Genomic DNA, 144,179 nt, shown 5'->3' on the forward strand with positions numbered 1-144,179 from the left:
ATAACTCTAAAGCCAAATATGTGTTTGGGCTGGACTCTACCTTTCTTAAAAACTACAAAGAGTCATTCATTGGCCCCATTACTAAGGTCACAAACACATCTATTGGTCTGGGGGTGTTTCCAAGGGTATGGAAGTTGGCCATAATAACGGCCATCTTTAAATCGGGTGACCATGCTGACGTGAGTAACTACAGGCCCATTAGTATACTACCTGTGGTGTTGAAGGTTGTTAAAGTGTGTAGCAGAACAACTGATTGTGAACAGCTCAACAACAGCCCCTTCACATTACACTCCATGCAGTTTGGCTTCAGAGCAAAACACTCCACAGAAACGGCCAACTGCTTTCTTCTGGAAAATGTGAAGTCCAAGATGGACAAAGGAGGCATTGTTGGAGCTGTGTTTCTGGACCTAAGGAAGGCTTTTGATACTGTTAACCATGAGATTCTCATCACAAAATTGTCCAAGTTCAACTTTTGCCCTGATGCCTTGAGATGGATGAAATCATACCTTGAAGGCAGAATTCAGTGTTAGAGTGAGCAATGAGCTGTCGCCCACTCTTAGCTATGATGTGAGCGTGCCCCAAGGGTCAATACTGGGGGCCCTCCTGTTCAGCCTGTACATTAATGATCTGCCTTCTGTCTGTACTTGGTCTAAAGATCAAATGTATGCAGATGATACAGTGTTATATGTGCATGCAAAGAGCAAACAACAAGCTGCACAAGAACTCACTACTGTAATGGTCCAGGTTACAAAGTGGCTCAGTGACTCGTGTTTGCATCTCAATGGGGAAAAAACTGTCTGCATGTTCTTCACAAAGAGGGCAACAGATGCTACTGAGCCAGATGTCTATGTGTCAGGGGAGAAGCTCCAGATGGTATCTGATTTTAAGTACCTTTGCATCATACTTGATTCCAACCTCTCTTTTAAAAAGCAGGTGAAAAAGGTAAGTCAAATAACCAAATTCAAAATAACTAATTTCCGATTTATACGAAATTGTTTGACTACAGAGGTAGCAAAACTGTACTTCAAATCTATGATACTCCCCCACTTAACATACTGCTTGACGAGTTTGGCCCAAGCTTGCTGTACAACATTAAAACCCATTCAGTCTGTCTACAAACAGGCTCTCAAAGTGCTTGATAGGAAGCCCAATAGCCATCATCACTGTTACATCCTCAGAAAGCATGAGCTCCTGAGTTGGGAAAATCTTGTGTAATACACCGGCGCATGTCTTGTATTCAAGATCCTAAATGGCCTGGCTCCCCCTCCACTCAGTATTTTTGTTAAACAGAAAACCCAAACATATGGCAGAGATCCACAAGGTCTGCCATGAGAGGTGACTGTAAAGTTCCCTTAAGGAAAAGCACCTTTAGTAAATCTGCTTTCTCTGTGAGAGCTTCCCATGTCTGGAATACACTGCCATCAGACATATATAACTGTACCACCTCTCACACTTTCACAAAAAACATGAAGACAAGGTCAATCAGATTTGTGAACATAATCCCTAGCTGTGTATTGCTGCTTTCAATATTGTCAGTTGTCTGTAGCTTGTGAGGTGTGGAAACACTTTTTTGATTTTATGGATTTTGTCTTGTTGCTTTTTGTGCCATGTTGCTCTGTCTGTATGCTACGTCTTGCTTGTCCTATGTTGCTCTGTCTGTATGCTACGTCTTGCTTGTCCTATGTTGCTCTGTCTGTATGCTACGTCTTGCTTGTCCTATGTTGCTCTGTCTGTATGCTACATCTCGCTTGTCCTATGTTGCTCTGTCTGTATGCTACGTCTTGCTTGTCCTATGTTGCTCTGTCTGTATGCTACGTCTTGCTTGTCCTATGTTGCTCTGTCTGTATGCTACATCTCGCTTGTCCTATGTTGCTCTGTCTGTATGCTACGTCTTGCTTGTCCTATGTTGCTCTGTCTGTATGCTACGTCTTGCTTATCCTATGTTGCTCTGCGTGTGCTCACTGCTCATTGATTGTCTGTATTGTAATTGTTTTTAATAACCTGACCAGGGACTGAGGTTGAGAATTAGCCGGCTGGCTAAAACTGGCACCTCTACTGAAACGTTGATTAATGTGAACTGTCCCTGTAAAAATGAACTCGAACTCAGACTTCCTTCAATGTGCTTTTGTACTGAGGGAGAGAAGGGCATGTTTCATAGTTCTCAACCAATGTCTGTTCACTTGGGCGTGGCCACTGAGTGAGCATAAGTTTACTTATGAAAACAATTCTCTCATTTAGAAGCTAAAATCACATTTCATCTTCTCACAAATAGATTCATATTTAAACATTTAAATTGCACAACAATTCCATGTGAATCTGACTTTCCAAAATACAATTTGTCTTCCTATCATCAGATATAATGTCCCAGACAGCAACTGATCTGACGTCATATTCTTTGAGTACCAACGGGCACTTTCAACTGTTAGAGAAAGGGAAATACTGTCCCATTCCCCAACCTTTTGATGTTACCATACTTTCTCTATGTTAGCAAAGGGCTTTCCAAGAGTCCATTCTGTAGAGTGGAGAGAAAACATCACCCAACAGGGCAACGTCATGACAGCGTGTATTAATCCTGCTGTAGGACTCACTGCGGCCAGCACTAGCAGGTGAAACTAATTACTAAAATGAACGAGTCACTTAGAAAAACGAATCATGGAACTCGAGTCATTAAAAAGTCGTTCTAAAAGAAGGAATACTTCCCAAACTGCACATCACTAGTGCCGACACATCTTTCTAGCTAAGTTATATGCTATATTGCGCATGGTGACCTCTGACTGTATCATCTTAACATCGTTGGTGCTGACATGGATAACAATAGGCTAGTAGGAGTGGGAACATGAATTGTTTCTTGTCATTGGGACTACTCGTTTTCATGCACATTTTTTCAGTTCAGAGTTACTGCACCATTTGCTAGTTGTAAAATTGCACGACTAAGACATCGTCAGTAACGTCAAAATGTTTTAATGATGAATTCTGACGATTTTGAGGAAGTGTTACTGGGTATGTTGTTGCTATGGTGACTCGAGAGGGATAAACAACAGTAATATTTCCACTTTTTTATTGGTTTTTTTTAAGCAAAGGTTTTTTAAGGGAGTATGCAAAAGCACAGACGTTCGCTTTCGCCTAGACGAGTTCTGCTAGGAGCAGTAAGAACCTAGTCTGCGGGCGCCTTTACAGCTTGATTTTGCTGTGAGAACAAAACAAGAAGAAGCATAAATAGGCACCTATTAGATATTAGTACAAGGGGAGAAAGTAGAAGGAGAGTGATACGAACGTTATAATTTGGGTTTGTGAAGTGTTTGTTTTTGAATGGGTTCAACTGGTGTGTGTGTTTGGATGTGTGTGCCCCTTTAAAGTACTGTATTGACCTAATTATTCTTAGTGAGTGAGAGTATATTGTGTCAGTGTTTTGCAAGAGAGGGACAGTGATTGCTATGCTAGACCTAAGTGCAGTAGCAGTAGCTTTCGAAGCAATCAGAATACTCAGAAGCCAAACAGAGGTCATTTATCATGGCAGCTGACTGTGAAGTTGTATTGTAGTGCTAGCAAAGCGAACAACGTGATTCCCTGCACTGCACGACCTTCAGCAATGCCTCTAATCAAAACCACAGTTAATATTTTCCACTACAGAATGAGTGTGTGTGTGTGAAGGAGGAAAGCAGGAAATAACATTTCAAAACACTGTCGGGACCATTAGATGAATGGTGTCACTAAAAGTAATGGAGGAAAATAAACATGGACTTACACTGTACTATGTGATGTTCCACAATACTCTTTGTTTTTGATTTGTGCTAGAATGTATTCAACCACACCACAATTCATTTTTGACATCATGTTGACTGCCAAAATGTACTTGTGGAACATGCTTGAGAAATTAACCAGATAAGTCCCTGTCTGTTTCTTGAGTCCTCCTAACATCCTAATGTGAGAGCATTTTCTAACGTGACACTTCATTATAGTTGCGGGAAATTCAAAGAGATGTACTATGAACAACAACTCTAGTTGATTTCTCAAACAAAGTCTAGGTCTGGATAGTGCCTCGGGACATGACTGCCATCAGTCTTATATGTGTAACCTTATCGCCTTGAAGAGTTCTGCTGCTGTGTCTTTGAGTACTGCTCTGATGTGCAAATGAAGTGATATGACAGAGTGACAGGCGGGAACTAATGAAGGGTTGGGTAGGAACATGGGAGGATGTCAAGAAGACAGGCAAGAGAAGGGTGTGTTGATGCTCCTATGGTGGATTAAAGAGTTTGTGACGTGTACATGTCCAAAATCCCAGAGAGGGTGATAATCACTGACTCTCTTTTCTTTTTAAAATAATACCCCAAAATATTAACCCATCTACCCACTTCGGAGGAAACATATATATTTTTTTAGTTTTTACAACATATACTGTACATACAATTTACATACACGGTACTTTTATATACAGCAATCACATAACAATAATACATTACCGAACACAAGCTCTTTAATCCCGCCCCTCAGCCACTCAGCACATCCCACCTGTCACCGTAGACCTCAGCTCTTTAATCCCGCCCCTCAGCCACTCTCAGCACATCCCACCTGTCACCATAGACCTCAGCTCTTTAATCCCGCCCCTCAGCCACTCTCAGCCCATCCCACCTGTCACCGTAGACCTCAGCTCTTTAATCCCGCCCCTCAGCCACTCTCAGCACATCCCACCTGTCACCGTAGACCTCAGCTCTTTAATCCCGCCCCTCAGCCACTCTCAGCACCTCCTACCTGTCACCGTAGACCTCAGCTCTTTAATCCCGCCCCTCAGCCACTCTCAGCCCATCCCACCTGTCACCGTAGACCTCAGCTCTTTAATCCCGCCCCTCAGCCACTCTCAGCACCTCCTACCTGTCACCGTAGACCTCAGCTCTTTAATCCCGCCCCTCAGCCACTCTCAGCACATCCCACCTGTCACCGTAGACCTCAGCTCTTTAATCCCGCCCCTCAGCCACTCTCAGCACATCCCACCTATCACCATAGACCTCAGCTCTTTAATCCCACCCCTCAGCCACTCTCAGCCCATCCCACCTATCACCGTAGACCACCCTCGTTTGGTTTCCATGTGCCATATATTTTTCAATTGTGCTGTGATGTTTTACATGAATTCTGAACCTTTCAAATCACATAGTATCCGTAGATTGTGAGCTAAAGATGAAACACTTTCCTACGAGTATTATTATATTATTGATTGACTATGGCTTTCCAAATCGCTTAGAGAAGTGCTTCCACCTCTCTCTCTTTTCCATATCCCCAACTCTTCTCATCTTTCATTTGATGTAAATTGCTTAAGCCCCGTGGAAGTTCATTCGTCTCAGGTGTTATGGTGTGTGTTAGTCTCTGCTTTCATCTTCCAATCAGCTCATGTTTGTCTGCTATCGGCACTGACAGTTTTGAGGGTTCTCAAAGGCCCCGTTTGTTATTGCTCTTTACTGCATTTTGATTCAAAGACCCAGTTAAAAGTGTGTACACACCTACTCATTCAAGGGTTTTTCTTTATTTTTACTATTTTCTAAATTGTACAATAATAGTGAAGACATCAAAGACATCATGCAGTGACTACCTCATGAAGCTGGCTGAGAGAATTCCTAGAGTGTGCAAAGATGTCATCGAGGCAAAGGGTGGCTACTTTGAAGAATCTCAAATATAAAATATATTTTGATTTGTAGAACACTTTTTTAGTTACTACAGTTTTACAATTGTATTTTACCAGGTAAGTTGACTGAGATTCTCATTTACAGCAACAACCTGGGGAATAGTTACAGGGGAGAGGAGGGGGGATCAATGAGCCAATTGTAAACTGGGGATGATTAGGTGACTTGGTATGAGGGCCAAATTGGGCATTTACATAATTCCATATTTCATAGTTTGGATGTCTTCACTATTATCAGAAATAGTACAAATAAAGAAAAAGCCTTGAATGAGTAGGTGTGTCCAAACTTTTGACTGGTACTGTATATATATTATCCTTTTGGAACAGTAATTTTTTACATTTAATTTCAAATCTAGACTTTCAAATCTCTTATTTCCCAACACGGGGACAATCTGAGTCAGAACCCCACAGTTCTCAACTTTCTAACAATACTAGGCATTTGTTTATAGGACGTACATTTTTTAAATCGAAATGTAGTTCATGAAAGTAGTATACAATATGTGTCGCATAAAAAATGTCACCTGAGGGCGACAAAGTTTAATAGGAACATGAAGTTTGTGAGTGACTATATGCAAGAGATCATTAATTCATTCACTGTTATGATAATTGATCTCCTGAAGAACCTATCCCTTTTGCTTTCTTTCTGTGCCCCAAATGTTTGTATATAGCCTACTAATAAAGTTACCAGGTTGTTAGCTAGCTAGAACCCTCTAGTCTATTGACACACAGGTGCATCAATGTTAGTAACATAATAAAAACATCTCCATAAAAATGCATCAGTTTAAGCTAGATATATTTTTTGCATGGGCTACGTCTCAATCCATCACATCCTCCTACGGTGGCCTTCTGCATCTGCGGTGGAATGTGGCCGAGCAACAGCGGGGTTTGTCAGACCATGAGACATCCTGAAAATTGGTCTTCTCACGAAAACAGTTGTAGCCTCTGAATTATTACCACTCAATGGAATGGGGAGATTCTCCCTAACACAATGTTGGTCTCTGTTTTGCTCTACAACCCCCACAAGCCTTGGTGTGGAAACTTCTGTTTGTAGCGTCTGAACTGTTTAGGCTACAAACTAATGTGACCGCACAGTGGAAAGGGGAGATTCTCATGAACACGATGGTGTTCTCCATTTTGCTCTATGACCCCCGTCTGAAGGAAACCAGTACTGGTTCAACCCTTGTGTTGAGTTTGGGTCTGTGGGACCCCTTTTCAATGTTTACCAATGACAGGAGTAGAGCCGTTCTCTGATCATGAGACAAGACAGGGATATACCAGGTCAGAGCCCACACGTTACACCCTATTACAACGTCTCAAGCCTGAGATCAGTTCTCCTTTCGTTGATACCACTAGCGCTGTAGGCCGGCGCTTCCCTAATCCGGAGTCGATGCCAGCCCAGCAGTTTCACCTCACTCCATGCGTACAGGGTTCCCTTCAAGAAGGCCAGAACAGCAGCTGGACCCAAAGAGGTACGCACAATGACAGAAGACATCTACCTGCTCCACATTACAAGCGGACATGGGAAGACATCCAAAGTGAGAACCCAAACGTTACCGACTTTGTGAGGTACTTCGCTCGTCGCAAGCTCATCACCACGGGTCTACTCCAATTTGATGACCAACCGGAGAGCTACAGGGCTTGGTGGCGCTCCTTTCACAACGCCCTCAGAGGCCTAGACTTAACCTACAGTGAAGAAATGGATCTTCTAGTTAAGTGGCATGGAAGAGAGGCTGCTAAACATATAAAAACTAATCTGAGCCGTTCATGTAAACCATCCAGAACAAGGTCTGAGGATGGTTTGGGATAGACTTGAGGAATGCTACGGTTCGCCAGAGGTGATAGAGAGTGCCCTCACCAAACAAATCGACAGTTTCCCCAATATCTCCAACGAGGTTTACCCAAAGCTGAGGGAGTTGCTTATGGAGCTGCTTATGGAGCTTCAGTCCGCCAAGGTCGAAGGAGACCTCCCTGGCCTAGCTTTTCTCGATACAGCTCGAGGTGTTAACCCTACAGTCCAGAACCTGCTCTTCGGCTTACAAGCGAAATGGATCTCCATTGGTACCAACTACAGGAAACAATATCATGTTCTGTTCCCTCCTTTTGCCTTCTTTGTTTACTTCGTCATCCAGCAAGCCAGAATCAGGACCAACCCCAGTTTCAACCTTGTTTCCGATGTTCCTGCTAAAGCAGACAAAGTTCCCTGGAAGCAAAGCAGACAGAAGTCTCAGTTCACAAGACAGAGGTATCCCCCACTACCTCCTCCGACTCAGACAAGCCTATCAAGAAAGCCAAGAACTCCAAACAGCAGTGCCCTATCCACAAGAAGCCTCACCCCTTAAGGAAGTGCGACGCCTTCTGCGAGAAACCACTATACCAACGCATGGCTTTCCTGAAAGAGAAGGGCATATGCTTTAGATGTTGTTCATCCTCATTTCACATTGCCAAGAACTGCAAGTCAAGCGTTAGCTGCGCAGAATGTGAGAGTGAGAGTCATAACACCGCTCTTCATCCAGGAACGCCCCCCTGGGTCAAAAAAGAAGACCTTCCTACAGAGTACGGTGGGGAGGAAGAGCTCACACCTACTTCTGACGCAATGTCTCAGTGTATGCAAGTCTGCGGTGGGAACCTCACCGAGACAGGTCTTGCTCTAAGATCTGCCTCGTCAAAATCTACCCAACAGGCTACCGAGATAGAGCAGTGAAATTCTATGCCATCCTCGACGAGTAAAGCAACACATCATTGGTTCATTCTGAGTTCTTCGACATCTTCAGGGTACAAGGCCTCAGCTCTCCCTACTCCTTTAATACCTGTGCCAGAGTGATGGAGACAGTAGGATGAAGAGCCAACGGGTACTAGGTAGAATCTATTGATGGGCAAGTCAATCTTCCACTGCCAACTCTCATCGAGTATAATGAGATCCCGAACAACCGATCTGAGATCCTGACTGTAGACACAGCGCTCCACCATGCTCACCTCATCCCAGAACTCGAACCCAAGGCTCCCATCATGCTCCTTCTTGGAAGAGACATTATCAGAGTCCATAAGTTAATGGGCCCCATGTCTCAACATACACCCAACATACTCTCAACATACACCCAACATACACTCGGATGGGTCATAATAGGCAATGTCTGCCTAGGGAGCGTTCACAAGCCTGTCTCAGTGAGTACCTTTTACACAAACACTTTAGAGAAAGGACGCCATCTTTCAGCCATGTCCCAACCTCTTCTTGGTGAAAGAAAGATTCCAGAATGTCCAAGCTCCCAATCAACCTGCATTATGCTGCTACAAAAGTCTTCTTTGTGACAAAGAGGAAGTTCACATGGGCTGAAATGTGTTCCAGAAAACTAGAGATGACAATAAAGTGGCCTCCATTGAAGACAGCTCTGTTCTGAAAATCATGAAGGAAGGGATCAGGAAGGACGACAGCAACAGCTGGGTGGCACCATTACCATTCAAGTCACCAAGACGTTGTCTCCCTGACAATAGACCTCTAGCGCTGAAACGTTTCTCCTCCCTCAGATGGAACTTCCTTAGGAAGCCCGAGATGAAAGACCACTTTGTCTCTTTCATGCAGAAGATTTTGTGGATATTCACCAAATGTTCCACTGTTTCCTGGTGAAAGAAGAAGACCGCAACTTCCTGAGATATCTGTGGTTCCAGGACAATGACTTGTCCAAAGACATCATCGACTACCGGATGAAGGTCCATGTCTTCCCTCTCCAGCAGTGGCCATCTACGGCCTCAGACAGTCTGTTCAACAAGGAGAACCAGAGTACAATCCCGATGTCAGACAGTTTGTGGAATGTGACTTCTATGTCGACGATGGCTTAAAGTAATTTCCTACAGTCCAAGATGCAGTCACCCTGCTCAAGAGAACACAAGAAATTCTCGCCAACTCTAATCTGAGGTTACACACGATTGCCTTGAACAAGGAGGTAATGGAATCATTTCCATCTGAAGATCACACAAACGACCTCAAAGATCTCGACATAGGGTCAGACACTCTGCCTATGTAGCGCAGCTTGGGTGTCAACTGGGACCTCAGGACCGACACTTTCATCTCCAAGGTGGCTGAAGATGAGAAGCCCTTCACACCCAGTGGAGTGCTATCCACTGTGAACAGTCTGTGCAACCCACTGGGATTCGTGGCCCCTGTCACCATTCAAGGCAAGTCTATTCTCAGGGAGCTCACAACGGCCAAAGGCGAATGGGACTCCCCCCTGCCTCCAGAAATGGAGGAGCCATGGGTTGCATGGAGAGAGTGGAAAGAGCTATGTAACCTCCATATCCCTAGTGCCTACACTAAGGTCTCTCCCTCAGAAGCGAGACAAAGAGAACTATGCATATTCTCGGATGCATCCTCGAAGGCAATAGCCGCAGTTGCCTACCTCAAATTGACAGACGTCAAAGGATTGAGTCACATGGGCTTTTGTTATGGGTAAAGAAAAACTGATGCCATGCCCAGAACACACGATTCCAAGGTTGGAACTCTGTGCAGCAGTCTTGGCAGTCGAGTTGACCAAGCTCATCACCTCAGAAATAGACATTGAGCTTGATGATACAACAGCAAGGTGGTGTTAGGCTAAATCTACAATGAGAACTGGCGTTTCTATGTCTATGTCAGCAATCGACTCCATCGGATAAGAAAATCTAATTGTCCAGAACAGGGGTGCTATGTACCTAAAGCCCAGAACCCTGCAGATCTTGCGACAATATTCATCCCTGTAGCTTACTTCTCAGACACAACCTGGCTCTCTGGCCAAGCGTTTCTGACATGCCAGTCTTTGTCTTGAAAGGGTCGCTTTTGAGCTCATCAACCCCTCCTCAGATGCTGACGTTCACCCCCAAGTGTCCACACTGAAAACAACAACTTCACTCAAGCAGCTTGGATACTTACGCTTTTCAAGGTTCTCCACGTTGCTGACTCGTGCCATCATTCACCTCGTCCACATCACTCGTCTCTTCAACAACACTACAGTGGCAAAAAACAGCAACTGTAAGGGCTGGCACTACTGTCAGACAGCATGCACACCAGACAGATTTTCTCAGTCAAAGGATATCAGAGTTTGAGTGCATCAGGAACCAGGAAACAATTCTCAAAGAAAGCTCTCTGAGAGTCTTAGATCCATTAATTGATAAAGATGGCCTTCTGAGAGTTTCATCAAGCTTCATCAACGCCCTGAAGTGTTTCTTCTCGATCCGAGGCCCAGCAAAGCTGATTTGTTCCGACTGTGGGACCAACTTCATTGGGACCTGCCTGCAAGGAACTTAAGATCCCCTCTAACATCAACGATAACTCTGTGGATACCCACCTGTCAGAACAGGGCCTGGATATTCAACCCGCCTCATGCCTCTCACATGGGTGATGCCTGGGAGAGGATGATTGGCATAGCAAGGAAAAACTTGGATTCTATGTTCCTCCAACAGGGTCATTTAACGGTAAGTCACAAAACGCTCATTACTCTGATGGCAGAAGTGGCTGCCAACATCAATGCCAGAACTCTGGTTCCAGTCTCTACAGATCCAGATGACCCCCTCTTACTTACACCTGCTACTCTCCTCACACAGAAAGTGGGTATCCCTTTGAGTTCTGCTGGCGACTACGGAGTCAAGGACCTCTTTAAGCGGCAGTGGCTTCAGGTTCAACATCTTGCAAATACCTTTTGGGATAGGTGGAGGAAACAATACCTCTTCACTTCAGATAAGAGGGAAGTGGCAGTCAAACCAGCCCAGTATGCTCTCTCCAATTCTTTCTTTCTCTCTCGGAGGAACTGAGCCCTAGGACCATGCCTCAGGACTACCTGGCCTGATGACTCCTTGCTGTCCCCAGTCTACCTGGTCATGCTGCTGCTCCAGTTTCAACTGTTCTGCCTGCAGCTATGACCTGTCCTGTTCACCGGACGTGCTACCTTGTCCCAGACCTGCTGTTTTCAACTCTCTAGAGACAGCAGGAGCGGTAGAGATACTCTGAATGATCGATACTCTGAATGATTTACTCCTGAGGTGCTGACCGGTTGCACCCTCTACAACCACTGATTATTAGTATTTGACCCTGCTGATCATCTATGAACATTTAAACATATTGGCCATGTTCTGTTATAATCTCCATGCGGTACAGCCAAGAGAACTGGCCACCCATCATAGCCTGGTTCCTCTCTAGGTTTCTTCCTAGGTTCTGGCCTTTCTAGGGAGTTTTTCCTAGCCACCGTGCTTCTACACCTGTATTGCTTGCTGTTTGGGGTTTTAGGCTGGGTTTCTGTACAGCACTTTGTGACATCAGCTGATGTAAGAAGGGCTTCATAAATACATTTGATTGATTGATTCAAAGACAAACAAGTCAAGAGTAATGAATTGCCTGATCACTCACTGATCACTGGTCTTTCCCAGCAAGGATGGTAAAGTCTATAACGTCGAGGTTAGACTGCAAGCAAGAAGGAACTAAGAGGTCTACACAAACAAGGTCTCTTATATGGACATTCCATAGTGTTTTGTTTTAGTTGTAATACTTACCTATATTACTTACCTTGAATTTGGCTCCCCCTAGTATTGATCTGGAGTATTTTCATTGAAAATTGACCCGTCATGTGACATGTTAGGAAGAAGTTGGTCCTTGTTGCCTCATGTAGAGCTCAGAGTGCTCTGTTTTAGTTGTCAGCTTACAATCTTCATCCATCCTTTACGTTGTATGCCTTAGGAAGCTTTGTCAGTGAGTATTTTCATACCTTTTGCATATATCTTTTGTTTCAGAGCATTATTCCTGGAAGAAATGGACAGCACCAGCTTAATTGCTACAGTATGTTAGCCTAGCTTTTGCTAGTTGTCAGTGTGAGAAAAATATCAGGTTACGTTCATATCTAGTTTGTATTTTAGGACAGATTACATTGTTTTATGCAGACATCATTGTCTTTCAGTTTCACACTGTTTCAACTCAATAAATCTTGTGAACATGGAGTTCATGCTTTGAGGATTATTGATGTGAAGGCGTTTATCTTGACGTCAAAATATGCACAGTAATGCATACAGAGGACAGTACAGAGATACTTTCTAGTAGTTTTATAAAACTACACACAATCCACAAAACCTAACTTCACAGCTTGGTATTATGGAGAAGATGTTCAGGTAACTGCCAAAATAAAGGAAACACTTCAGTAAATCAGGGATACAATGTAGCAGGTGTTTCCGCACAGGTGTGGACCCTGAGTTAACCTAGCAATTGACATCCCATCATGCTTAGGGTCACTATAACAATAGTGACCCCGGTTGCCCATTATTTTGGCTACCATAGCAAGAAGAAGAGATCTCAGTGACTTTTAAAGCAGGGTCTCAAAGGACAAAAGGGAGATTAAAGGGTGTGTGTGTGTGTGTGTGTGTGTAACGGCATTCACAGGAAGAAGGTGAGGACCAAGGTGCAGCGTGGTACGTGTTCATATTATTTATTCGAAACTGAACACTAAATACAAAATAACAAAATTAATAACCAAAACAGTTCTGACAGGTGATACAAACATTAAACAGAAAACAACTACTCACAAAACCCAGTGGGGAAAAAGCTACCTAAGTATGGTTCTCAATCAGAGACAACGATAGACAGCTGCCTCTGATTGAGAACCACACCCGGCCAAACAACAACGAAATCCAAAACATAGAAAATAGAATGCCCACCCTAGTCACACCCTGGCCTATCCAAAATAGAGAATAAAAGCCTCTCTATGGCCAGGGCGTGACAGTGTGTGTCTCAGTCACCAGATCTCAACTCAATGGAACATTCTGGAGCGGCACCTGAGACAGTGTTTTCCACCACCATCAACAAAACACCAAATTATGGAATTTCTCGCAGAAGAATAGTGTCACGTCCCTCCCAATAGAGTTCCAGACACTTGTAGAATCGATGCCACGGCGCATTGAAGCTGTTTTGGCGGTTGGTGGTGGCCCCAAGCCCTGTTGACACTTTATGTTGGTGTTTATTTTTATTTGGGCAGTTTCCCTCTCTCTTCTCCATCTCGGTCTGTGCTTTCTTCTTGATCTGTCTTATATTCCTATTTTCTTATCCTTTCCTCTCACGTTTACCTCTCTCCTGTCAAAAAAGGAAGCCAGTTTGGGATGGTATGCCTGAGTGGATGCGCCCGCCCGCCTCCCCACCTCTTTCTCTCGCTCCTCGTCCCTCTCTCACTCCTCGTCCTCCTCCGCTCTGTTTCTATCCTCTCTGTCCCCTCAAGCTGTGTTATCTTGTCAGATATTCTTGTCAGGTATCTAGGAGCCCTCATCGCCACTCCTAATCTTTCCATTCTGTTTGAGAAGGTCAGAATACTCTCAGAGGAACAGCACCCCTATGTCTTCATATAGAAACAAATCAATCAGAGACACTACAGTGTAGCATGAAAGGGCTCCCCATCACAATTCACTTATGAATATTTTTTGGAATGGTAGATGAGGTAATATGACAGTTATTTTATGGTACTGGGTTGTGATGTCACATACATCAGAACATTACTCCCTTAGCAATCTATCCAGCTATAAAAAAAAAAGTCAGAGCAAATGCCAACAGAGGATTGCACAAAATACTTTCCCATAATAGTATATGCTAAGAAGTTCTAAAGAAAATATACTAACCCCCCTTCACAGATATTTCCGATGAGATGATAGTGTGCAGTGAGTCAGCCTGGAGCCTGAGGGTTTGAAGACCGTGTTTGTTTGCTTCGGTGTTCACACTCAAGTAACTGAGGTGTTAACAGCTGTAGTCGTAACAGGAGTGACATGCCTTTCTTCCGCTGCCTCTTCCTGGCCTCACCTCATCAGACGTAACTGAAATATACAGCTGGCCCCTGGTTCAGTCCTGTCATCTCTTGTCTGGGCACCACTCTGCCTGCCTCTCTGTGGCACTTACTGCTTCCCCCTATAGAACCAGGGAAGCACACTCTTGTTCCTCAGGACTCTGTGTGTGCTAGTGTACTTGACTCCAGCTTCTCTCAGAGAGTTACAGCCTTCCCCACTGTAGGCAACTGGTAAGAGGCTAAATAAAATAATATCTTGAGTAAATGAGGGATACAACGTTTATTATGGTGTGGGGTGCATTTTCATGGAATGGTTTAGCTCTGCATGTAGAATCTATGCCAAGGCGCATTGGAAGCTGTTTTGGCAGCTCGTTGTGACCCAACAACCTTTCAAGACAGAAGCACACACATGAGCAGAAGGCCAGCGCAGGCTACAGGCCTAATCCTGTGTTAGTCCTATGGATCACGCCAGGCTTGGTTTCTTATTACTGGGCTGGATGCTACACCATCCCTTCTGTGATGAGTGTGTGTAGCTGTGTCACCCTCTGTGCATTCTTTGTTCCCTTGATATAGTCCATCATGGTCTCCAACAGCTAATATGATCCAGTTGTGCCGGAGGTAGCTGATGTGGGGTAGAGTATGATTGTTAGGTTTGTGCAATGTGAGAGAGGTAATGATTTGAAAGGACAGGGAAGTGATCCATGAGCAGCTTATTGTAGTTTTACCATGTTTGTAATTATGTTGCCTTGCCACCCCGAAGTGAACGGAAACGTAAGGGCAGAGACACAGTTTTACACAAGCGCATTAGTGATATTAGTGCGGTGTTTGTTTCTGACTTCTACTCAATTTGAAAAACATTGCACAAAGCACAGAGAATGCTTTTTTATGTATGAATTCTGAGGGTGCAGCACTCCCTGATAGATTGAAATTAAAATAACATTTTCACGAAGTTAGTGAACTAGGCCTTTCTTACTCCTGTATGAGTGGAGTAAAAAACTCCTAAGCAACTTACCCCCCCATCTTCCCGCAGCCATGTGTTTATGCACTGTCTGATTGAAAACATTCTACACCTTCATTACATTTCAGCGGTGTTGCAACTGTTGTAATTCAGCTATCATTTGGGATTTGACACCTTTCAGCTCCCTTGTCTCCGAACCATTTATAAGTGTATTTCTTTCACCCTCATCAATACACATTTATTTGCCAGACTTTCCTCCCTTCCATCTCACACACACTTTCGCTTCCACAGCCAACGTGAAATGTACAAAAGGTCACTGTGTGTCAGAAAGGAATGGAGAACACCTCTTACATTTGTAAGCCAAAAAGACTCCAATTCAAACATAACGCTCAGAACTGGAGGATCAGAAACCTTGTGTTTGTAGTCTCACAGATTGAAGGCTTCAGATGAGTGGGTAATTTGCAAGTTGTTTATGTCTGTTGGTTGAAAAGATAGCGTCTGCCTCAACACTTTTGCCTCTCCATCACAACCAGTTAAGTTCCATCACCTTATCTGCCACCATCATCTCCATCCCTCTCTTTTGTTCCCTCTGTATCTTCTTACCTTTCAAGCACTTCCTCTGTCCTTTTCTCGCTTCTTTCCACTCTCTCTCTGAACCTGAAAAGGGATCAGGATTATTACAGCCGTTTACTCAGCAGAGAAATGGTTTGAGAGTAGCAAGTCATCAGTGTACATAGTTGTGTGACAACTGCCCCTGAACAGGCAGTTAACCCACTGTTCCTAGGCCGTCATTGAAAAAAAGAATTTGTTCTTAACTGACTTGCCTAGGGTCTATGGAACAGGAGCAGAGAGTGCCTTGGTGGAATTAACTCTCTCCACTATGCAAGTGTTGTAGGGTGGGCACGCTACAAATCACAGGAACACTTTTGCATTCCTTGAAGAGATATGCATCGAAAAATTACATTTCGCAATTTCTCTTGACATGGAATTGTGGTGACGTCAAATTGCTGAGTCGCCCTTTTTAATAGGATTTTCCTACAAACAACAACACACAAAGGAGTCACAATCTTACATCGCTCAGCTCTCTCCCAGAACACGGTATTTGATATTCGATTTGATAAATTGATGCCAAACAAAGATCCATTAGCCTGTATGCCCCTGCCCTTTCCCTACCAGGCTAATCTGATTCCCTCATTCAGGGATATTACGTTTTCATTCATCACATGGAAAGCATAAATACCTGGAGGCAGCCCGTGCACATGTCTTCAGGCCACTCACTCTGTGCCCCCCCAGCTTGTTTCTGCATCAGGTTGTTCTTCTGTGTTTCTCAGATGGTGTCATGGAGTATAGATGCATTTTGCAGACACCCTGACATTCCTATTGTCTCTAATTGTGATGGCTTGAGGCATGTTTGAGAAAGTGAGCTGAGGGTTTATACAGAAAAGCTGATGCATTTGCTGATCAAGTAATTTCATTGATAAAATGCTCCACTTGTCAGACAGTCAGCCTCTCTTGACAATCATTTTGCTCGAGATGGAACGCTGGGCAGGCAGGGTGAGTAGGTAGCTAAATGGCCAAATACTTAGCACAGCCGACTTATGGATATGAATGATAATGCCAAAGGGGTTAGCGAAGCAATTTAACTACCCACAAATCAGGTTTTATTTTCAACGATTCATGCTTTACATGAACACACTGATCCCTGCACTGTAAAGTATGTGTGTGTGTGTACACCACCAAACCTGCTTAGCACTCTTTGGTAACTTGGAAGAGATTCTGGACACTGATAAAGGGCACACTGTCCAATCCCTGATATTTCTCAGTAATACCAGATTCTTAATAACCTTGACAGAAGTTTGAGCTTCGGGTTTCATAGTTTTCTGTGATACAAAAAGATTGAGATCGAACGTTTCTAGGATTGGAATGTTTTTGCATGGAAACCACTCAATGCTGGCTTTACACAGACTTGGCAACCGCTGTCCTTCAAACTAATGTAACTGAATTATCTGTATGTGCAGAACCAGATTAATGCAGGGGCTTAACAGGGCCCATGGGGGGGCCCCAAGAGGCAGGTACTGTCACGCCCTGACCATAGAGAGCTTTTATTCTCTATGTTGGTTAGGTCGGGGTGTGATTTAAGGGTGGGGGTTATCTAGGTGAATTATATTTAAATGTTGGCCTAGTATGGTTCCCAATCAGAGGCAGCTGTTTATTGTTGTCTCTGATTCGGGATCATATCTAGGTAGCCATTTTCCCATTGTGGTTTGTGGGATCTTGACTATGTATAGTTGCCTGTAAGTACTATTTTTAGCGTCACATTTCATTTTTCTTCTGTTTTGTTTGGCGAGTTTATTATTCATTATTAAACGTGGAATTCTACACACGCTGTGCGCCTTGGTCCAATCATTATGAGGAACGTAACAGTAACTGCCAAAATAAAGGAAACAGCATAATGTGTCTTGAAAGGGTGTTGAGCCACAACAAACAGCTAGAATTCCAGAATAGATTCTACAAGTGGACCTAAACCATGCCAGGAAAATGCACCCCACACAATAACATAAACTTTAGCCCTCATTTACTTAAGTATTTACTTTATTTTGGCAGTTACTGGTTGCCTACAGTGTGAACGCTGCAATTTGGACAGCATGCGCGCTAAATATACAGCTTGTTGCGTTGTGGCTAATTGTATTTGTATTTGTCAAGTATCCCCATTAGCTTCCTGGGATCCAGCTAAATTACGGCAGTTACTGTATATACAATTTAAAATATAGCAACATAGACATACTGTGCAATCCTTAGATTATATCAACTTTTTTTAACAGAATCAGCAGAATGAATACACCCCTGATCACATGCAAACACAGTTCACTTTTATAGCAGCCACATAAGACCAGCATTATCACTTTGCTTGTTGAATATATAATTCCTTCTCACAAAAATATACGCACTTTTCTCCTCTCACCTTTTCCCTTCACTTGTGGAATTCACACATCAGCTGTCTGTGACCAGGCAAAAAAACCTTTCCAAGCCAAACCTTTATAGCATGACTGCTAAACACAGCCTACATCGTTGTCACTTCATAGTCAACATACTAAAACTAATGCATTAGTAAACCTACTACAATAATGCTGTACAGTGTTCAGTCAGAAAGCAGTTTAGCAGTTACATCGATGGGCAATAAATTCATAAAACCAAAAACTTACCTTGTCTTGGAAGAGTGCCAGTGTTGGACAGCCATAGCCTGCTAGATAACATAGAATCACACTTTGTTTGAGCCAAGTGTTTGAGTAGGCTAAACTAGCTAGCTGCAGTCACTAGCTAAGGGAAAGTAAAAGTTTAAAAAATACAACCAATTATAAACTGGGTGGTTCGAGCCCTGAATGCTGATTGACTGAAAGCTGTGGCATATCAGACCATATACCACGGGTATGACAAAACATGTATTTTTACTGCTCTAATTACATTGTAACCAGTTCATAATAGCAATAAGGCACCTCGGGAGTTTGTGGTATATGGCCAATATACCACGGCTAAGGGCTGTATCCAGGCACTCCGCAGCCATATGTCACACCCCCTCAGGCTTTATTGCTTAAATATAGCTAGCTCTCTCTCTCTCTCTCTCTCTCTCTCTCTCTCTCTCTCGATTCTCCTTAATTTTGGAAGAAATTAATTTGTTCATGGCTGTTCAACTATTGTCTTTCTCTTTGAGTCAACTGCTCACCACATGTTATGCACTGCAGTGATAGCTAGCTGTAGCTTATGCTTTCAGTACTAGATTAATTATCTGATCCTTTGATTGGGTGGACAACATGTCAGTTCATGCTGCAAGAGCTCGAATAGGTTGGAGGACGTCCTCTGGAAGTTGTCATAATTACTGTGTAAGTCTATGGAAGGGGGTGAAAACCATGAGCCTCCTAGGTTTTGTATTGAAGTCAATGTATCCAGAGGAGGACAGAAGTTAGCTGTCCTCCAGCTACACTATAGTGTTACCCTACAGAGTACTGCTGAGGCTACTGTAGGCCATAATTGCAAACTGGGTGTTTTAATCAATTATTTGGTGAGTATAGTTTTATATAAAAGGGCTAATTTAAAAACGTTGTTTTAATGAAATTCATTCTTCCTCCGAGGAGCCTCCACTGCTGTTTATAATCAGGTTCTACTTTAGGTGACAGTGTGACATGTTGTGTGGACTAAAACAGCATAAAACCAGGTCTATCACTGTTACGGATACAGGTATTCTGTGTGTGTATAGTTATTTTCTCTCCTTCTCTCCTCACAGGTGGCAATCAATACTCCCCAATCAGTCACCAATCAATCATCAATCAGAAGACACACCTCCTATGTCCTTACCCTATCACATCCCATTTCCCTTGGTTTAAAAACCCTGTCCCATGTTTCCTCTGGAGCTCAATCTCTCTGTCAATGCCATTTGTCTGTAGATCTCTTGTTTGGTTTTTGCAACTACATGTCACTTTGTCCCCACCTGTGAGGACAAAGGGGGTACCAAGATAAGTCACCCATGGGCATACATTACCCGTAGGAATACTTTGTATAAAAACACTAGTTAGAACTGGGCAGCGTGGTGAAGAAGGCACAACAGCGCCTCTTCATCCTCAGTAGGCTAAAGAAATTTGGCTTGTCACCTAAAACCCTCATAAGCTTTTACAGATGCACAATTGAGAGCATCCTGTCGGGCTGTATAACCGCCTGGTACAGCAACTGCTCTGCCCATAACCGTAAGGCTCTCCAGAGGGTAAGGAGGTCTGCACAATGCATCACCGGGGGAAAACTATCTGCCCTCCAGGACACCTACAGCACCCGATGTCACAGGAAGGCCAAAAAGATCACCAAGGACAACAACCACCCGAGCCACTGCCTGTTCACCCCGCTATCATCCAGAAGGCGAGGTCAGTACAGGTGCATCAAAGCTGGGAACGAGAGACTGAAAAACAGCTCCTATCTCAAGGCCATAACAGGCTGACTACACTGCTCGCGTCACAAATTCAATTTAGAAATCTATATTCTTAAATTATTGCACCCACACTGCTCGCGCACGCCAATGAGCTTGTACGTTGCCAAGGGCTAAAATAGAAGTCAGTTCTATGTCTGATGCATCTCCTCATTGGTTTATAGAAGCAGGTACCCACGTGCCATCTCCTCATTGGTTATACCCACGTGGGTGACTGAAAGGCGAACGAGGCCAGTGGCGGTAATGCACCTAATTTATGAAAGTTGCCAATCGCAATATAAAGTCAAGAGAAGAATAAGCCTTGAAGGAGGAGAGATGACTAGAAACGATTCGGTTGACCGTTTTATGTGTGGATTAATTGGTGGAATAGAAGACCTTGTGCATTTCAGGTAAAATAACAACTCAATGTTTATATCCCAGGACAAATTAGCTAGCAACAGCAAGCTAGCTAAATAGGACAAATTAGCTAGCAAGTGCAAGCTAGCTAGCTAAAGTTCCACAAATGTTTAATGCTTTTCGACCTGTCCCCAAATTAATGTACTTGGTTTAGAATTTTTTTTGATATTTTAACCTGCGTGTCATGGTCCCGTTTGGTGTGGGGGGACAAAATACATTTATGCACGATGGGACGCGTGCAGCCGGTGCAGCCGGCAGTGGCTCGGGTCGTTGCTGGCCAGTAACACGAAACATGTAACAAAACAATTCCACACAAAGACATGGGGGAAACAGAGGGAATATATATGTAGTGTGATTAGGGAATGAAAACCAGGTGTGCGGGGAAATAAGACAAAACAAATGGAACAGTGACAAGGGGAGCAGCGATGGCTAGAAGACTGGTGACGTCGACCACTGAATGCCGCCTGAACAAAGAGAGGAGCCAACATCGGCGAAAGTCGTGACAGTACCCCCCCCTTGACGCACGGCTACAGCAGCGCGCCGTCCCCGGCCTCAGGGACGACCCGGAGGGCGAGGCGCAGGGCGATCCGGCCAGAGACGGTGGAACTCCCGCAGCATTGAGGGGTTCATCACGTCCTCCAGCAGAACCCAGCACCTCTCCTCCGGAGCAGTGACAAGGGGAGCAGGGTTAGGGTTAGGGGAAACAAGACAAAACAAATGGAACAATGACAAGTGGAGTGGCGATGGCTAGAAGACCGGTGACGTCGACCGCCAAACGCCACCCGCACAAGGAGAGGAGCCGACTTTGGCGGAAGTCGTGACACCCACTCGGGTACAGGTGGATCCGTGAAGACCTCTACTTGATGAGACTAGGTCTGTCTGGTTCAGACATCCACTGGAGCTGGAGTTCTACAACTCTCCTGACACACATACTTTACTCCCCTGCAGATGTCATAGACAGAGAGACACTGGGCTCATTCCAACAACTACTTACCTACTATTATTCACATCATGTGGGACAAAGTGGTTTAATTAATTACCCTATCGTTAAATTAGCCCTTAAGAGTCCAACCCCTGTCTAAGCCGGGAGAGGGGTGCCCCTCTTTGCGAGGCATTGGAAAACCTCCCTGATCTTTGTGGTTGATTAAAAAAAAAAAAAAATTTACTGCCCGCATGTACGCGGGATACAGAGTTGAGGTAGTCATTCAAAAACATGTTAAACACCATTTTTGCCCACAGAGTGAATCCACACAACTTATTATCTGACTTGGTAAATACATTACTACTCCTGAACTTATTTAGGCTAGCCATAACAAAGGGGTTGTATACTTATTGACTCAAGATACGTCAGCTTTACATTTGTTATTAATTAGAAAAACATTCTAAAAATGTAATTCCACTTTGACGTTATGTGATATTGTGTGTAGGCAAGTGACACAAAATCTCAATTTCATACATTTTTAAATCAGGCTGTAACACAACAAAATGTGGAAATAGTAAAGGGGTGTGAATACTTTCTGAATGCAATATATATCACTGTAATGTGTGCAGACTGGGGAGAGGGATTCTGCTAACGTGTGTGGCGGATATACAGGGGGTGGAGATGGGGTGCCTTGTGAGAATTTGTCGGCAAATGGGTAACTCGCCTCTACCATCCGTTCTATTGGCCAATGTGCAATCACTGAAAATAAACTGGATGATCTCTGTTCGAGACGATCCTACAAATGGGACATTCAAAACTGTAGCATCTTATGTTTCACAGAGTCGTGGTTGAACGACACGATAATATTCAGTTGGCTGAGTTTTCCATGCATCAGTAGGACAGAACAGCTACGTCTGGTAAGACGAGGGGTGGGGGTGTGTGTCTATTTGTCAATAACAGTTGGTGTGCAATGTCTATGCATAGTCACTTTACCTCTACCTACATGTACAAATTACCTCGACTAACCTCTACCTCCACACATTGACTCGGTACTGGTACCCCCTGCATATAGCCTCGGTATTGTTATTTTTATGTTACTTTTTACTTTAATTTATGTAGTAAATATTTTCTTAACTCTATTTATTGCACGGCATTGTTGTTTAAGGGCTTGTAAGTAAACATTTAATGTTGTATTCGGCGTTTGTGACAAATGTGATTTGATAATGTTAATTAAAAGGGCAGTGCAGTTAAAAACATGTTTTCTCAGTTGTAAAAAAAAGTAATAGATTTCTACACTATGAGGTTGAAATAACACTCGGAAATTGTGAAAATTATGATAATGCCTTTTTTTTGTGAAAGAGCTGTTTGAAAAGAAAACCACCTGGAATTGCAGCTTGTTCAGGTGAGATGGCATGAGAGATGTCATTTTGGCCCACCGCATAACGCCACCCGGTGATCTGATTATAATAGGTCAATTAACGTTAATTTATTTGCATTTTCGTTCCTACTTTTGGTGCTGGTCCCGCCCCCCCAAAAAGAGTGATTGTGAGGTATGGCTGCCTTTGCACTGTATTCCATCTGAACAATCACTTCGTCTGATTTGACTTCAATTTATTTTTCATAATCAACTGTCAGAGAAGTTTTTTAAAACATGTTTTAAAATGTAACCTTTAACTAGGCAAGTCAATTAAGAACAAATTCTTATTTACAATGACGGCCTACACCGGCCAAACCTGGACAACACTGGCCCAATTTTCCGCCGCACTATTGGACCAATTGAACCAGGGTGTCTGTAGTGACGCCTCAGTGGAACTTCCGGCATGGCATACTTTGTATCTGACTACATTGCAAACCAGGCTAGGTACATGTGGATTTCCAAGCAGCTCCATCATCACATAGATCTTGAAATCGGTAGTAGCAACCATTCATGAAGTATCTATTTATTTTTTATTTATTTCACCTTTATTTAACCAGGTAGGCTAGTTGAGAACAAGTTCTCATTTGCAACTGTGACCTGGCCAAGATAAAGCAAAGCAGTGTGACACAGACAACAACACAGAGTTACACATGGAGAAAACAATAAACAAGTCAGTAACACAATAAACAAATCAATGACACAGTAGAAAAAAGAAAGTCTATATACGGTGTGTGCAAAAGGCATGAGGAGGTAGGCAATAAATAGGCCATAGGAGCGAATAATTACAATTTATCAGATTAACACTGGAGTGATAGATGAGCAGATGATGTGCAAGTAGAGATACTGGTGCGCAAAAGAGCAGAAAAATAAATAAAATAAAAACCGTATGGGGATGAGGTAGATAGATTGGGTGGGCTATTTACAGATGGACTATGTACAGCTGCAGCGATCGGTTAGCTGCTCAGATAGTTGATGTTTAAAGTTGGTGAGGGAAATAAAAGTCTCCAACTTCAGCGATTTTTGCAATTCGTTCCTGTCACTGGCAGCAGAGAACTGGAAGGAAAGACAGTTAGTTAGTTATTTTTCTATTATAAGTAAAGGACGTATTTTTCATGGGTTGCATGCTTTGGCACAATATTGTTCTGAATGTTCTCTTGAGGACTGATGCCCAAATGAACATTTTACTAGCTACTCAATGACCTTCTCTGAGGCGCCATATGTTGATGAAGATTTAGTCTAAAGTACATTGAAGTGACTTGGAAAAACAATGACATTTCTAAAGGAGGAATGTTGTTTCCTACTAATTATACTGAACAAAAACATAAACGCTACATGCGACAATTTCAACGTTTTTACTGAGTTACAGTTCAGGCCCTAATCTATGGATTTCACATGACTGGGAATCAGTGGTGGAAAAAGTACCAAATGGTCATACTTGAGTAAAAGTAAAGATATCTTAATACAAAATTAGTCAAGTAAAAGTGAAAGTCACCCAATAAAATACTACAAGTATTTGGTTTTAAATATACTTAAGTATCAAAAAAGTAAATGTAATTGGTAAAATGTACTCAAATCATTTCACATTCATTATATTAAGCAAACCAGACGACACGATTTTCTAGTTTCTCCAACACTCAGACATAATTTACAAATGTGTTTAGTGAGTCCGCCAGATAAGAGGCAGTAGGGATGACCAGGGCTGTTCTCTTGATGTGTGTGAATTGGACCTGCTAAGCATTCAAAATGTTACAAGTACTTTTGGGTGTCAGGAAAATGTATGGAGTAAAAGGTACATTATTTTCTTTAGGAATGTAGTGAAGTAAAAGTAAACTCTGTGTATAAAATATAAATAGTAAAGTACAGAAACCACAAAAAATGACTTCAGTAGTACTTTAAAGTGTGTTTACTTAAGAACTTTACACCACTGCTGGGAATACAGATATGCATCTGTTGGTCACAGATACCTTAAAATAAAGGTAGGGGTGTGAATCAGAAAACCAGTCAGTACTTGGTGTGACCACCAATTGCCTAATGCAGCGTGACACATCTCCTTCACATAGAGTTGATCAGGCTGTTGACTGTGGCCTGTAGATTGTTGTCCCACTCCTCTTCAATGGTTGTGCGAAGTTGCTGGATATTGGTGGGAACTAGAACACGCTGTTGTACACGTCAATCTAGAGCATCATAAACATGCTCAATGGGTGACATGTCTGGTGAGTATGCAGGCCATGGAAGAACTGGGTCATTTTCATCTTTCATCTTCCATTTTCATCTTCATGTACGGATCCTTACAACATGGGGATGTGCATTATCATACTGAAACCTGAGGTGATGGCGGCGGATGAATGGCAGGACAATGGGCCTCAGGATCTCGTCATGGTATCTCTGTGCATTCAAATTGCCATCGATCAAATGCAATTATGTTTGGTGTCTGTAGCTTATGCCTGCCCATACCATAACCCCACTGCCACCATGGGGCACTCTGTTTATAACGTTGACATCAGAAAACGACTCGCCCACACAACGCCATACATGCTGCCTGCCATCTGCACAGTACAGTTAAAACTGGGATTCATCCGTGATGAATTCATCTCCTGTGTGAAAGTGGCCATCGAAGGTGAGCATTTGCCAACTGAAGTCGGATGCGAACTGCAGTCAGGTCAAGACCCTGGTGAGGACGAGAAGCACGCAGATGAGCTTCCCTGAGACGGTTTCTGACAGTTTATGTAGATATTCTTTGATTGTGCAAACCCACAGTTTCATCAGCTGGTCTCTGACTATCCCACAGGTGAAGAAGCCGGATGTGGAGGTCCTGGGCTGGCGTGGTTACACATGGTCTGCAGTTGTGAGGCCGGTGGGACGCATTACCAAATTTGTTAAAACCATGTTGGAGGTGGCTTAAGGATGAGAAATGAACATGAAATTCTCTCATTCCTGCAGTCACAACATGCCAATTGCAGCCACCCTCAAAACTTGAGACATCTGTGGCATTGTGTTGTGTGACAAAACTGCACATTTTAGAGTGGCCTTTTATTGTCCCCAGCACAAGGTGCACCTGTGTAATGATCATGCTGTTTAATCAGCTCCTTGATATGCCACACCTGTCAGGTGAACAGATTATCTTGCCAAAAGAAAAATACTCACTAACAGGGATGTTAACTAATATGGTCACAGAATGAGAGAAATAAGGTTTTTGTATGTATGGAACATTTTATTTCAGCTTAGACGCAAGCACGTACGTACGTACACATCGACTGGCAGAGAAGCAGCTGAACTGGTTCCCCCTAACCTCCCTAGGTTGATGCTGGTGGAACTGGCTGCTTTACATACAGTTATGGTGGTGCAGGTTGTAGAAATGCTATAGCCTGGTCCCAGATCGGTTTATGCTGTCTTGATAACAAACTAATGTTTGATAGTTGTCATGCCATGTTGCCATTGCATTTGGCTTGGCAATACATAGGAATTACAGTGGGGCAAAAAAGCATTTAGTCAGCCACCAATTGTGCAAGTTCTCCCACTTAAAAAGATGAGAGGCCTGTAATTGTCATCATAGGTACACTTCAACTATGACAGACAAAATGAGAAAAAAAATCCTGAAAATCACATTGTAGGATTTTTAATTAATTTATTTGCAAATTATGGTGGAAAATAAGTATTTGGTCAACCATCCTATCAGCCAACAATGGTACAGCAAATTAAGATGTATTTTGTTTTGATCACAAAACAAAGTAGCCTACACAGCTATGGACATTTGTTTCTTTCACTTTCCAACTCTGACTCTGACTGACAGGTTGACTACCATGTGCCTATGTTATTGATTTTTGAAGGGGTAAAGGAGCCGGCTCTAGACCATCCTGTCAGCCAATCAAGTTGTGTATGTAAATATCTAATTTCATCATATTTCATTATTTTTCCTTTCACCCACACGATCAGACTGAGCATTTCAGCGGCCCAAGGAGGATCAGGGGAATATATTTTTTTATATTTTTTAAACACACATTGATTTATTAGACACAAAGTGATGATTTACACATTTTATTAAAAAGACTGCATGGGGGCTTTAAGCTGTCACAATGATTGACAACAATGTTGTTGAAGATGACCACAGATAAATAAAGGATCACTTTTAAACCTTCCTTCGTATACCTCACCCCCAGCACCCTATACCAGCTGTTTGGTTGAGCTGGGCTATGGGCCATATTGTTGTGATGTTTCTGTTGGTAGAGATTCATCTGCGTCCTCCCGGCTGACCCGGGGAGTCTCTGGACCTCCTTTAACATTGCGGCTTAAATCGCAGATCTGAACTCCCATGCCCCTGCCTATCTGTCTCCTCTAAAGCACACTCATGAGCTCTGGGTCTGTTACATCACTGTGCGTTACTTCTCTGATCAAATTGAAATTGGAATTGAAACTCTGACTGCAGTGTTAGTGCTATAAAATTGATACAAAAGTGGATGCTATTCCAGAGAACTCTTTCCCCATAAATGTATACCTCATTGGGTCTTGAATGTTTAATTGCTATCTTGAGATTCGGTCTAGCGGTGTGGTGTGCAGTCTCTCATTCCTATCCGATTTCGTCTTAGATGACTGCTTCGTGTCCAGGACAACTGAGGATTAATAGACAATTAACAACAACCTCGTAAGGCTAAGTGGTTACTCCTTTCATATTGGAGTAATTATGAAAGTGGTCTCCAAAACTCCTATATTGAAAATGATTTCACTGTAATTGATTTCCTCAGGGTTGATCTAATTAATTAGCATTTTCTCTCATCAAGTCTGTACTTAAAATCAGGCATTGATTTCTAATGAGTATTTCCTCTCTATTGAGGATGGCAGCATTCTTGGTCTCAAGTTTGATGATAATATTGATGATAATATTACTTTACGTTTTTTTTTTTTTTTTAAACCTTCAAATATGGAGTAAGTTTGGGAGTCATGCTACTCATCATCAGAATGAACTCCTCTATAGTGTGTTGTTGTAGCCATATTATTTTATTTTTTTACTGACAGAACTTTTATATTTTCCATTTATTCCATTGCAACACACTCTTTCTCAGTTGTACTGTTCTCTTCGTAAAGGAAAATGCTTATTTTATTGCATATCTTTTGTTAAGCTGCACAGTGGTCAGTTATTGGCCCCTTCGTGCTCATGCCACAATGGGATCATTGTACCCCATCCTTCTCGTTCTCTCAGATTCAATTGTTGTCTATTTCATGTCTTATGAATCTGTAACAGATTGCCTCATTGAAGGTCTATATGTTTGAGGGCGAGCTGCGTTATGAATTGGCTCTATAATTGATTGATGAGTCCTTGGGTTTGCTGGTGTGTACGTGTGTTCTTATGCATCTGTGTGTTCCAATATACATCTGCGTTTGTGTCACATGTGTATTTATAGTTGCGGGAAGTAGGGGTGCTTTTTCCTCCCACCAAATTAGTGCACTGAGCCTTTATGACTCCAGCATGAGCTGAGATGTTTTATTTTTTATTTCCACCAAATTAGTGCACTGAGCCTTTATGACTCCAGTATGAGCTGAGATGTTTTATTTTTTATTTCCACCAAATTAGTGCACTGAGCCTTTATGACTCCAGTATGAGCTGAGATGTTTTATTTTTTATTTCCACCAAATTAGTGCACTGAGCCTTTATGACTCCAGTATGAGCTGAGATGTTTTATGTTTTATTTCCACCAAATTAGTGCACTGAGCCTTTATGACTCCAGTATGAGCTGAGATGTTTTATGTTTTATTTCCACCAAATTAGTGCACTGAGCCTTTATGACTCCAGTATGAGCTGAGATGTTTTATGTTTTATTTCCACCAAATTAGTGCACTGAGCCTTTATGACTCCAGTATGAGCTGAGATGTTTTATTTTTATTTCCACCAAATTAGTGCACTGAGCCTTTATGACTCCAGTATGAGCTGAGATGTTTTATGTTTTATTTCCACCAAATTAGTGCACTGAGCCTTTATGACTCCAGTATGAGCTGAGATGTTTTATGTTTTATTTCCACCAAATTAGTGCACTGAGCCTTTATGACTCCAGTATGAGCTGAGATGTTTTATTTTTATTTCCACCAAATTAGTGCACTGAGCCTTTATGACTCCAGTATGAGCTGAGATGTTTTATTTTTATTTCCACCAAATTAGTGCACTGAGCCTTTATGACTCCAGTATGAGCTGAGATGTTTTATGTTTTATTTCCACCAAATTAGTGCACTGAGCCTTTATGACTCCAGTATGAGCTGAGATGTTTTATGTTTTATTTCCACCAAATTAGTGCACTGAGCCTTTATGACTCCAGTATGAGCTGAGATGTTTTATGTTTTATTTCCACCAAATTAGTGCACTGAGCCTTTATGACTCCAGTATGAGCTGAGATGTTTAATTTTTTATTTCCACCAAATTAGTGCACTGAGCCTTTATGACTCCAGTATGTGCTGAGATGTTTTATGTTTTATTTCCACCAAATTAGTGCACTGAGCCTTTATGACTCCAGTATGAGCTGAGATGTTTTATGTTTTATTTCCACCAAATTAGTGCACTGAGCCTTTATGACTCCAGTATGAGCTGAGATGTTTTATGTTTTATTTCCACCAAATTAGTGCACTGAGCCTTTATGACTCCAGTATGAGCTGAGATGTTTTATTTTTTATTTCCACCAAATTAGTGCACTGAGCCTTTATGACTCCAGTATGAGCTGAGATGTTTTATGTTTTATTTCCACCAAATTAGTGCACTGAGCCTTTATGACTCCAGTATGAGCTGAGATGTTTTATGTTTTATTTCCACCAAATTAGTGCACTGAGCCTTTATGACTCCAGTATGAGCTGAGATGTTTTATGTTTTATTTCCACCAAATTAGTGCACTGAGCCTTTATGACTCCAGCATGAGCTGAGATGTTTTATTTTTATTTCCACCAAATTAGTGCACTGAGCCTTTATGACTCCAGCATGAGCTGAGATGTTTTATTTTTATTTCCACCAAATTAGTGCACTGAGCCTTTATGACTCCAGTATGAGCTGAGATGTTTTATTTTTTATTTCCACCAAATTAGTGCACTGAGCCTTTATGACTCCAGTATGAGCTGAGATGTTTTATGTTTTATTTCCACCAAATTAGTGCACTGAGCCTTTATGACTCCAGTATGAGCTGAGATGTTTTATGTTTTATTTCCACCAAATTAGTGCACTGAGCCTTTATGACTCCAGTATGAGCTGAGATGTTTTATGTTTTATTTCCACCAAATTAGTGCACTGAGCCTTTATGACTCCAGTATGAGCTGAGATGTTTTATTTTTTATTTCCACCAAATTAGTGCACTGAGCCTTTATGACTCCAGTATGAGCTGAGATGTTTTATGTTTTATTTCCACCAAATTAGTGCACTGAGCCTTTATGACTCCAGTATGCGCTGAGATGTTTTATGTTTTATTTCCACCAAATTAGTGCACTGAGCCTTTATGACTCCAGTATGAGCTGAGATGTTTTATGTTTTATTTCCACCAAATTAGTGCACTGAGCCTTTATGACTCCAGCATGAGCTGAGATGTTTTATTTTTATTTCCACCAAATTAGTGCACTGAGCCTTTATGACTCCAGTATGAGCTGAGATGTTTTATGTTTTATTTCCACCAAATTAGTGCACTGAGCCTTTATGACTCCAGTATGAGCTGAGATGTTTTATGTTTTATTTCCACCAAATTAGTGCACTGAGCCTTTATGACTCCAGTATGAGCTGAGATGTTTTATGTTTTATTTCCACCAAATTAGTGCACTGAGCCTTTATGACTCCAGTATGAGCTGAGATGTTTTATGTTTTATTTCCACCAAATTAGTGCACTGAGCCTTTATGACTCCAGTATGAGCTGAGATGTTTTATGTTTTATTTCCACCAAATTAGTGTACTGAGCCTTTATGACTCCAGTATGAGCTGAGATGTTTTATGTTTTATTTCCACCAAATTAGTGCACTGAGCCTTTATGACTCCAGTATGAGCTGAGATGTTTTATGTTTTATTTCCACCAAATTAGTGCACTAGGCCATAATTACTCCTGTACGAGCGGAGAAAAACAGTTGTTAGCAGCGCCTCCCTAGTTGAGGCTTCTAATTGTAACTCCGTATCGACTGTATTTACCTTGCTTTTTTTTGTCTGAGTTAAGTTACATTTTAGGGTGAGTGGGAGGGAGTATGCGGGGGATGATGGTGATGGGAGATAACGAAGTGTGTTGTGTCAGCGATCAGTCTACACGCTCTCATAAGTAATTCCCCCAACGCTCTGCTCTGCCCTGTCCTGCCTCAGGGAAAAGGAGCATAGCAGAGACAGTGATCTACCCTCTGTCTCCGCTTCCTAATATAGGACATACTGCCTTCAGTATCTTCTCCGTTGTTATTTCTATATTTCAGCCTCAATATCTTTCCTCCCAATTATTTTAACTTGTAGCTTTACATTTTCTAATCTTCTTCCTGTCCCTCTCTATTTTGTATTTCGTTCAGGGTCATGGTCTGTATTTGTCTTTCTTTTTTCTCGTCAAGAATCCCCAGTCTCCCAGTGTCGTCAGTATATGTTATTTTACGATTTAAACTCTTGGAATTTGAGTTGTGAGTTGAGTAAGAGCATGTGAGTTAGAGAGAGAGGTGAGTGAATGAACGAGTGAGTGGGAGCTGTGAGGGGAGTGGGTAAATGGGGAATGCTAGTTCATGGCGGTGATATAGGTTAGTACCAACCTGATTAATGATCTCTGGCTCACCAGCCTGAGTTCTCCTATCCCCCCATCCCCTGGGCAGCATACCCATAATTCACCTCTGAATTTAGATCATAAATCAGACATGAGATACAGAGGGGAAAAAATGCTTCTTAAAGGGATACTTTGAGATTTTGGCAATGAGGCACTTAATCTACCTCACCAGAGTCAGATTAATTTGTGGATTCCATTTTATGTCTCTGTGTCCAGTGTGAAGAAAATAATATGGCAAATAGAAATCAAAACTGTATGGTCTTCAGAGATAGATAGGATGGGTTGAGGGTAGCTGAAGGATGGGACAAAAAACAAACAATCGATAACCATTGAAAAATATACATGGTCCGTAAAATGTATATAGTATGCATAAGCTGTAACTAGAAGCATAAGTGTTGTTGTCCATTAGTTTACTCCAATTAGGGGAGAGGTGGTAGGGTTAGGTGAAAATAATAAAGGAACATATATTAACAAACATATACAATTATATTACAATCTATCTGCAATATTAAAGCTGATCTAAAAAAAAATATGAAAAGACATTGGCTCGAATCTAGGTTGTGGCTTTAGATTTTGAGGAAATTAACAACTCAGGTAGAATCTTTAACTTCTCTAATTGACTACTCAACCCCAAACCCCGGCCTGATCTGTTTGGTAAGCATTCTCAGAAGCGTCACGATGTTGTGCCTCTTGGTTTAGAAACTCTGTGATAATATACAGATGAAGTTGGAAGTTTACATACACTTAAAAGTCATTTTTCAACCACTCCACAAATTTCTTGTCAACAAACTATAGTTTTGGCAAGTCGGTTAGGACATCTACTTTGTCACAATTCCAGTGGGTCAAAAGTTTACATACACTAAGTTGACTGTGCCTTTAAACAACTTTGAAAATTCCAGATAATTATGTCATGGCTTTAGTCTCAATGTCAACAGTGAAGAGTTGACTCCGGGATGCCTGCCTTCTAGACAGAGTTGCCAATAAAAAGAAACGATTAAGATGGGCAAAAGAACACAGACACTGGACAGAGGAACACTGCCTAGAAGGCCAGCATCCCGGAGTTGCCTCTTCACTGTTCATGTTGAGACTGGTGTTTTGCGGGTACTATTTAATGAAGCTGCCAGTTGAGGACTTGCGAGGCGTCTGTTTCTCAAACTAGACACTAATGTACTTATCGTCTTGCTCAGTTGTGCCAGGCCGGGGCCTCCCACTCCTCTTTCTATTCTGGTTAGGGCCAGTTTGCGCTGTTCTTTGAAGGGAGTAGTACACAGCATTGTACGAGATCTTCTTGCATAGAAGAGCCTTCATTTCTCAGAACAAGAATAGACTGACGAGTTTCAGAAGAAAGTTCTTTGTTTCTGGCCATTTAGAGTCTGTAATCGAACCCACAGATGCTGATGCTCAACCAGTCTAAAGAAGGACAGTTTTACTGCTTCTTTAATCCGGACAACAGTTTTCACCCTTGCAAAAGGGTTTTCTAATGATCAATTGGCCTATTAAAATGGTAAACTTGGATTAGCTAACACAACGTGCCATTGGAACACAGTAGTGATGGTTGCTGAGTGCCGGTTACTAGTCCAATGCTATAACCACTAGGCTACCCTGCCGCCCCATCATGGCATCTTAGTGCTTCCCTAAAGGTCATTTAGATGGAAATGCCAATCAATTAAAACAAAAACATTGTTTTTTTTATAATAGGACCTTCTAACCTATTATTTGACACATGTAATCCCTCTGCAGTCAGTCTTGTCACCATGGTAGCTGCCTTGGGCATAATGGCCTTGCTGTATAAGTGTATTATCTGCAAGGAGGTTTTTATAAGTTTCACCCCGCCACCTTTTTTTTTTACACAGGCATAGGAGGTCTGCTTTGTAAAAAATTATATTTTTCACCTGTTTTGAAAATCTAAATGATACTTTTACATCACTGAAACTTTGGTTGTAAACACTGTAAGCAATTACAGTGCATTCGGAAATATTCAGACCCTTTTCCACATTTTCTTATGTTACAGTCTTATTCTAATAAAAAAAAATAATAATAATCAATCAGGGAGGTGACCAAGAACCTGATGGAGCTCCAGAGTTCCTCTGGTGGTGTGCTGCAAAGTTGATTGTCCTTCTGGAAGGTTCTCCCATCTCCACAATCAGGCCTTTATGGTAGAGTGGACAGATGGAAGCCACTCCTCAGTAAAAGGTACATGACAGCCCACTTGGCTTTTGCCAAATGGCACCTTAAGGACTCTCAGACCATGAGAAACAAGATTATTTTCATTATGGGATATTGTGTGTCGACTGATGAGGGAAAAAAAATATTTATTACATTTTAAATAAGGCTGTAACGTAACAACATGTGGGAAAAGTCAAGGGGTTTAAACTTTCCGAATGCACTGTACATGCAGGCAGAAAGACATATTCAGAAAGAAAAGATAATGAGCTAATTATTACATAGCAGAAATCATGGCAGCAACAACTAGGAGAGGAAATACGTTTTGAGGGAAGGAATGGAGAAATGGGTGAGAAGAGCCGAAATGTCTAACAAGGGGGGAAATATGGAATGAGAAGATGATTTATGAACAGCAGTGTGAGAGATAATAATAATGGCTATAGAGAATAAATTAATATTAAGAGCGGCCATGCGAGATGATTACGCGTTATTCAGTTTAACTGTCCCTGTCACAACACAAGCAACATGAAGACTCGAATCTAAATAATGATATTCCCACAGAGGCCTAAAGTTTAGTCAAGGATTGCCTAGTATTGATTATCACATTTCAGAAAGATCCAGTGAGAAAGAGGAGAAAGCAATAGCTCATCACGTTTTTGTAAATGCTACGTTTATTACGATAGCTTTTTGCATTTTTCTCCACACTCAAAAACAGCCTCCCTATCGAACACCAAATTTGTTCAATTTATCTCAACTGTCTTGAATGTATTGATTTTGGCTTGGCCAGCGGCTTTGTGTGACACTGAGATAAGACATCAAACAAGTGATGAACAAAGCAAAGCATAAGCTTCTTTTTTTTTACAGTTTTCAAATCTCGAAGCCAAATTCTCTTCTCCTTTCACTTCTCCTTTCATACCTACTTTCCACACTTTTAATATTTCTCATTCCTCTAGATAAATTGAATCACATCCTGTTAATACTGTTTATTCAGCACACAGACACAGACACACACACACTGTAACTGTCTGTGTGTGTTGTACGGACATTGTCGCCTGCTTGATTGATGGGACCAATTATTCGTCTACATTAATGAAAGTGGTATCTACAATGCTGTGACACTAATGAGCAGTGGCATCAATTGGTCCTGATGGATGCGCTGCTTGTGTCCCCTATCTTCAGACACGTCCAGGGATATCTGAGCCCCTCCAGGTGGTATTCCAATAAGCCCCTGTTTAGCCCCTTTCATTTAAACTCCTGTAGAAGAAAGGGATCATTCTGTAAAAGAAAGGGAAGAAAGTGAGGAATGCCCTCTTTGGCTTGCCAACTTGACTGTTCCAGTCCACTGCCTGGGCATGCCTCTGTTGCTTTGCCAAAGTCTGTGGGAAGCTGCAATGTAAAAAGTGGGAAAGCGCTGGTTTTCATCTGAAGTGCTTTTACTGACTGGAATGATTAAAAATTACGCTTTGGTTCGTTCAACCTATTTTATTCAAACTGTCTGAAATCCAATAACGAATTTGTCAGATCAATGTGTTTCTAAATTGCTTTCAGCACTTGCTATTTGAATAGTAGTGGGGGCAATTTCGGGGTGGCAGAATCATATATTGGGTTTTAACAAAAAACATTTTTTCTCCAATTGAGAAAACAAATGTACTTGGTTGATCCAAAAATGTATTGTTTACAGTGTGGTTCGTGCTCCAATGTTTTCCTTAAAAATGATTTACAGAGCAGGTTCCCAGACCTGAGACTATTTGCACCTGTATTAGTTTGACAGCCCCATGTGGTTGGATAATAACATGGGGTTCATACGCTTCATATCACTCAGTATTTTATTTCTCTTTTCCTTCTGGGTGTGTATTGAGAGCATTTTCTGCCTGACTGGTCCGTGTTCCCCCGTGTTCCCGGCTCCAGAGAAAGACTGGCTCAGAGGAGGCACATCCCACAGTGTACGAAAAACAACCATGAATCCAGTCCAATTTCAGACAACACTGAGGACAGAAAAAGAAATGTGAAAGAGCAATGGGGAGAGAAAAGCACAGAAAGAAACCAATGGTGCCATTTCTAGAGTAAGGACTGTCCTTGGGGAAACAAACGTGACCTGGCTATGACCTTTCATCAATGGACTGGGACAAGATGAGAGCCACACTTCACATTATGACCAGATGACCTTGCATTTCAAACAGATTGGTTTGCATCCAATAATGTGTTGATGTATCGTTTTAGTTTTACACATGAATTCCCTTATATGCTCACTGCACGGTGAAAAGGGAAATGCACTATACATATTGTACATTGTGTTCCCAACCGTGACTAGTGAACATTGCCATAAACATGAATAGCACAACCTTTCACCTACTTTTCTATGTGGGATATCCAGGGGTGTCATGCATCCATTATTTTAGAGGGGCCACGAAGTACTTGAGTATGAAGAAGTTGGAGAATATTATTTTTTTCAAACACCTACAATCCAGAACTGTCACGACTTCTGCCGAAGTCGTTGCCTCTCCTTGTTCGGGCGGTGCTCGGCGTTCGACGTCACCGGTCTTCTAGCCATCATTGATCCATTTTTAATTTTCCATTGGTTTTGTCTTGTCTTCCCACACACCTGTTTTCAATCCCATTCATTACCTGTTGTGTATTTAACCCTCTGTTTCCCCTCATGTCTTTGTCAGAGACTGTTTATTGTCAGTGTAGTGTTGTTTGTTGTATAGGTGTGCGACGGGTCTTTGTACCCATATTTTGTTTATGTTCTTTTCCTGTTTAGTGTTATGGAGCATGTTACTAGGACATTATTAAAAGACTCCATTTTACACTCCGTTTGACTCTCCTGCGCCTGACTTCCCTGCCACCTATACACATATGCCTGACAGAATCTCTGACCCTACAATATGAAGTCAGCAGGAGAGGACACTATGCTCATGGAGCTGGAGGAACGCGTTCAGGAACAAGCGAGGGAGCTTGACTGTATAAGCTCCGTCATGGATCGCATTGTCCAGAATATGGATCGCTGGGAGAGACAGGGAGTTTCTCCAGCGCCACCACCACCACAACCGGAATCTCCCTTGAACGTTTTGTCCTCTTCGGAATCGAAGATCCATTTATCCCTACCCACGGGATACAACAGAGATACTGCCGGCTGCCAGGGTTTCCTCCTTAAGCTGAACTTATATCTAGCCACGTCCTCCCCAGTACCATCTGACCGTGAGAAGAGTTACGCCATCATCTCATGCCTCACCGGGAAAGCCCTGGAATGGGCCAGCGCTGTGTGTAGAAGGGAGGATGCGGCGTTGGACCATTTTGAGGAGTTCACCCGCCAATTCCGGATAGTATTCGATCATCCACCTGAAGGCAAAGCAGCGGGGGAGCTCCTCTATCATCTGAGGCAGGAGACGAGGAGTGCACAGGAGTTTGCTTTGGAGTTTAGGACCTTGGCTGCCGGCGCTGGATGGAGCGACAAGGCCCTGATCGACCATTACCGTTGTAGTCTACGCGAGGACGTCCATCGGGAGCTGGCCTGTAGAGACACCACCCTCACCTTCGACCAGCTGGTGGACATGTCCATCAAGCTGGACAACATGCTGGCTACTCGTGGACGTCTAGATCGGGGTCTGGTTGTTCCATCCTCCCGCACCCTCTCTCCCGAACCTATGGAATTGGGAGGGATGGTGCGCAGGGAGACCGGAGGGGGTTCTCGCTCGAGCACCATTCATGGTCGCAGAGGGCACACTGCTGGTCGGTGCCGGGTTGGTTCCTCTGGGAATAGAGAAGGCAGGCAGGGCATTCTGGCATCACCCCAGGTGAGTAGGCACCATTCTCATCCAGAGCCCTCTGCTGCACTAATGTTTGTCTCGGTCTCTTTTCCTGATTTTTCAATGCATTCCCAGTATAAGGCGCTAGTAGATTCAGGTGCGGCTGCGAATTTCATTAATAAAAGTCTAGCTCATAGTTTAGGGATCCCTATTGTTCCTGTGGATATGCCTTTCCCTATTCATGCCTTAGATAGTCGACCATTAGGGTCAGGGTTTATCAGGGAGGTAACCGCACCTTTGTGTATGATAACGCAGGAGGGTCACAAGGAGAAGATTAGTCTTTTCCTTATTGATTCTCCTGCGTAATTCTGTGGTGCTAGGCCTACCCTGGTTAGTTTGCCATAACCCCACTGTTTCTTGGCCACAGAGGGCTCTCACGGGGTGGTCGCAAGAATGCTCAGGTAGGTGTTTAGGGGTTTCCGTTGGTGCTACTACGGTGGAAAGTCCAGACCAGGTCTCCACCGTGTGCATTCTCCCCGAATATGCCGATTTGGCTCTCGCCTTCTGTAAAAAGAAGGCGACTCAATTACCACCTCATCGACGGGGGGATTGTGCGATAGATCTCCTGATAGACGCTGCATATCCCAAGAGTCACGTGTATCCCCTGTCGCAAGCGGAGGCTGAGGCTATGGAGACATATGTCTCTGAATCCCTGCATCAGGGGTTCATTCGGCCATCCATTTCACCCGTCTCTTCGAGTTTCTTTTGGATGGCGGTTTACGCCCGTGCAGTGATTATCGAGGTCTTAATAAAATCACAGTGAAATATAGTTACCCACTACCTCTGATCAATACGGTTATTGAGTTAATGCACAGGGCACGTTTTTTCACAAAATTGGATCTCAGGAGTGCGTACAATCTGGTGCGTATTCGGAAGGATGATGAGTGGAAGACGGCATTTAGCACCACCTCAGGTCATTATGAGTACCTTGTCATGCCATATGGGTTGATGAATGCTCCATCAGTTTTCCAATCATTTGTAGATGAGATCTTCAGGGACCTGCACGGGCAGGGTGTAGTGGTGTATATCGATGATATTCTGATATACTCTGCTACACGCGCCGAGCATGTGTCCCTGGTGCGCAGGGTGCTTGGTCGCCTGTTGGAGCATGATCTATATGTCAAGGCTGAGAAATGATTGTTCTTCCAACAATCCATCTCCTTCCAAGGTCATCGGATTTCCACTTCAGGAGTGGAGATGGAGACCGACCGCATTACAGCCGTGCGTAATTGGCCGACTCCAACCATGGTAAAGGAGTTGCAGCGTTTTTTGGGGTTTGCCAATTACTACCGGAGGTTTATCCGGGGTTTTGGTCAGGTGGCAGCTCCCATTACCTCACTGCTAAAGGGGGGCCCGGTGCGCTTGCAGTGGTCGGCTGAGGCGAACAGGGCTTTTGAGCACCTGAAGACTCTGTTTACCTCGGTGCCTGTGCTGGCTCATCCGGATCCCTCTTTGCCATTCATAGTGGAGGTGGACGCATCCGAAGCTGGGATAGGAGCAGTGCTCTCTCAGCGTTCGGGTACGCCACTGAAGCTTCGCCCCTGTGCTTTCTTTTCGAAGAAGCTCAGCCCGGTGGTGCGAAACTATGATGTGGGGAACCGAGAGCTGTTAGCTGTCGTAGAAGCCTTGAAGGTGTGGAGGCATTGGCTTGAGGGGGCTAAACACCCTTTTCTCATCTGGACTGACCACCGCAATCTGGAGTACATCCGGCAGGCGAAGAGATTGAATCCTCGCCAGGCAAGGTGGGCCATGTTTTTCACTCGTTTTGTGTTTACTCTTTCTTACAGACCAGGCTCCCAGAACGTTAAGGCAGACGCATTGTCTCGGCTGTATGACACAGAGGAGCGATCCATGGATCCCACTCCCATGCTCCCAGCTTCGTGTCTGGTGGCGCCTGTAGTGTGGGAGCTGGACGCGGACATTGAGCGGGCATCACGTGCAGAGCCCTCTCCCCCTGAGTGTCCAGCTGGTCGTCTGTACGTTCCGTCTGCTGTCCGCGACCGATTGATCTATTGGGCTCACACGTCACCCTCCTCTGGTCATCCTGGGATAGGTCGGACGATGCGCTGTCTTGAAGGGAGGTACTGGTGGCCCACTTTAGCTAAGGACATGAGGATTTATGTTTCTTCCTGCTCGGTGTGCGCCCAGTGCAAGGCTCCTAGACACCTGCCCAGAGGACAGCTACAACCTCTACCCGTTCCTCAACGGCCGTGGTCGCACCTGTCGGTGGATTTTTTGACTGATCTTCCACCTTCACAGGGTTACACCACGATCCTGGTCCTTGTGGATCAGTTTTCAAAGTCCTGTCGTCTCCTCCCTTTGCCCGGTCTCCCTACGGCCTTACAAACTGCAGAGGCCCTATTTACACACGTTTTCCGGCACTATGGGGTGCCTGAGGATATAGTGTCTGATCGGGGTCCCCAGTGCACATCAAGGGTCTGGAAGGCGTTCATGGAGCGTCTGGGGATCTCGGTTAGTCTTACCTCAGGTTTTCACCCCGAGAGTAATGGGCAGGTGGAGAGAGTTAACCAGGATGTGGGTAGGTTTCTGCGGTCTTATTGCCAGGATCGGCCGGGGGAGTGGGCGAAGTTCGTGCCCTGGGCAGAGATGGCTCAGAACTCGCTACGTCACTCCTCCACTAACCCTACTCCTTTTCAATGTGTATTAGGGTATCAGCCGGTTCTGGCTCCTTGGCATCAGAGCCAGACCGAGGCCCCTGCGGTGGACAATTGGTTTCGGCACGCTGAGGAAACCTGGGAGGCAGCCCACATCCACATTCAGCGTGCCATAAAGCACCAGAAAATTGGCGCAGACCGTCGCCGTAGTGAGGCCCCAGTGTTCGCACCAGGGGACAGGGTCTGGCTCTCGACCCGAAACCTGCCCCTCCGCCTGCTCTGCCGGAAGCTGGGTCCGCGGTTTGTGGGTCCGTTTCAAGTCCTGAGGAGAGTGAACGAGGTATGTTATAGGTTACAACTGCCCACTAATTACCGTATTAACCCCTCGTTCCATGTGTCTCTCCTCAGGCCGATGGTGGCTGGCCCACTCCAGGAGGCTGACGTGCGTGATGTTCCTCCGCCTCCTCTAGACATCGAGGGGGTTCCGGCGTACTCTGTTCGATCCATTTTGGATTCGAGACATCGGGCGAGGGGCCTTCAGTACCTCGTGGACTGGGAGTGGTACGGGCCGGAGGAGAGATGCTGGGTTCCGGTGGAGGACGTGTTAGATCCTTCCATGTTATCAGAATTCCACCATCTCCATCCGGATCGCCCTGCACCTCGCCCTCCGGGTCGTCCCCGAGGCCGGTGTCGACGCGCTGCTGGAGCCGCGCGTCAGGGGGGTAGGTACTGTCACGACTTCTGCCGAAGTCGTTGCCTCTCCTTGTTCGGGCGGTGTTCGGCGTTCGACGTCACCGGTCTTCTAGCCATCATTGATCCATTTTTAATTTTCCATTGGTTTTGTCTTGTCTTCCCACACACCTGTTTTCAATCCCATTCATTACCTGTTGTGTATTTAACCCTCTGTTTCCCCTCATGTCTTTGTCAGAGATTGTTTATTGTCAGTGTAGTGTTGTTTGTTGTATAGGTGCGCGACGGGTCTTCGTTCCCATATTTTGTTTATGTTCTTTTCCTGTTTAGTGTTATGGAGCATGTTACTAGGACATTATTAAAATACTCCATTTTACACTCCGTTTGACTCTCCTGCGCCTGACTTCCCTGCCACCTATACACATATGCCTGACAAGAACCATAATCATTATGCCTAATTTTGTGTAAAAAACATGTACATTTTTCTAATCATATACCTCTTTACCTGTTCAATTGTCATTCTGACCATTCCTAAATCACTCAATATACTGCACTAACATGCCTAGAATATTCCATCCAAATGACAACACCATACATGATATCATAACACACATCATCAATACATGCACATGTCATGGCATCATAATAAATGCACACATATCATGATAATATCTTAATTAAGGTGCCAGGCTACTGTACATATAAACCAAGTATTTTTCTGCATATCGAAGCATAACTGTATCCTTCTGACTGGTGGATCTTTTTGTTAAGAAACTACAATGGCTTGCGAAAGTATTCACCCCCTTGGCATTTTTCCTATTTTTCTGCCTTACAACCTGAAATTAAAATGTATTTTAGAGGCGGTTTGTATCATTTGATTTACACAACATTTACACACTTTGAAGATGCAAAATATATTTTTTATTATGAAACAAACAAGAAATAAGACAAAAAAGGCGTGCATAACTATTCACCCCCAATCCCCCAAAGTCAATACTTTGTAGAGCCACCTTTTGCAGTAATTACAGCTGCAAGTCTCTTGGGGTATGTCTCTATAAGCTTGGCACATTTAGCCACTGGGATTTTTGCCCATTCTTCAAGGCAAAACTGCCCCAGTTCCTTCAAGTTGGATGAGTTCCACTGGTGTACAGCAAGTCATACCACAGATTCTCAATTGGACTGAGGACTGGGTTTTGACTAGGCCATTCCAAGACATCTACATTTTCCCCTTAAACCACTCAAGTGTTGCTTTAGCAGTATGCTTAGGGTCATTGTCCTGCTGGAAGGTGAACCTCCATACCAGTCTCAAAACTCTGGAAGACTGAAACAGGTTTCTCTCAATAATTTCCCTGTATTTAGCGCAATGCATCATTCCTTCAATTCTGACCCGTTTCCCAGTCCCTGCCGATGAAAACATCCCCACAGCATGATGCTGCCATCACCATGTTTCACTGTAGGGATGGTATTCTTGGGGTGATGAGAGGTGTTGGGTTTGTGCCAGACATAGCGTTTTCCTTGATGGGCAAAAAGCTCAATTTCAGTCTCATCAGTACCTGTTCCGTATGTTTGGGGAGTCTCCCACATGCCTTTTGGCGAACAACAATGTTTGCTTATTTTTTTCTGGCCACTCTTCTGTAAAGCCCAGCTCTCTGGTGTGTACAACTTAAAGTGGTCTTATGGACAGATACTCCAATCTCCACTGTGGAGCTTTGCAGCTCCTTCAGGGTTATCTTTGGTCTATTTGTTGCTTCTCTGATTAATGCACTCCTTGACTGGTCCGTGAGTTTTGGTGGGCGGCCCTCTCTTGACAGGTTTGTTGTAGTGCCATATTCTTTCCATTTTTTAATAATGGATTTAATGGTGCTCTGTGGGATGTTCAAAGTTTTGGATATTTTTTTATAACCCAAACCTGATCTATACTTTTCCACAACTTTGTCTCTGACCTGGAGAGCTCCTTTGTCTTCATGGTGCCGCTTGCTTGGTGGTGCCCCTTGCTTAGTGGTGTTGCAGACTCTGGGGACTTTCAGAACAGGTGTATATATTCTGAGATCATGTGACAGATCATGTGACACTTAGATTGCACACAGGTGGACTTTATTTAACTAATTATGTGACTTCTGAAGGTAATTGGTTGCACCAGATCTTATTTAGGGGCTTCATAGCAAGGGGGTGAATACATATGCATGCACCACTTTTCCGTTTAGTTTTTTGTAGAATTTTTTAAAAGTTATTTGTTTCATTTCACTTCACCAATTTGGACTATTTTGTGTATGTTCATTACATGAAATCCAAATAAAAATCAATTTAAGTTACAGTTTGTAATGCAACAAAATAGGAAAAAAACCAAGGGGGGTGAATACTTTTGCAAGGCACTGTAAATATACTTCCCTGCATCTCTGCTAAAATCTGGGTAATAGATTGAAAGGAATGTGAGTCTATTTCAGTACATTTAGTAGTGGATTACTTGTCTAATGTAGCAACTTTGCTAACAGGCATGCCGGCTAAGATAGTTAGGCAAGGTTCTCCACTTGATTGATAGCCTGAATTGGATTGGTTGCAAGATGTGAAGTTGGGAGATTGGGAACTTATATAGCTGGCTAGCTAAAGCCAACTTCATAAAATTGCTACAGTAGGTGGCTAGTATTACAGAGAAATAACAAAACATGTATTTTTTTTATTCATCAAAAATGAATTAATAGGCTACATAGCTTGATCAAATTCATTTAAAAACATACATCTTGCGAGTCCTTCCCATCACTGGCAGCTAAAACAATCAAACGCTACACTCTCTCTCCTCCTCCACTGACAATACTCTCTCTCTCAGATATGCCAGCGTCCAGCCTATGCTCCTTTGTGCACCTTGGAAGGAACCACATACTAGGGAGAATAGGGGGGGGGGGGTTCCAGTCAGTGTGCCCCCTACCTAAAATACTGTTGAGAGATCTTTTTATAAATAATTCTGATAAACCGTGGGCTTAAAAATGAAGTTTGGTAGTTAGTTGAACACAAAAAACAAAACAATATCTGAGGGGGCACATTCCCTTGTGTTCCCTATGGGAATGACGCCACTGGTAATATCGAAGATCTTCTGCACCTGTCTTAGATGAAGCAAGTCTTAGATGATTTTCTATCTTATATGCATTCCTTAACTCAGGCTGTCATCTGATCACTGCATTTATCGTTAGTGAGAGTAAGGAGATTGAGTTTACAGGAATAGACAATCCCTTGGGTTCCAGTTTGAAAACAAAACGAACGTAACCTGGCTGTAGTGAATTATTCAGTCTGCAAGTTATTCTCTCTCCACTCTGCCAGGCAGGAATCTTGTAAGCTCCTCTCCCTCCCTGAACGGGAGTAGCCAAGCGGGTGACAGAGCAGAAATGAGAGGAGATTATGATTTATGTTGCATGATTTCCTGTGAAGAGAAGGCTGGTCACTGAGGTGAACTCTACCCGGTGTGCCATGCCGGTTGTTTTAATCCACATGTTCCTATTTTGTGCAATCCCCCAACACCTGCTGTAAATCAAGTCCTGCCTTCGTGACATAATCATGAGGGGGGTGACTCAGCCCTCTGGACAGAGAGAGAAAGGCAGAGCCATCCCACTGGGTACAGACATCAGTTCAACTTCTAGGTTTGATTTACATTTAGTTGAGTTGTCAAAACTAACCGTGAATTAAACGTGAAATCAACAACAAATGTCACCATGTCATTGGATTTAGGGTAAAAGTTTGGTGAAAAGAGTAAATGCCTTTACTTTTTGCCAATCAAATCAGATTTCCACAGTGATTCAACACCAACACATACATTTTTTGGTTGAAATAACGTGGAAAAATGTTGATTCAACCAGTTTTTGCCCAATAGGGTAACTGTTTCCTTGAGCCCTAACAAGGACCTGCTGGAGAGAGCAGAGACAGGACAGGCAGAGAGAGAGAGTGAAAATGGAGTGAGAGAGAGAGGCAGAGGGGAATAAGGAATTGGGTGAGGACGAACAGCACAGATGGGTGAAATGGCATGAACATTAAGCTGCATCAGGGTTGGACTTTCAGGAAGCTATTGCTCTCAGAAAAAGGCTTTACAAACTGTAAACTTCTGCACTGTTAATTTGGTAATCAAATGAACAGGAAGTTAGTTATCTTGAGTGACAGTGTACTGCATCTGTATCTCTGAGACAGTACGGTATAGGGTAGACTAGTGAAACAGGGAAAGCACTTGAAAATAAAGTCAAGGCAGCTGCCTGCATGTTCAATGCCTTAAAAGACCTTTATCACTTGCTAAACAAATCTTCATAAGTGATGTACTGCCTTCTTTGTTCATCACATAGAGGTACATTTGAAGTCGGAAGTTTACATACACTTAGGTTGGAGTGATTAAAACACGTTTTTCAACCACTCCACAAATTTCTTGTTAACAAACTATAGTTTTGGCAAGTCTGTTAGGACATCTACTTTGCGCATGACACAAGCAATTTTTCCAAATATTGTTTACAGGCAGATTATTTCACTTATAATTCAGTGTATCACAATTCCAGTGGGTCAGAAGTTTACATACACTAAGTTGACTGTGCCTTTAAACAACTTGGAAAATTCCCGAAAATGATGTCATGGCTTTAGAAACTTCTGATAGGATAATTGACATCATTTGAGTCAATTGGATGTGTACTTGTGGATGTATTTCAAGGCCTACTTTCAAACTCAGTGCCTCTTTGCTTGACATTATGGGAAAATCAAAAGAAATCAGTCAAGACCTCAGAAAAAATTGTAGACCTCCACCAGTCTGGTTCATCCTTGGGAGCACTTTCCAAACACCTGAAGGTACCACGTTAATCTGTACAAACAATTGTACGCAAGTATAAACACCATGGGACCATGCAGCCATTATACCGCTCAGGAAGGAGACGCGTTCTGTCTCCTAGAGATCAACGTATTTTGGTGCAAAAAGTGCAAATCAATTCCAGAACAACGGCAAAGGACCTTGTGAAGATGCTGGAGGAAACAGGTACAAAGTATCTATATCCACAGTAAAACGAGTCCTATATCGACATAACTTGAAAGGCTGCTAAGCAAGGAAGAAGCCAGTGCTCCAAAACTGCCATAAAAAAGCCAGACTACGGTTTGCAACTGCACATGGGGACGACAGCGTACTTTTTGGAGAAATGTCCTCTGGTCTGATGAAAGAAAAGTAGAACTGTTTGGCCATAATGACCATTGTTATGTTTGGATGAAAAATGGGGAGGCTTGCAAGCCGGAGAACATCCTCCCAACTGTGAAGCATGAGGGTGGCAGCATCATGTTGTGGGGGTGCTTTGCTGCAGGAGGGACTGGTGCACTTCACAAAATAGATGGCATCATGAGTATTGAAAAGGATGTGGATATATTGAAGCAACATCTCAAGACATCAGTCAGGAAGTTAAAGCTTTGTCGCAAATGGGTCTTCCAAATGGATAATGACCCCAAGTATACTTCCAAAGTTATGGCAAAAAGGCTTAAGGACAACAAAGTGAAGGTATTGGGGTGACAATCACAAAGCCCTGACCTCAATCCCATAGAAAATGTGTGGACCGAACTGAAAAAGCGTGTTTGAGCAAGGAGGCCTAGAAATCTGGCTGAGTCAGGAGGAATGGGCCAAAATTCACCCAACTTATTGTGGGAAGCTTGTGGAAGGCTACCCAAAACATTAGATCCAAGTTAAACAATTGAAAGGCAATGCTACCAAATACTAATTGAGTGTATGTAAACTTCTGACCCACTGGGAATGTGATGAAAGAAATAAACCTGAACTAAATAATTCTCTCTACTATTATTCTGACATTTAACATTCTTAAAATAAAGTGGTGGTTCTAACTGACCAGGGAATTTTTGATAAGATTAAATGTGAGGAATTGTGAAAAACTGAGTTTAAATGTATTTGGCTAAGGTGTATGTAAACGTCCGACTTCAACTGTCATTATGGCTGAGGACTTTCACCACCACAAACCACTCAATGGGCTAGGTGGATGAAGAACACACTCTCTCAGCTTGTCCCATGACCCCCGTGATTGACAGCTCCATTGTAAAGGCAGAGCTGATAAGCCACCAGGGTACACTTTAGAGAAGGTCAGACACATCTGTGCTAAATGGTGCATGTGCCTGCCTCTGTGTGTGTGCTTGGTGTATCCATCTGGGAGTGTGTGTACTTGGTGTGCGAGTGTGTGCCTGTCTGTGTGGCAGTATGAATGCACGGTGTGCCTGTGTGTGTGTGTGCCTGTGTGTGTGGAAGATCATGAACAACCGAGCAAGAAAACTGATATCACTATATTCACTCTTTTATTCATATATAGCAAAATGAGATGGAACTATTTATTTTCAAAACATTTATAAAGCAGAGCCATCTATACAGTATATAACTCTTAGATAAAGCAGAAATAAGCCTCCATTTTCCATAACAGAACTCAGACATCACCTTTGGCATAGAGCACAGTAGTTACAGTAAGCTGCAGGGGTACATCATGAGCAAATACTTAGATAAACGGTATGAATACATACAACAGCACCTGTCAGAAGCTACACACTGGACACAGATGTCATTTCAACATCTAGTTTTGATATACATTTGGTTGAAATGTCAACTATTGTGAATTCAATGTGACATGAACAAAACATGTCACCATGTCATTGGATTTAGGTTAAAAGCTACGTGAAAAATATTTTAAATGCCCTTACGTTGATGACTTTTTGCAAATGCAATGAGTTTTCCGCGTTGATTTAACAACATCACATTGATTTTTTTTGGGTTGAAATGACGTGAAAACAATTGATTTAACCAGTTTCTGCCCTGTAGGTAAGTACCATGGTTCAGGGTTGGTATCTCTTTCGATGTACTGTGGCATATTGAGGTGCGTGACACACCCTCCTTAGCCACGAAGAATTTCACTGTACTATTTACACCTGTTGCATGTGGGGAATAAACTTTGAAACTCCAAACTATATTGAAGGCTACAAGGCGTTTGTTGGTGCATACTAAGCTGTTGAACCTGCACACCTGAGTGTTACTAACCGGCAACGTTGAAGAGGGGCATGCTTGTTCATACTGCACCCACTTTCAGTTCAGGAATTTGATTATCGTTATTCAAAGAATTAAAGCATTACTCATTATTTTGATTTAGGATTCCAGACTTAAACATTTAGGCTACGCTGTGCTACTGTTGACTACATTCACCTCATATCCAAGCTATCTTTGGGGAGAAAAACATAACTTTCGTGTTCTAATTAGGATCACATTCAAACCATCACCATGGCAATGGCTGGGAAAGTGGTAATAGATTTGTGCCTAGATATCCTGAGCATAGCCTTGTACAACAAACTGTTACTCTGTCATTAATGCACTTAAAACAGTGCCATTGGAAAGTATTCAGACCCCTTGACCGTTTCCACATTTTCTTAGGTTACAGCCTTATTCTAAAATTGATTAAATTGTTTTTTCCCCCTCAATCTACACACAATACTCCATAATGACAAATTAAAAACTGTTTGTCAGACATTTTTGCAAATGTATACAAAAAACAACTGAAATATCACATTTACATAAGTATTCAGACCCTTTACTCTGTACTTTGTTGAAGCACCTTTGGCACCGATTACAGCCTCGAGTCTTCTTGGGTATGACGCTACAAGCTTGGCACACCTGTATTTGGGGAGTTTATCCCATTCTTTTCACCAGATCCTCTTGAGCTCTGTCAGGTTGAATGAGAGCGTCGCTGCACAGCTATTTTCAGGTCTCTTCGATTGGATTCAAGTCCGGGCTCTGGCTGGGCCACTCAAGGACATTCAGAGACTTGTCCGGAAGCCACTCCTCAGTTGTCTTGGCTGTGTGGTTGGGGTCGTTGTACTGTTGGAAGGTGAACCTTCACCCCAGTCTGAGGTCCTGAGTGCTCTGGAGCAGGTTTTCATCAAGAATCTCTCTGTACTTGGCTCTATTAATCTTTCCCTTGATCCTGGCTAGTCTTCCAGTCCATGCTGCTAAAAAACATCCCCACACCATGATGCTGCCACCACTGTGATTCACTGTAGGGATGGTGCCAGGCTTCCTCCAGACGTGACGCTTGGCATTCAGGCCAAAGAGTTAAATCTTGGTTTTCGTTCAGACTAGAGAAGCTTGTTTCTCATGGTCTGAGAGTCCTTTAGGGGCCTTTTACTGAGGAGTGGCTTCCGTCGGGCCACTCTACCATTAAGGCCTGATTGGTGGAGTGCTACAGAGATGGTTGTCTTACTGGAAGGTTCTCCCACAGAAGAACTCTAGAGCTCTGTCAAAGTGACCATCCTCCGATTGCTCAGTTTGGCCAGGCCGCCAGCTCTAGGAAGAGTCTTGCTGGTTCCAAACTTCTTTCATTTAAGAATGATGTGTTCTTGGGGGACCTTCAATGGTGCAGAAATGTTTTGGTATCCTTCTCCAAATCTGTGCCTCGACATAATCCTGTCTCGGAGCTCTGCGGACAGTTCCTTCGACATCATGGCTTGGTTTTCGCTATGACAAGCACTGTCAACTGTGAGACCTTACATAGACAGGTGTGTGCCTTTCCAAATCATGTGCAATCAATTGAATTTACCACAGGTGGACTCCAATCATGTCGTAGAAACATATCAAGGATGATCAATGGAAGCAGGATGCACCGGAGTTTAATTTTGAGTCTGATATCAAAGGTTCTGAATACTTATGTAAATAAGATATGTTTTCTATTTATTTTTAATACATTTGCAAAAATGTCAAAGTCTGTTTTCACTTTGTCGTTATGTGTTATTGGGTGTAGATTGATGAGGACAAAAATTACAACGACCCTAAGCACAAAGCCAAGACAACGCAGGTTGTGGATCGGGACAAGTCTCTGACAAATACATTTGATTTTGATTTGAGTGGACCTTCCCTCTGTCCAGGAGAATACACTTATTTCCCCTCCTTTGTCCTAAAAAATAATCTGGTCGATTTCCTGCATCCACTTTAAATTGACTTTTCTTCTTTCAATGTGTTTGATTAATTGGAACAGCGTGATCAGTTTCTGACTCACTGTCTCCATTTCTGAAATGTTCGCCATTCTCCATGGTACACAACATATTGTAAAGACACTCAGCGGTCATGACAGTGTGGTGTAAACTACACCCAGGTTAGCTACAGTGCTCACTCCATGCTTCAAAGACCAGAGTCCATATTGTGTCCATAGTTCTCCGTTTTGTAATACAGCATTCATTTCATACAAGCCTCTTAAACATTATTATTTCAAATAAAACACTGTTAAAGGTAAGTTAAATCACAGTTAGATAAAAGCCTCAGTAGGAAAGATATTGGTTACTTGACCAATTGACGCCATGTGTGTAGTGATGTGATACATCCAAATGATTCCAAAACCAGCCCTACAAAATACAGTTGAAGTCAGAAGTTTACATACACTTAGGTTGGAGTCATTCAAATTCGTTTTTCAACCACTCCACAAATTTGCTGGAGGAAACGGGTACAAAAGTATCTATATCCACAGTAAAACGAGTCCTATATCATCATGAGCTGAAAGGCCGCTCAGCAAGGAAGAAGTCGCTGCTCCAAAACTGCCATAAAAAAAGCCAGACTACAGTTTACAACTGCACATGGGGACAAAGATCGTACTTTTTGGAGAAATGTCCTCTGGTCTGAATAAACAAAAATATAACTATTTGGCCATAATGACCATCGTTATGTTTGGAGGAAAAAGGGGGACGCTTGCAAGCTGAAGAACACCATCCCAACCGTGAAGCACGGGGGTGGCAGCATCATGTTGTGTTGGCGCTTTGCTGCAGGAGGGACTGGTGCACTTCACAAAATATTGTCATCTTTAGGAGGGAAAATTATGTGGATATATTGAAGCAACATCGCAAGACATCAGTCAGGAAGTTAAAGCTTGCTGGCAAATGGGTCTTCCAAATGGACAATGACCCCCCCAAGCATACTTCCAAAGTTGTGGCAAAACGGCTTAAGGACAACAAAGTCAAGGTATTGGAGTGGCCATCACAAAGCCCTGACCTCAATCCTATAGAAAATGTGTGTGCAGAACTGAAAAAGCATGTGCGAGCAAGGAGGCCTACAAACCTAACTCAGTTACACCAGCTCTGTCAGTAGGAATGGGACAAAATTCATCCAACTTGTTGTGGGAAGCTTGTGGAAGGCTACCCGAAATATTTGACCCAAGTTAAACAATTTAAAGGCAATGCTACTAAATACTAATTGAGTGTATGTAAACTTCTGACCCACTGGGAATGTGATGAAAGAAATAAAAGATTAAATAGATCTCTCTACTATTATTCTGACATTTCACATTCTTATAATAAAGTGGTGATGCTAACTGACCGAAGAAAGGGAATTTTAACTAGGATGAAATGTCAGGAATTGTGAAGAACTGAGTTGAAATGTATTTGGCTAAGGTGTATGTAAACTTCTGACTTCAACTGTGTTGCTGTAATTGGTCAGGAGTTGGCATACTAGATCAGCCTATAGGGCTCAACCCCACAGCAGATCATCCATGAACTGTAACTGCCATCTGTTGCTCCTCTTCACAATATCACATCTTCTCTCAGCATTTCATTAACATTCACAGTTCAAGCAGAGCATTTACATTTTTTAATGACCAGACATTTTGTTTTTATCAATACTCTTTCCAGGCATTAGTTCCTCAGCAGATAAGAAATGGTGGTTCATTTGATCACCATTCTCTGTATCCCCCAAAAAAGAGTTGGATAACACCGCCCCTTCCACTTTACTGCCGCGTCATGTCCCCTAATCTTATACACTGGCTTTACGATTATTACATAAAATTCGTGAAAACGCATTAAAGATAAATATACATACACATATTTGTGTATGTGGATGAATTTACTTCTGCCAGATGCCTTTTATTATGTTTTTGCCCTTGAAACACCATTGCTCTTAGTTTTTCCCCATTGAAGACCAATTAAAAAGCATACAATGTTCAAAAACTGAGGGGAAGTCACTTCCTGGTAACTGTCACAGCGTAAAGTTTTTTGCCTCCTACTTCAAAGATACGTGTTTTGATCGTCATCATATCATTTTATAAACTACTGTGTGGTTAAAACCGAGTAGCATTGATAGTTCTATAAAAATCAGAATGTACATAGATGTTACATTATTTACAGCGTTAAAGACTATTACATCCAACACATTTCTTTCTATTAATCATACCAATATCACATTTTGGATATGTTCTGTGTGTGTAGCCTATGTAGCACAACGTGTCAGTGATTCAAAGTGCAGAGTCCCCATCAAGCCCATATTTAGTCCTGCCGAGTACTAGAATACATACATTGCAGTTCTGAAATGGAATGTTATCAGGGGTGTGGTTCTGTCGTGGTCAGTAGACGGTCTCCTTGATGATGTTGGAGGAGAAGGTGTGGTTACTGCAGATGCTGATGGAGTGTCTGGTCAGAGGACGTCTCTGTTTCTTGCGACGACATGGTAGGCAGAGGCAGCGGAGCGTGTTGAAGAAGATCTCCCGGTAGTTGGCTGAGACCAGGTTGTAGAGGACTGGGTTGATGGCTGAGCTCACATAGAAGAGGACGTTGGTCACCATGAAGAAGTAGTGGTAGTAATCATACCCTTCCCTGTCGGGGAGGTGGAGGGAGGGGAGCACAGGGAGGAACAATCAGTGGTTTTCATTGACTGATGCAATTCTGAAAAGCTTCATATAACCAACATGTATGCCAATTAATGTGTCATTGTAAATTTAAATAATTGTTTGCCCATAGTTTTCCTCTTTATTAACCACAACTGTTAACAAAATGTACTTCTACTGTCCTCTCCAAGACAAATGTGTTTAAATTGAGCATTAGGTCTCAGATGATACAGGGGTGAAGTAAACCATTGAAGAATGTCAGATGGGAAATCTTGTTTACAGAAGGCTTACACGCCGAGTGTACAAAACATAAGGAACACCTGCTCTTTCCATGACAAACTGACCAGGTGAAAGCTATTATCCCTTATTGATGTCACCTGTCAAATCCACTCCAATCAGTGTAGATGAAGGAGAGAAGACAGGTTAAAGAAGGATTTTTAAGCCTTGAGACGATTGAGACATGGATTGTTTATGTGTGCCGTTCAGAGGGTGAGCGGGCAAGACAAAATATTTAAGTGCCTTTGAACTGGGCATGGTAGTAGGTGCCAGGCGCACTGGTTTGTGTGTGTCAAGAACTGCAATGCTGCTGGGTTTTTCACGCTCAACAGTTTCCCGTGTGTACTAAGAATGGTCCACTACCCAAAGGACATCCAGCCAACTTGATACAACTGTGGGAAGCATTGGAGTCAACATAGGCCAGCATCCCTGTGGAACGTTTTCGACACCTTGTAGAGTCCATGCCTGACGAATTGAGCCTGTTCTGTGGGCAAAAGGGGGTGCAACTCAATATTAGTAAGGCATGCATATGTTTTGTACACTCAGTATATATATATATATATACCTAGGAGACCTAGGATAGGATAAGTAATCCTTCTCACCCCCCCCCCCTAAAAGATTTAGATGCACTATTGTAAAGTGGCTGTTCCACTGGATGTCATAAGGTGAATGCACCAATTTGTAAGTCGCTCTGGATAAGAGCGTCTGCTAAATGACTTAAATGTAAATGTAAATGTATATATATATATATATACACAACCACCTTCTCCATCTGTGAAGTTTTATTTGAATCCTTTCTGGGACGTGCTTCCTTAGCTTTAAACTCCCTTCTGCAATCACTTAAAAAACATATATTGATAGTAGTCAGGCGATCGTTTGGACATTGGCAAGAGAAAGACTTAGCTAATTTAATCAGGGAGATCTATCTACTCTGAATGGGTGGCTGAACTCCCCTCTGTCACCCTGCTCTGATGGATGACTCTGACCAGTCAACACATGTGTGTGTACTATGTATGAAATAAAGTATACAAAACACTTATTTACTTATTTACTGGTATGTGTACCCATTGAAATGTCTGCATGTTACTCACTCGGTGAACTCTGCGTAACAGTACATGAGGCGCCGTACATAATATGGTAGATAGCACACCACAAAGGCAACAACCACAGCCCCTGCCGAGAGAGAGAGAGAGAGAGAGAGAGATGTAAAGACATGTTATACTATTCAGGCAGAGACAGACGCTCCATCTGAAATGGTACCCTATCCCTTATACAGTGCACTATAGTGATAGGAAGCCATTTGGGACAAAACCAGAGTGTGAATCTCTGTCATCAGGGTAACACATGATCAAAGCCTGCACAGTTGAATTAGGTGCAGTGGGTCTAAGACAAACATTGCTTTCACAGTTACAATAGCAGTACATATTAGTAGTATACTATAGGTCAGGGATCATCAAATAGATTCAGCCGCGGGACGATTTTCTCTTGAGCAGATGGTCGGGAGCTCGCAACATAATTACAAATAGTTTGTAGACTGCAAATTGACTGCAAGAAGCCCAAACAGATGTTTAACTAAAACAAAATAATTTTGAACCTTGCTCACATTTGTATACGATCACTTCTCTTAAATTATGCATGGGAATACAGATTTCTTCAATAAAAATCGCTGATTTCCCAGTGGTTGAAATAAAAAATAATTTAAAAAAGGCTCTAAAAACTTGGGGGGCCACACACAGGCCGCGGACCGCCAGTTGGGGAACCGCGCTGTCGGTATTTGACATGCTACTAAATAAACCAAAGACTAATTAGCTTAATTGTTACAGGGTGAGATGGCGCTGCAGTAGATAGCAGCCATTTTACAGACTCCACTAATTTGGAAACTTCTGTAAAATAACGCTATGATCTCCGACGACCAATCAAACAGGCAAAGCGTCAATACAGGACAAAGATCAAATTCTAGTACGCCGGCTCTGATGCTCGTTGGATGTGGCAGGCCTTGAAAATGATAATGCATTACAAAAGGGAAACGCATCCGTGAGCTGCCTAGTGCCGTGAGCCTACCGCCCCATATGATTCCACATCTGTTATTTCATAGTTTTGAGGTCTTCACTATTATTCTACAATGTAGAAAATAGTACAAACAAAGAAAAACCCTGGAATGAGTAGGTGTGTCCAAACTATTGACTGATACTGTACACATGTTCATGAAATATAATAGATTGGTACTGTACACGTTCATGAAATATAATAGATTGGTACTGTACACATGTTCATGAAATATAATAGATTGGTACTGTACACGTTCATGAAATATAATAGATTGGTACTGTACACATGTTCATGAAATATAATAGATTGGTACTGTACACATGTTCATGAAATATAATAGATTGGTACTGTACACATGTTCATGAAATATAATAGATTGGTACTGTACACGTTCATGAAATATAATAGATTGGTACTGTACACATGTTCATGAAATATAATAGATTGGTACTGTACACGTTCATGAAATATAATAGATTGGTACTGTACACATGTTCATGAAATATAATAGATTGGTACTGTACACGTTCATGAAATATAATAGATTGGTACATGAAATATAATAGATTGTACTGTACAGTTCATGAAATATAATAGATTGGTACTGTATGTTCATGAAATATAATAGATTGGTACTGTACACATGTTCATGAAATATAATAGATTGGTACTGTACACATGAAATATAATAGATTGGTATGTTCATGAAATATAATAGATTGGTACTGTACACATGTTCATGAAATATAATAATACACGTTCATGAAATATAATAGATTGGTACTGTACTGAAATATAATAGATTGGTACTGTACACATGTTCATGAAATATAATAGATTGGTACTGTACACATGTTCATGAAATATAATAGATTGGTACTGTACACATGTTCATGAAATATAATAGATTGGTACTGTACACATGTTCATGAAATATAATAGATTGGTACTGTACACATGTTCATGAAATATAATAGATTGGTACTGTACACATGTTCATGAAATATAATAGATTGGTACTGTACACATGTTCATGAAATACATGTTCATGAAATAATAGATTGGTACTGTACATGTTCATGAAATATAATAATATAATGTTCATGAAATATAATAGATTGGTACTGTACACATGTTCATGAAATATAATAGATTGGTACTGTACATGTTGTTCATGAAATATAATAGATTGGTACTGGTACACGTTCATGAAATATAATAGATTGGTACTGTACATGTTCATGAAATATAATAGATTGGTACTGTACATGTTCATGAAATATAATAGATTGGTACTGTGTTCATGAAATATAATAGATTGGTACTGGTACTGTACACGTTCATGAAATATAATAGATTGGTACTGTACACATGTTCATGAAATATAATAGATTGGTACTGTATGTTCATGAAATATAATAGATTGGTACTGTACATGTTCATGAAATATAATAGATTGGTACTGTACACATGTTCATGAAATATAATAGATTGGTACTGTACACATGTTCATGAAATATAATAGATTGGTACTGTACACATGTTCATGAAATATAATAGATTGGTACTCATGTTCATGAAATATAATAGATTGGTACTGTACACATTGGTACTGTTCATGAAATATAATAGATTGGTACTGTACACATGTTCATGAAATATAATAGATTGGTACTGGAAATATAATAGATTGGTACTGTACACATGTTCATGAAATATAATAGATTGGTACTGTACACATGTTCATGAAATATAATAGATTGGTACTGTACACATGTTCATGAAATATAATAGATTGGTACTGATTGGTACTGTACACATGTTCATGAAATATCATGTAAATGTTATGAAATATAATAGATTGGTACTGTACACATGTTCATGAAATATAATAGATTGGTACTGTACACATGTTCATGAAATATAATAGATTGGTACTGTACACATGTTCATGAAATATAATAGATTGGTACTGTACACGTTCATGAAATATAATAGATTGGTACTGTACACATGTTCATGAAATATAATAGATTGGTACTGTACACATGTTCATGAAATATAATATAATAATAATAATATAATAATAATAATAATATATTATTATTATTATTATTATTATATTATTATTATTATTATTATAACTTGCAATGAAATTACTTTCTGACAAAATTAGAAATGTGCAATATCTGAAAATGTAGCCAGACTGTTATCCGTATACATGGATGAACGCTTCACGGCAGCGTGTCTTTTCCGTTTTGGTTTGTAGATAGCTACAGCCTGTTTTTTAGTTTGAATTTTTAAAAACTTTCTAGGCAAGTCGGTTCAGAACAAACTCTTATTTACAATGACGGCCTACCGGGGAACAACTGCCTTGTTCAGGGGCAGAACGACAGATTTTTACCTCGTCAGCTTGAGGATTCAATCCAGCAACCTTTTGGTTACTGGCCCAACGCTTTAACCACTAGGCTACCTGCCGCTCCACTAGGGTACCTGGCCCGTTTTTGTGTCAAGTTGCTCCAGTTCACACTGACCGTGTGCAGAAAGTGGTCCACCATAAATTTTCCCACGGATCTTTGTCGATAGCTAAATTCTGCGCAGCGATGTTGAGAGCTGTAGCAACACTTTTGCAGTTTTCCATGGCTAATGTTATATCTTTCCAAAAAGCTGCGGTATAGCAAGGATTATCTACAAATACTGAGCAGTTCATGTTATAGAAAGAAGCGAGCTACATGGTGGGCCAATCCGAAATTCATCTCTCGGCATGTCCAGCCCATGATTTAACAATTGTATTCATATTTACAGATGGTATACACATTTGTTATTAAGGCACATGAAAGTTCACATGTTCAAGAAGGCATTTTCTAGATAATTTTTTTTTTTTAAACGTTAGAAGTCCTCTCCTGTGAAGTAGTGATGTGTGACCTACGCCTAGTTTCTTGAAACCGGTCACAAATGTGATCTATATAAACTCAAACACACACGAATTGAGCATTAAAACCCTTTCATTGGGGCAGGCTACCCCACTGGCCACGGAGAGCTACGACGAGGACCTGAGACTGAAGGAGAAAGTGGACGCCGGGGCCGACTTCATCATCACCCAGCTCTTTTTCCGTATCGACCCCTTCCTCAAGTTTGTCAGGGACTGTAGGGCTATAGGGATCACCTGCCCCATCTTCCCTATCCAGGTACTGTGGGACATGGGCCTAAACTGGGACATTGACGTGGGTGTGTGTGGTGTGATCAAAGACTACATTTTATTGAGGGATGTTTTAAAAGGGGAGCGTCTGTGTACTTTGTAATGGTCTCTTTGAACAGAACATTCTTTCTCGTGTGATGATAGCCAGCAAATGTGTAACAAATTACCAAGTATGTTCAATGCAATTCAACACAACTTTTTCTCATAATCAGACCATTGTCCCTTGGAATTTGAGTCAATTCCACATCGATGCCAGTCAATTCCGAAATTGAACAGATTCCGTGAACCATGATATTTATTGACAACCACCATTGTAACGGAGATGCTAAGAGTCGAGATTCAGGTGAAACATTTAATAAAACAACAAACTTGGAACGAAACAACTTAACACTAGTGCCTACGCATAAACACAGGAACAATACTGACTGGGGAAAGAACCTGAAGGAGTGCCAGCTATAGGGGTGGTAATAAGTGAGGTAATGGAGTCCAGGTGTGTCTGATGAGGAGGTGCAGGTGTGCGTAATGATGGATCCCAGGACCGGGGGTTAGTATTCTGGCAACGTCAAACACCGGAGGGAAGGAGCGGGAGTAGACGTGACAACCATGATGTGTGAATTTGTCCTTTTCCATAGTCTTCAATGTGTCTCTGCGCTGTGGGAGTACATCAGTTTCATGGAGACATCCTTTGTTTCTTCTTTACATTTGTTTTTCTGTCGGTGATTTTGTCATGATGAGTACATTACAGGCTGGCGGTTTCACTCCTGCTCTCAGTCCAAGCCAATCTCTCTTCCTCAGTCTGGACACCCACACAATGACCACCCTGTTGTGGTCCGTGGAAGCAGTTAAACATTTGTGTGAAATAGAAATATTGTGTGTGAAATATATATGTGAAATATAAATATATATGTGAAATATATATATGAAAAATATATGTGAAATATTTCCCTATACGAAATTACTTTACATTTTAAAATCAAGTTTGCTGTTTTTACTAGTCTCTTGTGACAGATGTGATGTCACACATGAGAATTGGTTCTCAGTGCCAAGATTAGTTTAAGAGAGCGCTGATCTGGGGTCCAAATTAAAAAATAATTTAACTATTTTAATTGGATATTTGCAAGGGTTGAAACGTTACCTCAGATGGGTGTCCATTAGGCAGTGTCAGTGACATACCCTGGTTGAATCAGAGCCCTGGCTTTAGTCATGGACCATAAAGGATGATTAGAGATGCTGGAGCCTTATTATGGTCAAGCTTATTGTATCTGTAAATCACAATTAACATGTCTTTCCAATTAATTCATATATTTGTTTTATTGTCCTTGATGATCTAATAGCGAGGAAAATGACAAAACTTGAATTTCAGAGGATGAATTAAATTATGATAACTGTTAGGATTATCAGCTAGCAGTGCTATCAAGTTCACAGAATATACAGTAGTATACAGATATGGATGTGTAAACCCAGTCTGTTTCTGTGTATGTGGGTCTTTATCTTATGGTCAAGGTAACAAACCTGTGTCTAATTAGCAAACTTGCATGTCTGCACTTATGCTTTCACAATTTTTACAGGAACTATGATGGACTGGATGGAATTTTATCCATTGGTCCAGTGGTGGAATTCCTTGCGAGACACATATTTCCCTGGAAAGTCTACAATACAGAGTTCAGCTAAGAGTGCTTTGAGCCTATGAACGCTGCAGGTTTAATTGTCTTACCTTTACAAATGGCATGTGATATCATGTTGGCTCATTAGCTCATGAAAGAGATGATAGAGCATCTCACTGTAGTTTTGTGAGTCAGAGCGCTGTCTGTCTCCACGTGGAGCTCCACTGTGGCTCTGATCAAAGTCTATTTAACCCCACCATCCAGCCGTTAGCAACACGAAGCAGCAGGCGGGCAAAGACACACACTTAAACATGAACACAGAGCAAATAAACATGAAACAGTCATTTCTCATTGACTCAGCTCGGACAGACTGGATAATACTGTCACAGTGATTAAAACCTCTGATTTTCTCCAGGGTTGGTTCATTTCTGAACGCGCTCATACACACACATTAACTCACATTAAGTCCACTTAGTTCCACTTTGTGATTGCCAATCAATTAAGAAGGTGCCTTTCCATTTTTTTCCTGTCATGATTGTGATCAGAGGCCGGAGTGACAGGCATGAGCTAGTGTGTTCAGGGGAGGTTAATGTCTGTTACCAAAACAAGCCAGTTGCATCAGTTTGAGTGGGACTCTGAGTGCTGTCACTGAGGATAAGTGCCAACAGTAATGGCCTTGTCCTACTACTATATGGCAGTTTTTCAGAAAGATTCCCTTTGCCTGTATTTATCAGTGGGAAGCTAGTTCACTAAGAGGACAGAGGCTGATGATTATGGTCCACTACTGTTTCAAGTGCATGTAATCACTGAGTGGCGTCCGTCCGTCTTCCCCTCTAGGAGGAGGAGGCATTGAACTAATAATGCTGACAGCCTGACGCCAGGCATAAAGAAACAACTCCATCCTATTATTATGGTAATCAGGAGTTGAAGGAGGTTAACTTGTCCTTTGAAGACTTTGGTCATGTGTCTACCCAACTAGCCACAGCAGATGGAGAAAGCTGTGAGATACTATTCTCCTTTTTGGTACTTCATTAACCACATTTCCATCCACAGTTTTTGGGCTGAGTAAAGTCCTAACTTAGAAAAAATAAATAATGACAGCTGGGATGGAAATAGGACGCTTCGGTACAATTTTATAAATGCAGAAAGATAATTCCTTCGTTCGACATGGTGGGATCTTTCTGTGTCGGTAAAATTAACTATGCGAGATTTGTAATAGATTGGTAATTTATGCGTAACTATTGATATAATGACCATCATATCGAAGCAAACTTGGAGTCACGCAATGATATGTTGTGTGGTCCTCCCACTACGACTAGGGAAACCATGCAGTTTATTAGGCTACAGATTAAATAACTTATGAACTTCACAGTGCGGTGAAAGTGCACGGTGATCTTGATGCTCCTTTCCAATAAATCTCGAGGGTCTGATTCTGGTGACTTGATGATCCATAATTACATTTACATTTACATTTACATTTAAGTCATTTAGCAGACGCTCTTATCCAGAGCGACTTACAAATTGGTGCATACACCTTATGACATCCAGTGGAACAGCCACTTACAATAGTGCATCTAAATCTTTTTAGGGGGGGTGAGAAGGATTACTTACCCTATCCTAGGTATTCCTTGAAGAGGTGGGGTTTCAGGTGTCTCCGGAAGGTGGTGATTGACTCCGCTGTCCTGGCGTCGTGAGGGGAGTTTGTTCCACCATTGGGGGCCAGAGCAGCGACAGTTTTGACTGGGCATGCACTGTACTTCCTCAGTTAGGGAGGCGAGCAGGCCAGAGGTGGATGAACGCAGTGCCCTTGTTTGGGTGTAGGGCCTGATCAGAGCCTGGAGGTACTGAGGTGCCGTTCCCCTCACAGCTCCGTAGGCAAGCACCATGGTCTTGTAGCGGATCGAGCTTCAACTGGAAGCCAGTGGAGAGAGCGGAGGAGCGGGGTGACGTGAGAGAACTTGGGAAGGTTGAACACCAGACGGGCTGTTCTGGATGAGTTGTAGGGGTTTAATGGCACAGGCAGGGAGCCCAGCCAACAGCGACTGCAGTAATCAAACGGGGAGATGACAAGTGCCTGGATTAGGACCTGCGCCGCTTCCTGTGTGAGGCAGGGTCGTACTCTGCGGATGTTGTAGAGCATGAACCTACAGGAACGGGACACCGCCTTGATGTTAGTTGAGAACGACAGGGTGTTGTCCAGGATCACGCCAAGGTTCTTAGCGCTCTGGGAGGAGGACACAATGGAGTTGTCAACCGTGATGGCGAGATCATGGAACGGGCAGTCCTTCCCCGGGAGGAAAGGAGCTCCGTCTTGCTGAGGTTCATGAGGTGGTGACGTCATCCACACTGATATGTCTGCCAGACATAGATATAACCTGGTCATCAGAAGGGGAAAGTATTAATTGTGTGTCGTCTGCATAGCAATTAGGAGATACCATGTGAGGTTATGACAGAGCCAAGTGACTTGGTGTATAGGAGAAAAGGGCCTAGAACAGAGCCCTGGGGGACACCAGTGGTGAGAGCGCGTGGTGAGGAGACAGATTCTCGCCACGCCATAGGAGCGACCTGTCAGGTAGGACGCAATCCAAGCGTGGGCCGCGCGGAGATGCCCAACTCGGAGAGGGTGGAGAGGAGGATCTGATGGTTCACAGTATCGAAGGCAGCCGATAGGTCTAGAAGGATGAGAGCAGAGGAGAGAGAGTTAGCTTTAGCAGTGCGGAGCGCCTCCGTGATACAGAGAAGAGCAGTCTCAGTTGAATGACTAGTCTTGAAACCTGACTGATTTGGATCAAGAAGGTCAGAAAATAGCGGTAGAGCTGGCCAATGGGCAAGAGTTTTGGAGAGAAAAGAGAGAAGGGATACTGGTCTGTAGTTGTTGACATCGGAGGGATCGAGTGTAGGTTTTTCAGAACAACTCTCGCTCTCTTGAAGACGGGAACGTTGCCAGCGGTCAGGGAAGTTGATGAGCGAGGTGAGGTAAGGGAGAAGGTCTCCGGAAATGGTCTGGAGAAGAGAGGAGGGGATAGGGTCAAGCGGGCAGGTTAACGGCCGTCACAAGAAACGCGAGTTCATCTGGAGAGAGAGGGAGAAAGAGGTCAGAGCATAGGGTGGCAGTGTGAGCAGAACCAGCGGTGACGTTTGACTTAGCAAACGAGGATCGGATGTCGTCGACGAAGTCATCTGCAGAGAGGAGGAGGGGGGGGAGGATTCAGGAGGGAGGAGAAGGTGGCAAAGAGCTTCCTAGGGTTAGAGGCAGATGCTTGGAATTTAGAATTAGAAAGTGGCTTTAGCAGCAGAGACAGAGGAGGAAAATGTAGAGAGGAGGGAGTGAAAGGATGCCAGGTGGCCAGTTTTCCTCCATTTCCGCTCGGCTGCCCGGAGCCCTGTTCTGTGAGCTCGCAATGAGTCGTCGAGCCACGGAGGCGGGAGGGGAGGACCGAGCCGGCCTGGAGGATAGGGGACATAGAGAGTCAAGGATGCAGAAAGGGAGGAGAGGAGGGTTGAGGAGGCAGAATCAGGAGATAGGTTGGAAAAGTTTGAGCAGAGGGAAGAGATGATAGGATGGAAGAGGAGAAGTAGCGGGGGAGAGAGAGCAGGGATACCATCCGAGTAGGGGCAGTGTGGGAAGTGTTGGAAGCGAGAGGGAAAAGGATACAAGGTAGTGGTCGGAGACTTGGAGGGGAGTTGCAATGAGGTTAGTGGAAGAACAGCATCTAGTAAAGATGAGGTCAAGCGTATTGCCTGCCTTGTGAGTAGGGGGAAGGTGAGAGGGTGAGGTCAAGAGGAGAGGAGTGGAAAGAATGAGTCAAGGTAGACGTGGGGAGGTTAAATCGCCCAGCACTGTGAGAGGTTTCAGGAAAGGAGCTTATCAAGGTATCAAGCTCATTGATGAACAGGGAACCTGGAGGGCGATAAATGATAAGGATGTTAAGCTTGAAAGGGCTGGTAACTGTGACAGCATGGAATTCAAAGGAGGCGATAGACAGATGGGTAAGGGGAGAAGAGAGAAAGACCACTTGGGAGAGATGAGGATCCCGGTGCCACCACCCCGCTGACCAGAAGCTCTCGGGGTGTGCGAGAACACGTGGGCGGACGAGGAGAGAGCAGTTAGCAGTGTTATCTGTGGTGATCCATGTTTCCGTCAGTGCCAAGAAGTCAAGGGACTAGGCATAGGCTGAGATGAAAATGCAGTTCTACCGGAGACCTGGATGCTGGGACCACCAGATTAGGGTGGACGCGGCCACGCGGTGTGGAGCGTTTGTATGGTCTGTGCAGAGAGGAGAGAACAGAGAAGACAGACACATAGTTAGGCTACAGAAAAGGCTACGCTAATGCAAGGAGATTGGAATGACAAGTGGACTACACGTCTCGAATGTTCAGAAAAAGTTACGTAGCAAGAATCTTATTGACTAAAATGATTAAAATGATACAGTTGCTGAAGTAGGCTAGCTGGCAGTATGCGTTGTTGACACTACACTAATCAAAGTGTAATAGTTTCTACAGTGCTACTATTCTATTTGTTTACGTTACGTTGCGTTAAAAGAACGACAATAAGGAAATCGCTCTAACTACACAATTATCTTTGAAACAAAGACGGCTATGTTAGCAGCTAGCTGATCAAACAAATCAAACCGTTGTACTGTAATGAAATGAAATGAAAATGTGATACTACCTGAGAATCAGTTACCTAGCTGTTAGCTGTTAGCTGTTGGCTAGCTAGCAGAGTCTCCTACGTTAAGGACGACAAATAGCTGGCTAGCGAACCTCAGTGAAATTGACTGCAGTTTGACAACAAAAAAATTCCAGCCCAAAAATTATTCTACATTGTAGAGATAATATAAGACAAGTATTGGAAACAATTAGAATACAATGAGAAATTTGGGAAACCAGGCCTGGTGTTCATAGCGGACTTAGCGGAAAAGGCTTTTGATAAAGTACGACTGGAATTTATATATACAGTATAAATGCCTGAAATATATACATTTTTGGAGAAAATCTACATACAATGGGCTAAAGTTATCTATAGTAACTCAAGTTGTAAAATAATAAATAATAGCTTTTTCTCCGAAAGTATTAAACTGTCAAAGAGGAGTAAAACAAGGTTGTCTACTATTGGCATATCTATTTATTTATGGCCATCAAAATCTTAGCTATTAAAATCAGATCCAACAATAATATCAAGGGGCTAGAAATCCAGGGCTTAAAAACAAAGGTGTCATTGTACGCGGATGGTTCATGTTTTATTTTAAATCCACAATTTGGATCCCTGAACAGCCTCAGAGTGTATTGTAGTGTACTATATTACGTATTGGATCACAAAAAAAGACAACTTTTACATTAGCGTGTAGTTTACCAATAAAATGGTCTGACGGTGATGTGGACATATTCGGTATTCATATCCCAAAAGAAATTATCACGACAATACATTTTAATAGAAAGTTACAAAAAATAGATAAGATCTTGCTACCATGGAAAGAAAAATACCTGTCTATTTGTGAAGAAAAATAATCACCCTGATTCACTCTTTAGTCGTATCCCAGTTTACCTATTTGCTTGTGGCCTTGCCTACACCTAGCAACCTGTTATTTTATTATATGAGCTAAAAATATTACATTTGATTTGGAACGGCAAGCAAGACAGAATTAAACAGGCCTATTTATATAATGAATATGAATTCCGGGGGAAGAAATGATTCCATATTAAAGCATTAGACCTCTCACTAAAGGCTTCAGTCATACTTAAATCCAAACTGGTTCTCAGGTAGATAAGTAAGAATCTCACCCCATGTTCAAGAATGGCCTTTTTCCCTTTATTCAGATTACAATATCTCACTTTCATTCTTTTTTTATTGAAATCATCTCCAAAATATCACTATTTTTTAAAACAAGTGATAGACAGTTGGTTGCAATTTCAGTTTAATCTACCAGAAAAGACAGAACAAATAATAAAGCAAATATTATGGTTAAACTCAAATATACTAATTGATCAACAAAATATATATCTATACATTTTTTTATAAAAAGGTATAATCTTTGTCAATTATATCATAAATATGACTGGTAGAGTTGTCACACATGCAACTAACAACAATATTTAGCGCCATCCATCACTCCTTCAATTCTAACCAGTTTCCCAGTCCCTGTTGATGAAAAACATCACCATCTGTCACCACAATGCTTCACTGTGGGGATGAGGAGTCTCCCACATGCCTTTTGGCAAACACCAAACGTGTTTGCATATTTATTTTTTAAAGCAATGGCTAGTTTCTTGCCACTCTTCCGTAAAGCCCAGCTCTGTGCAGTGTACGGCTTAAAGTGTTCCTACGGACAGATACTCCAATCTCCGCTGTGGAGCTTTGCAGCTCAGGGTTATCTTTGGTCTCTTTGTTGCCTCTCTGATTAATGCCCTCCTTGCCTAGTCTGTGAGTTTTGGTGGGTGGCCCTCTCTTAGCAGTTTGTTGTGGTGCCATATTCTTTCCATTTTTTAATAATAGATTTAATGGTGGTCTTTATGGTGCCGCTTGCTTGGTGGGGCCTCTTGCTTAGTGGTGATGCAGACACTGGGGTCTTTCAGAACAGGTGTATATATACTGAGATCATGTGACAGATCATGTGACACTTAGATTGGATGCAAGTGGACTTTATTTAACTAATTATGTGACTTCTAAAGGTAATTGGTTGCACCAGATCTTATTTAGGGCCTTCAGAGCAAAAGTGGTGAATAAACATGCACGCACCACTTTTCCACTTTTTTATTTATTTTTTAAACAAGTTATTTATTTATTTTCACTTCACAAATTTGGACTATTTTGTGTATGTTCATTATATGAAATCCAAATAAAAAATCTATTTAAAATACAGGTAGTAATGCAACGAAATAGGAAAAACGGCAATAGGGGATGAATACTTTTGCAAGGCACTGTACGTAGCTGAAGGACGGAATTAAAAACAAACAAAATATAACTATTGTAAAATACATTGTGTCCATAAAATTTACATAGTATGTACAGTATAAGCTGGAAGCAGAAGCCTAAGTGTTGTTGTTAGGGGAGGGGTGGTAGGGATAGGGGGAAATAATAAAGGAAGATGACCTGGCCTCCACAATCACCCAACCTCAACCCAATTGAGATGGTTTGGGATGAGTTGGACTGCAGAGTGAAGGAAAAGCAGCCAACAAGTGCTCGGCATATGTGGGAACTACAGCAAGACTGTTGGAAAAGCATTCCTCATGAAGATGGTTGAGAGAATGCCAAGCTGTCATCAAGGCAAAGGGTGGCTACTTTGAAGAATCTCAATTATAACATATATTTTGATTTGTTTAACACTTTTTTTGTTATTACATGATTCCATGTGTTACTTTATACTTTATGTTTTCACTATTATTCTACAATGTAGACAATGGTAAAAAATAAAGAAAAACCCTTGAATGAGTAGGTGTGTCCAAATATTTGATTGGTACTGTATATTCTTGCTCTGATCTATAATCATTTAATTATGTATCTCCAGCTGCTGGCTAGAGTGCACGTGCCAAGACGACCAGAGTTGTTGTGACAAAACTCTAAGTAGAGTTGAAAATGCGATGGAAACACATTGAACCTCAGATTTTTATTTAGTACATGAAAATTTAAGCGAAAAAGTACATTTTGTGTGCACTACATCCTCACACACTGTTTTCTGTAACAAGTCCATTTGTTGGAAACGCCACTGTGGGAAGATTTGCATATTTTCTGTATGCAGATTTTGGGATATTCACATGAAAATTTGTCACCAATTAGATGAAAACCTAGCTAATGGAAAGGATTTATTCAGGTAGTAGATTTGGCTGCAGGTTCTCTCTTAGATAGTGTGTCCCTTACTGCAAATTAAATCAGTGGTGCTTAGAGATATGAAGAGTGAGGCTCAGGCTGGAGGGCCGTCTGTTCTTTTAAACATCTTTACGCATATTTGTTATGGGAGGGAGGACTACTTTGGCGTCCTTGGATAGCGTCCTGTCCAGGGGTTTTACTTGTACATCAAGCCGGCTCACACTACAAAAATAGGACATACTACTGTTCCTGTGAGCTGTTATTGCTTGTGCAAGGCTACTTACAATTTTATCAGGACATAAACAACCTTAATCTCAGTTGTTACCAATATGTTATTTATTGGCTTGGAGATGGGGTCTCACAAAAGTTGAGACCCCATCGTCTAATGTTTATGACTGTTCTTCGGTATGTAGTAGTTCTTACAAACATACATACATAATACATACATACAGTTGAAGTCGGAAGTTTACATACACCTTAGCCAAATACATTTAAACTCAGTTTATCACCATTCCTGACATTTAATCCTAGTAAAAATGCCCTGTCTTAGTTCAGTTAGGATCACCACTTTATTTTAAAGTGGAAGGGGCAGTGTTATCCAACTCTTTTTTTGGGGATACAGAGAATGGTGATCAAATGAACCACCATTTCTTATCTGCTGAGGAACTAATGCCTGGAAAGAGTATTGATAAAAACAAAATGTCTGGTCATTAAAAAATGTAAATGCTCTGCTTGAACTGTGAATGTTAATGAAATGCTGAGAGAAGATGTGATATTGTGAGGAGGAGCAACAGATGGCAGTTACAGTTCATGGATGATCTGCTGTGGGGTTGAGCCCTATAGGCTGATCTAGTATGCCAACTCCTGACCAATTACAGCAACACAGTTGAAGTCAGAAGTTTACATACACCTTAGCCAAATACATTTCAACTCAGTTCTTCACAATTCCTGACATTTCATCCTAGATTACAATTCCCTTTCTTAGGTCAGTTAGCATCACCACTTTATTATAAGAATGTGAAATGTCAGAATAATAGTAGAGAGATCTATTTAATCTTTTATTTCTTTCATCACATTCCCAGTGGGTCAGAAGTGTACATACACTCAATTAGTATTTAGTAGCATTGCCTTTAAATTGTTTAACTTGGGTCAAATATTTCGGGTAGCCTTCCACAAGCTTCCCACAACAAGTTGGATGAATTTTGTCCCATTCCTACTGACAGAGCTGGTGTAACTGAGTTAGGTTTGTAGGCCTCCTTGCTCGCACATGCTTTTTCAGTTCTGCCCACACATTTTCTATAGGATTGAGGTCAGGGCTTTGTGATGGCCACTCCAATACCTTGACTTTGTTGTCCTTAAGCCGTTTTGCCACAACTTTGAAAGTATGCTTGGGGTCATTGTCCATTTGGAAGACCCATTTGCCACCAAGCTTTAACTTCCTGACTGATGTCTTGCGATGTTGCTTCAATATATCCACATAATTTTCCATCCTCATGATGCCATCTATTATGTGAAGTGCACCAGTCCCTCCTGCAGCAAAGCGCCAACACAACATGATGCTGCCACCCCCGTGCTTCACGGTTGGGATGGAGTTCTTCAGCTTGCAAGCGTCCCCCTTTTTCCTCCAAACATAACGATGGTCATTATGGCCAAATAGTTATATTTTTGTTTCATCAGACTAGAGGACATTTCTCCAAAAAGTACGATCTTGGTCCCCATGTGCAGATGCAAACCGTAGTATGTTTTTATTATGGCGGTTTTGGAGCAGTGGCTTCTTCCTTGCTGAGCGGCCTTTCAGGTTATGTTGATGTGGGATTCGTTTTACTGTGAATATCGATACTTTTGTACCTGTTCGGTCCTTTGCTGTTGTTCTGGGATTGATTTGCACTTTTCGCAGCAAAGTACGTTCATCTCTAGGAGACAGAACGTGTCTCCTTCCTGAGCGGTATGACGGCTGCATGGTCCCATGGTGTTTATACTTGAGCACGATTGTTTGTACAGATGAACGTGGTACCTTCAGCTGTTTAGAAATTGCTCCCAAGGATGAACCAGACTTGTGGATGCCTACATATTCTTTTTCTAAGGTCTTGGCTGATTTCTTTTGATTTTCCCACGATGTCAAGCAAAGAGGCACTGAGTTTGAAGGTAGACCATGAAATACATCCACAGGTACATCTCCAATTGACTCAAATGATGTCAATTAGCCTATCAGAAGCTTCTAAAGCCATGACATCATTTTCTAGAAACTGCCAAAACTGTAGTTCTTTAACAATAAATTTGTGGAGTGGTTGAAAAACGAGTTTTAATGACTCCAACCTAACTGTATGTAAACTTCCGACTTCAACTGTTTAAGCATTTCTGCCAGTTAAAAGGCATAGTCTTGTGTTTAACTCTTCATAGCTGTGTGTGTGTGTGCGTGCGTGCTTGTATGTGTACACAAGTGAGCATTGTATACTTACGTAGAACCATGACTCCATGACGCAGAGACTGTGTGCGGTTTGGCTCCACAGCGATACTCAGCATGGTAGGGTTGCCTTCAATGATGCAGATACGGGTGTCCTGCTTCGTCTCTCTGAACATACGCAGCAGCTGACTGGCGATGACCCCATTCAGAGCAGATATGGCTACCATGGGAACCACAAAGGACAGGAACACATTCACCTGTCCAGAGAAAGGGAGGGGCAGTGAGATAAAATTAGTAAGACTGTGTACTTTTTGGAATTCTGCCAATGAGCCAATATAGTATTTGCCTCAAACAGTTTTGGAAATGCAATCATCAACGATCAAAAGACATATTGATTCCTTTTAAGTCTGTTTAAAAGTTGGTCTGAAAGAGAGAGAGTAAACAGTAGAGGAGAGGACAATGTGGAAGATGGCCCTGTACCTGTGTCTGGAAATAATTAGTTATATGTTATCTGATATCTGAATGCTACACCAGACAGACCAGAAGTTTCAGCCATGTTCCCCTCTCTTATTAGCTGCTGTCCTTTAATATCAGTGGTGGTGCTTGAACAATATGCGTTTCATCATTAGTATTCTGGGAACCCCTATCCCCACCCCACCCTACCTGCTGTGCCCCCACAGTCCCTGCCTTGCACCGCTTCCATTGCTTTTTCAAGCGCAACGATAATTTAGGATGAAAGATGTTAATCGTCTTAATTAACAGATTGCAGAATTTTAGCGGCTCTCAGTTTGCCTAGATTACATACTGATTAGGCTTGAAATGGGAGAAAACGGATAATGCCATGGTATGCTGTCAAAATAATAATTTGGGCAAGTGCTTTTGCAAAGCTGGTGCTGTAATGTGTGCCCAAGCTAAACCTTTGGATAATTATTTGTGTCATGCACTTTGTTGTGCTCATGGGGGGAGATAGGGGGTCCAACTAAATCACCCCAAACAACCCAAAACAGGTACCCAAAACAGATACGCAGAACAACCCAAAAGTACCCAAAGCAACCCAAAAACAAAAGTACCCAAAAGGAACACAAACTATCGGAGGAGCTTGGCGTGGATGTATCACCGGAGGATCTGGAGCGATGCCATCAGATCTTCATGAAACAGAAGAACGCTAAATACCCTTGCATGGTAATCTGTAAACTGTGAAACTATGCGACCAAAGTCAATATTCTGAAGACAAGGGGGAAAGGAGATTAAAATCCATGGCCAGTCCATTTGATTCATCTAGGATCTGTCTGCTAAACCGAGGGAAAAACGTAAGCAATTCCTTCTGTTCAAACAGTCACTGGAGGAAAAAGGAATAAAGACTCAATTCCGATTCCCGGCAGTGCTGTGGGTATGGAAGGGAACACAGAGGATGGAGTTCACATTCACCCTGAACAGAAGCCCTGAACAGGTTGCAGGAAATCTTTCCAGTTGAGAGCCCAATGCCCTAAAGGAGAGGAAGAAGCTGAAAAAAAGTGATAAGCATACTAGGCTACATACAGTGATGCCCAAGACCAGTTCAGACAATATTCTTTCCCCCTCCTCCAATACAATCTAGACTCAATCTTTTGTCCCCAAGTAACTGATCTTCTTTAGGAAGTAGGGATGGAATTAGCCGATGCCAATGAGATACATGGACAATGAAACACAATATAAATGGGAAATATAGCATGTATGTTAGTAATTGTCAATAATTGACCTGTTTGTGTGGGAGAGAGGGTGTGAGTGGGTGTATGTGCAAATGGGTATACACTGAGTATACCAAACATTAGGAATATTGAGTCTCCCCCCATCCCCCACTTTTGCCCTCAGAACAGCCTCAATTCATCAGGGCATGGACTCTACAAGGTGTCAAAAGCATTCCCATGTTGACTCCAATTCTTCCACCGTTGCTTCAAGTTGGCTGGATGTTGTTTGGGTGGTGGACCATTCTTGATACACACGGGAAACTGTTGGACATGAAAAACCCAGCAGCGTTGCAGTTCTGTACACAAACCGGTGTACCCGGCACCTACTACCAAACCCTGTTCAAAGGAACTTAAATATTTCAACTTGCCCATTCACCTTCTGGATGGCACAAATACACAATTCATGTCTCAATTGTCTCTAGGCTTAAAAATCCTTCTATAGCCTGTCTCCACCCCTTCATATACACTGATTGAAGTGTATTTAACAAGTGAAATCAATAAGGGATACTAGCTTTCACCTGGTCAGTCTGTCATGCAAAGTCCTTAATGTTTTGTACCCTCTGTGTGTTGTGTGTGAATGAAGGAGAATGGATGAGTAAGTAGATGTAGAGAGGGGTGTAGACGTGTCTGAGAAGAAGGGAGGGGGGAAAAGATGGATGTTGGGATAAACTTGCCCTAGGTGGGTAAAGAGAGGACATGTATGGGAGGGTGGAACAAGCTATGCTTGTTTGGCAAAAAGGGTGAGTAAAAAGTACAAATGTGACGTTGGAATAAACTTGGGTGGGGTAAAGGGAGGAGAACTGGGAGGGGTGGTGGAGAGGGATGGATTTGGTTTGGGATAGAGAGAGAAAGTGAGAAGGAAGGACTTCATTATATACTACAATGCTTTTTTTGTGTGACTTGCAAACCCATTGTAAAATGAATAAGAGTTCTGGACAGTTAAGAAAGGATGTTTAATCATTATTATACCTTGCTTGTCATAATAACAAAGGTTCAGTGGTGGTTATTGGTGAGAATAGAGAGGGGCTTTAGCCAGGGGATTGGGTTGGGGTGACTGGGAGGGCATCGGACATTTCTCTTAGGCGTGTGTGGTGCCTCCACTGATCCCATTTCAGTCTCTTGGTGGACCCTCTCTCCCAAATTAGACCCCAACAGCCACTAAACTTTAAATGATAAGGTAATACAAACTGACCACAGTACTTAACTGTCAGTCTTTCTTCAATGTATGTATAATGACATAATGTAACGGCGTTCTTCGTTTGTTGAAAGAGAGTCGGACCGAAATGCAGTGTGGTGGTTACTCATGTCTTTAATGAATGAAATGACGATACATGAAAATAACGTAATATACAAAAACAACAAAACGGAAAGTGAAACCTAATTACAGCCTATCTGGTGAACACTACACAGAGACAGGAACAATCACCCACAAAATACACAGTGAAACCCAGGCTACCTAAATACGGTTCCCAATCAGAGACAACGAGAATCACCTGACTCTGATTGAGAACCGCCTCAGGCAGCCAACCTATGCTACACCCGTACTCAGCCGCAATCCCAATGCCTACAAAACCCCAATACGAAAGACAACATTTAAACCCATGTCACACCCTGGCCTGACCAAATATATAACGAAAACACAAAACACTATGACCAAGGCGTGACAGAACCCCCCTAAGGTGCGGACTCCCGGACGCACCTCAAAACCATAGGGAGGGTCCGGGTGGGCGTCTGTCCATGGTGGCGGTTCCGGCTCGGGACATGGACCCCACTCCATTAATGTCATAGTTCCTCCCCTTCGCGTCCTGGGATAATCCACCCTCGCCGCCGACCATGGCCTAATAGTCCTCACCCAGAACCCCACTGAACTGAGGAGCAGCTCGTGACTGAGGGGCAGCTCGGGACTGAGGGGCAGCTCGGGACTGAGGGGCAGCTCGGGACTGAGGCAGCTCGGGACTGAGGGGAAGCTCGGGACTGAGGGGCAGCTCGGGACTGAGGGGCAGCTCGGAACTGAGGGGCAGCCCGGGACTGAGGGGAAGCCCAGTACTGAGAGAAAGCCCAGTACTGAGAGAAAGCCCAGTACTGAGAGGAAGCCCAGTACTGAGAGGAAACCCAGGCAAGTAGTAGGCTCCGGTAGATCCTGGCTGGCTGGCGGATCTGGAAGATTCTAGTTGACTAGCAGATCTGGAAGATTCTGGTTGACTGGCAGATCTGGAAGAGACTGGTTGACTGGCAGATCTGGAAGAATCTGGTTGACTGGCAGATCTAGAAGATCATGGCTGACTGGCGGATCTAGCTGCTCTATGCAGACTGACAGCTTTGGCTGCTCCATGCAGACTGGCAGCACCTGCAGACTGGCAGCTCCTTGCAGACTGGCAGCTCCTTGCAGACTGGCAGCTCCTTGCAGACTGACAGCTCCTTGCAGACTGACAGCTCTGGCTGCTCCATGCAGGCTGACAGCTCCTTGCAGACTGACAGCTCCTTGCAGACTGACAGCTCCTTGCAGACTGGCAGCTCTTTGCAGACTGACAGCTCTGGCTGCTTCATGCAGACTGACAGCTCTGGCTGCTTCATGCAGACTGACAGCTCCTTGCAGACTGACAGCTCCTTGCAGACTGACAGCTCTGGCTGCTCCATGCAGGCTGACAGCTCCTTGCAGACTGACAGCTCCTTGCAGACTGACAGCTCCTTGCAGACTGACAGCTCTTTGCAGACTGACAGCTCTGGCTGCTTCATGCAGACTGACAGCTCTGGCTGCTTCATGCAGACTGACAGTTCTGGCTGCTTCATACAGACTGACAGCTCTGACTGCTCCATGCAGGCTGGCAGCATCTTGCAGACTGGCAGCTCCTTGCAGACTGGCAGCTCCTTGCAGACTGGCAGCTCCTTGCAGACTGACAGCTCTGGCTGCTTCATGCAGACTGGCAGCTCAGGCTGCTCCGAACAGGCAGGAGGCCTGTTGTTATTATTCGACCATGCTGGTCATTTATGAACATTTGAACATCTTGGCAATGTTCTGTTATAATCTCCACCCGGCACAGCCAGAAGAGGACTGGCCACCCCACATAGCCTGGTTCCTCTCTAGGTTTCTTCCTAGGTTTTGGCCTTTCTAGGGAGTTTTTCCTAGCCACCGTGCTTCTCCACCTGCATTGCTTGCTGTTTGGGGTTTTAGGCTGGGTTTCTGTACAGCACTTTGAGATATCAGCTGATGTACGAAGGGCTATATAAATAAAATTTGATTTGTGGAGGCTCCGGCAGCGCTGTAGAGGAGGAAGGCTCTAGAAGCGCTGAACAGGCGGGAGACTCCGACAGCGCAGGAGGGAAGTAAGGCTCTGATAGCGCTGAACAGACAGGAGACTCCAGCAGCGCTGTAAAGGAGGAAGGCTTTGATAGCGCTGAACAGGCGGGAGGCTCCGGCAGCGCAGGAGAGGCGAGGCGCACTGTAGGCCTGATGCGTGGTGCTGGCACTGGTGGTACTGGGCCGAGGACACGCACAGGAAGCCTGGTGCGGGGAGCTGCTACCGGAGGACTAGTGTGTGGAGGTGGCTCTGGATAGACCGGACCGTGCAGGCGCACTGGAGCTCTTGAGCACCGAGCCTGCCCAACCTTACCTGGCTCGATGCCCACTCTAGCCCGGCCAATACGAAGGGCTGGTATGAACCGCACTGAGCTATGCACCCGCACTGGAAACACTGTGCGCTCCATAGCATAACACGGTGCCTGCCCGGTCTCTCTAGCCCCCCAGTAAGCACAGGGAGTTTGCGCAGGTCTCCTACCTGGCATAGCCATACTCCCTGTAAGCCCCCCCCCAATAATTTTTCTGGGCTGACTCTCAGGCTTCCATCCGCGTCGCCGTGCTGCCTCCTCATACCAGCGCCTCTCCTCTTTTGCCGCCTCCAGTTCTTCCTTGGGACGGCGATATTCTCCGGGCTGAGCCCAGGGTCCTTTTCCGTCTAATATCTCCTCCCAAGTCCAGAAGTCCTTTGATCGCTGCTCCTCACGATTAACAGGGAGAGTTGGCTCAGGTCTGACTCCTGACTCTGCCACTCTCTCCCTGAGCCTCCCCCCAATACATTTTTGGGGCTGCTTTTCGGGCTTCCCTCTGCGCCGTCGTGATTGCCTCTCCAACTCCATTCTCCTATAGCCCTCTTCGCACTGCTCCAGCGAATCCCAGGCGGGCGCCGGCACTCTCTCTGGGTCGACCGCCCACCTGTCTATTTCTTCCCACGTCGTATACTCCATACCTATGCTGTCCATAACGTCCTCCCTTCGCTGCTCCTGCTGCCTGTTACCACGCCACTCGGTCCGTGTGTGGTGGCTGATTCTGTATCGGCGTTCTTCGTTTGTTGAAAGAGAGTCGGACCGAAATGCAGTGTGGTGGTTACTCATGTCTTTAATGAATGAAATGACGATACATGAAAATAATGTAATATACAAAAACAACAAAACGAAATGTGAAACCTAATTACAGCCTATCTGGTGAACACTACACAGAGACAGGAACAATCACCCACAAAATACACAGTGAAACCCAGGCTACCTAAATACGGTTCCCAATCAGAGACAACGAGAATCACCTGACTCTGATTGAGAACTGCCTCAGGCAGCCAACCTATGCTACACCCCTACTCAGCCGCAATCCCAATGCCTACAAAACCCCAATACGAAAGACAACATTTAAACCCATGTCACACCCTGGCCTGACCAAATATATAACGAAAACACAAAACACTATGACCAAGGCATGACACATAATGCACATTAGGAGAGGAGTTTGAGCTAAGAAGACCTAAAAAGGCACAGCCGCTCAAGTACAAAGACGTGTCATGCTTTATGTTTTTGGTCTGCTGAGTCCACATGCCCACACATTCGAAGTGTATTCAGACCCCTTGACTTTTGCCACATTTTGTTACATTACAGCCTTATCCTAAAATGTATTACATTATTTTAATCCCCCGCATCAATCGACACACAATTCCCCATAATGACAAAGCGAAAAGGGTTGTAAATTGTTTTATTTTGCACATGTATAAAATTTAAAAATAACTACAGAAATACATAATTTAGATAAGTATTCAGACCCTTTGCTATGAGACTCAAAATTGAGCGCAGGTGAATCCTGTTTCCATTGATCATACATGAGTTGTTTCAACAAATTCGAGTCCACCTGTGGTAAATTCAAATGATTGGACATGATTTGGAAAGGCACACACTTGTCTATATAAGGTCCCACAGTTGACAGTGCGTGTCAGAGAAAAAATCAAGCCATGAGGTCGAAGCAATTGTCTGCAGAGCACCGATACAGGATTTAATTTATATTATGGTGCTTCTATTCCAAGAGAAATTCAATTACATTTTACAGTAGCCTATGTCTTTCCTACCTAAAACATTCGTTAATAGATTTGAAGTCCTTTAAAATAGAAACGACGTATCATAATGTTATAAAGTAGAATATAAACTAGATACTGGCTAATGAGGGTAGGGTAGGCTAAATAATTACAGCCGAATAGGCCAATTAAAATAATAGCTATAAAGGAAATGAAAAATGCTAGGTAGAGCAGGCCCAGAGAAAAATTGTATCTGGTCGAATTACACTCTTCGCTCTTACAGTGCCTTCAGAAAGTATTCATACCCCTTGACTGATTCTACAGTTTGTTGTGTTACAGCCTGAATTCCAAATTGATTAAATCATTAAAACAGCTCACCCATCTACACACAATAACACATAATAACAAAGGGAAAACATGTTTTCAGATATTTTTGCAAATTGTTTGAAGATTAAATACAAAAAAATCTCATTTACAGTGCATCGGAAAGTATGTACTGTGCCATTCGGAATCCTGAGTGGTGCAATGGTCTAAGACACTGCATCTCAGTGCAAGACGTGTCACTGCAGTACCTGGTTCGAATCCAGGCTGCGTCACATTCGGCTGTGATTGGGCGGCGCACAATTGGCCCTGCGTCGTCCGGATTGGCGCGTCGTCCGGATTGGCCAGGTTAGGCAATCATTGTAAATGAGAATTTGTTCTTAACTGACTTGCCTAGTTAAAGAAAGGTTAAATAATAATATATTTAGAGCCTTTCACTTTTTCCACATTTTGTTATGAACTGCCTCATTCTAAAATGTATTAAAAGCGTTGTTTTCCCCCTCATCAAGCTACACACAATACCCCATAATGACAAAGCAAAAACAGGGTTTTAGAAATGTTTGCATATTTTTTTTAAAAATAATCTGATGTGACCGACCTGCTCAATTCGGATTTAAGTAGCAACGTTTGAAATTATGTTTTTTACATTGGATAAAAGTAGGGACTCAGAGCTAGAAAATTGTATATTATACACTAAAGTTGAGAAGAAATGGGAAAGTAATTCTGCTTTGAAAATGTATAAACTTGTAACCCCACTTTTGAGAAAATGGCCCTTGAATGAATTGGTAAACCTACTGGGTAGCTCTTCTTTGTCCACACCCATTCAGCATACAGTGGGACAAAAAAGTATTTAGTCAGCCACCAATTGTGCAAGTTCTCCCACTTAAAAAGATGAGGCCTGTAATTTTCATCATAGGTACACTTCAACTATGACAGACAAAATGAGAGAGAAAAAAATCCCCAAAATCACATTGTAGGATTTTAAATGAATTTATTTGCAAATTATGGTGGAAAATAAGTATTTGGTCACCTACAAACATGGAAGATTTATGGCTATCACAGACCTGTAACTTATTCTTTAAAAGGCTCCTCTGTCCTCCATTCGTAACCTTACAAAATTGTAGACCTGCACCAGGTTGGGAAGACTGAATCTGAAATAGGTAAGCAGCTTGGTTTGAAGAAATCAACTGTGGGAGCAATTATTAGGAAATGGAAGACATACAAGACCACTGATAATCTCCCTCGATCTGGGGCTCCACGCAAGATCTCACCCCGTGGGGTCAAAATGATCACAAGAACGGTGAGCAAAAATCCCAGAACTACATGGGGGGACCTAGTGAATGACCTGCAGAGAGCTGGGACCAAAGTAACAAAGCCTACCATCAGTAACACACTACGCCGCCAGGGACTCAAATCCTGCAGTGCCAGACGAGTCCACCTGCTTAAGCCAGTACATGTCCAGGCCCGTCTGAAGTTTGCTAGAGAGCATTTGGATGATCTAGAAGAAGGTTGGGAGAATGTCATATGGTCAGATGAAACCAAAATATAACTTTTTGGTAAAAACTCAACTCGTTGTGTTTGGAGGACAAAGAATGCTGAGTTGCATCCAAAGAACACCATACCTACTGTGAACCATGGGGGTGGAAACATCATGCTTTGGGGCTGTTTTTCTGCAAAGGGACCAGGACGACTGATCCGTGTAAAGGAAAGAATGAATGGGGCCATGTATCATGAGATTTTGAGTGAAAACCTCATTCCATCAGCAAGGGCATTGAAAATGAAACGTGGCTGGGTCTTTCAGCATGACAATGATCCCAAACACACTGCCCGGTCAACGAAGGAGTGGCTTCGTAAGAAGCATTTCAAGGTCCTGGAGTGGCCTAGCCAGTCTCCAGATCTCAACCCCATAGAAAATCTTTGGAGGGAGTTGAAAGTCCGTGTTGCCCAGCAACAGCCCTAAAACATCACTGCTCTAGAGGAGATCTGCATGGAGGAATGGGCCAAAATACCAGCAACAGTGTGTGAAAAACTTGTGAAGACTTACAGAAAACATTTGACCTCTGTCATTGCCAACAAAGTGTATATAACAAAGTATTGAGAGAAACTTTTGTTATTGACCAAATACTTATTTTCCACCATAATTTGCAAATAAATTCATAAAAAATCCTACAATGTGATTTTCTGGATTTGTTTTTCTAATTTTGTCTGTCATAATTGAAGTGTACCTATGATGAAAATTACAGGCCTCTCTCATCTTTTTAAGTGGAAGAACTTGCACAATTTGTGGCTGACTAAATACTTTTTTGCCCCACTGTATATATTGATTGCAATTATTTCAGAATGAGTGAGCGTTCATGTGCAAAGGATTAGCATTTCAATGGTTATAATTATCAACTCTGTAGTGCCTTCTCAGCTGACCCCCCCCTACTCCCCTTTTGTCTCTTACAAGCCACCATGCCGGTTTAGTCCACTAGGGCACATTCTCCTATAATTTCCTTGTAACCATATCTACTTTGTTGTGCATTTCTGTGAGTACTTAGTTAGTAAATAAATAATTTTAAGACAATTGATGTATGGATGACTCATAGTGAAGACTGGGTTCGTGCAGATAACCAACAATTTACAATGTTTGGAATGAGGTAATGACTTCCTAGTTAATTACAGTTACATGATTAATCAGTTTAATCACATAATAATAATTACAGAGAGTTATTTGATAAATAAGTCTTCAGTTTTAATGATGCCAAAGACACAACATATTTGATGCCCCCGTGCGAGGATTCTAAGATAGAATTAGACTTTGCTGTTGTCACAGCTGTTGAAGGAACTGGAGCAAGGTGCAGCGTGGTAAACGTACATTTTCTCTTTTATTCGAAATTACGCCGACAAAACAAACAATACAAAACAAACCATGAAGCTTCAGACTATGTGCCATCAAACAAAGTTAACTTCCCACAAACACAGGTGGGAAGAAGAGTACCTAAGTATGGCTCCCAATCAAAGACAATGATAGACAGCTGTCCCTGATTGAGAACCATACCCGGCCAAAACGTAGAAATAGAAAATCATAGAAACACAAAACATAGAAGGCCCACCCCAACTCACGCCCTGACCAAACCAAAATAGAGACCTAAATAGGATCTCTAAGGTCAGGGTGTGACAGCTGTTGAATTCTATATATCAATTGTGCAAACAGAATTGTACAAACAGACTGCTTTCTATACAAATTGGTTGGTTGCGTGTGTATTCCCATTGGAACAAGCTATTACGGAGCACCTCCGGTCGTGTGTCGTTAGCGTCAGAGCAATGAGTGAAACATTCCAGATTTAGTCCGTTAGGCCAAACGGTACTATTTCTGTTGGTCAATATTAACTCCTAGAGCAAGTACATAGAGCCAGTAAGGTTAGAAATTAGAAGATATCTGTTCCTTGACCGAGCCAAAGTATTCTGTCCTCCTACCGCACTAAGCAAGTGGGGCAGACCACAGGCATATAAACATAACGCTATGCCGAATGGGTTAATGTAAGACGTCACTAGTAAACCCACCCTTTCCATGGTGAGAGGACCCTATTTTGTGCTTGGAAGTCATATTTCTGAACAACGTAGGATTAGCTTGCACGGGATGCTAAGCTAACAAAATGGAAACATTATTTCCTGTGTCCATTTAAATTCCTCCGCCTTGCGTGACGGAAGTCCAGCCCTTTGTACTTCCATTTGATTTCAGCATTCTGCATCACTGGTGGTGAAGAATCGCAAGTACATCTCTTAAAATAAGTAGGGTAAATCCAAACGTGCATCACGTTAAGATATCCAGCCAATCGCAATTGACTGGATATCGATGTTTCATTCAATTTAACTAACAAGTGAAATTGACAGATTTACCTTTTAAATAATATCCAATTTTATTGGGCTTCTACAATAAGACAAGATTAACGTTTTCCACATTAACTTCTTATGGCTGCAGGGGCACTATTGAGTAGCTTGGATGAAAGGTGCCCAGAGGTGCCCAGAGTAAACGGCCTGCTCCTCAGTCTCAGTTGCTAATATATGCATATTATTATTAGTATTGGATAGAAAACACTCTGAAGTTTCTAAAACTATTTGAATGATGTCTGTGAGTATAAGAGAACTCATATGGCAGGCAAAAACCTGAGAAGAAATCCAAACAGGAAGTGAGAAATCTGAGGTTGGTGGATTTTCAAACCAGGCCCAATTGAATTCACATTGGGATATAAATGAAGTTGCACTTCCTAGGGATTCCACTAGATGTCAACCGTTTTTCAAAACTTGAATGAGGAATCTACTGTGTGGTGGGACTGAATAAGAGCTGAATGAGTCAGCTTACTGGCAGAGAGCCATTTCCTGGTCACGCATATTCCACATGATATCGACTTGCGTTCCATTCCTCCTCAAGACACAAAGGAATTCTCCGGTTGGAACTTTATTGAAGATTTATGATAAAAACATCCTAATGATTGATTCTGTACTTAGTTTGAAATGCTTCTTCGACCTGTAATATAACTTTTTGAAGTTTTTGTCCGAAGAAATGCACGAGCGTTTTGGATATGTATACCAAACTCGCAAACAAAAGTTGCTAATTGAACATAAATAACGGACATTATCGAACAAATCAAGCATTTATTGTGGACCTGAGATTCCTGGGAGTGCATTCTGATGTAGATCATCAAAGGTAAGGGAATATTTATCATGTAATTTCTGTTTTTTTGTTGACTCCGACATGGCGGCTAATTGTATTATATTTCCGAGCGCCGTCTCAGATTATTGTAATTTTTTAAAAATCTGACACAGCGGTTGCATTAACCTCTTCAGACTCTAGGGGCAGTATTTCATTTTTGGATAAAAAGACGTGCCCGTTTTAAGCACAATATTTTGTCACGAAAAGATGCTCGACTATGCATTGAATTGATAGCTTTGGAAAGAAAACACTCTGACGTTTCCAGAACTGCAAAGATTTTCACTGTGAGTGCCCTAGAACAAAAGCTTCAAGCAAAACCAAGATGTTTCTGCAACCAGGAAATGAACAGGATTTCTGAGGCTACGTTTTTCATTATCTCCTTATATGGCTGTGAATGCCACAGGAATGAGCCTACCCTTTCTATCATTTCCCCAAGGGGTCTGGAGCATTGTGACGTATTTGCAGGCATATCATTGGAAGATTGACCATAATAGACTACATTTGCCAAGTGTCCGCACGGTGTCCTGCGTGGAAATTGGTGCGCAAAACTCAGCTGCTGGTATTTTTCCATGGGATTCTGAGAAAAACCATGCTTCCACGAACGGCATATCAATGAAGAGATATTTGATAAAACACCTTGAGGATTGATTCAAACAACGTTTGCCATGTTTCGGTCGATATTATGGAGTTAATTCGGAAAAAAGTTAGACGTTTAGGTGACTGAATTTTCGGTTGGTTTCGGTAGTCAAATGCGTAGTAACAAAACGGAGCGATTTGTCCTACACAAAGAATCTTTCAGGAAAAACTGGACATCTGCTATGTAACTGAGAGTCTCATCATTGAAACATCTGAAGTTCTTCAAAGGTAAATTATTTTATTTGATTCCTTTGCTGGTTTTTGTGAATATGTTGCGTGCTAAATGCTATGCTAAATGCTAAGCTAGCCATCAACACTCTTACGCAAATGATTGATTTTCTATGGTTCAAAAGCATATTTAGAAAATCTGAGATGACAGTGTTGTTAAGAAAAGGCTAAGCTTGAGAGCAGGCATATTTATTTCATTTCATTTGCGATTTTTAGAAATCGTTAACGTTGCATTATGGTAATGAGCTTGAGGCTGTAGTCACGATACCGGATCCGGGATGGCTCGGCGCAAGAGGTTAAGGAGAGGTATATCTATAATTCCATGTGTATAACTTGTATTATCATTTACATTATTAGTATTTCTGTTGAATCGATGTGGCTATGCAAAATCACTGGATGTTTTTGGAACTAGTGAACATAACGCGCCAATGTAAACTCAGATTCTTTTTATATAAATATGAACTTTAACAAACAAAACATACATGTATTGTGTAACATGAAGTCCTATGAGTGTCATCTGATGAAGATAATCAAAGGTTAGTGATTAATTTAATCTCTATTTGTGCTTTTTGTGACTCCTATCTTTGGCTGGAAAATGGCTGTGTTTATTCTGTGGCTTGGTGGTGACCTAACATAATCGTTTGTGGTGCTTTCGCTGTAAAGCATATTTGAAATAGACACTATGGTGGGATTAACAACAAGATTACATTTAAAACGGTATAACATGTATGTTTGAGGAATTTTAATTATGAGATTTCTGTTGTTTTGAATTTGGCGCCCTGCACTTTCACTGGCTGTTGTCATATCATCCCGTGAACAGGATTGCAGCCCTAAGAAGTTTTAACTTAGATAAAGCTCTCAAGTTTAATTCCCAGATATCCTTTACAGGTTTGATCAATCAGTAAAATCTGCTTTTGCAAAGCACAATCAATCTGTCCCGCCTCCAGCGGGAATCCCATATGGCTGTGGCCTGAGGGGAAATTATACCATAGTGGTGAATGTACCTAACATTACTTTTATGATAATCCAGCAATCTCAATTGGGTATCATCATCTCATTGCATTTATTAAAATTGTCGAACATACCTTTCTAGGTTCTTCCAATTAAATGAGACATCTTAAACTTTGCAATAGTAACCTAGATGAACCAACTTCCCAGATAGCCTATCCAGGCATGATGAATCATTATCGATTAATTTAATTTGCTTTTGCAAATTCATTCACGTCCAACTCCCCATTCATTAATTTGAAGACTAATTGATCAGAAGATAACTTTCTAATCTGAATATTTTCCTTGGTGCCCCGACTTCCTAGTTAATTACAGTTACATCGCGTAATAATAATTACAGAGACTTATTTGATAAATAAGTCTTCAGTTTTAATGATGCCAAAGACAGGACAGCAGTATGGACCCTCAAAACACCTGTGACCTTTCAAATCAGAGAGCCTGTGACTTCTATTTAACATGACTGAAAGTAGGATCAGCCAGTACATAGTTTTTTTTATACCCCTACACTCCAAAGGTTGTGTCCCGCCATTCATTCATTTTGGTACAGTTTGTCTCCTCAGCTGATTATTAGATGTTGTCAGACACACATGGGTTTCTGAAGATGATTATCTTCCTCAAGTGTGCAGCGAATTCTGATAGATTGAAAGACAAAATGAGTATGATATGGCATTTAAAACCTAAAAACAATTCTACATTTCCCGTAAAATAATTTTTTCGCATACCCAAAATGCCTTCTATTTAGAATGCAAGTATTCAGACACGGCCTAAGTCTGTTGTCTTGGCACTGGTCCCTAGGAGTTTGGGGTTTCCCTTTGCCCTGTTCTGCCCTCCTGCTTTTAGACAGATGACTGGAAATTAGGTGGTTGGTCTGTCTGCCAGGGAAATTGGTGTAAAATCTCCCCCTTCTGAAAACCTGAGAGGACTTAGTGTGCGTAATGAACAGGGTCAGAAACGGCAGGGCAGAACATGCTTTGGGAAAACATGAACCGTCTGATTGCATGGCCCTAACGAGGCTAAGCTGGGGCAGGCAATTAGAGGAGACAAGACCCTAACGAGCTGCAGCCAGCCTGAGCCACTTTCAATGACAGCTTTCAATGATTAGAGCTTTCTAATTATATATTTTTTTCTCTGAACTTGTACTTTGTGAGAAAAAAATAGGCTAAATTAGGATTTAAACAATTTGCTCACATGCTCTGTTGCATGCTTTGAGAATGCCATGTTATTAGCACTCTGTAGCTTTAGCAGACCTTTGAACTTCAGAGCATATACTGTATCACTTGTTAAGCATTCCCCATTTGTTCAGCGGAACTGACATGATTAAGGGAAGGATCATGAATCTGAGGACACCCGTCTAGACTATAAAACATCTCTAAATCATACTGTGTCTCTGTCTGTCCCCAAGATCAATACAGTATGTTCCAGCCACAGCAGCTCCTAGCCTCCAGTAAATGAAAAGCCAAAACAGCTTTATTTTGGTACTATATAACTGTTTAATGCAATGTCATGAACGTTACCTTTCAGAAACTTCCTCTGTGGGCGTCCAGTTGTCATTTGTGGGTATACAGTTGAGTTAGATTGCATTGTCAATGCTGGGCGATGATTGTAGCTTTTCATACGCACACACACATTTTTTGTTTGTTTTGCAGTCTGTGGAATGTGCGAGTCCATTGAGCATCTGACAGGCTGGCTCTGGGTTTGCCCCTGGGTTTAACCCCGGTGCTGTCTCTGACTGGGTCCCAGGGAGAGCTGTCTGCTCTGGGCTCAAGGCCAGTCTCACACACAAAACAAAGAATACCTGCCCAGAAACCTCAGCACCATGAAAACACTCCTCTCGGGAACGCCCATGCATTCAATTTTCTCTCTTGCTCTCTCTCGCTCTCTCTCTCTCATATACATAAAATTATGCAGGTACAGATGGGGAGAAGATATTGTTCTTTTTTTAGAAGTAGATGAAAGTGTCTTGATGTGTAGTGGCATGTTTCCTTTCCACTCCAATCTCATTAAGTTCAATGAAAAATAATTTTGTTTATGATCAGAGGACAGCTGACGTCAGGCTATTGGCTCTGTGGCGTTACACATACAGGGACCCAGCAGGACTAATCAAACACACTTTTGGCTCCGTTTGGAAATACAATGTGTGGAATTTGCATGATTACCAACAGCAGTATTGGCTGTTGCTCTGATGATGACTGGTCCTGGGTAGCCATATTCTGTCCCTTTGTGTCAGCCTTCCTGCTCCTGATCCAAACTCAAACACTGCTAACCACGTTTCTCTTTAATTAACAGATGTTTTTTGTAAGTCTCTTTTCGTAATTTCTGTAGCAATTAATTTCACAGTTCTTTACCCTTTTGTTCTCCATCCATCCCCTTATTGTGGGTGTTGTGTGAACCTTTCTTAGTTTGGCTGTTTTGACCACCCTTTTATGACCAGGCCAGAGTTTCTGTGCCCACAGACCTGAATAAAGGCTTCATGATAAGAAAATATTAATTATGAATTCCCTTGAAACCCTCACTCTATACTATAATGTAATTATGATATGAATACCACTAAACCATATAGCTATAGCATTTCGCTACACTCGCATTAACATCTGCTAACCATGTGTATGTGAAATCAAATTTGATTTATAGTTCAGCAGTGTTCTATAAACGTGTGTCCATAACAGCCAGGTACATTGCATTAGACAATGTCTTGACAAATTAAATTGACTCATTAAATAATCAGATTTGTCTATTGAAGATCCTAATGAAATGTGTGATTATTCTGTTCTCAGTATGTGGGGGTCTGACTTTTTAGGTTAAAAAAAAGTTGTGGAAAGTAAGGTGATCGGAAGGTTGGGTGTCCGATCGGCGGGTTGGGAGTTGGATCCTCGGTCGAGTCATACCAAAGACTCCAACATATCCCTCTCTGATTGGCACTCAGCATTAAGGAGATAAATTAGGGGTAAAGCCCTGTGACAGACTAGCATCCTGTCTAGCGTTCTATCCAGGGGGCGTACTTGTACACCAAGCTGTCTCTCGCTGTAACGCTCGTCTGAAGAAGTGGACCAAGATGCAGCGTGAGGTAGGTTACTCATCATTTTATGATAACCAGGAACAACAAGAAAGAGAAAACCAACGAAACCTACAGCCTTGAAGGGCTCAACTGCAACAATACAAGGACAAGATCCCACAACTTAGGTGGGAAAAAAGGCTACCTAAGTATGATTCCCAATCAGAGACAACGATAGACAGCGGCCTCTGATTGGGAACCACCCTCGGCCAAACGCAAAGAAATACAAAACATAGAATGCCCACCCAAATCACACCATGACCAAACCAAATATAGACATAAAAAGGCTCTCTAAGGTCAGGGCGTGACACTCGCTACAGAAACAGGGGTTCCTCCTGCCCTATGGGTCACTATGACTTGGGCTCTATTCAATCCATAAACAGAAGTTCAGTGTTACAGCGTGATTGAAATTCAAGGCAATGTTCCCGCGTTAGCAGACAATGCATTCACGGTAAACACTGCATATGTTGGCTCAATTGGAAATTACCTTTACATTCCTAGTGTGCTATCTGTAACACTTCAACGATACAGATTGGGGGTATACAGATTGCTTACTGTGACTCACTGTGACCACAAGTTGATGTGACCCAATTTCAACATCTAGTTTTGATTTAGGTTTAGTTGAGTTGGCAACTAACGTGAATTCAACAGAACATGTCACCATGTAATTGGATTTAGGTTAAAAGTTGGGAGAAAACAAAAAATCCCTCAGGTTGATTAATTTTTGCAAATCCAAATCAGTTTTCCACTTTGAATTTTATGTTGTTGAAATCAAATCAAACTTTATTTGCCACATGCACTGAATACAACAAGTGTAGACTTTACCGTGAAATGCTTACTTACAAGCCCTGAACCAACCAGTGCATTTTGAGGATTTGTTAAGCAGTCTAATGGCTTGGGGGTAGAAGCTGTTGAGGAGCCTTTTGGTCCTAGACTTGGCGCTCCGGTACTGCTTCGCGTGCAGTAGCAGAGAAAACAGTCTATAACTTGGTTGACTGGAGTCTACAATTTTATGGGCTTTCCTCTGACACCGCCTGTTATATAGGTACTGGATGGCAGGAAGCTTGGCCCCAGTGATGATCTTACACATTGTTTACCTAGCTGGCTAGCTACATGTCTTAACAAAAGACTCCACTATGCAAGTAACCATTTCGGCTGCATTGGTAAATTCAGTTTGAGTATGCCAGGGCTCAGAATAACTGATGAATTTACGAATGCAACAACACCCGTTGAATATGTCCGGTGTCAGTAAACATCGGCAAATTTTTTCAAATGTGAGTTTACAAGTTTATCAACTTTCAAAGCAGAATTAATTTCCCATTGTTCCTCAAAAATGTAGTGTATGATATATAATTTTGTAGCTCTGAGTCTCTACTTTTATCCAACGTAAAAATCACAATTTCATAAGACCGATTTGAGCCGGTCAGTCACATTTGTGGTCACTTTTGTTGCGTCAGCCTCATAGTGAAAAAAAGGTTTTTGAATTAATTTGGGATCTATCGCATCACACAACTGTCTCAGACCATGTTTGGAATATTTATTTCTCACACAGAATAGGTCAACTTTTATACTATGGGGGATAGTAGATTGACAAAGGCTAGTGCTTTTGCTGTTCGTTAGGCCTCATTTTGTTGGCTGATGAAAAGTAAATGTGGACAGTTCGTAATTGGATAAGGGCGCATGCAGTTGCCTCCCCGATGTGTCTGTCTTCACTTGTAGCCTGTGAGAAAGACCCGATCACGTGACAGAGAGCCATGTGAGTGAGAGGTGCTTTGGAGCGTGCAGCACTCAGGGAGAAGGGCACAACGCAGCACTCCGGGACAAGGGCACGATGGCCACAAAAGGCATGGATTTTTTTGGGGTGCATTAGGGCCACCCAAAAGGGATGCCACTGTGAAATTTGAGGCATTATCAAGTGCTTGTCAAATGTTGAATGAGAGACTGAAGTGTGTACAGCCTGCGCAAAAAAAACAAAGCAGCAATGCCTTTCATGTAACTTTTTTTCAAATCATCATTAGAGTGTCCCATCATGCAGCCTTACAATGTATTACAAATCAAAACATATAACCCAACGTTTGTAGAACTAAAGTTACATTAACAACTCTAAATGAAGCATACAGGAGTACCTATTTCTTTGTTAATTGCTCAATACAGAATAGCAGCATGTGAGCACTCCCTCAAAGCGTTTGGAGAAAATATCCAGTGTATTTTATTCAGTTATGTACAATTGTATTCTTCATACTATAAAAGAATATAAAATAACGCCAAGGAAATCTAAGCAAATCTTGTCTGCTAAATCAACTAGTGTAGCCCACAGCCATTTGGCATAGCCATATCAGGACCTCTCAGAGTATGATATTCTGTCCTTCTGAAATAGACTACATTTTCTTCATATCATGCTTCTTTAGACCTGTCTAAAATAAATAAGGGATTATTGTGAAGGTGTAGACTATATTACATGGATTTATTAGAGGCCTTAAAATGTAGATGTTCCAAAGGTCTGCATCAGGAGATGCTAAATGTTTTTATGTTAATTAACGGTCAATTACCATGAGACTAACCGTTATCTGCTTGACAGTCACCAGCTGATGAAATGTCACGACCGCCACAGCCCTGGTTTGGATTTCCATTTCACACCTCACATTTTTTCAGATTACTCACGTGTACTTGCAATGAAAGCATTTGATATTCCTGTTGATGTAATAATGAAAAGGACCTTGAATATGCACAGGAATTTATTTACACTTTTTAGAAACAGTAGGGGCAGATGTGGAACTAATTTCACCGGAATGAAAGAAAACACGGTGAAATTAAAATCTCCCTCCACTCGTAAAGGTCTAGATTTTTTCACAGCACCCCCTGTTGACAGCACCCCCCAAACCAAACCAAAACATCTTCCTGCAGCCATGAAGGGCTCTATTTTTCCTCAGTATCCCCTGTCGACAGCACCCCCCAAACCAAACCAAAACATCTTCCTGCAGCCATGCTGTGAAGGGCTCTATTTTTCCTCAGCATCCCCTGTCAACAGCACCCCCAAACCAAAACATCTTCCTGCAGCCATGCTGTAAAGGTCTCTATTTTTCCTCAGCATCCCCTGTCGACAGCATTTTTCCTCTTCTTTCTCTCAGATAATGACAATATATCTTCAAGCACAGAACTCTCCTTCACCTTTCCATTTCTGCCTCGTCTTTCAGGGTTGAAATACATTCATAGGGATACTTCAAGATTGTGGAAATGAGCATGCTAGCAGATACTCATAGACTTCCAGCCATTGCGTTGATGCTAGTTAGCATTAGCAAAACTTCCTTCATACTGGACACAGAGACGTAAAAATAGCACCCACAGCTTCATCTGACTATTGGGAAGTAGATCAAATCACAAAGTATCCCTTTAAGGTCTAGACTTGTCTCTCTAAAGCACTTTATTCCCAACCTAAGGAGATCTTGATGGTCCCCTTTCATCTCTCATGATCAGCGTATGTAAGCTGACTTGAGCAGTCGGAAATCCTGCTGTCATGCCCTGACCGTAGAGATCTTTTTATTCTCTATGTTTGGTTGTTTAGGGTGTGACTCGGGTGGGAAACAAATGTTCTTTGTTTCGACCGGGTATGGTTCTCAATCAGGGACAGCTGTCTATCGTTGTCTCTGATTGGGAATCATACTTAGGCAGACTTTTTTCCTTTTGTATTTGTGGGTAGTTGTCTTCGTTTAATTTCTGTTGTTTATTGTTTTGTTGGCGACATTAAAAAATAAAGAGAAAATGTATGCTCACCACGCTGCACCTTAGTCCGGTCATTTTCAAGACAGCGATCGTGACAGAACTACCCACCACCAACGGACCAAGCAGAGCGGCCAGGATGGGCAGACAGAGTGGAGGACATCATAGATCTGGGAGGAGGTGATGTCAGGACACGAGAGCCTGCCGTGGATGCAGGCAGAGGCAGCGAGGAGGGCGTAAGCAGAGAGAAAAGAGGACCAGCGTTACACAGGTTCACGGCTGGCAAGGAAGACCGGGAGGCCACTCAAAAAAATATTTTTTGGGGGGCACACGGGGAGGTTGGCGGAGATAACTCCCCGTGCTCACAGTAGGGAGTGTGGTACTGGTCAGGCACCGTGTTTAGTGGTGAAGCGCACGGTGTCTCCAGTGCACGTTCACAGCCCGGTGCGCCACATTCCAGCTCCCCGCATTGGACGGGCTAGAGTGGGCATCCAGCCAGGACGGATGGTAACGGCAGAGCGCTCCTGGCCTCCAGTGAGTCTCTTCGGCCCAGGATATCAGATGCCGGCTCTGCGTCCTGTGCTAGCGCCCCACATTTGCCGGGGCGAATGTAACCATCCAGCCAGAACGGGTTGTGCCGGCTCTACACTTGAGAACTCCATTGCGCCTCCACGGCCCAGTGTATCTGGTGCCTGTCCACGTACCAGGCCTCTAGGTCTCCCCAGCCTGGTAAGCCCTGTGGCAGCTCCACGCGTTAGGCATCCAGTGCATCTTCCCAGTCCGGTGGGACCTGTTCCTGCTCCAAGTTCGAAGCCTCCAGTGATGATGCATGGCCTGAAGCCTCCAGTGATGATCCATGGCACGAAACCTCCACTGATGATCCATGGCACGAAGCCTCCAGTGATGATCCATGGCACAAAGCCTCCAGTGATGATCCATGGCCCGCAACCTGCAGTAAGGATCCATGGCACAAAGCCTCCAGTGATGATCCATGGCCCGCAACCTGCAGTAAGGATCCGTGGCATGAAGCCTCCAGCGTTGATCCACGGTCCGGAGCCTGTAGCGAGGTTCCCTGTCCGGGGCCTGCAGCGAGGGTCCCCAGTCCGGGGTCGGCAAAGAGGGTTCCCGCACCAGAAGCACCACTAAAGTGGGGGGAGCCAGAGGTGGAGCGGGGTCTGCGTCCCGCACCGGAGCCGCCACCGAACTAGATGCCCACCCGGTACTGTCACGCCCTGACCGTAGAGATCTTTTTATTCTCTGTCTGGTTGGTCAGGGTGTGACTCGGGTGGGAAACTCTATGTTCTTTGTTTCTATGTTTTGGCTGGGTATGGTTCTCAATCAGGGACAGCTGTCTATCGCTGTCTCTGATTGGGAATCATACTTAGGCAGCCTTTTATTTTTTTTTATTTGTGGGTAGTTGTCTTCATTTAATGCATGTATAGCCTTACGGAGCTTCACGTTCGTTTTTGTTTTTTTATTGTTTTGTTGGCGACATTTAAAAATATAGATAAAATGTACGCTCACCACGCTGCAGCTTGGTCCGGTCATTTTCAAGACAGCGATCGTGACACCTGCTCCACCGTTCCAGCGCCCTACTTCTTTTTCAACCACTCCTGGCTCACAGGAAAAAAATCATTGCTTCTCCAAATTCGTTCATTCATTCAAATCACAATTTAACCAACACCTATCTATTTTTGTGATTACCTGGACCGACCATTTGGTTTTAAAGTACTGAAACCAAACCATATAATCTGAATAAAAAGCATTTCAATAAACAACATGAAAAGGTGACTGAAATGATGAGCGCTTCTTACATAGGCTACATGTCGTATATTAAAACAGTATATAAACACTAAATAGATCAGAAGAAGGAACAAAAATATATTATTTAGGCTTTATTATTAATATTTCAAGGCTATAGCCGACAAAGAAATACATTAACGGGATTCGTCTTCCTCTGATGAGGAGTAAGAGAGGTCGGATCAATTTGCAGCGTGGTATATGTCCATTTTAATAATACAAACTGAACACTATAAAATACAAAATGACAAAGTGAAAGACAGAAACGAAAACCGAAACAGTTCCGTGTGGAACACACAGACACAGAAAAAAATCACCCACGAAACACTGGTGGGAAAAGGCTACCTAAGTATGATTCTCAATCAGAGACAACTAACAACACCTGCCTCTGACTGAGAACCATACCAGGCCAAACGCAAAATACAACATAGAAAAACAGACTGCCCACCCCCCTCACGCCATGACCATACTAAAAACAAAGACAAAACAAAGGAACTAAGGTCAGAATGTGACAAATACATTGTGAAGCATTTGAAAGTGCAACACACTAGGCTGGCAGGAACATTAATCCCTCAGCATTTAGTTGTAGTAAATTATTAGAGTCTATAAATCGCGCAAATAGGCTGTGACTTACTTAGAATGAAATAAAACATTTACGAAATGCCCTATTAGGCTCAATTAAATAAAACATTCCTTTGAATTAACTTTTAGAAAGAGGGGTTTGGCCAGAGTCTGTGGCTTCAGGCTCATGCGATGGTGCCTGGAAAGCAGGCCAGCAGCAGAGAATACCCTCTCTGCGCTTGCAGAGCCACTGGAGATGTTTAACACCCTTCAGGCCACTCTTTCCAGAATGGGCAGGGATGCAGAGTTTTTTTCTGTAGGTAGGCCTAAAGGTTTTCAGGCAAAATAACCCAATAGAAACGGAAAGCTCCTTGAAAGAGGTAATATGTCAGGCCTATTGGGCCAAAATCAATGATAGCCTATTGTATAGATAATAGAACGAAAATTAACAAAACTTTTAAGAGATCTGATTGTTTGCTTATAAAATACTTTGCTCAAATGACACACTTAGTTGGCTACCCATCTCGTTTCTTTCGGTTAGCATGTACATGTAGTATAGCATCACGCTTTCAGGAATACGCGTCTAGATTCCACAATGATTCTTTAGTTGTGGGCACTACATCACTGCACTCCCTCTCTTGCTTTTGGTCCACTTCATCTTTGTAAGTCACCTTGATTTTGCACCTGTGTTTTTTATCAGTTTATTTATTTAAATATTTAGCAAACTCCATGACAGGGGTTATAGCAGCACACAAGTAGCCTACAAATACATGCTGGGCATACCCTGAACTCATAAAGTGAAGTGAGCACTACTGGAGTGAAATTTGAGAGGGCGAGAAGGCCGACGCTCCAACCTTTGGGAAACTCGCTCCGCACTCAAGTCAAATTGGGCATGCTCCGCTCACATACTTTGCTCATGATCTCTGTCTCTTCCTGGTGGATGGACAGAGCAAGGGAATCAACTGGACAGCTCTCTGAGCCATAGCAATATACATAGATGAGCCAAGAAAACTGTCATTTGCTATTCTGTTAGATTTTCTTATTTTAATCTAAAACTAAATCACTAGAATGGCACCAGGATAGATTGGATATTTATTCAAGGATTTAGCAGGCTATTACACACTCCTAAAAAAGCAATAACTCTTACTGTTTGCCCTATAGAAGATCAATTCATTAATTAACTGTAGGTGGTGATTACCTGTCACTGTTAATCTTATGGCCAGCATAGCCCTTAGTGTGCCAAAACATTCCTGGGTCCCTGGGTCACGTAGGCACACTAAGCTGAGCAGTTCTCTGAATGGTGTAACTCATGCTATTGATGTAGCTTTTAGTCTGGAGCTGAAATGAGTTTCAATTCACCTGGTGTCTAGAAGCTCTCTGGGTGATGGAGAGCAAATTACAAATGATTAATGTTTTTGATACCTATGCCCTGGGTATGGGAATCCAAAAAATGTAATACCTTTGTAATAAAGAAATTAACCCTTAGCCCCAAGGTTCAATCCATATTATCATTTACAATGTGTCCCCTCCCTCTCCTATGAGGGCACATTGAACAGCAGTTCACTGATCATAGTCATCAGAGATGACCATACATCGGGTAGCACAACTCTTCCAAATATCCTCCCCCTCACACATGAGCATTTATATTTTGCTTTGGCTAGTTTGGAAAAGACACCCAAATAAACTTGTTGGCACCGCCTAACTGGCATGAACAAAACAAAACCACAGGCATCACTAACATGAGACCCAAACTACTCTCAGTTTAAACTCAGTTTATTTTGTTTATTCTCAATTGCTTTGGTTGAAAACAATGTTTGCCTGTCAGCCGAGTTTGTGCTGAATTCCAGCCTCAGAGATAGAACAGTGGAAACAGGAGTCTGGGTACTGCCTTCCCTGCGGTGTTGTTAACTCTTTATCATGTGTTATTGTATCTGAGTTTGAGGCCAGAAGCCTACAATACAAACACATGGGAGAAAATATGCTTTGGTCTGAATAACCACAAAACATAAAAGTTGATTAACATTGAGAAAGTTGATCTACTTTTTACACAAGGCTTGGACTAGTTCCTGTTGGCCATATTGTAGGTTTTCAAATTCTCAAACCAAATGTCTTTTTCTTTCTGAGCCCGAGTGTTGGGAGGGGATGTAGGGGGGAAGGAGTGGGGATAGAGGAGTCATCACATCACCAGCTAGCCAGCAGTTAGGTGGACCAGACGGGCCAGGAAACCAGTGTCCAGACCCCAGCACAGGCTCTCTCTCCAAGGGGATTGGTGCCAGGAGCACATGCCAGCAGGCCAGAGAGCCAAACGGGTGTTAGTGTCCATCCTCCCAACTCTCTCTGTGAGAGTGTTTCTGTGCAACATGTCAATATCGCAGAGGCATTGGCCAACCCTAATGCTAGGTTCTGAATGGCAGATGGATTGGCATGGTAGTGGGAATGACAGGACATGTTTGTGTGTCCCTTTGTGTCTAATATGTTCGGTGGGTGAAGAGACACAGCTAGCTTTAAAATGTTATTAAGTGGTAATTTACCCCTGAATCTTTACCCAAATTGTAAGGGATTTGTTTGCCGAATGTAAGCTTTGGTGATAAAGCAGATGGAGTATGTTTGCAATTCACAGCAATAGTCACTAATAGGCTGTGTTTAGACCACTTTAAAAAAGTATTTGTTGTTTCAACTTATTATTTCCAGTCGTAAAGTTGCATGGACTCTTTCAAGCTCGATCAACTTAGCTTACACAAAATGTACTAATAAAATATAAAATAATTGTATTTATTGGTCCCATACACAGTATAGCAGGTGTTGTGGTGGCTGCAGTGAAATGCTTATGCCCCTAGTACCTATCAATCAATAAAGTGAAAAAGTAAATGTCAATAAGCACACAATAATACAAAATAAAAAAATGATCAAAAGTTTAGTACAGCAGCAGATATATCAATAGTATGTAAACAATATTAAAATGACTAGTGTTCAATGGCTATGTACATTCTGTGGGACAGCAGTCCCTAAGGTGCAGGGTAGAGTACCCGATGGTAGCCGGCTAGTGACAGTGACTTAGGAGCAGCGTACTGGGCAGAGGGCAGGGTAATAGGCGGAGGCTGTCTAGTGGTGGCTGTTTAACAGTGTGATTGATGGCCTGGGGATAGAAGCTGTTTGTCACTCGGTCCCAGCTTTGATGCACCTGTACTGTCTCCATCTTCTAGATGGTAGTGGGGGTCAACAGGCCATGGCTTAGGTCCTTGATGATCTTCTTGGCCTTCCTGTGACACCAGCTGCTGTAGATGACCTGGAGGGCACCACCCTCTGAAGAGGCCATGTGGTTGCGGACGGTGCAATTGCTGTACCAGGTGGTGATACAGCCTGACAGGTTGCTCTAAATGGTTGCTCTCAACCTGACGGGTTGCTCTCAATATGTAGAAGTTTGTGAGGGCCTTAGGGGCCAAGCCAAATCCTGAGGTTGAAGAGGCGCTGTTGCGCCTTCTTCACTACACTGTCGGTGTGAAGGGACCATTTCAGGTCGTTAATGATGTGCATGCCGAGTAACTTGAAGCTTTTGACCCTTTCCACTGCAGAATAAACTGCCTCCTACTCAGTCCCAGATGCTAATAGATGCATATTATTAGTAGATTTGGATAGAAAACACTCTAAAGTTTCTGAAACTGTTTGAATGATGTTGGTGAGTATAACATAACTCATATGGCAGGCGAAAACCAGAGAAAAATCCAACCAGGAAGTGGGAAATCTGAGGTTTGTAGTTTTTCAAAGCTTGGCCTATCGAATACACAGTGTCTATGGGGTCAAATTGCACCTCCTAAGGCTTCCAATAGATGTCAACCGTCTTCTACTATAAAGGAGGGGGGAATGAGGGCTCTTTGAGTCAGTGCTCTGGCAGAGTGTTACAGAGTTAGCTCTCATTCCATGGCTTTTCTACAGACAATGGAATTCTCCAGTTGGAACATTATTGAACATTCATGATAAAAACATCCTAAAGATTGATTCCATACAACGTTTGATATGTTTCTACGACCAGTAATCAAACTGTTTGGAATTTTCGTCCGACCTTTCCGCTGGAAGCACGCGCGTTTCGATTTGTTTACCAAACGCCCTAACAAAAGCAGGGATATGGACATAAATTATTAACTTATTCGAACAAATCAAACATTTATTGTGGAACTGGGATTCCTGGGAGTGCATTCTGATGAAGATCATCAAAGGTAAATTAATATTTATAATGCTATTTCTGACTAATGTTGACTGCAACATGGCGGATATTTGTTTTGGCTGGTTTGGGCTCTGAGCTCCGTACACAGATTATTGCATGGTATGCTTTTTCTGTAAAGTTTTTTTGAAATCTGATACAGCAGTTGCATGAAGGAGAAGTATATCTAAAGTTCCATGCATAACAGTTGTGTTTTCATCAACGTTTATAATGACTATTTCTGTAAATGGATGTGGCTCTCTGCAAAATCACCGCATGTTTTGGAAGCAAAACATTACTGAACATAACACGCCAATGTCAAATTAATTTTTTGGATATAAATATGCACTTTATCAAACAAAGCATACATGTATTGTGTCATCTGATGAAGATCACCAAAAGTTAGTGATTCATTTTATCTCTATTTGTGCTTTTTGTGACTCCTCTCTTTGGCTGGAAAAATGGCTGGGATTTTCTTGTGGAGCTTTCACTGTAAAGCATTTTTAAAATCAGACATTGTGGCTGGATTAATGAGAATTTTATCTTTAAAATGGTGCCTAATACTTTTATGTTTGAGAATTTTGATTTATGAGATTTCTGTTGATTTGTATTTGGCGCCCTGCAATTTCATTGGCTGTTGGCGCTAGCGGAACCCCGTTCCCAGACAGGTTAACCACTAGGCTACCTGCCGCCCAGTACAGTGTTGTTCCCTGAGAGCCGGGTCGGGGGCAGCTTGTGGGGGAATGTGCATGGCAGTGACTATAATGGAAGAAAATTATCGAGGGGTAATGTGGTCTGCATTTGATGGTGAGGTTATCCAGATCGGGACAATAAAAGGATGAGTTTCAGTACGTTACCCCAATCACACCATGAGTCTGTGTTTCCCGGTGAGTTTGTTGTTCCTGTCCGCGCAATGAATGGAGAACCCCGCTGGTTGTATGGACGGGGACAATATATCCAGAGAGCGACACAATTCCGTAAAACAGAGTATGTTAGTCCTTTATGTCGCTCTGGAAGGAGATCTTCACCCTGAGTTCATCTATTTTATTTTCCAGAGACTGAACGTTAGAGAGTAATATACTCAGAAGCGGTGAGTGGTATGCCTGCTTCCCGAGTCTGACTAAGACCCCACTTCTCCGGCGATGACGTTTTGGAGTATCCCGGGGATGAATGGGGCTGACTCGGGCAGTTCAAACAAAGGGAAATTTCTGGTAAGGGAAGTCATGCCTTGTAAAATTGCTCATCAACCATACGGGAGCTGCCATCGGCGTCCCTTATGTAGGTAAGTGACCGTTGATCTAATATCCAAATTATTATTATTATTATTATTTTCAGCTGTAGGTAATAGTACTAGAAATGTTCTGAGCAAATAATGTAAGAAATAACACAACAACAAAAATAATAATGAAAAGTTGGCTAGGAGCTAGAAGCAGGGTGACCATGTCTGTTCACCCCATTTGACAGTATAACCTACAATTTTCCTAGTCAATTTTAGTTATAACTTTAAATGTAGAGTTTTCCAAACTAACACCAAATTTACTTTGACTAATAAAAGAAAGTCAAATCAACTTTACAGTTTCAGTACAACCTGTAGAGAACTTCACATTTTCAATTAATCTAATTTACTATCAATTTAAATAGACTATACCTGCATATACAGTACCAGTCAATAGTTTGGACACACCTACTCATTCAAGGGTTTTTCTTTATTTTTAGTATTTGTTTTTACATTGTAGAATAACAGTGAAGACATCAAAGTAACACATTTGGAATCATGTAGTACACAAATATATTTTATATTTGAGATTATTCAAATAGCCCCCCTTTTCCTTGATGACAGCTTTGCATACTCTTGGCATTCTCTCAACCAACTTCATGATGTAGTCACCTGGAATGCATGTCAATTAACAGGTGTGCTCGTTAAAAGTTCATTTGTGGAATTTCTTTCCCTCTTAATGCATTTGAGCCAATCAGTTGTGTTGTGACAAGGTAGGGGTGGTATACAGAAGATATCCCTATTTGGTAAAAGACTAAGTCCATATTGTGGCAAGAACAGCTCTAATAAGAGAAATGACAGTCCATCATTACTGTAAGACATGGAGGTTATTCAATCTGGAAAATGTCAAGAACTTTGAAAGTTTCTTCAAGTGCAGATGCGTTATTTCATAGTTGTGATGACTTCACTATTATTCTACAATATAGAACATAGTAAAAATAAAGAAAAACCCTTGAATCAGTAGGTCTGTCCAAACTTTTGACTGGTAGTGTATGTAAATGTGATTTCATATATATATATATATATATATATACAGTGCCTTGCGAAAGTATTCGGCCCCCTTGAACTTTGCGACCTTTTGCCACATTTCAGGCTTCAAACATAAATATATAAAACTGTATTTTTTTTGTGAAGAATCAACAACAAGTGGGACACAATCATGAAGTGGAACGACATTTATTGGATATTTCAAACTTTTTTAACAAATCAAAAACTGAAAAATTGCGCGTGCAAAATTATTCAGCCCCCTTAAGTTAATACTTTGTAGTGCCACCTTTTGCTGCGATTACAGCTGTAAGTCGCTTGGGGTATGTCTATCAGTTTTGCACATCGAGAGACTGAATTTTTTTGAGGTTGGATGGAGAGCATTTGTGAACAGCAGTTTTCAGTTCTTTCCACAGATTCTCGATTGGATTCAGGTCTGGACTTTGACTTGGCCATTCTAACACCCGGATATGTTTATTTTTGAACCATTCCATTGTAGATTTTGCTTTATGTTTTGGATCATTGTCTTGTTGGAAGACAAATCTCCGTCCCAGTCTCAGGTCTTTTGCAGACTCCATCAGGTTTTCGTCCAGAATGGTCCTGTATTTGGCTCCATCAATTTTAACCATCTTCCCTGTCCCTACTGAAGAAAATCAGGCCCAAACCATGATGCTGCCACCACCATGTTTGACAGTGGGGATGTTGTGTTCAGGGTGATGAGCTGTGTTGCTTTTACGCCAAACATAACATTTTGCATTGTTGCCAAAAAGTTCAATTTTGGTTTCATCTGACCAGAGCACCTTCTTCCACATGTTTGGTGTGTCTCCCAGGTGGCTTGTGGCAAACTTTAAACAACACTTTTTATGGATATCTTTAAGAAATGGCTTTCTTCTTGCCACTCTTCCATAAAAGGCCAGATTTGTGCAATATACGACTGATTGTTGTCCGATTGACAGAGTCTCCCACCTCAGCTGTAGATCTCTGCAGTTCATCCAGAGTGATCATGGGCCTCTTGGCTGCATCTCTGATCAGTCTTCTCCTTGTATGAGCTGAAAGTTTAGAGGGACGGCCAGGTCTTGGTAGATTTGCAGTGGTCTGATACTCCTTCAATTTCAATATTATCGCTTGCACAGTGCTCCTTGGGATGTTTAAAGCTTGGGAAATCTTTTTGTATCCAAATCCGGCTTTACACTTCTTCACAACAGTATCTCCGACCTGCCTGGTGTGTTCCTTGTTCTTCATGATGCTCTCTGCGCTTTTAACGGACCTCTGAGACTATCACAGTGCAGGTGCATTTATACGGAGACTTGATTACACACAGGTGGATTGTATTTATCATCATTAGTCATTTAGGTCAACATTGGATCATTCAGAGATCCTCACTGAACTTCTGGAGAGAGTTTGCTGTACTGAAAGTAAAGGGGCTGAATAATTTTGCACGCCCAATTTTTCACTTTTTGATTTGTTAAAAAAGTTTGAAATATCCAATAAATGTCTTTCAACTTCATGATTGTGTCCCACTTGTTGTTGATTCTTCACAAAAAAATACAGTTTTATATCTTTATGTTTGAAGCCTGAAATGTGGCAAAAGGTCGCAAATTTCAAGGGGGCCGAATACTTTCGCAAGGCACTGTATGTTCACACACGTTTGCAAACATTTCTAAAAACCTGTTTTTTCTTTTTCATTATGGGATATTGTGTGTAGATTGATGAGGGAAAACAACAATTTAAACAATTTTAGAATAAGCATGTAACGTAACAAGATTTGGAAAAAGTCAAGGGGTCTGAATACTTTCCGAATGCACTGTAGATGATGCCTGTACGATGTTTGACTGATTGTTGCTAGTGTCTCAACTCAATTTGAGTGGTCCACAATGTGTTCTTTAAAAAATATATATATATTGTATTATTGCATCATTGTGGAGTAACATTAAATACATTTTTCTAACTCTACTGCACTAACTGTCGTCATTCTGGATAAAAGCATCTGCTAAATGACCATTTTGTAAATGTTCAAATGGAACAGTTTCAAAGATTGCTAGGCATTATTCTAATGAGCTACGTCCCCCCCCAAATAAATAAATTGAGGTCCCCTGAACTTTACATTTTTTTTGTCAATATTGCTGTTCTGTTGTTTTAGAGGATTTTAGTTTTTGGTTGTGTATTTCTAAGTTGAGTAAACACGTTGTATTCATTGATTCAAATTAGTTCCTAAGTCTAGACAATTAGACAAGTTTAAGTCATCTTTAACTTGACATTTGTGACCCCTTTCAAGAAACTAGGCACATGTCGTGGGTCACTACTTCACAGGAGAGCCATTTGAACTTAAACTTTTTTTTATATCAAAATGTCTATTTGAGTTGGTCAGTATGTCTAGTAAATCCTGTCTAACGCAGCTTTTTTTTAAAAATGTATAGTGTAGTAAAACTGCATAAGTGTCACTTTCCACATTCTAGAGGACCGAGTTTTTGAAATCAGTGGAATTTGAGTATGATAGCTAAGGAGTTGGAGAAAACACCTGTCTCGGGATTACATCTTCAAACAAAGGGCAACCATGGCATCCGACAGGAGACACATCAATCTATGAATGATGTATATGGGTAAGATAGTCTAGCTAGCTACATTTACAGATATTACACATTACTAATTTTGAAATAAAATGGTTTCATTTCAAGTTAGTGTATTGTTTCGCGTATGATTTTATTATTCGTATCTCAGAGCCATATGATTGGCTAGCTATAGCCTATTGTTAGGTAGCTAACATTGAACCTGGTTGGTTAGCTACCTGCAGATTCATGCACAGTAGTAACGCCATGAGTTGGGATTATGTAGCTGGCTAGCTACATGTCTTAACAAAAGACTCCAATATGCAAGTAACCATTTCAGGTGTGTTCATAAATTCAGTCTGGCCCGCTACTCCAATTTCAGAGCACTCGTCAGTGTGCCAGAGTCCAGAATAACTGATGAATTTACAAACGCTCAACACCTGTTTAATATGGCCGGTGTCAGTAAACATTGGCAAAAAAGCATCATGAAGTTGTTGCCAGCAGCACAGTTAGTCACCAACACTCTGGATAACATGAAAACAGCCTAACCAGCTCTGCTAGGGTGAGTAAAATGGTCAGAGTGGGGTGTTTTCTCATTTGTGTCTGGAAGTAGCTAGCAAGCTAGTCAGTCAATGTTAACCAGTTAGCTTGGGTGCTTGACTGCCATTGTTTGACTGCCAATCTCTAGGTTTCTTCCTAGATTTCTGCCTTTCTAGGGAGTTTTTCCTAGCCACCGTGCTCCTTCATCTGCATTGCTTGCTGTTTGGAGTTTTAGGCTAGGTTTCTGTATAGCACTTTGTGACATTGGCTGATGTAAAAAGGGCTTCATAAATACATTTGATTGATTGTGAGGTCAGACCGTTCGGATCAACCCTACTCATCGACCAGAGCGTCCAGTGTGCGCTCTGAATGCTCCGAGAGTGAAATGCTCTGAATTTACAAACGGACAATCTGACAGCACAGTTGCAGGCACCAACGCTCTAGATAATATGACAACCTAACCAGCTCTGCTAGGGCGAGTAATGTCAATTGAGATGTTCTCTCATTTGTGTTTGGACGTAGCTAGCAAGTTAGCTTGGGTGCTTGACTGCTGTTAGTACAGAATGCTGGGATCAACCCTTAACGAGATGGGTGGGGTTAAAGCTTAAGAGGGTGTGAACGATGCTGAATGGGTGGAGATAAAGAACAGCTCTCCAGTAGTAGTACCAAAACATTTTTAAATCCATTTCCTCAAAAGTGAGTTCACAAGTTTATCAACTTTCAAAGCAGAATTACTTCCCCATTGTTCCTTAACTGTAGTGTATGGTATACCATTTTGTACCTCTGAGTCTCTACTTTTTTCCAATGTAAAAAAAACTATTTCAATTTTTGCTACATTAGACCGATTTGAGCCAGTCAGTCACATTTTTAGTCAACAAAATGTATGTTGCTTCAGTTTCTTTGACTTCATGTCTGTGTACTTCTAAGTTGAGTAAACACATTGTTTTTGTTTACTCAACTGGATAAAAAAAAATTCTCAGTGATTCAACTTAACATTTTCCTAATTTTGTTGACTTGGCTTGATAAGATATAATAATAATAATAATATATGCCATTTACAGTCATGTGTGCATACATTCTACGTATGGGTGGTCCCGGGAATCAAACCCACTACCCTGGCGTTACAAGCGCCATGCTCTACCAACTGTGCTACAGAAGATGAGACATTTTGACTGAATCTCAATAACTTTGATACAGTGCACAGGCAGACCAATTTCACTAATTGGTCTTTTGAGCAATCAGATCAGATCTTTGGCCAATACTTGGGCAAAAGATCAGAATTGGGCTGCCTAAAAGCAGCAAGACACTTTAAGACTCATGTCGAGCCTTGGCTGAGTTTGTGAGGTGTTACCTGGAAGGCACAGAAAGCTGTGCCACGGTTCTGTCATCAGCCATGAGTGTTAGAGTTTGATTTGTTTCCCAGTGGCGTCACAGCAGGCTGAGGTGGTTGGAATAAGAAAGACCACAATCCCAAGTGTTTCACACAGCATGGACTTCTCCAGAAATACAACCAGAGAGTTCCCTGCACAGAGGGACACCACTCATGTTAATCCCGGAGTTCCCCTATTATTCTGTGGTGCTCTATGCCATAAACTAAGTAATATTGCACACGCCCACATACACAAACACACAAACACTGACACACATACACACAAGCATGCACGTATACACTGACAAATATCAACAATTTTAGAGGGCTACTTTTCCTCCACACACAAAAACATCTGTGGGCAGCTGGTGGAGCAACTATCTGACTCTCTTTCTTTCTCTGTAGTGATCAAACTGGTGGATGAAGTGGTATAGGGCCCTGCACTACCAAACAGCAGGAAGCTAAACTGAAAGGTCAACAGACTTATTAGTTCAGTTGCTTCTGAAATGGGAGTCACTAATACATCTCTGACACATGCACACACAACTAGTGTAGTGGTGGAGACCCCCCTTTTATCACCATTCCTTAGGTTGATAAACTGCCTCCCGTATCCTGATGCTTGACAATGTCAGTATTTATGCCCAACAAAATCAAATAAGCGAAGACATTTGTGGCTGCCCTCCAGGTATCCTAGGCTACACATGGTTTGTTGCGGAGGAGAGTGTGTGTTCCTGCAGCATATGTAATGACATCCCTATGCGTAGGAGGAGGAGAAGAAGTGAAATTACATGATGTAAGAAATGGTCATGTAGGGAAAAGAGAAGTGGAAAGAAAAAACTGACAGCTCTGGCAATGCAATTCTTATGAGTTTGGAGATTATGGTAAATTCTGTGGAAGCGCAAAATTCATACAATTTATGGTGCCATTCCATCAAGCTCCGAGCTCGACCTTGCTATACCATTCATTCTGAAGAAATATGTTGCGCAACAACAGCACCCTTAGAAGACAGAATTTCCTGTATTTGCTTGCTGTTCTCTCAGTTTTTGTATATGACAATGATATGTGAGGATGGAAGTAGGGGGTGTGGGGACATTGCAAGGAGGGACAAGATTATATGTACTTTATAGTGCATTAATGTACAGGGATCGGAAACATATCTTTATGCACAACCCAACCCCCTGAGACACACACATATGCCAAGTGGTGGGAAGCAATCACAGTGCAGCAATTATAGGTGGTTAAGTGCCTAGTTTAGATGCACAACAGCAGGCGATAAAATTTGGGATAATGCCAGCAACCCTCTGCAATAAATCTTCTGAGCTAGGATTCTAACCAGCAACCCTCCAGTTGCTGGCCCGCTTTTTTTATTCACTAGGCTACTTGATGCCACAATATCACCAGTCACACACTTCCACAAACAACTGCAGCAGCCCATCACCATGACAACCAGACCACTTCCATCCAAGGACCCCTCAACAGTATTACGTAACCGCATCTCCAAAATATACCACCAGGTCTCTCATGAGTGGGGAAATTAATGAAAATGTTCTGATTATTCGGTATTCATCTCTGTTTCTGTATCTCTCTCATCCTACTCTCCTGCACCATTTATCCCCCTCTCTCTCTCTCTCTCTGTGTGTGTGTGTGCTGTGCAGTGACTAAATAGGTGCGTGAAATACCACTACTCCAGTGGAGGCTGCTGAGGGGAGGATGGCTCATTATAATGGCTGGAACGGAGTAAATGGAATGGCATCAAACACATGGTTTCCATGTCTTTGATGTAATTTTATACCTTTCCACTCATTCTGCTCCAGCCATTACCACAAGCCTGTCCTCCCCAATTAAGGTACGGGCCAACCTCCTGTGCACTACTCAACTGATTGTTGTGAAATAAGGAGGCGTTTCAAACCCACCTGAATCACTATCTTCAATAAGACAGGTGACACGATTGTGGTGCATATCTTCTCCCTTTGGGGCCCATGGTACTTCTGGCCCATGGTGAAGAGCATCGGAGAGGCCAGGAGGAACGAAGCCACCCACATCCCGCTGATCAGCTTCTTGGTGCGGCTGCGCGACATGATGCTCTTCGCCTTGAAAGGGTGGCAAATTGCCATATAACGCTCCACGCTGAGGCTGGCGATATTGAATGCTGTGGCATAAGAGCAAGCATCCCGAATGAAATAGTAACCTTTACAAACGACTCCTCCGAAAGCCCAAGGGTGATGGACCCAGATGAAGTTATAGAGTTCAACGGGCATACTAAGGACAAGTATGAGCAGGTCGGAGACGGCGAGACTCGCTAAGTGGTAGTGGACAGTGCTTTGGAGATTTTGTAGTGACTTCTTGGTCAGCAGGGTGTACAGCGTAACGGAGTTTCCTAAGCAACCGACCGCAAAGAGCGCGATATAGATCACAGTGACCAGGACTTTCGAGTAGATGTTAGTGTTCACGTCCAATGAGTCCTCCTCATAGAACCCCGATCCGTTGTCAAACAGAGAGTAGTTCACCAGACGCAGAGAGTAGTTGTTTCCCTGAGTCAGAAGTTTCTGAGCCAACGCGCGTAAATCTAGAAAGTCGCGCCCTGTCAGTGTAAAATTACCCTCCATATTGTGTAATGTCAATAATTTACTCTTAGAATCACTTGTTAAAGACTGCAAAATATAAAAAATCCTGTTGAGAAAACACATGTAGCGTTGGTGAGGGAAGTGAGTTTGTGCGTAAAAGCAGCAAAGCGAGAGTACGGATTAGAACCCAGGAGGCAAGTTGTGATGATTTTATATCTGGCACAGGAGGAGGCGTGCTTTGACTCGAAACCTTGTACGATGACGCAGTGGCATTCAGTAAAAAAAATGTTTTTGTTGATATATGCATTGATATTTCACCTTGAATACCTAAAGTAGACTTGATCATTATAAACGGATTATTTCCATTAATGGCTTTATAAAGTAGATAGCCTTCATCTATGTCTATAAATGTTGACTGAAATATCATTGGCTATTGGACAAACATATTTGGGGGTAAAAAATTGACATTGAAATGACGGAATGAAAATGACAAGTGATGTCTGGATTTTGATATGTAATAGTTTTAGAAAACTAGAGTGCTTGGGTGTGCTTAACCACTCTTTGTATCAGAGACAGCCAGACTGTGTGTGTGTGTGTGTGTGTGTGTGCGCACCCAAGAGAAAGATTCATGATGAATGGTTACTGTAACTCACATCTGTATGGAGAGCGGCAGAGCAGAGGATAATGCCTAATCAATGTGAAATATACAGCAGCAAAAAAAGCAAATGTAAACAAAAATGTAATCAACTAAGCAGACAATGATTGCATGCATTAGTTTATAGGGGGCTCTTTGTACAGCCTTATTGCTAATGGGATATAGAAGCACCTAAATCGTTTTGAATGGATTTTGTGTTGGAGAAGGTGCCGACTCCCTCTCCTCCTACATCTTTCTACACAGGGGCCAATGGAGAAGATTTAAGCTACCACATCCTTAGAAGCTTTCCACTGGGGACAGTTGTCAATTTAGTGTCTATGGTAACAATGGCGCCGGAGAAGAAGGCTGGCGTTTTACGTGTCCCCAACCGATTGTGTTTTCTGTTCATTTTTTTGCAACGTATTTCTTTACTTATTTTGTACATAATGTTGCCGCTACTGTCTCTTATGACCGAAAACAACTTCTGGACATCAGGACTACGATTACACCCCACGGACTGGCAGAATCCTTGTTTTCCTTTAACGAGCACGACGCGAATTATATACTGCTTTCTCCGGGAACAGGCCTAGATCCCCGTGATTTGCATGAAGAGGAGGTGGAGAAAAAGGGGCCAGAGGGCGGGCTACCTTCTGAGAATTCGTAGGCGATCGAATAAACCTCCCTTCCATTCTGCTATCAAAGAATAAAATAGATCACCTTCGCGGAAGATTAAACTACCAATGGGACATTCAAAACTGTAAAGCTTATGCTTCACAGCATCGTGGATGAGCGACGACACTATCAACATACAGCTGGCTGGTTTTACGCTGTATCGGCAGGATAGAACAACGGCGTCTGGTAAGACAAGGGGCGGCGGACTATGTATTTTTGTAACTAACAGCTGGTGCACAATATCTAAGGAAGTCTCAAGCTATTGCTCGCCTGAGGTAGAGTATCTCATGATAAGCTGTAGACCACACTATCTACCTAGAGAGTTTCTGTATTTTTCGTAGCTGTTTACATACCACCACAGACGGAGGCTGGCACTAAGACAGAATTGAATGAGCTGTATTCCGCCATAAGCAAACAGGAAAATGCTCATCCAGAGGCGATGCTCCTAGTGGACGGAGACTTTAATGCAGGGAAACTTAAATCAGTTTTACCTAATTTCTATCAGCGTGTTAAATGTGCAACCAGAGGGAAAATAATTCTAGACCACATTTACTCCACACCTAGATGTGTACAAAGCTCTCCCTCTCCCTCTTTTTGGCAAATCTGACCATAATTCTATCCTCCTGATTCCTACTTACAAGCAAAAATTAAAGCAGGATGGACCAGTGACGAGATCAATAAAAAAGTGTTCAGATGAAGCTGATGCTAAGCTACAGGACTGTTTTGCTAGCACAGACTGGAATTCAACAATAAGTGCATCGATGATCCCTGAGCTGACAAGGTACAAATCTGTCGTTCTACCCCTGAACAGGCAGTTAACCCACTGTTCATAGGCCGTCATTGAAAATAAGAATTTGTTCTTAACTGACTTGCCCAGTTAAATAAAGGTAACAAAATATATATAGCTTTCTCTTTGCTCTTGTTTTCCTTAATAGGATGTCAGTGGGCGGAGCCATAGTCTTTGTGCGGATTTGCGGTGGGTAATTACGCACTGTAGCCCGCTGGCAAGGAAAAAAACACCCAGCACGCTGGCAGATTCCCCAAAGCCATGGATGTGCCCCGAGACAATTGTTCAGTCCACGGACACCACACAAAAATAACAAACAAAATTACCATGTCCAACGTATTCCAAAATGAAACACGTCGCTAAACCTAACAGGGGAAAAAGAAAGGCTATAGCTCCAGGTAGCAAGTGTCAGTACCCTACCCAAATCTCCCACTGAGGTACACAGACGATTGTACTCACCTCAGACCAATGTCCCAACAGCGAGTAGAGAAAGAGCTTCCAGCCTGGCCAGGGGCCTGGAAACTAACCAATGTACTCTCTCCAACGCAGCACAGAACAAGCTATCCACCACAATGGCAAGTTTACCAAACAAACAAAGGCAACTAACACTGGGCCTACCAAACATTACAACTCAAAAGCTGTCACAAAAGTTGAAAACAAAGTACCTGTAGGTTGAACAATTCAGAGACACTGGATGTTTTAGACAGCCTTCGCGCTCACCTACATGTTGATGGGCGGGAAGAGATGGTTGGTTTGATTCAGAGATTTCAAGGTTTGTTTTCTGATACACCTACACGTACAAACTTAATACAACACGATATTGACGTTGGGGATGCTGACCCCATTCGTCCGTGGTTCTATAGAGTTTCTTCAGAGTAACTGCTTTGTCTGGATGCTGAGATCAGGTACATGCTGGAGAGTGATATAGCAGCGCTTTCTTTCTCCAGTTGGGCTTCTCCCTGTATCTTGGTCAGTAAACCGGATGAGATAAACAGATTTTGTACAGACTAAGGTAAGGTAAACAGTGTCACTAAAACAGATTAATTTCCTCTTCGTCGGATGGAGGACTGTGTTGATCAAGTCGGAGCAGCTAAGTTAGTAAGAAAATTTGACCTGTTAAAGGGCTACTGGCAGATGCCACTGACGAGTAGGGCACGTGAAATCTCTGGTCTGTACTCATATTCGGTTATGAGTTTCAGCCTGCGTAATGCACCTGACACTTTTCAGCGACTAATGAACAGGGTTGTCTCCAGTCTGGCCGGGTGCACTGTTGATCTGGACGATGTAGATACTTGTGAGGAATATCTGTCCGTATTCAAGCCTTGTTCGACCGCCTGTTCGACCGGTGGGCGGAGCCGGGAGGGTTGTCAGCGAAATGGGACACACCTGGGATCGGGTGTGTCCTGGGATAAATACACCTCTTCCCCATTCATTGAGACTCTCTCCATGCAGACACACTGTTAGAGTTTGGTTGTTTGGCCGTTTTGTTTGTTTGCTTTGACACCTTTCAACACCCCTCACTATCACATCTATGCATGCAACCACTCGCTTACACTGCTGATTACTGACTACACACACTATTGTTAATTGTATTTAGGTTGACCAACTGGCAAGTGTCTTCACTGACATTTTCAACCTCTCCCTGTCCGAGTCTGTAATACCAACATGTTTTAAGCAGACCACCATAATGCCTGTGCCCAAGAACACTAAGGTGACCTGCCTAAATGATTACCGACCCGTAGCACTCATGTCTGTAGCCATGAAGTGCTTTGAAAGGCTGGTCATGGTGGTAAGGGTAGGTAACAACACATCCACCATGCTGATCCTCAACACAGGGGCACCTCATGGGTGTGTGCTCAGTCCCCTCCTGTACTCCCTGTTCACTCATGACTACACGGCCAGGCACGACTCCAACAGCATCATTAAGTTTGCCAATGACACAACAGTGGTAGGCCTGATCAACGACAATGACGAGACAGCCTGTAGGGAGGAGGTCAAAGACCTGGCCGTGTGGTACCAGGACAACAACTTCTCCCTCAACGTGATCAAGACAAAGGAGATGATTGTGGACTACAGGAAAAAGAGGACCGAACACACCCCCATTCTCATCGACAGGGCTGCAGTGGAGCAGGTTGAGAGCTTCAAGTTTCTTGGTGTCCACATCACCAACAAACTAACATGATCCAAGCACACCAAGACAATCATGAAGCGGACATGATAAAATATATTCCCTCTCAGGATACTGAAAAGATTTGGAATGGGTCCTCATAAGGTTCTACCGCTGCACCATTGAGAGCATGGTTGCATCACTGCCTGGTATGGCAACTGCTTGGCCTCCGACCGCAAGGCACTACAGAGGGTAGTGCGAAAGGCCCAGTACATCATTGGGGCCTAGCTTCCTGCCATCCAGGACCTCTATACCAGGCGGTGTCAGAGGAAGGCCCTAAAAATTGTCAAAGACTCCAGCCACCCTAGTCATAGACTGTTCTCTCTGTTACCACACGGCAAGCGGTACCGGAGTGCCAAGTCTAGGTCCAAGAGGCTTCTAAACAGCTTCTACCCCCAAGCCATAAGACTCCCAAACATCTAATCAAATGGTTATCCAGACTATTTGCATCCCCCCTCCCCCTCTTTTACACCGCTGCTACTCTCTGTTGTTATCATCTATGCATAGTCACTTTAATAACTCTAGCTCAACTAACCTGTGCCCCCGCACATTGACTATGTATCTGTACCCCCCTGTATATAGTCTCGCTATTGCTATTTTACTGCTACTCTTTAATTATTTGTTACTTTTATTTCTTATTCTTATCCATATTTGTTTAAACTGCATTGTTGGTTAGGGCCTCGTAAGTAAGCATTTCAAGGTAAGGTCTACCTACACCTGTTGTATTCGATGTATTGACAAATACAATTTTATTTGATATTCCACGTCGGTTCAACATATTTTAATTGAAATGACATGTAAACAACGTTGATTTAAGCAGTGTGTGCCCAGTGGGTTGTGTGTAGATGATAGCTCTCTCTACAGGATACATTTTGGTGTTTTATTTTAAGGGGGGGGGGGCTTTGATGAAATGAGAATGTTTCATTAAAGAAAGACCAAAAGTCTCTCTCTCTCTCTCTCTCTCTCTCTCTCTCTCTCTCTCTCTCTCTCTCTCTCTCTCTCTCTCTCTCTCTCTCTCTCTCTCTCTCTCTCTCTCTCTCTCTCTCTCTCTCTCTCTCTCTCTCTCTCTCCTCTCTCTCTCTCTCAACGATGCGGCTGTGCAGGAGGAGCAACCCAGGGTGTGAAAAAAACATACAAATTTGCCATTTGGAGCAACTTAAAAATGTAACCTTTCGAGAAACGTGGATAAAAGTCCGAATCTAAATTCAAATTGGTAAAACCGTGAGATCTTGTTGCAAAGTTGATGATGACATAGGTGGGAAGAAGTGGGCGCAGGTATGCTCCACACATGTTGTTACAGGTGCATAACACACACACTCTCCCCACAGTGTGCAGAGGTTAAAATAACAACTTTTTCACAGCTGGAAACCATAAACGGTAGATTGCACATAGTGAGTCGCCTGGTGATGATGACCCAAACTCAAAGAAAATAAAAGAATGTCGCTAAGCCTCTGAAAGGCGATGGGATGTCGTATCTGCTGCTTTAGAGCCCACTGAGGCAGGCAATCTGACGTTGCACACAGTTCACCTCAGACACATCTCCACAAGTTGTTTTTAATACAGCTTTTAGAAAAGATAATTCTCAGAATCTATCATTGTTTATCTGCTTCAGTGCGCAGTGAGCTATATCGTGTGGATTCAACACTGTAGCATTCATTGTGTGCTGGCTCTCAGCTGGATGGATGCTTGGCGTAATTTTAACATTGACACATTTGTCAAACTGAGAAGTTCTCGCTATCTGTCAATGAGGGATTCTTATCTTATACCCCTGTAAACTGACATTTGTCTGCTGAGGGAGATGGGGGTCTTTCTTGACTTTCTGTCCTCAGGCCAGGCTAATCAAAGGGCCTGGCTACGCTGGAGGGCTGCTCTGCTCTGTCTGCAGGCTCCAGTCCCAGTCTGTCACAACCACCTGTATTAATATTTACCAGTGTACTTATCTACAGTATAGCTTCTCTTCAGAGGCAGAAAAGCCCTGCTTAACAGCTATTCATGGCTCAAGGCTTTTGTGGATGAGAAAGACGGATCTTGATCTAATTAGCCTAGATGTAATAATTGTATGGTTAGTCACATCTATATTAGGTTGATTGGCCAATGCTTGCCAAAGTGAGTTTTTCACCCACCTCTTTTCTCATTCAATACTTCATATTCCTGAATGAAATTTGGTACCTCAGCTGAGAACTCTGTTACCTAAATGGTCGCCAGATGGAGGCACGATCCGTTTACTTGCAAAAAGAGGGGTTGAAATATTAGCATTATCCCACAGGTGAGATATTTAAGAAATTCCATGCATTTGTCAACAGTGACACTGGAATAACAGAGAAAGATTAACAATCAGAAGTGCCATCCATTTCAATATCTGAGAAAGGTGTTGTTGATGATATTAAAACATATATTTACGCTGCTATCTTTTCCATAAAAAAATGAAGGAAAGCTGACAAATTACATTTGGAAAGGCAAATGATAATGGCTAATAATGCATTTTTGTTGTAAGGAGAAGCAGAACAAGATATACAGAATTAGTATTACAAGTTAAAGTGAAAATGTAGTATGTCTTGATTGCATATCTATTTGATCTACATTACTAGTCAAAAGTTGACACACCTACTCATTCAAGGGTTTTTCTTTATTTTTTACTATTTTCTGCATTGTAGCATAATAGTGAAGACATCAAAACTATGAAATAACACATGAAATCCTGTAGTAACCAAAAAAGTGTTGATGAGCCTTGATGACATATTTGGAATGTGTAAGAACCGACGCTGGAGTAGAGAAGCAGGTACGGAGAGTGAACATTTAATATTGCACAGACAAGGAACAGGCCAAGAACAGCGTTAGAAACGGGTAACACAACGACAAACAACAATTATGTTGAAGCGGGGAACAACCTCGGGAACAGACAGATATGGGGGAGGAAATGAAGCAGGTGATTGAGTCCAGGTGAGTCCAATGAATCGCTGATGTGCGTGACGAGGGAAACAGGTGCGTATAATGATGGTATTAGGAGTGCGTAGTGCTGGGAGGGAGAGCATGAGTAGGTGTGGCCAAACCTTTGACTGGTACTATATACAGTACATGTATATATATGTGTATTTTTTTTTTAAACCATCAGGCTATGTTATAGTATGATGGTATCTTAGCATTGTTACATGAAAGAGTGGATGCGAATATCATGCATGAACTGAATTTCATGTTTCAGGAAGAAGAGTCCACACAACTGTCACGTTCTTTCAAAATCGAACCCAGAAGCAGACCAGGACAAGGAGAGTAGGAAGAAGGTGAGTATTTATTTACAAGTGAATGTGAATGGGTAGATATATCCAGGTGGCGTAGCGGGCAGCGGTGGTGAGTTGATGGGAGTAAATAGGTGGATCCAATGGGGTAGCGGAATCCTCCGACGACCAGGCGGGAATGGGGTAAATAATCCGGGTGAGTAACTGAAGACAGAACAAACGGAGGTAAATTTAAGGCAAGCAATACGTAAAAAACAACAAAACAAATTCTATCCAACTTGAGGCTGATACTATGGCACAACATACTGTTCATGGCTAACGATCCGGCAGGGAATGGATGTCAGGTCAGAGCTTTTGAAGGAGAGAGGTGATGATCAGGACAGGTGTGCAGATTACTGATGGGATACAGGTGCGGGTGAACATCGATCTCCCAACAAGCTAATTCGCCCGGCAACCAGACAGGGTGCGTTCCAGGACACCGGATACACACTCCAGGACAGAAACACAGGCAAACACAGACTCGGGAAGCGGGCTTCGTGACAACAACACCTGTGTACTGGGTCTGCTGGTCAGTCAACTGAGATTACGATACACAGATGGAGAGCGGAGCATGGCAGATTATGAAGGGGAGTAGTCCAATAAAGACATGGACTGACTATAACAGTTCTACATCTTACAATTTTCACAAGGATTCTGATGCATATAGCCATGGCTAATAAACTACACTGACTCCTCAAATGCAGCTGCAAATTGGTATTGGACTGAAAGACCGAGGCATATGTCATCAGAAACCTCAGACAGCAAAGAAACGAAGGCAGCTTCACCAGAGACAGGTATGCTTATAAATGTAAACCAATCCATACATTTAAATACTGTACAAGTACAAAGTTGACACTTATTCCCCAGATTTTAGAGTGTGCTATTTCAGCTTTGATAATCAAGTTTGTTGATTAATTTCACAATCTCTGGCCAGTTGGTCAAAAGAACTCTCTGCTGAAGAGAAGCAGCGATTTGCGGGGGCAATTGAAGGCATGGTGTCATGACCCAGAGGACCCTGATGCATTTTTTTATAACCTCCCCACACTGGCGCTCCCCTGAGTTTGAGGACCTGATTAGGGCCAAGCAAGCTTATGGGCAGAAACAGCGCAGTCAGAACAAAAACCGGAGCAATTCTCTACCTCCATTGCAGCCCTACCCAGAACATCTGATTGTTCAATAGACCACAGACCACAGACCTGCCCATTAGAGAGTATTTTCAATGACTCTTCACACCTGCTCTGAAGAAACTTTTTGCACTGACTCCCACTCTCTCACCCACCCTTACTTACATACAGTGCCTTCAGAAAGTATTCACACCCCTTGACTTTTTTCACGTTTTTCACGTTTTGTTGTGTTACAGCCTGAATTTAAAATGTATGAAATTGAGATTTTATGTCACGAGCCTACACACAATACCCCATAATATCAAAGTGGAATTATGTTTTCGCAAAAGTTTACAAATTAAATAAAAATGAAAAGCAGAAAAGTCTTAAGTCGAAGTATTCAACCACTTTGTTATGGCAAGCCTAAATTTGCTCAACAAGTCACATAATAAGTTGCAAGAACTCACTATGTGCAACAATAGTGTTTAAAATAATTATTTAATGACTACCTCCTCTCTGTAAACCACACATACAATTATCTGTAAGGTCCCTCAGTCGAGCAGTACCTTGCAAAGTAGGGCACCCATTGGTAGATGGGTAAAAAAAGCAGACTGATTATATCTTTGAGCATGTTGCAGTTATTAATTACACTTTGTGTAATGGTCTGGGTGTAGCTGGTGCAGAGGAGTCAGGCGCAGGACAGCAGAGATGAGTAACACAAGTAACTTTACTCAAATATTCCAATAACATGTCGTAAGACCGAACATACATAAAACAATCACGCACAAAAACCATGGGGAAAACAGAGGGTTAAATAATGAACATGTAATTGGGGAATTGAAACCAGGTGTGTAAAACAAAGACAAAATAAATGGAAATGAAAAGTGGATCGGCGATGGCTAGAAGGCCGGTGACGCCGAGCGCCGCCCGAACAAGGAGAGGGACCGACTTCGGCGAAAGTCGTGACACTTTGGATGGTGTATGGTACAAATATATAGTCGTCCTTCCTAACTCAGTTGCTGGAGAGGAAGGAAACCGATTTAACCAATGGTGACTTTAAAACAGTTACAGAGTTTAATGGCTGTGATAGGAGAAAACTGAGGAGGGATCAACAACATTGTAGTTACTCCACAATACTAACCTAAATGACAGAGGTAAAAGAAGGAAACCTGTACAGAATAAAGATATTCCAAAAACATGCATCCTGTTTGCAATAAGGCACTAAATTAAAACTGTAAGAAATTAAAATTATGTCCTGAATACAAAGAGTTATGTTTGGGGCAAATCAAACACAGCACATCACTGAGTACTACTCTTCATATTTTCAAGCATGGTGGTGGCTGCATCATGCATCACTGGGCAGTGGCAGTCAGTGACGTTTAAAATGAGGGAGGATGATTTATTTTAATATCATGCTGTAATAGAAATAAGGCCATATTGGATGACTCATTCATATTCCATTCACCCAACTCAATGTAACATCAATAGGTTTAGGCTACTACATGATAGCAGAATTTCCCTTTACCGATCATGAGGTTGCTACAACCTAGCCTATGTGTGAAAGTTTACAACGTAGGTGCACAGGTCGGGAGAATTTTGAGTAATCAAGGTGACAGACAGTGACGCATTCAATACCGCCTTGCACACTTGCTTGCATCTTGCTGATCTAGGGTGTAATCAGTAGTCCAACAGTTGCAAATTAGAGTTTCTATTGGACAAATTCAGGTATGTGTGTTCAGTTTGCTTCCGTTTAAGAAAATAAAAAATTAAACAGAATTGGCAGAAAGAATACACCCCTAATCACTCGCAAACACAATTCACTTTCATAGCAGCCATATAAAGACAGCATGATCAATTTACTTATGTATATAATTCCTTCTCACAACTATCTATGCGCTCTCCTCCACTCACATTTTCCCTTTGCTTATGGACTTCAGTGCACAACACATCAGCTGTCCGTGGCCAGGCAAAAAAAACTTTCAGAGCCAAACGTTCATATCATGACTGCTAACCGCTGCACATTGTTGTCACCTCATAGTCAACATAGCTACTAGAACTAAGGCATTAGTAAACCCGCTACAATCATGCAGTACAGTCAGACAGAAGTTTAGCAGTTACAGCAGTGGCGATAAATTAATGAAACCAAAATCTTACCTTGACATGGAAGAGTTCCAGTGTTGGATAGCCTTAGCCTGCTAGCTAAAATACTGTAGCATCCCTATTTGGTTGAGCAGCGTGTTTGAGTAGGCTAAACTAGCTAGCTGCATTTGCTAGCTAATTGAAAATGAAAGTTTAAAAAATACTATCAAATATACAGTGCATTCAGAAAGAATTCAGACCCTTTGACTTTTCCACGTTTCGTTATGTTACAGCCTTATTCATTCTCCCCCTCTTCAATTTACACACAATACCCCATAATGACATTGCAAAAACAGCTAGATGTTTTGTAAAATGTATAAAAAAAAAAAAACTCATTACATTTACATAACTATTCAGACCCTTTACTCAGTACGTTTTTGAAACAAATTTGGAAGCGATTACAGCCTCGATTCCTCTTGGGTATGACGCTATAAGCTTCATCCCAGTCTGAGGTCCTGAGTGCTCTGGATCAGGTTTTCATTAATGTACTTTGCTCTGTTCATCTCCCAGTCCCTGCTACTGAAAAACCGCTCCACAGCATGATGCCATCACCATGCTTCACCGTAGGGATGGTGCCAGGTTTCCCCCAGACGTGACGCTTGGCATTCAGGCCAAGGAGTTCAATCTTGGTTTCATCAGACCAGAGAATCTTGTTTCTCATGGTCAGAGAATATTTTAGGTGCCTGTCATGTGACTTTTACTGAGGAGTAGCTTCCATCTGGCCACTCTACCATGAAAGTCCTGATTGGTAGAGTGCTGCAGAGATGGTTGTCCTTCAGGAAGCTTCCCCCATCTCCACAGGGGAACTCTGGAGCTCTGTCAGAGTGACCATTGGGTTCTTGGTTACCTCCCTAACCAAGGTCATTCTCCCCCGATTGCTCAGTTTGGCCATGCGGCCGGCTCTAGGAAGAGTCTTGGTGGTTACAAACTTCTTCCATTTAAGAATGATGGACGCCACTGTGTTATTGGGGACCTTCAATGATGCAGACATTATTCGGTACCCTTTTCCAGATCTGTGCCTCGACACAATCCTGTTTTGGAGCTCTACAGACAATTCCTCTTCAACCTCATGGCTTGGTTTTTGGTCTGACATGCATTGTCAACTGTGGGACCTTACCTTACAAAGACAGGTGTGTGCCTTTCAAAATCATGTCCAATCAATTGCATTTACCACAGATTCCAATCAAGTTGCAGAAACATCTCAAGGATGATCAATGGAAATTGGATGCAGCTGAGCTCAATTTCGGTTCTCACAGCAAAGGGTCTGAATACTTATGTATTATGTATTCTGTTTTTTTTTTATTATAAATTTGCCAACATTTATAAACTGGTTTTTATTTTGTCATTATGGGGTATTGTATGTATATTGATGAGGATTTTTATTTATTGAATCCATTTTAGAATAAGACTAACGTAACAAAATGTAGAAAAAGGGAAGGTGTCCAAATACTTTCAGAATGCACTGTAGCTAGCTCTCTCACTCTCTCTCTCTCTTTTCAAGATACAGAGGCAGGTAGTCTAGCAGTTAAGAAAGTTGGGCCAGTAACTGAAAAGGTCGCTGGTTTAAGCCTGCAAGGTGGATAATTCTTCAGTTCCACCCTTGAGCAAGGCAGTTAACCCCAAACAGAAACTGTTCCCTGGGCGCCGATGACATGGGCTTCAATTAAAGCAGCCCCCCGCGACGCTCTGATTCAGAGGTGTTGGGTTACATTTTGGTTGAGTGCATCCAGTTGTGCAACTGACTAGGTATCCCCTTTCCCTATTAGTGTTTTATTTTCCATAATACATTTTTTAAATGTTAGAATTTTTCTTCCACGTTGACATTAGAGTATTATGTGTAGATCAATGACAAAAATGACAGTTAAATAAAATAAAATTCCACTTTGTAACACAACAAAATCTGGAAAAAGTGAATATTTTCTGAAGGCCCTGTAGTGGCTAGCTAACTTGTGCCTATGTGCAACATGTAAAGTTGTCAATGTCTGTCTGCTCCTCTCAATGTTTTATCTTGCTCCTCTCTGATTGTTGTCAGCCTTCTGGAATATCTTGTTATTTTCATGGCCATATCCGCCATCCGTTTTCTCTCACCATCCCATCAACCTTCTCTAGAGTCTTTACTCAAACTTTTGGGATTTGCATATGAACACATGATCTCCACCATATCCACCACATGATAATAGTAGAATTGTAGAAAGCAGATCATTCAGTCGACGTTCCTACCAGTACTAGACTATGGTGACGTCATCTATATGAATGCAACTGCCACTTTATTAAAGCTGTTAGATGCAGTTTAAAGGACACTTACTTTTATTACGGGCGACAGGTTTAGAACTCATCACTGCATTCTCTGCCAGAAAGTAGGCTGGCCCTCTCTGATGTCACATAGGTCGAAGCATTGTATTCTTTTAATGTATAAAGCTCTTTTACAAAAACGTCCATATTACCTGGTCACAAGGAATTCCTTTGGTCACTGCAGTTAGCCAAAAAAGCTTTTCATTTTTGTACACCTCACTTGTGCACTAATCTTAAAATGCTCTACAATTTGATGTATTGGTGCCTCCTATTTCTGTTTGGCATTTCATATTCGTATATTTTATGTGTGTATTTTTTGTATTGAAAAAGAGAAAAAAATAGACCTCTGTCTCAATATGATTCCCTGTCAAAATAAAGGTACAGGGTAGTCTAGTGGTTAGAGCATTGGACTAGTAACTGAAAGGTTGCAAGTTCAAACCCCCGAGCTGACATAGTACAAATCTGTCGTTCTGCCCCTGAACAGGCAATGTTCTTAGGCTGTCATTGAAAATAAGAATTTGTTCTTAATGGACTTGCCTAGTTAAATAAAGGTAAATAAGAAGGTACAAAATAAATAAAACAATTTATCTACCATGGCAGCTAGAGACAAACTGGGGAATGTTTTCACTCTCCCCTACGAACAGTTCTACAGGTTTTTTTCAATGCCATCTCTATGGGTAAACCACACAATTGTTTATTTTCCTGACTCATTCTTCATTGACTCATTGCCACATTTTGTCTCTCCTATCATGTCAGTGAGAAGATCCCCACCAAAATTGGACTCTGATCCTCAGGCTCATTCACTTTGTTTTGCATGTAATTTAAATAGCTTTCGTTCAACAGTTGCACTTATTTGTAGGGCCGGGACGATACCAATATTACACTATATGTTCCATGGAAAAAATGAAACCACGAAGCAGACCAAACTCTTTGATCCTTTGAAAACCTGATGTTTGTAAAATAATGTGTGCTAGAGATTGGAAAATAAATATGTGACTCTGGATGACAACATTTAATTTATTATTTTTTTATTTCACCTTTATTTAACTAGGCAACACAATGTTTGTTTCCAACATTAGGGCTGTTTTCCTAAAGAAGTTTAATCTGCTTTGTGTTTTGTTTCCTTGCCACGATACTAATGAGCATTGTGATACTGGTACCGTCCCGGCCCTATTTATTTGTTTGTGGATTTACAGCACTGAGTGTGTTTGTTTGCATGAGCTTCAATATTGAGCTGGTTCTTTCAGCATTGGTCTTTCACTGTCATTCTCTCCTAAATGTCAGGAAACAGGACTATTAATAAGTAAATTCTTCTTCATTGTCTGTATCAGGAGTCTGAAAAAGAGGGAGGCCTGTTGTCTCGTCTGAAGACCTGTGTGTCTGCTAGTCTCAGTGGGACACCAACTGGAGCCCGTGGTCTGACGCTCTTTGTAAAGGAGCCAACAATGGCTACATGGCATTTCACCCACTCAAAGGCATCAAGGCAGCATCAATGATTAACCAAAGCCACACTGACCGTCCAAGGAGTCTAAATAAGTAACTAGCAGAGAAACATCAGATTCTTTAGAGAATGCCTTCACAGTTCCCACTTCAAGGGAATATGTCTTCACAAAGCGCCCTTTCCTTTTCGGATGCATTTTCATAATTCAGATAGGTATTATTGTACAGTAGGTGGGTTTTATTTATCCCATAAGGCCACCTACGGGGCCACGCACGACTCCAACTCAATCATCAAGTTTGCTGACGACGTGTTACTGGTAGGCCTGATCACCAACAATGACGAGACAGCCTACAGGGAGGAGGTTAGAGCCCTGGCGGAGTGGGGCCAGGATAATAACCTCTCCCTCAATGTCAACAAAACCAAGGAGCGCATTATGGACTACTGGAGACAGAAGGGAGAGCACGCACCCATTGATATCGACAGGACTGCAGTAGGGAGGGTAAAAAGCTTCAAGTTCCTTGGACCTGACATGGACCTGACAAGGACCTGACATGGTCCCATCCACGGGAGGCCCGCTCATTAAATAGGATTAGGCGGCCGCCTATGGCGCCAGATTGACGAGGGTGTCATTTTCTGAGCAAAACTGGCAAAGACGCACCTCCAATAACATAAAATCTCACATAATTCTTCCCAAAAACAAAGACAATTGTGACTAGGCGTAGGTCACACGTCAGTACTTCACAGGAGCGCCATTTGAACGTAAACATTTTTTTTTAATTACATTTTTTTTTTGTTGCCAGAAATGCCTGTGAACTTTCATCTTCCTTAATAACCAACTGGTATGCCATCTGTAAATACGAATGCAATTGTTAAATTATGAGCCTAGTTGGTTTAGCCATGGAAAAAGTTAGCAACCATCCTGCTAGCCATGATTGGCTGAGATAATGAATGGGCTGGACATGCTTTTCTGTCTATAATATGCTGGTCAGTATGTGTAGGTGATCTTTTCTAATTATGTTTTTTTGAAAGACATCACATAGTAGAACTGTGCAAGTGTTGCTCTCCACTTTCTGGAGGACTGAGTTTTGAAATCAGTGGAATTAGAGTATGATAGCTAGGGAGATGGCAAGAATTCTAGCGTTTGATTGCAAATATGCAGACAGTCGAAAAGAGAACACATAGAAGGCCCCAGATTACATCTTCAAACTAAGGGTAACCTTGGCATCCGTGGTTACCCTTAGTGGATGCGTCCATCCATGTATATGGGTAAGAGAGTCTAGCTAGTTACATTTTCAGATATTACACATTTCCAATTTTGTCAGAAAGTAATTTTAATTTCAAGAATTTAAATTTTAATTGAGCCTTTATTTCACTAGGCAAGCCAGTTAAGAACAAATTCTTATTTACAATGACTGCCTACCCCGGCCAAGCCCTAACCCGGACAATGCTGGGCCAATTGTGCGCCACTCTATGGGACTCCCAATCACGGCTTGTTGTGATACAGCCTGGTATTGAATCAGGTCTGTAGTGATGCCTCTAGCACTGAGATGCAGTGCTTTAGACCGCTGCACCCAGAGCCCCAAGTTATAGAGTACTGTTAGCTATCTAACTAACGTTAGCTGGCTGGCAATTTTTTTTGAATGGGGCATGCTTATTTAAGATGGTGGGGAAAGTACTTTTAAAGAATAACCAGGCCTCCTCTACTGACGGAATGAGGTCAATATCCGTCCAGGATACCCGGGCTAGGTCGATTAGAAAGGCCTGCTCGCTGAAGTGTTTTAGGGAGCGTTTGACAGTGATGAGGGGTGGTCGCTTGACCGCAGATCCATTACGGACGCAGGCAATGAGGCAGTGATTGCTGAGATCCTGGTTGAAGACAGCAGAGGTGTATTTGGAGGGCAGGTTGGTTAGGATGATATCTATGAGGGTACCCGTGTTTACGGATTTGGGGTTGTGGGTTCATTGATAATTTGTGTGAGATTGAGAGCATCAAGCTTAGATTGTAGGATGGCCGGGGTGTTATTAAGCATGTCCCAGTTTAGGTCACATAACAGCACGAGCTCTGAAGATAAATGGTGGGCAATCAATTCACATAAGGTGGTCTATAGCAAGCGGCAATGGTAAGAGACTTGTTTCTGGAGAGGTGGATTTCTTAAAGCAGAAGCTCAAATTGTTTGGGCACAGACCTGGATAGTAATACAGAACACTGCCGGCTATTCAAATCAAATCAAATCTCCTGCTGTAAATTGCAACTCCGCCCCCTTTGACAGTTCTATTTTGTCGGAAAATGTTAGTTAGGGATGAAAATTTCAGGGGTTTTGGTGGTCTTCCTAAGCCAGGATTCAGACACAGCTAGGACATCCAGGTTGGCAGAGTGTGCTAGGGCAGTGAATAAAACAAACTTAGGGAGGAGGCTTCTAATGTTAATATGCATGAAACCAAGGCTTTTACGGTTACAGAAGTCAACAAATGAGAGCGCCTGGATAATGGGAGTTCAGCTAGGCACCGCAGGGCCTGGATTAACCTCCACATCACCAGAGGAACAGAGGAGGAGTAGGATAAATGTATGGCTAAATGCTAAAAGAACTGGTAGTCTAGTACATTCAGAACAGAGAGTTAAAGGAACAGATTTCTGAGCACGGTAGAATAGATTCAAGGCATAATGTACAGACAAAGGAATGGTAGGATGTGAATATATTCGGGGTAAACCTCTGCATAGAGTGACGATGAAAGAAATATTGTCTTTTGAAATATAAACTAAACCAGGTGATATCAAAGCATTTGTGGGAGGTGGGACTAAAGTGTTAACTAAGGCGTATTGAGCAGGGCTAGAGGCTCTACAGTGAAATAAGGCAATAATTACTGACCAATACAGCATTGTACAAGGGATATTGATGTTAGGGAGTGGCATGCGTAGCCAAGTGATCATAGAAGTCCAGTGAGTGGCTTCAGGCAGATAGCGGGCCCGGGCTAGCAAGCTAGCAGAAGGGCCTTTGAGGAACGTTGCGATGGAAGAAAGTCTGTTGTGACCCCCTCATGCTGTTACGTTGGCAGGCGGATCAGCAGGGCTCCGTGTTGTAAACCAGGCCAATTGGCAAAATAGGTATAGTGGCCAAAGAATTTGTCCGATGAGCCTCTTAAGCTAACAGTCCAATGTGCTCTAGACAGCTAGCGGGCCGCGGCTAGCAGACTAGCGGATGGGCATTCAGGGGACGTCGTGGCGCAGGAGCCAGTTGAGAAACCCCCTCAGGCGAATCACGTCGTCCAGTCGTGATGGTTCGGCAGGGGTCCAGGCCAATCGGCAAAATGGGTTTTGAAGCCCTAATAGTGGCTAATGGACCTCTTCGGCTATCTGGGAGATGGACCCAGCAGAATGCTAACTGACTACTAGCTAGTAGCCAGTTAGCTGGCTAGCTTTTGATTGGGGTTCCGGTTCTTAAGTATAAAGAATAGCAGATCCGTACCACATTGGGTGAGGCGGGTTGCAGGAGAGTATGTTCAGTTCGTAGATGGAAAGTGATATTAAAATATATACAAAAGAAAACAATGAAAATTGATATTTACACGGGACAAGACAAAACACACGTCAGACTGCTACGACATCTGGGAAGTTTGCTGAACCTGGTTGAACCTGGTTGGTTAGTTACCTGCACATTCATGCAGGGTAGTAACGTTTGAGTTGTGATTATGGTTAATTGTTTAGCTAGCTAGCTACATGTCTAAACAAAAGATTCCACTCTGCAAGTAATTACAGTACCAGTCAAAAGTTTGGACACACCTATGCATTCAAGGGTTTTTGTTTTATTTGTACTATTTTATACATTGTATACCTGCTGCATGCCTGGGCAGCAGGTAGCCTAGTGGTTAGAGCGTTGGACTTACAACTGAAAGGTTGCTAGATTGAATCCCGAGTTGACAAGGTAAGAATCTGTCATTCTGCCCCTGATCAAGGTAGTCATTGAAAATAAGAATTTGTTCTTTAACTGACTTGCCTAGTTAAATAAAGGTAAAATAAAAAATTAAAATAGTTAAGACATCAAAACTTTGAAATAACACATATAGAAAACGGTTAAACAAATCATTTTTATATTTTAGATTCTTCAAAGTAGCCGCCTTGATGACAGCTTTGCACACTTTTGAAGAAACTTTCAAAGTTGTTGAAATATTCTGAATTGACTGACCTTCATGTCTTAAAGTAATGATGGTCTGTTGTTTCTCTTTGCTTATTTGAGCTGTTCTTGCCATAATGTGGACTTGGTCTTTAACCAAATTGGGCTATCTTCTGTCTACCACCCTTACCTTGTCACAACACAACTGATTGGCTCAAACGCATTAAGAAGGAAAGAAATTCCACTAATTAATATTTAACAATGTATTCCAGGTGATTACCTCATGAAGCTGGTTGAGAGAATGCCAAGAGTGTCCCTGTCTTCATCAAGGCAAAGGGTGGCTACTTTGAGAAATATAAAATATAAAATAAAACCCTACATGATTCCATATGTGTTATTTCATAGTTTTGATATCTTCGCTATTATTCTAAAATGTAGAAAATAGTAAAAATAAAGAAAAACCCTTGAATGAGTATGTGTGTTCAAGCTTTTGACTGGTACTGTATATATATTCTTAAATTTTTCGGAGAAGCCTTGTATCCATGAATACACGCCACTGCACTCGACAGAGCTCGCCCTAATATATCTATTGTTGCACATATCATACATGGTATATCTTATGTTCGTTCATCCCTTGCACAGATTGTATAGTGTTATTTGTTGCACAACCACTGTGATTATTATTATTTGACCCTGCTGGTCATCTATGAACATTTGAACATCTTGGCCATGTTCTGTTATAATCTCCACCCGACACAGTCAGAAGAGGACTGGCCACCCCTCATAGCCTGGTTCCTCTCTACGTTTCTTCCTAGGTTCTGGCCTTTCTAGGGAGTTTTCCTAGCCACCATGCTTCTACACCTGAATTGCTTGCTGTTTTGGGGTTTTAGGCTGGGTTTCTGTACAGCACTTTGACATCGGCTGATGTAAGAAGGGCTTTATAAATACATTTGATTGATTTGGACTGTAATTTGAATTTGTTCTAACATTTCTACTGCATTGCTTGAGGAGCATTTCGCTGCACCCGATATAACATCTGCTTAATTGTGTATGCAACCAATACATTTTAGTTTATTTTGATTTGTGTGAGGAACTGGTCTAAGGATACATAGAGCTCATATGGAAGGTTCAGGGGTCAGTACACATGCTGGAGAAGTCTCTTGACAGGACCTCAGGCCTCAGCATCAAGATCAATGAGGTTTTGGAGTTTTTCAATGACTGTTTTTGTGCATGCTGGGTTTTCTCCAAAGTTACGTAGATTCTGTTTTGTCTGGTTTCCTGTTTTTATCAAGATACTCTTCCATCCTCCATCCATGATTTTCTGGTTTAACACTTTAGGCTTTCAATAATTAAGGGTAATTTGTAGTTTGGTACGTTCATCTTCTATATTTGTAAAATTGATGTCACTTGGTCTTGGATAGTAATTGGAGAATAATATGTGTGGATCGTCAGTAAGTCTATGTCTGGTAACAGTAATGTTAAGGAATTACCGTCATGTGTTTTGAAGGGCTCTGTTGCTGTATATGACAACTGAAATGCTGAATTGTTTCAATGAGCACTTTGTATTATCTGGTAGGCTGTTTGATTCAGTATCCTCTGTCTCTGCACAACCCTGTGTGGATGAACCAGTGAGAGCTGGTCAAACTTTTAGCATTTTGGCATTCTCAGTGCAGGTGGTACATAAAGCCCTGAAATCCTTAGATCAGAGAAAGCCTGCAGGTCCTTATCTTTTGGATCCCTGCTTTTAAATCTGGCAGCTGATTTCATAGCTGAACCACTTACATATCTGTTCAATCTAACCCTGGAATGTAATGAAATTCCAAAAATCTGGAAATCAGCATTTGTCCTACCACTTTTAAAAGAGGGAGATCCAACTCTTTTAAATAATTATAGGCCAATCTCAAAGCTGTCACCCCTGGTGAAAATACTTGAAACCCTTGTGAGTGAACAGCTAAGAGTTTTTATTTACTGACTCTATTTTATCAATGTACCAATCGGGCTTCAGGAAGAAGCATAGCACAATTACAGCAGCCATGAAGGTTTTAAATTATATCACTGAAGCAATCGACAAAAAAACAGCACTGTGTCTCACTTTTTATTGATCTCTCTAAGGTTTTTGATACAGTTGATCATGCTATACTAAGGCAGCGATTGTCGAGTGTAGGTCTTTCAGAGCATGCAGTTGCATGGTTTGCTAAATATCTGTCTGATAGAACTCAGTGCACTCAATTTGATGGCTTACGTCTGTTAAATTGTCTGTCTTTAATGGTGTGCCCCAAGGCTCTGTACTTGGTCCTCTCTTATTCACTATTTATATAAATGATTTAGACAAAAATGTCCAAAATGCGCAACTTCATTTTTATGCTGATTGATACTGTTATTTGCTGTTGTGCCTCGTCTCTTACAAAAGCTTTCCAGAACTTGCAAACTGCTTTTTATACTGTTCAACATACCTTGTGTCAATTGAAGCGTATCCTCAATACTGACAAAACTAAAATAATGGTGTTTTGTAAAGCAAGAAATAGACCTCTAAACCTTTCACCCATTAATACCTGTCAGGACAAGGAGATTGAGGTTGTAACCTCATATAAATATCTTGGAATTTTAATTGATGACAGCCTCTCTTTTAAATTGCATAATTGAAGCAAAAATTGGGATTTTATTTTAGGAATAAGGCTTGTTTTTCTTTTGAAGCCAGAAGGAGGCTAGTATCAGCTACATTTATGCCTTTACTAGACTATGGGGATATTTTATATATGAATGCTTCCGCTCAGTGTTTGAGATCAATTGACACCCTTTACCATGGCAGTTTGAGATTTATTTTAAACTGCAAAACCCTTACGCACCACTGCACTTTGTATACCAGGGTTGGCTGGCCTTCTCTAGTTAGTCGTAGGCTCAGGCACTGGTATACTTTTATTTACAAAGCCATTTTGGGTTTACTACCTTTTTATTTGGGCATTTTTATTGTTCAGATATGTGGTGGGTACTCTCTTCATTCTCTGGACTTTATCCTGCTAAATGTTCCAAATGTCCGAACTGAATTTGGTAAAAGGGCTTTTATGTACTCTGCGCCATTGTCTTGGAACGCCTTACAAAATACTTTTAAACTGGAAGAACTTGTCCCGATTGGTATTTTTAAATCACTGATGAATGATCTTGAGACTGATTCCATGACCTGTCAATGTTTTTAATTTGCTATTTTTGATTTTGTACTACTCTTGTGAATTCAATGGTTTTTACTAGATTACTTGTAGTTTTTCCATGTTGTTTGTCTGTAATTTTTGTAATGACTTGGTGCTGCCTATCTTGGCCAGGACGCTCTTGAAAAAGAGATTTTAAATCTCAATGAGCCCTTCCTGGTAAAATAAAGGTAAAATAAAATAAAAAGTAGATAATCAGCATCTGAAATCTTACATCATAATTGATCTGGTACTGAACCCTTACTTTTTTTTGTTTTATTTTACCCTTGCTTTTTTTGTCCATTATACAATAATAATGGGAAGATGGGCATAATGGGAAGAGCGTGTCCTCAATGATGCTGAAGGTGGGAGGGGAGGAGGAGACACGAGAGACAAGAAAGATACACTGAACCTGTTTTTCTCTCCTGGAATGAGAATGTCTAATGTGTTTACATAGAGCCAAGTGTTAATTAATCAACCCAGACATATGTCGGAGTTATTACCGGAGTTACTAACAAGGAGTTACTTCCTGACATGATCCCGGAAGACATCCCTATAGATCAGAACATGGTTGGGCTCAGTGAAGTGTGGTGAGGTCTGAGGCCAGGTAAGCACTTTCCCTGTTGGCTCTCAGTTTTAAAAGTTTCTCGGTTTCGATGTGATGGAGATGTTGGCAAGGGATGAGAGTCGTCCTTGATCAGTCCCGATTCGACAGTATGTCTTTATCTGTTTCAGATACTGTTGTGGCTGGTATAGTGAGGACCAGCTGCAGTAACTTTGTCGCCTCGGGGACAGTCTGTATCAGGTCATGCTGGAACAAAAAGCTGAAGAGCTGTCCAGGTCATTTGTCAAATTCACCAAAGTGGTCAAACCTGGCTCTCCTTTGAACAATGATATTGTCCAGTATGTGGTAATAGATTCGCCCCCCTATACTCTGATCGTCTGTTTACTACGAGTTTCTCTTTCTGCCAGGCCCAGTTCCTTGCATTTCTGCTCGAATCGCTCATAGAAACTCGTCTTGTTGTTTCTGTTCCGGTGCTTTCATTGTGTCACTGATACTGGTACCTCAGAAAGCAATATCCATCACTTTGTTATGCAGAACACGGAAGAGAGCGTCAGTTTCATTAAATTCCATCGTAGGCCTTGTGCAAAAAGCAAACACTGTGGCGTCTCTAAATGGGTTGCTAACTGTTCCTTTTTTTGAGCAAAGGCATGTAATAGTTTCACATAGCTGCCCTTTGGCCTGTTTGATGAGCTGGCAATCTCATTGCTACCATGAAATGCCAACAAAATGCATGATGTAGCTAGATCTTTCAAAATCTCACGGTTCTCTTTTACCTTTGCATGCTGATGTGCAATCTCTGCTGTTCATTCAATGCCAGATCTATCCGTAAGCTTTGGATGTGAGACAGATTCCTCATGCTTGTTGAGTGCTATAGGCAAGTTGTTCAAGTTGCAGTAACCGGCTCTTGTCCACACACTGTCACTGGTGCAAAACAGCAGGCAGGGGAAGCAGTAGAGTCGGCTGCTAGCAGCGCAGCCACAGAGCCAGTCTTTCCAATGATTCCACTCAGAGTGAAATTATTGTTATTTTCTGTCCCTTCATTTAAGATGCAATATGTTAGTCATGCTGATCAGCTTACTTTAGCTAGCAGTAAAACTAATGTGTAATGTCCAGAGGCAGGGCTGAGCTCTATCTATGCTCCTGCCTATCCCATAATCTTTTTCATACCAATAAGCACAAACGTTTATTATTTGAATGCAATGGAAAATAATGGGGCATATTGACGCATGAAAGGTAGCGAAGCGCTCTGCCTTTGTTAGCTGGCAGTATAAGGTAGAAACACACGTGCTAGTCATGTTGAGTTTGGAGTTTAAATAGCCTCTGGCCTCCTGTCACGGTTGTCGTCGGATGAAGAAGGAGACCAAGGTGCAGCGTGGTAAGCGTACATTCTTTTATTTTTACATGTCGCCAACAAAACAATAAACAACAAAACGAACGTGAAGCTCTGTAAGGCTATACATGCCACTAACAAAGACAACAACCCACAAATGAGAAAAGGAAAAAAAGGCTGCCTAAGTATGATTCCCAATCAGAGACAACGATAGACAGCTGTCCCTGATTGAGAATCATACCCGGCCAAAAACAAAGACCCAGAAAGCATAGACTTTCCCACCCAAGTCACACCCTGACCAAACAAACAGAGAATAAAAGGATCAGGGCGTGACAACTCCTTCCGCATTTTCTACCAGATCCCTGCACATTTGGGAGGTACTAGTTCAGAAATCGATTTGATCATGCAATATTTTTCATTGCAGTTATTTTTTCATTCATTTTCACAGGGTAGGCACTGCCTCCCTGCCTACCCTGACCGAATGTCACTGCACAAAACATTAGGAACACCTGCTCTTTCATAACTGACCAGGTGAATCCAGGTGAAAGCTATGATCCCTTATTGATATCACTTGTTAAATCCACTTCAATCAGTGTAGATGAAGGGGAGGAGATGGGTTAAAGAAAGATTTTTAAGCCTTGAGACATGAATTGTGTATGTGTGCCATTCAGTGGGTGACTGGGCAAGACAAAATATTTAAGTGCCTTTGAAAGGGGTATGGTAGTAGGTGCCAGGCGCACCAGTTTGTGTGTTTCAAGAACTGAAATGCTGCTGAGTTTTTCACGCTCAACAGTTTACTGTGTGTATCAATAATGTACCACCACCCGAAGGACATCCAGACAACTTGACACAACAGTGGGAAGCAACATGGGCCAGCATCCCTGCGGAACACTTTCGACACCTTGTACAGTCCATGCTCTGACAAATTGAGGCTGTTCTCAGGGAAAAAGGGAGTGCAACTCAATATTATGACATTGTTCCTAATGTTTTGTACTCAGTGTATATTATTTTGATGGATGCTCTGAATAGCTCATACGTTGTCTTTAAAGGTTTCCCCAGCCCTTGGCAATGAACCAGAGGTACAACGACAATATACTGGGAAATGAGCACTTACACCATACATACTGTATAGTATTCTCTCAAATATGTAAAGAACATGCAGTTCATCTTTCTTTACTGATGAATGCATGATGGAAAGAGATTCAGGTCAGGAGCAGGAAAAGTTATGGACAATATGGACCATGTGTTGATTGGCATGGTTTAGTGGTTTATCAATTCTGATATGATCCATTGTCCATGGCAGTAAGGGGCCATGCCACTCATGTCCAGGAAACCAGGTCACGTACAGGTGAGCTGGTGTACAGACTGTTACACAGACTGCCCGGTGTCTATACACATAGGTGTCTATACACATAGAGTATCTTAATATCAAAACTAGAACCTGCACCAGTGAGAGAAGTCAACCCATAGATGCTATGAGTCAACCTGCCCTTTACAGTACCCTGAAGCATTGATTTGACTACAGGACAAAAGGTTTGTTTCCTACCATTGGAACACTGCAGTGCATGTCTGATTGATCGAAGCCCTGAATGTAATGATATATTACAGATCATTCAGTTAGCTGCATACTTCCATGGCCGACGGCCAGGCCAGTGTTAAGCATTTCAGGCTTGATCGATACTGTTCTAACAAGACAGTGAACCATGTGCTGATGTCCGGCTTAATAAGGTACTCACTGCATGCCTTCCATTATCTCTCTGTGTGCAGTGTGTGACAAGACCAAGCAGGCAGGGGGATAGCCACAACACACAAACACACACCGCTTGGCACTGGATCCATTACATCGGTCCGAAGGCCCTCCTTTAGTAGCCGCAGGGGCGTGAGTCATGACTGAGCTGATTTGGCACATGGGTTGACTCTTTCTGCTGTCTACACACATGGTCACACAGGCTAAGTAGACATACAGATGCACTTACAATGGAATGTTTAAGCATCTGGATAAGTGCAAAATAAATTGAATCAAGTAAGTAATAAACATGCTGTACATGCATAGCAATTCAAATACATGATGTAAAATAGCCTGTACATTCGTATGATCATTAAACCAGCAAACAGCAGTTGAAACAATAACAAAGCTTGTTTTGGTAAAAAGCTGAGGGAGGGAGCTGGAGAAATGCAACCACTCTCAAATTCAAAGAAAGAGCTGACCATCCATGATGTAAAAAGTATAGTTTTAACAATGTTTTGAGGCTATGTAGTGTTTGTTTACATTTACTTAGTTTACAAACATTGGTGTAAAACAACCTTGTATTTTGGGTTCTGACAGGGTACTGTAACGGTCATCCTTGCATGAATAAGTGGACCAAAGCGCAGCATGGTAAGTGTTCATGATTTATTAATAGAACTGAACACTGACTGTCAACTCCCGAAACAGTTCTGTCTGGTGCAGACACAACCAGAAAACTACCCGCAAAACACAGCTGGGAAAAGGCTACCTAAGTATGGTTCTCAATCAGAGACAACGATAGACAGCTGCCTCTGATTGAGAACCACACCCAGCCAAACACACAGAAATAGACAACATAGAACATACATACAACATAGAAGACATAAAGGATCTCTAAGGTGACAGGTACAACAGTTGAACTGAACTCATGAGGAATTTATAACTTCTGTTCTTCAAGAATCAATGGGTACATCATTCATTTATATGGGGAAAAAATGGATGTAGCAACTGCAGATTGCCCCTTTAATGCTCGAGTTTCACATGTATTCACAGAAAGGTCTGTCAGGAAGTGTGCTATAAATAATGATGTATAGCATACATTCTGACAGACCTTCTTAGAAATTAATTTGAAATTCACTGATTGTAATCAACATCACTGCAGTCCAGGTCTAACTAAAGCTCTTCACAATCATACATCATTTGTACTGTTTACTAGAGCCATTCATTGTTCAGTTGAGTGAAGGCTGCCTTTATTTGCCTGTGATTACATGAGCAGCCAGAACTGCTCCCCCTTCTCTATCTCAGATCAGATACATAGTGAGTACTGAATCCCAAAAATGTCTTAAAATGTATATTCAGATCAGGTTTGTAAACATTGTCAGACATATTTTGATACAGAACAATGAACACTTATTGGTGTGTATGTGTGCGTATGTGTGTGTGTGCGAGTGTGCATATGTGTGTGTATGCTGTGGCTCAGGAAATATCACTTTCACGCTGGCTTTGATTTACCCAGACGGGAACAGATGAGATTGATTATCTGCTTGATCAGATAATTGGATCAAAGTCTAGTGATCCAGTCAGACTTACAACCAGAGTCCAGGAACTGGTATGGTTGGAGAGGAGGAAGGTCACTGGTGAGGTGACAGTAATGACACATGAGGGGCATAACATGCTGACCACACCGTGCGTGTGCCATCGCACGCATGTTGATTTTGTACACCCACACAAGACGCGATCAGGACACGCAGGTTGAAATATCAAAACAAACTCTGGACCAACTATATTAATTTGGGGACAGGTCGAAAAGCATTAAATATTTATGGCAATTTAACTAGCTAGCTGTTATATAATTCGTCCTGGGATATAAACATTGGGTTGTTATTTTACCGGAAATGCACAAGGTCCTCTACTCTGACAATTAATCCACAGATAAAAGGGTAAACAGAGTTTGTTTCAAGTAATCACTCCTCCTTCAGGCTTCTTCTTCTTCTTCTTTGGACTTTATATGGCGGTTGGAATCCAATTTTAAGGTGTATTACTGGAACTGCGATTCCTGGGAGTGCATTCTGACTTACCTTGAAGATCATCTAAGGTATGTGAATATTTATAATGCTATTTATGAATAATGTTGACTACCCAACATGGCGGATATTTCTCTGGCTGGTTTGGGCTCTGAGCGCCGTTCTCAGATTAAGCTTTTTCCGTAAATTAAAAAAAAAAAATGAATCTGACACAGCAGTTGCAGGAGAAGTGAATCTAAATTTCCATGTCTAAAAATTTTATTTTAATCAACATGTATAATGAGTATTTCTGTGAATTCATGTGGCTCTCCGCAATATCACTGCATGTTTGGAACTACTGAACATAACACACCAATGTAAAATACGATTTTTGGATATAAACTTTACCGAACAAAACATACATGTATTGTGTAACAGGAAGTCCTATGAGTGTCATCTGATGAAGATCATCAAAGGTCAGTGATTAATTTTCTCTATTTGTGCTTTTTGTGACTTCTTTTTGGCTGGAAAAATGGCTGGGTTTTTCTGTGAGTTGGTGGTGACCTAACATAATCGTTTGTGGAGCTTTCGCTGTAATGCATTGTTTAAATCAAACACTGTGGCTGGATTATCGAGAATTGTATCTTTAAAACGGTGCCTGATACTTGTACTTGTATGTTTGAGAAATTTGATTTATGAGATTTCTGTTGATTTGTATTTGGCGCTCTGCAATTTCATTGGCTGTTGGCGAGGGGAACCCCAGTCCTAGACAGGTTAATAAACAGATCACCGACCATTTCCATTCCCACCGTACCTTCTCCGTTATGCAATCTGGTTTCCGAGCTGGTCATGGGTGCACCTCAGACACACTCAAGATCCTAAATGATATCAATATCCACAATCAATAAAAGACAATACTGCCGAGGCTTTCGACTCTGTCAATCCTCACATTCTTGTTGGCAGACTCAACAGCCTTGGTTTCTCAAATGACTGCCTCGCCTGGTTCACCAACTACTTCTCTGATATAGTTCAGTGTGTCAAATCCGGACCTCTGGCAGTCTATGGGGGTGCCACAGGGTTCAATCCTCGGGCCGACTCTTTTCTCTGTATACATCAATGACGTCGCTCTTGCTGCTGGTGAGTCTCTGATCCACCTCTACGCAGACGCCACCATTCTGTATTCTTCTGGCCCTTCTTTGGACACTGTGTTAACTAACCTCCAGACGAGCTTCAATGCCATGCAACTCTCCTTCCAAGGTCTCCAACTGCTCTTAAATGCAAGCAAAACTGAATGCATGCTCTTCAACCGATGGCTGCCCGCACATCCAGCATCATTACTCTGGATGTTCTGACCTAGACTATGTGGACAATTACAAATACCCAGGTGTCTGGTTAGACTGTAAACTCTCCTTCCAGACTCACATCAAGCATCTCCAATCCAAAAACATATCTGGACTCGGCTTCCTATTTCGCAACAAAGCCTCCTTCACTCACGCTGCCCATCATACCCTGTAAAACTGACTATCCTACCGATCCTCGACTTCGGCAATGTAATTTATAAAATAGCCTCCAACACTCCACTCAGGAAATTGGATGCAGTCTATCACAGTGCCATCCGTTTTGTCACCAAAGCCCCACATTCTACCCACCACTGTGACCTGTATGCTCTTGTTGGCTGGCCCTCACTTCATATTCGTCGCCAAACCCATTGGCTCCAGGTCATCTATAAGTCTTTGCTAGGTAAAGCTCCGCCTTATCTCCGCTCTTTGGTCACCATAGCAACACCCACCCGTAGCCGAAAGCCAATTCCTCGTTGGCCGTCTTTCCTTCCAGTTCTCTGCTGCCAATGACTGAAACGAATTGCAAAAAATCACTGAAGCTGGAGACTCATATCTCCCTCACTAACTTTAAGCATCAGCTGTCAGAGCAGCTCACAGATCACTGCATCTGTACATAGCCCATCCAACTACCTCATCCCCATGTTATTTATTTATTTATGCTCCTTTGCAACCCAGTATCTCTACTTGCACATGCATCTTCTGCACATCTATCACTCCAGTGTTTAATTGCTAAATTGTAATTACTTTATTGCCTTACCTCCCTAATCTTACCTAATTTGCACACACTGTTATATACATGTATTTTTCCTATTTTTTCCTATTTCCTATATACATGTATTTTTCCTATTGTGTTATTGACTGTACATTTGTTTGTTTGTGTCGCACTGCTTTGCTTTATCTTGGCCAGGTCACAGTTGTAAATGAGAACTTGGGGTGAACAGGTTCCCATGCCTCGACCCAGGCAACTGGGGAGGTCTCAGCCAGCTCATCAGGCTCTCACACCTCAGCTGGTTCGTCAGGTTCCCGCGCCTCAGCGGAGGTGAGCTGTCCGCAGCTGATCCCCGGGATCGTCCCTGTAGTTGGAATACTGTGGCTGGAGCCTCGCGTCGGGGAGGGGGTACTGTCACATGTGCTCCCTTTCCAGCCTCTAGATCACCAGGCTGCTCGTTATGGCGCACACCTGTCACCATCGTTCTACGCAACAGTGACACTCACCTGGACTCCATCACCTCGTTGATTACCTGCCCTTTATATGTCACTCCCTTTGGTTTCTTCCCCAGTCGTAATTGTTCCTGTTTCATGTCGATGCGCTGTTTGTCTTGTTTTGTTCATTTATTGATTTAATGTATTCCCTCCCTGAACTTGCTTCCCGACTCTCAGCGTACATCACTGTATAAGTATTCACCAACCTTTTTTAGGCAAGCCTGAATATTCAGGAGTAAACTTTGGCTTAACAAATCCTATAACAAGTTGCATGGACTCACTGTGTGTAAAATAATAGGGGTTGACATGATTTTTGAATCGCCCATACATACATCATCTCTAAGGTACCTCAGTCAAGTATTGAATTTCAAGTACAGATTCAACTACAAAGTCCATGGAGCTTTTTGAAAGAGTCATAAAGAAGGGCAGCGATTGGTAGATGGCTAACAATAACAAATCAGTCATTCAACATCTCTTTTGGGTCAAGTTAATAATGATGCCGCGGAGAATGTATTAAACCACCACATCAAAAGGTACAGTCGTCCTTCTGAACTGAGCTGCAGAACAGGAATGAAACTGCTCAGGGATGTTACCATGAGGCCATTGGGGATTTTAAAACAGCTAAAGAGTTCAGTGGCTGTGATGGGTGAAAACTGGAGGCTGGAGCAACTCCACAATAATGACCTAAATAAAAGAAGAATAAAAATATACAGAATAATACTATAATACTGCCAAGAAAGCAGCAAATAAATGCATGTTTTGGCCTAAATGCAAAGCCTTATGTTTGGGGCAAATTCAACACAACACATCACAGAGTAACTACCTCCTTATTTTCAAGCATGGTGGTGGCTGCATCATTGTATGGGTATGCTTGACATCTGTAAATACTGGGTCATTTTTCAGGATAAAAAGAAATGGGAAATGGAGCCAGGCAAAATCCTAGAGGAAAACCTGCTCCAGTCTGGTTTACACCAGAGACTGGGAGAGGAATTCACCTTCCAGCAGGAAAATAACCTACAACACAAGGCCACATCTATGCTGGAGTCAATGAATATTCCTGAGTGGCCAAGTTATAGTTTTTAATTAAATATGCTTGAAATCTTTGGCAAGACTTGAAAATTGCTGTCTATCCATGATCCCCAACATCTTGACAGAGCTTGATGTATTGTGAAAATAATAAATGGGCATATATTGCACATTCCAGGAGTGGAAAGCTCTTCGAGACCCAAGAAGACAGCTGTAATTCATGACAAAGGTGTTTCTAACATGTATTGACTCAGGGAGCTGAATTCTTACGCAATGACTATATTTTAGTTATTGTTTTATTAATCTTTTCACAAATGTATAACTAAATTCTTCCACTTTGATTTTACAGAGTATTTTGTGTAGATTATTGACAAAAAAAAGGACAAGTACAATTTAATCCCAATTTGTATCACAATCAAATGTGAAGACGTTAGCAAGGAACTGTAATTATAGCATAGTATTGAGATGGCATTAGTGCTTTCACTGAATTGATCTTAAAGGCATAAGTCAATTCTCCTCAGGACTCTGTGGTTGAAATGAGGTCTCTTCTCTAGGCATCAATAACCTTAGGGGTATTTGTCTGTCTAGGCTTGTTTTAATATCTCCAAGTTTGGAGTGATTCTCAGTGTGTCTCTAAAAACCCATTCACTATTGATCTTCTCTTTGCTCAAATCCTCCCCTCTTTTCTATACGCTCCAGAACATTGCACATTTATCTACAACCCATCTCTCCTCTGCCCTCCCATCATTTCTTTCTCTTGCTCTCTTTCCTCCTATCATGACTCTCTCCCTCTAGTCTCTGTCTGCACATCAGTATTGTGGAAGCTGTTTTGAGTCACTCATCTCATCTCCATTGTCTATCAGATTCTGTGGTATCTGTGGCGTAGTGATATGATTTATTAATATTGAGGTGCTAAGGACGTTAATGACCCCTCTCAAAATGAACAGGCAGCAGCCTGCGTGTGTTTACCGTCTCGGGCCGCCCACGCTCCACTCAGACACAACAAACCTGTCAGGATTGGTTAATGGCTGACAGGCAGACAAGCACTCGGCCTGCTCCATCTCTAAAACTGTCTAACTGGTTCTGACCCTGTTGATTGGATAAAGGTCATATTCCGCTGGGCTGCCTGATGAGCGGCGATGCCGGTGCATGGAGGCCTGGTGGGGCGGAATGCAGATGTGATGACGGGCGAGGCTGCGGATGGATATTGTCATGGCAGGAGAGAAACACGCATCTTTGAAGACAGCCACACTGTCTGAGAAACTCACAAGGGAATCGTTGTGCTTCTGGTTGCCATCCAATCAGCACGCTCTAAGTCTGCTCTGTCACTTACTTGTTTGCTGTAGAGGGATGTGGAGACGATGTCAATGTGTTGGGGATGCAGTAACATATGTGTGTTGCCAACTCTTATCTAAAATCCCAGCAAGGCCTGCACATGTGGACATTTTAGCTTTTTGCCTTCAGTGTTGCTCTTGAAAAGATTAAAGCAGGTGTGTAATATCCTGATCTCAAGGCGGTCAAATCTGCTGATCATAGAACACGGCAACCTGGAAATTGGAAGAAGGCATCTAGGAAGGAAATAAAGCAAACCTGTCAGACACGATCACACTTCAAGCCATTCCCATGGGGCAGATGTGTTTTGAGGATTCAACCAGCAAGGTGAACAATACAGCTATCCTGTGGCAGACTACATCTGGAAGTACTAATTTCAGTTTAAAAAGGTTAGGTATCGAAAAGGTACCTAATCACCACATCAAAAGGTACAGTCGTCCTTCTGAACTGAGCTGCAGAACAGGAATGAAACTGCTCAGGGATGTTACCATGAGGCCATTGGGGATTTTAAAACAACATTTCTGAAGTGGGTCAGGTAAGGGTGGAGAGAAAGGGGGAGGGAATGGACAAGAGAAGAAGGTGGTGAGGGAAGGGAAGAGGGAAAGGAGGAGGGAACTGGGAATGTTAGTAGCTACAGTAGTCTCTCCAGCCCCTTTCCCCAATGCCACTCTTTCCCTATATGGTGAAGGATTCCCTGTTTCCAGCAGGCTGTGTTGAGGGTTGCGCTGTCCATGGTGCTGAATTTTAATTTGGGCCCCAAGTGGTGCTGAATAAACAGTTACACCCACTGTGTTTATTTATTTATTTATTTTATTTCACCTTTATTTAACCAGGTAGGCAAGTTGAGAACAAGTTCTCATTTACAAGTGCGACCTGGCCAAGATAAAGCAAAGCAGTTCGACACATAACGACAGAGTTACACATGGAGTAAAATAAACATACAGTCAATAATACAGTAGAAACAAGTCTATATACGATGTAAGATAAGGGAGGTAAAGGCAAAAAAAGGCCATGGTGGCAAACTAAATACAATATAACAAGTAAAACACTGGAATGGTAGATTTGCAGTGGAAGAATGTGCAAAGTAGAAATAAAAATGGGGTGCAAAGGAGCAAAATAAATAAATAAATAAATAAATACAGTAGGGAAAGAGGTAGTTGTTTGTGTTAGTCCATGTCATGTACTTAGCTCCTGGAGCCATTCAACTGTTCACGCTGTGTCTTTGGTTTATGAGGACGTCATTTTTTACATTTAAATTGAACCTTTTAACCAATTTCACCAGGTAAACCACATTGATGTTAAAAACCTATTTTGCAAGGGCAGCCTGGCAAAAAGGCAAAACAGGGAAATAGCGTGTCCATAAAATATTACAGGACAATACAAAATACACACAAAAAAAACAAGTTAAAGATACAATTGAAGATGTCACGAGTGTCACGAGTTAAAGATCTGGTCAGTAAGGAACAGAGATACAAAGGGAGTTGTCCCATCAATGCTTTGTACACAAAAGTGTACCAGTGCTTTAGCCTCCTGGTGGAAAGACAGGTCCATTGCACCATAGCATACACATCACAGTGATGGGTCAGTGATCTAGCATGGGTAATCTTAAAGCACCATGATACAGTGTGTCCAGAGTTTAAGGTTCTTGCTGAGGCCTGCATATAGACAATATCACCATAATCCAGCGTTGATCAAAAAAAGGTTTGAACAAGATCCTTTCTGACTAACATTGAAAAGCAAGAGTTGTTCCTGAAATAGAAACCCAATTTCTACCTCAGTTTCTTGGTAAAGTTATCAATGTGCTGTTTAAAATTCAGCTTTTCATCTAACCAAATCCCAAGATGCCTGTTATAGTTCAAATCTGCAAATCCATCTGTTTACTTTCAGGGAAGAGAAAACCATGAACGTTGTTTTCCTTGCATTAAGCACAAGTTTCAATTGGAAAAGCTACCTTTGAAAAACTGTAAGTCGACTGCAAGTCCGAAAAAGTCTTCTCAATATTAAATGAGCTAGAATAAATGATTGCAAATCTCCATCTGTATGCTGATGACACAGAGTCAACAGTCTTCCCTATATAATTTATATACAGTGGATCGGATCTAAAATTGAGCCCTGGGGAACTCCTTTTATAAGCCTTCAAAACTCAGATTTCATACCATAGTGAGCTACATACTGTGTTCTGTCAGAAAGGTAGTTTTGGAACCAGTCCAATGTATCAAAACCTTTTTTAGTCTATACAACAGCAGGGCATGGTCAACAGTGTCGAAGGCCTTCCATAAGTCCTGAGCATCTAGAATATCACCTACAACCTTACTTGCAGCAGTAATTGTACTATGCTTGGCTCTAAAACTCGACTGGAATTGAGATAAAACTGAGTTATTATAAAGAAAATCTTTCAGCTGTGAATCTTTCAACAAGGACTTACAAGGTTGACATATGTACAGGAGTGTTGTTAATGGCAACAACCTCCATACTCAGACACATACACTCAAGCACACCCATACACACTCCCATACACACGTACACATACAGCTGCGGGAAGTTGTTTGGGGGTGGGGCTGCTGCGATTTTCTTGCGGGGTGATGAGGGCGTAATTAGTAGGTAAATAGTGGTTTCTTCCCTGTCTTCTCTCTGGTGAATGATGAAGAACTGTAGTCACTGCAGAGGCCCATCGGAGACTTGACAACTTCAGAACGTTGAAAAACAAATTTCACCTGTTTACCTTGATGTTCATAAAACTCCACCCACCTGCTCGTGCGGCAGTGGAATCCAGAATGATATGTGACCACTTTGTTTACAGCAACACCATTCTGCTGAGGATACCCAAACCAGAGTGGCCACCATAAAGCCTGACTCTCTCTGGAAGTTACTGTAGCGCTGCTTGGGATCTTTAGCCTATAGTGACTCTTGGTTGGGACGCAGGGTCTGTTAGACTACATTGACGATTAGTTTTTTATAACGTAGCTGAATAGCATATAAGCCTATAACATTACCGCTACAACAAAAACACCTAATTTCTAATGAGATTTTAGGATGGTTAGCTAAAGCTGAAATTGTAATGCACCAAAACTCCTGTGCTCATTACAAACAAGGTAAATAAAGGACATTGAATGACAGCACCATTGACAACTCCTCCGTTCACCCAGAGATTTCGTTCCACTATTTTGATCTGCCGATAACAACATTCTAGCCTTCTTCTCCATGTACATTGTTTCATAGACTATACATTGATTAGTCTACACTGTAATTCATTAAACTGGACTGGATTGTTTTACTACACCACCAATCCAGTGCATGCACGATTTATGCAATAAACTGCCCAGAATGAGGTGGTAATAGCCTAATTAGATAAATGCCTGCAGAGCTAGTGATGCAAACATGGGTAGCCCCTGACTGTGCAACAAGTGAGAGGCATCGTCTGCAGGATATTCATTCAATATACAATGGCTCACTGTGTGCCTTCATCTCCTCTCTCTTCCCTGCAGCGTTTGGAGCTGTTTACAGTGTGAAATGGACAGGACAATAAATAATTCCCCCCAAAATTACTTAATTTGGGTGTGAAGTGAAGGGAGGAGAAACTGAGAAATGTCAACTGTGCCAGAGATGCCTAGAGCTGTCATTGTTATTTCCCAGCTGCACAAAGAGCCAAAGAGAGAAGTGAAAGCCACAGAAGGATGATGAAGGATAAAAGTGAAGTGTCATTCTTCACATGGTTGCATGTTGTAATGAACTTGTGACTGTTTTTCGTCATTAAGTCAATAGAGATTTGTCAATTGTTTTCTATATGCAATCGATGAGACTCAAAATTCCTCAGATACCTTTGAAGTCAACTAATCCAGAAAATGGGTGGCTCAGAGAGAGAGAGAGAGAATCTGAGTTAATAAAACGGAGAGAAATGTATAGCTAGGAACTGGGTTAGCGTAGGCAGGGTTGACAACATCTCTAATTTAACTCTGGGTGTGTAGAGGACAGGAGCGAAGAGGAGAAGACTGTGTGTGCAGGCAGCCAGGCTTTAAATCCCAGCTTCAGCCCCGTTCCTGGCTCCCTGGTGGGGATAATCACCCAGCCCCTCACTGTGGTACCAGAACACTCCTTCGACCATGACCATGGTGATGGAGGGGCTCTGACATGTCCTCGTTAAAAGGGATCGGTAAACAAACAATCCTCCACAACTAACACATGCACACTCACACCCCCAGGGACCCCTAGCAAAAGGTCATGTTGCATGTTCATTTGTTTGCTTGTTTCCTAGAGGCTAAACTCTTATTTTTCCTCAAAGTTAAGGGCTTAATCCAAAACAAAAAAACTTGTGAAGTTGATTTGTTTTCACTCTTTGTTCTGCCTTTTATCCTCCATTTTCTCCCCTCTTTACCTCTCTGCTCCAGTGTACCAACTGTAGTTGTTCCTGTTTTTTATTACATATCTTACTAATACACCACTCCTCCTCCTACTTCTCCTCCTCCTCCTCCCTCTCCCCAACTCAGCCACCCACTATCGTAGGTGCCAGGATGCCTCTATGTGTAATTGCATGAATGCACGTCTCACCATATGACTTTCCACAGTGCCTTCAGAAAGTATTCACACCCCTTTACTTTTTCAACATTTAGTTGTGTTACAAAGTGGGATTAAAATTAATTGAATTGTCATAATTATGTAAAAACAATTATGAAAAACAAAACTAATATATCTTCATTAGATAAGTATTTGTCAGTTACAGCTGAGTCTTTCTGGGCAAGTCTAAGAACTTTGCAACTTTTGGCTATTATTATTTTCTAACTTTAAGCTCTGTCAAATGGGTTGTCAATCATTGCTTGTCAAGCATTTTCAGATCTTGCTTTAAGATTTATTTTCAAGCAGAATTAAGTCAAGACTATCTCGGCCCCTAAGGAACATTCACTGTCTTCTTGGTAAGCAACTATTGTAGATTTGGCCTTGTGTTTCAGGTTATTGTCCTGCTCATCTCCCAGTGTCTGGTGGAAAGCAGACTGAACCAGGTTTTCCTTTAGGATTTTGCCTGTGCTTAGTTACATTCCGTTTCTTTATTATCCTGAAAAACTCCCTAGTCCTTAACAATTACAAGCATACCCATAACATGATGCAACCATCACTATGCTTGAAAATATGGACAGTGGTACTCAGTAATGGGTTTTATTGGATTTCCCCTAAACATAACACTTTGTATTCAGGACAAAAAGTGAATTGCTTTGACACATTTATTTGCAGTATTACTTTA

The 144,179-nt window shown here is 42.2% G+C and overlaps 1 protein-coding gene across 1 annotated transcript; it reads right to left on the reverse strand.

The window, feature by feature from the left end:
* Nucleotides 1–50,292: 50,292 nt before the first annotated feature.
* Nucleotides 50,293–106,819, reverse strand: LOC118360417 (neurotensin receptor type 1). The gene is made up of 4 exons (XM_035739673.2): nt 105,973–106,819; nt 70,129–70,330; nt 54,105–54,186; nt 50,293–52,726 (listed from the first exon to the last, which is right to left on the reverse strand). The coding sequence occupies exons 1-4, from the start codon at nt 106,744–106,746 to the stop codon at nt 52,477–52,479; spliced, it is 1,308 nt and encodes a 435-aa protein (XP_035595566.2). The 5' UTR covers nt 106,747–106,819; the 3' UTR covers nt 50,293–52,476.
* Nucleotides 106,820–144,179: the final 37,360 nt, after the last annotated feature.

The sequence above is a fragment of the Oncorhynchus keta genome, chromosome 28 (genome assembly GCF_023373465.1).
Source record: "Oncorhynchus keta strain PuntledgeMale-10-30-2019 chromosome 28, Oket_V2, whole genome shotgun sequence".
NCBI lineage: Eukaryota > Metazoa > Chordata > Actinopteri > Salmoniformes > Salmonidae > Oncorhynchus > Oncorhynchus keta.

What these genes read in the sequence shown, in the direction of transcription:
- LOC118360417 (XM_035739673.2), bottom strand. Translation starts at nt 106,746, where the DNA reads ATGTGTTTTCTCAACAGGATTTTTTATATTTTGCAGTCTTTAACAAGT. An exon ending in TATTGAAGATAGTGATTCAG is followed by an intron (nt 70,331 to 105,972) that starts GTGGGTTTGAAA and finishes TTCTCTGGACAG; the next exon opens with GTGAATGTGTTCCTGTCCTT. An exon ending in TGTTACGCAGAGTTCACCGA is followed by an intron (nt 52,727 to 54,104) that starts GTGAGTAACATG and finishes CCTCCCCGACAG; the next exon opens with GGAAGGGTATGATTACTACC.